Raw genomic sequence first — 125065 nt, forward strand, 5'->3', positions numbered from 1 at the left:
GATGTTGAATTTGAAGGTGAATTTTAATAGATTTTTTTTTTTTTTTAAAAAAAAAAAAGGTCAAAACTATCATATTCAAATATAGATATTTAAAATATTTTATTAATTATTTTTTTTGTAATTTTGTGATGATTTTTTCAGGATATTTAATACCTAAAGGATGGAAAGTATTACCACTCTTTAGGAATATTCATCATAGTCCAGACAATTTTCCTGAACCAGAGAAATTTGATCCTTCAAGATTTGAGGTAAAATAAAAATAAAAAATTGTAATATTTAATTTTTAAAAAATAATTATTTTAGTTTTTTTTTCTAATATTTTATGTGATATGATAGGTGTCACCAAAACCCAATACATTCATGCCATTTGGCAATGGGGTCCACTCATGTCCAGGGAATGACTTAGCCAAGCTGGAGATTTTGATCCTTGTACATCATCTGACCACAAAGTACAGGTCAGTAACAGAACTAAAAATATAAAAAATCTTTAAAAAAACACATATATATATAAAAAAAACTCCTAAAAATAGTATGTCAAATATTATTATTCTAAATTTTCTTTTTTTGTTCATTTTATGATAGGTGGTCTATGGTGGGCCCACAAAATGGAATTCAGTATGGGCCATTTGCTCTTCCCCAAAATGGTTTACCCATTAAACTCTCTCTCAAAACATCATCAACATAACCCTAACAATCAATTTGAGATGAAAAAAAATTATAATATATATTTATTATACAAATATAAGTTTGGGATCTCACATAGAGGCCGGTCTAAAAGACGAGACAAATTAAGAAGGACGTCATACAAGTTTGATCAATCTGAATGTCACAATCATCATCAGGACAACAAACATCACACGAGCTTGACTAGTCCAAAAGGCATGATCAAGGACAAACACAAGCATTATACGAGGTTGATCAGTTCAAGAACCACGACTAGGCATTACACGAGCTTGATCAGTCCAAAAGGCGCGACCAAGACCTAGACAAGCACATAAGTTTGAGGACCTAAAATTGTAAATACAAAGAGTTCCCATAGTACTTGAGATATAGTACACCACAAAGGGTATGGTTCATTTTTTTTTTCCTTAAAGAAAAGGAGAAAAATAAGAAGGTAATTTATTAGTGTATCACATATAGTAATAGGAATTTATTTTTATTTTTTTGTAATTTTATTTTAATATTTTAGTTTTTAAAATATTCTGACATGTAAAAGAAGTCCGTAAGGCAATTAATAAAAGGTTGATTTAGACAATACATTGTGCTGTCAATTTTTTAAGATTATTGTTGTTTTTTTGCTATTGCTATGAAGATTCATATTCAGTTGATAGATACATATACATCCTCATCCTTTGGATGCATCTACCTCCTCTTCTTCCTCATAAAAATAAATTAATAAAATAAGGAAAAAAAACTATATAATAAAAAAAAAATAGTATACACTCTTTGACAGTACAACTTGTACTGAATTCTTATAATTAATTATTGAATCATAAAGAATCCAACAACATTTTGTTTGTCCTCAAAATACTTTGTGGTGTTTTTTTTTCCATTTACATGTCTCCTAAAATAATACTTCAATATATTAGTAGGTGTGTTTGACTATTTTATATTTATTTATATTTTAAGATATACGTTTAATTGAATATTTTTTTTATTTATGCATTTTGATTAATTGTTTGTGGTCTTCAAAAACAAATAATAGTAAGGATAAAATGAAAAAAAAAAATTTCTTTTGAGCTTTTAAGATGAAAAATATCTTTGATAAGTAAATAATTATTTTGAAACAGTATTTAAGTGTCTTTTTTTCTCGTGTAAAGTTCATTTGCTATGAAGAGGAGGTGCACGGATGTATTAGTACGAAGGTGTGTGAAATGTTGGTTGTAGAAGGAATTAGGGGGTTTAGCCTCCTCCTCTCCTATTATTATTATTACTCCTAGTTGACTATTATTCTTCTATGAATATTATTATATGTTACTTTATTTGCTTTATATCTTGTCATTTTGTTGTCATATTTTTCTTGCAATCTTAATTTATGTACTTTTATTATTAATCGAATGTCTAACGAAAATAACTGTATCCACAAAATAGGAATAAAATCTGCATATATTTCACTCTCGCTCAAACTTTATTCGTAGGATTACATTGTATACAATGTTTTTTTTTCCGAAGAGAATTCATCTGGTGATCAGTAACCGCAATCCCGCATTGAAGATCGACTAATCTGAATCGGCCCTAGGTAGGGCCTCATTGAAGATAGTCCTCCCTATCAATTGTCTTTTCTTATTCAAGGCTTAAATTTGAAACCCATATTTACCGCATCACATCGTTTAGTTGTGTAAACGATGTTGTTAGTTCTACATTTGCTTGCAATGTTGTATGCAATATTTTTATACAACTTAATTTGATAATAATTGGATAAAATGAGTAATTTAGGAAAAAAATAAATTACGATAGAATGAATTAATTTCTAAAGAATAAAATAATAACTAACCAAATAATTGATTTCCCATTTTTTTTATAAGTGAACTCGAAATTAATTCTGACCAACAGGCAAATTGTACTATTGTATGGTTTTCAAATCTAAAATTATATATTTTACTTTTATAATTAATTGATATGTATAACAACTTAACAATTATATATATATATATATATATATATATATATATATATATATATATATATATATATATATATATATATATATTTATTTATTTATTTTTAAAACAATAAATACAAATGATGAACCAATCTAACCTTCACCCAGAAACTAACTAATAGGGGAAAGGAAAAGAAAGAGCAACCCTACCTATTAGTTTTTTTTTATACCTATCATAAATATTTATCGAATGTGAAAGTGGATTTATATACTTTTTAATAATATAAAGTTTTGGTCTAGTAAGCTCTTTTAGTTATATCATCTAATTCGAAGCTTCACAAACTCAATTAAATTTTAAATTTATATTGTGTATAGATTCATTTAAGACAGAATTGTTTCTTGTGATTTGATACGAGTATTGCTATTTATAGTAATCAAAAACTATATCTCAAATTAATAGTAAAAAAATCTCAATCATTTACTCTTAAAATAGACTATAATAAGCATTTCACACTCAATGCTTAACGAAAAATCAACCAGATTCAAAAATTTTAAAGATGTACATACGCACTATTTATAGTGTTTATAACATATATTCTATATATTTTACGTTAAAAATATCGAACTAGTTTGAACTTTCACCTTCTATTATCTTCTCATTTGAATAACAATTAATTTGACATTAATGAAGATAGGGATATATAGCAAACTATTGCATTTTAGAATTTTGACTTAAATGTATATATTTGACTTGACTTTCACAAACATGATGAATCATGTTATGTTTTATGAATATGTCATGTCCTACTTTTATAACTTTAATTTTTTTGAAAGTACTGAAAAGTGCATATGTATGTATGACAGGTGAACAACCTTAGGTCTAATTAAGAGGCAATAGTTTTCAATAGCACAAAGTTTGAATTATACTACTGATCAGTATTGACTTAGACTTTATCATATCGTACGATACAAATGTGATGAATCATGACTCAAATTCATAGCACGTGTTATTCGATATATCTATTTTCGTTCTATTAATAGTGATTTAGACTTTATCATATCGTTAGGTATAAATTTGATGAATCACAATTCAAATTCATAATAAATGTTTATTCAATTTAATTAGCTATCGTTGATCAATTCTCCATCATACGTTGTATACACCTTCCTCTTAGGGGCTCACTATCCTCGTTGAGGTTTGCCTAGTCATTGCACTAATTAAGAGAGTGTCAAGCTCTGATACAATACTTATCACATTCTAAACCCATGACACATATTATTCGCATTGATTTTATAAATCACTAATGCAAAAGTGCACGTTTATAAAGTTGTGTTATGTTTTATCAAGCGCGTATTAAATAGATAAAGACCAAAAATTGCTAAACCAACTGGCTCCAAAATAATTGATAATACCACTAAAGGACAGATACATCGTTTACTTAATGCTCTTCACTTTACTCCTCCAGAGTCCAATATGACTTAAATTTATCTAAAATATCACATGTAACCTTTCTTTAACGTCTTATCAACATAAATATCTATTGATCTTTCTCTTTGATCCGTCCTCATTGGCCTATCCTTCATCACTAACTTCACATATGAGGTTATAATTTGAACAACAATATTACAATTTTGTATCACCATGACATCTCTATTTCCTAGTTGACTTTGATATACCCTTGTTAATAAATTTATTTTTAAAAAAGCAAAATAAAATTGTACAACTACCTAGTGTCCAACTGCACATGTCATCACTTAATTATTACTAGTGGTCCAATGCTAATTAATTTATTAATTTGACTTTTTGATGGATTAAATTGCTTAATAAAGTAGATGACTTTAATTCATGAAAACTTTTTATTATATTTATGAATTTTGGAACACTTGTCTGTTGTTCCTGCATTCATGTCCTCTTTTTCTTCCCTTATTATCACGTGAAAATCTATCATATTATCATCTTTCTATGAGTTGTTTTCGATAAATATTTATATGTATAGAATTTTTATAACAAATTTATTTTAATTATCATGATTAAATAATTTATTAATCATAATTATTGTAACATTGTAGAAATGCTCATAGTAATTTTAATTTTTATAAAATTATGTCACATAAATTTATGTTGTAAGTCGAAATGAATCATTTTAATAATCTACTATCGATAGGGATAAAGGTTTTCCTATTTTCTTGGGCACGTGTACTGAATTATTACACTCTTATCATGTCCCTATCTTGGAAATTGGGGCAAGAATATTCAGATAAGATTGTTACCTAGTATTCAGAGAAAAACATTTTTTTTCTTAAAAAAAAAGAAGAGAAATTTTTAAATAAAAGTTTTTACAGGGTACAAAATCAAAATAATAATGCAGTAATTGAAAATATTTTTAAATTTGATTTGAATTATTAGTTTTATTTTTGAACTATTAACAGTCTTTAAAGCACACATCTACTTGATTTACTAAGCTTAGATACACCCCCGATCTTTCACATGACATAGTAAGTGATTTCACACTTTTGTACGAGTCTGCAGCCTTAATAAAATAGCCAAAAGAAGTATTGAAAAATACTCCTAAGCTTGACGAGAGATTAAGTGTGTATCTCATTCATGTTGTAAGATCAGAAGCATATTTAAGTTAAGTTAATCAAGTAATAGGTATTTTTAAAGTTGTCAATAATTTAGTGATAAAATTTTTAATATTTCACGCTAAATTTAAAAATATTTTTAATACTTCTCTTTTATAAGAATGACTCAATTTTGAACTATACGTTCTTAAATATATTTTACACCTAAAATCTAAAAGAACACTCTTTTATGGGTCTTAGTTGGTTAGGCCCAAAGCATAGCATAACCTTAACAACTTGGGCTGCAGCCCAAGAAGCTAACTCATGAGCCTATACATATTACTGAAATAACACATTCATACTAGGTGAAATTTTCACTAATTTTTATTTTGAGTAACTGTTTAGTAAATTATTCTTTTTAAAAAATTTATCGTAAATTGTAGACATTTAATCATGGTCTAAAGATCATTTTTAAGCGACGCTCAGTTGGCTACTAGTTACCTATTAATTATATATCCTACTTTATCACGTGTAAGACAACACTTAATTACCTACTAATTTTATATTCTAGTGCTCGATCTACACGTTGCCCTATTTAAAGACTTTTTTTTTCTTTCCGAAAATTGGGGAAGAAAAAGGGGAAATGAGAACGGGATTACAAGGTGATGAATGAAACATTCACCAATAGCGTGAAACTTCAAATAGTCAACCAATGTAACTAAGCTATTATGATTCGCGACGATGTGCTTAATTTTCTATTTTTAATTTAACTCTTTTTTTATTAGACCAAAAAAGAACAGAAGCCAGCCTGTATGGTAATCATTTTATAGTAGTAGGTGAAAATTCCCATGCTCCACATATAATTGCCTCTCTATATATATATTAAAAAAAAAAAAACTTATTAAAACACCAACTTCTACTTTGGCAACTAGAGTATGTATAATAATAAAACAGCCTTTCATAAACTTAAATAATTACTTAATTTGTCCTTTAATTAAGACCAACTTAAATTCCTCTTCATAAATATTAAAAAAATAGCAATAATATATTCAAATATAGTTTTACAAATAGAATATTGTGATGTTTATAAGTTTTTTAAAGACATTATTGATTACAGATCCTTAATTTAAATACAATATTTCCGAACAAATTTTTAAAAAGAAAACACAATAATAAAAAAGTGCATTTTGAAGGTAACGAATATAAGAACAATAATAACGATAAATAATATGATACTTGGAGTTGAAAAAAAACAAATGATTATAAAATATTACGATAACCATGCTCCATATTTATATAATTGCTTCTCTACTTATATAAAAAAAAAACACACACAAGAAAACTAATTAAAGCACCAACTCTCTACTTTGGCAACTACATTATGTACAATATAAAACAACTTTTGATAATAATTATCATCTTGTCTTTTACCTCTACCAACTTTAATTCCTTTTAATAATATATATAAATTTAGAAATTAATAATAAAGCTACATTTCACATGTATAAATACTTGTGTAATTTCCTCTTTTTCTCTTCCTTAATCTACACAAAGCTTCTTCATATATATTTTTTCTCAACATTGTTTGGAATTTATTTTTCTTAGAGAAAATGAAGACTTCATTTGCTGTTTTGTTCCTTGTTGTTATACTCTTTAGCTCCTCTTTCATTGAAAATGCAGCAATGGCTACTTCAAGTAAGACTTTTTTAAAAAAAATAATGAAATTGCAAATAATATTTTTCAATTTTCACATATATATTTTGTTTTCTTGTTATATACTACTCCTTGCTTGCAACAAGATAAAGTAATTATGGCTGACTAAAAAGTTACTCACTGTGTCTCAATTTATATGACTCATATTTTTTTAAAACGATATACTTCTTTATTCAGTAACTAACAATTTAACTACAAAATGTTCATTTTAAACGTTAATGAAATGATTTTATAATCACACAAATATTTATGACTTTATTTTAATCATTAGTTTCAAAAGTCATTTTTTTCTTAAACTTCATGTCAAATTAAACTAATCTTTATATAATTTGAAACACAGAGTTCTAAGATTATTTTATTTTTTGTAGGTTATTGTGACGAAAAGTGTAGTGCAAGATGTTGGAAGGCAGGACTAAAGAAACGTTGTTTAAAGTATTGTGGAATATGTTGTGTTGCATGCAAATGTGTTCCTTCTGGCACATATGGAAACAAGTCTGAATGTCCTTGTTATAGAGACAAGTTGAACTCTAAGGGAAAACCAAAATGTCCTTAAATATTAAAGAGCTAATAAACTTTCTTGTTTTTCTAAAAAATAATTAAAGAGTGTATGTTTTATACGACGTTAGTGTAAAACGATATATATATATATATATATATATATATATATATATATATATATATATATATATATATATATATATATATATATATATATATATATATATATATATTATCAGGTCACTCAAATAATGATATCTATGGATCGAATAACACTTGATGTGACCTGATAGTGTGAACTTGTTTTATTTTACTTTTCTAAGTTATTTGATTTGTCTTTGTATTATAATTGGTTATTTGCAATAAAATTCTAGAAAGAGTTGAGTGTATGGTTCAAACATGGTTGTAATTGTATTTGTATGAAATTTAGGTACAGTGAGATGATTGAGATTTATTCGCTCCTTAATTAGAGTTTTCAAATTCGAGCTATTGAGAACGAGAAAAATCTTGTTGGAAGCGCCGGTCATCTCCAAAAATGGACCATGCAATGAGCGTATCCAAATTTAATTAGACCTAAACACAAAAACTGAACACTGAGTGAAAATTTATAATAATGAATTTGAACCTGTGATTCTTCCTTTGAACAAATTAGTCTAGACAGACTACTACTCACAAGAAAAATTTATCCATATAGGTGATCTTGGTCTTATTCATTTATATACAAACTTAGCTATAATGAAGCCACTATCCAAACAATGTGTAACGTTAAGTGATCACACTAAATAGATCGTTACACAAAATGACATTTTTTCATAGCTATATGATAACAATTCAACAATACGATACAACAATATATAAGTACATAACAATCAGAACAACATTGTATTTTTTTAAAATATCAATACGATACAATACAATAGGTAACATTTTCCATTTAATTCAACTTCTTAGCCTTAAGTAGTTGAAGCACATTTTGTGCAGTGCAATATGAAATTGCTTGAACAGTGAGCATAGGGTTCACACCAAGAGCAGTTGGAAAAACACTTGTATCACCAATAAACAAATCTTCAACTTCCCATGTTTCTCCTTTTGGATTTACAACTGATATTTTTGGATCAATTCCCATTCTACAACTTCCCATTTGATGTGCTGAACATATAGGTGTTGACAGATTTTTCAATCCTCTTGAACTTTCTTCTTTCACAAAACTCTCAAATTCATCAATACTTGATTCTTTCACTTTAAATTTCCTTCCTTTTACATGGTGAGTTCCAATTTCTTCTGCTCCAGCAGCTGCCAATATTCTTAATAGCTTCTCTATACCGACCTATACATTCAGTGGCGAAGCCAGAAATTTCATTCATTAATTAAGAGGTATTTAAGGGTAACATTGGACCTATATAGTACACAATATAATAAGTTTCGCATGAAAAGTATTCAACTGATCACCCTTCGGCATACATATATAGTTATGCCCATGCTTACATGCTAGACCTAAAATATCAACGATATATCCAGAATAGTTCCACAATTTGTGTCTGGAGAGGGTGGGGCGGATGCAGACCTTATTATTGCTAATGGATTTCTATTTTTTGAAAAAATGAAAGAAATGAAAGACTAAGAAGTTATCATGAGAAGTGCTATAATAACATTAGTACTAATAAAATTAGAGTATAAGATATGCTAGAAGCATAAAATAATACTAGTAACTAACCATACCTTAAGATTTTGCTCATCAATTTGATCCAATTTGTATGATATTGAATATGGTGAAACTGTTTCTCCTGAGCCCTTATCTCTAGCCAAAGCAAATATATGTGCAGTTCTTGAATATTTGCACATTCTCATCTTAATATCAAGGCCTGAAATCCATGGCATTACTACTGAGAACATGCCAGGGTGCAATGATGGTGTTTGTATAACCACACCATAGCCCGGTTCCTCGGTATTCGCGACAACTTTAGACATTGCTGACATTATTCCTCCTTCATAGCTCTTTTTGTCTGACTCAGGCCATACTTCAGAATTCTTTACGTTGTCAGTACTGTTTGTATCTGGAAAGTGTCCCCACGCGAATACAACCGGATGGACATGTAGGTTTTTACCAATATTAGGGTTTTTTAAACCACTTCTCTTGAGTAATGAAGGAGTGCTAAGTGCACCACATGCTACAATTGTGACTTTGGATTTCACCATGAAGATTTCTTTTACCCCATCATCATGTTGAAATTCACAAGCAACTCCAATAGCTTTACTTTTGTTATAATTATTTTTGTGTTCATGAATTACCTCTAGAGCTTCACATTCTTGAATTATTGCACCATTGCCTGATTTCACTAAATCAACTAGCCATGTCTCATTTGTCCCCTTTTTACTACCATCTTTACATCCCATGCTACACCATCCACAATAATGATTTGAGTGTGCATTTCTTGGTATATTTTCCACATTGTACCCTAATTCTTCACACCCTTTCCTCAAAATCATGTTTTGAAACCCTTCTTCATCAATCTTATCTTGAACTCCCATTTTTTCGCGAATGGTTTCTAATGCCTCCTTGTAGAATTCACTTTGGAACAATTCCAAATTATAGATGTCACACCACTCTTTTAGAACATGTGATGGGGTGTCAATTGAGGCTGACCAATTTATCGTTGAGCCACCACCAACGGTGGAACCGGCTAGGAGAAATACATCCATGTCTTTGGTCATCATTAGTCCATTTCCAAGGAACATTTGATCCATTGAAGGTCCTTCAAGAAGGGAAAGATTTGTTCTAGCTAGGTAACTTCCTTTTTCTAAAACAAGTACTTTGTGTCCTGCGTTTGCAAGAACACCGGCTATAACTCCACCCCCAGAGCCCGAACCAACTACCACTGCATCACATTCTATGATGAAAGAAGGACAATTTGATGATGAATTTGGTTTTGAGACATGAAACCCTAGTTTTTGGAGCTTATTGAATAGGGCATTTTGTGGTTGTTTTAGGGTAAGGATTCCCTTGTAAAGTGGTCCATATAGATGTTCATCTCTTTTGTCTGAAAGCTCTTCGTGTTTACTTTGCTTACTATTCATTTTTTCTTGTTTTTGTTTCTTGAAATCCGGGTCTTGCCCACAATAGCCTAGTGCTTTCCATGATGGGTTCTGGCCTTTTTCATCCACCTGAAAAACTCAACAAGAAAGGAAAATATATAAAAATGTGTTTAACTACTACACATACTGACTGTATAAAGAATTTTTAAACTATCAAGATATATTTAAGATAATTATAGATAAGTTTTCATGGGAAATGAAATTAGTAAACTAGAAAATAAGATGGATTGTCCCCTACAACAATTAACAAATAGCATAAAAGAATATTCTTTACACTGATTTATATATATTCTAATTTATGTAATGTAACTTAATTAAGATATGAAATTAAAAAGTAAATAAGAACGTTTACCACATATTCTAATTTATGTAATGTAACTTAATTAGATACGAAATTTAAAAAGTAAATAAGAACTTTTATAACATACGGGTAAGATAAAATGAGAAGTTTGAAACTTATAACTAATTTGAAATGTAGAAATATATCGGTATTAATTTTATGAACTTGTATCATTATTAAGATTTTGTAACATATGACATTCAATACTTAGATTTCGAAATGCTATTCATTTATATCACATTAATTTATTATTTATGTCTGGTTACATCTAACATAATCATAAATTTATAATTATGTGATATATTATAATTTGTAATATGCTTCCTCATATTTAGTGATAATATAATTTTATAAAGAATGATATAACATATATTGTTAACGTTAAAGAATATATAATATACACTCCATTAATTAAAAAAATTAAATATATGTCAAGTCTTAATATCATAAAGACAAAATAATGTTTACTACTAACTTAGGGACCACAAATACTATTTCCATTTATAAGCAGAAAGTATCTAGATATGCTCCTCATTATAGCACCAAACTCTTAATATAATAAAAATATATCTAGCATAATTCTATAAATGAGATCTGAAAAGACTTGATGTATTTTATGAATATCAAAAAGCTATTTCTAATAAATTTCTGAGTCAAAAAAGTAAATATATGAAATAACTATAATTGTAGAAGTCATTAAAAATAATAGCAACAATAAATAATTTTATAAAACTATCCTTAGGACCAAAGAAAATATGATCATAAGTGTTAGGATACATAAATAACAGAAAAGGGGACCAAAGAATGTAAAATGCACCTCATGACAGAACAAAGTGAGTTGGCAACTTTAATTGAAAGAGTTTAAATTTTGTGCACTGTCGGTAGCGATATATAAAATTTTCTACACTATTAGATAATTTTTATGATAAAAATAAGGTTATTTAATAAATAATTAATAAAATATGTTTTTAGATATTACAGTAAAATTAATATATTTTATAGTAATAATAATTATATTTAAAAAGATATTTAATTAATTACTCAATTAAATTACTATGTATATCTTAAAAATTATCCAATAATATAGAATATCTTATACACTAATGATACATAAAACTTAAACTCTTAATTTAAAGATAGGAAAACAAAATATTATTTTTCAGATCTACTTACTCACAAATGTACTGCCTATATATTTAATATATATGTATAGGCAGTACATTATATTTTTAAATTTTAATATACATGCTCATTAATTTATATACCCTCAAGAAGTTGTACATCTTGTAACTAATAGGCTTGGGAAATAGCCACGTATTTTGTAGCCAATATAATCATACAAGTACAATTCTAAATAAATATAGTTATATATATTCTTGGTGTAACTGCTTATAATAAAAGCCTAAGTACAACTTCACGTGAAATTAATAGCTTTTGTTTATCAGCTTGAAACTTAGTTGGACAGTTATAATTGAAGAAATAAAAGGTAGATTTTGGTCAATATCAAATTTAAAATTTTCATTAAAGGAGTTCGAAAAAAAAGTAATGTCCAAGATTTGAACTTGAAAACCTAGGGTTAGGTTTGAACACCTCCAGTATTAAACAACGTAAAAGTCCAAAATCAATATATAAGCATTTAATTTTTTTCAAAAAACACCTTATATATACAATAAAACTTCTTATAGAGAAAATTCAGGTGAGCCCCATCGACTACCTCGAGGTCCGCCCTTCATCGGGGCAGAGTACTTACTTTCATCGTCCAATAATAATAGTCTACTATATTATTTTGAAACGTTTAATGATACTTGTTCACTTTATAAAATCAATAGATAATTTTACACTTAGTTCCTAATTTATTCTTATCATTAATTATAGTCATTTCTCTATTACATTTTTCAAGACATCATATTTATTATATTCAAAAGATAATATAATAAAATTACCCTTTTATTTATACTCCCTTTATCCACTATTATTTGTCATGTATACTAAAAATAGTTATCCAAAATTAATTGTCAATTTAAACGATCAAGATACAATTAGTCACCTTTTTCCAATCATGCCCTTAATAATTACATAGCTACTTGTTTTATTTAAAAAAATAGTCATTTTAACGTTACAGTTTTCAAAAAGTACAAACCATTTTAATAATGATTAATAATAGAGTTATATTAATTAAATTACACTTTATATAAAAATTTTCTTAAAGACTGTAAATGATCTTATTCGACAAATAATAATGAACAAAAAAAGTAATTTCTTAAAAATTATGTTAAATAAATAGTGAATAAATATTATTAGACAGAGAGATATTAATTAATGTAGAAGAAAACCAGGGACCATGCATGTGGAAAAGATGTCATAAAATGCATGATGAAAACATAAAGATCTATTTAATGTGTTGGTGTACAATGAATGAGTAGTTTGGGGAAATGGTTGGTTCTCAATGAACCACCATGTGCTTAGGCACCAAAAAATAAATTTGAAAAAAAGATTATTAAGTGACAATTGATCAAAAATCAATATTAGTTCCCCCCCTCCCCCCCTAATTATCTAAATAACTCATATCTATAACATATGATGGGGTTGATAGGTCCATGTGAATCCAATTGTCTATATCCTATACCTAACCTAATTTATGGGGGTGTCTTCTCTAGTTCCCTTATCTCAATTGCCAATCAATTTTTAAGCCTTATATATTGTGGGTGATATTCGATAAATTATGATTATTTCAGCAATGATAGATGAGGTTTAGTATGAATATTATTTTAATCTAGGTGAATTCAAAATTTAAAATTAACTCTCGTCGATCAACTCTCCATCATAGGGTATAACTATCTATAACAAAAGCCCGTTTAGATTGGTCAAACCAAACAAGCTCCATTGTGTATTTTAATTATCATGTATCATATAACTTATATCTATTAACTCATAATTATTTGAGCAACGATGGATAAAGTTTATTATTGTATAAATTTCTCTTTAACATAGACAAATTTTATTTAGCAAGATATCAAAATCAATTTGTAAATACTTCCTATCGAAAATGCTTTGAGAAAATGATTATTTGTATTTAGCTAATTGTGACTTCTATATGGTTAAACTTGTCCAAATAAAAATCTAAAGCCTTTATTTAGGAGAAACAATTTTCCTGTTTTTGCTTAAAAACTGAAAACTATTTCTACAACAATTATTACTAAAATCAATAAATTCTCATCTAAATTAGAAAATCCTAAAATAGGTCCTAGAGCGGCAAACAAGGAGATCGAAGCAAATATAGGTGAGGTGAAAATAAGTTAATTAAAAATAGAAAAAATATTTAGTTAATTTATTATTTAATATGAATAAAAAAAGTTAATCAACAAATAATACGGATATACCCTATCATCCAGGTGAGTGTACAAATTAAAAATCAAAATAAATTTAGACTAAGAAAAACTCATGAAAATAACATGTGACACATGAATATTGATAATATGGATATCATTTGAATATTGATCGTTTAGTGAATAATAATACAAAACAAAATTAAATATGTTTTTCTAATTATACCATTATACTTTATCTTCTCCATAATGAGATATCAATAGTGGCAAAATCAAAATTTTAAATAAGAAATTTCAAAATCTGCAGAAAAAAAACACACGAAACTATCTAAAGAAAGTTTCACGTCTACTATATATATACAATATATATAATATCATTTTAACCATAGTCCATATATAAATAGTATAAAATTTTCCATATATATATATATATATATATATATATGATCTTGGTGATATTACTACCATAGTTTATTCAATTAAAAAAATACTTGGAAATTAGATAAAGATCGAATAACTATTTTTTTTTTCATAACAATTTTGTCAACCTTATTAATTGAGAATGACGAATGAATGGATAAATAAGACAAAAAAGATATTCTATGAAAGGAAAGAAATGGGCAAAACTAAAAAGGAAAAAAAAATACAATTATAGCATGCATCCGTACGTCATGAATAATTAAATGCAATTTTAAGCCACCATCAAGGTGGTTGGTGCAAGTAGCACGTTAAACATTAAAGCAAAAATAGAATCATCATCATCGTAGACCCTTGTGGTTCGATTTTTTTTCTTAAACTCAATGTATTAAAATAGTTTGTTTAATACATCGAACTATCTGTTATACACTAACAAGGTAAAAAGATACTTTCACTATCAGATCACTTGAAACGGTTCAATCTGCTAATGATATTATTTGTATTGGGCTTAGGTTCGCATGATTTTAAAACATGTCACTAGTAAGACTTGCTTATTTATATACTCAACATATTTCATGAGTTTTGTTGATGTGACACTTCTGATCTTAAGTTAAGGTGTCACGTACACCTCCTCTATGGACTCAACTTCCTTGCTGAGGTTTATCCCCACTACATAGAGTTTGGCTAGATTTACCCCAACCACTTTATCGAAATTTGCCTAAACTCACTTGAACTCTGGCCATGCCCCCAACAACACATAAATTTACATATTTATATTGTCAGTGCAGATAACTTAAATCTCGTACCTGAGTGAAGAATACAAGGAGAGTTAGAACTTTCAAGGCAACAAAGAGAAGCTTGATGAGTTTGAAGTTGCTGCATGACCATGATTGAACTATTTCTTCCCTCTTGTTTGGTGAAACCTTAGAGAAGTTTTGCAAGTATGGAAATTGGCTTGACAAGCTTGCCTTACCACAAAGTATGAAAGTTCCTATCCTTGTTGATAGTAACCATAGAGCTAATTTGCATAAGTTTAGCTTAGGGTGTTGTATTCTTTCACTGACCATCCATGCTAGCTACAAATTATAACAAAATAGCAATTTAAAAAGATTTTATAGGGGAATTAGAAACATATATAGCAAATCTTTACCTAATAAACAAGGAGATTTAAAAAAGGATTGACAAATAATTTACTTTTGCTATGAATATATTTGGCTCAAAAGGAAGGTCTTTGTAAAGTATAAGTGTGTAACTGAAAATTCGATTATTACTCAGGGTGTTCTACATGCTTTTTTCCAACCAGAAAAAATGAAATAATATTAGTGTTGTAAAACAAGTCTTACATGTTGAGGAGTTTCATTCATGGAAGCAGAAGTGTGAAGAAATTTGATGAGAGAATCATCCATATTTTCTTGATGAAGAGAATTAGTATCAATGGATGGCAAGAAAGTGTCACAAATAGCAGTGAGTGAATCCATTTGACTAAAAGAAAGTGAGCCAAAATGACCCTTTTTTGCAACATCCTTCACTTTCTCCATATTTCCACCATTTTGATAAGCCATATTCTATAGTTTTATTTTTCTTATATTTTATTTGATAAGAAAATTATGTGAGTTTATGAATTTATAGAATGAAAAAGGGTACACCTAACCTCAATTATCATCACGAGAGTGGGCACCAAGTATAGGGAGAGGATGTTATTTTTTGTGTTCTAGATACTATTGATGTACCATATAGTGGTCCATGTAGAAAAAATGGTTTCTTAAAGAATTGGTACAAGCTTAAAACAACGATAACTATTAGTGGGATCTGAAGAGGATTATGTGTATGTAGTTTTTAAATCTTATTTCGTGAAAGTGTAGGTTGCTTACGCTAGACTTTTCGCACTTAAGTAAAACATATCAAAATCAGTAAAAAAAAAATATTGTAGCAAAAAAACTACGTAAAAAATAACGGAGAAAAGGAATGTACCAATAACAAATAATATGACGACTAAAGAAAAGAAAACAATGTCACGACTCAAAAATGGACGTGATGGCATTCATCTTATGCCATCAAGACAAGTCAGCGTAAAGCCCAACTAATATAGTGAATGCGGAAGTAAAACGTGAATAAAAGTCTAATACGATAAAATATTGTGGAAAACAAGGTCAACTTGATTAACCCCCCAAAATCTGGTTGTCACGTGTACAAGCCTCTTAAGTATTACAAATGAATCGAAAGAAAAATACAAGTGTCATATGACATTGTTTCTAGAGTAGAACAAGATCATAAATAGGAGTAAGAAGGTTCGTTGATATGACAAGAAACTACCTCACAAATCTCCATAAGAAGCCTTAGACAAGGAGAAGAGAAAATATCACAAAGGTCCATGATAGTAACCTACAAAAATTGTAGAAGGAAGGAGTGAGTATCAAACCACAAGGTACTCAGCAAGTAAACTTCTAAACAAGAGCGAAGGGGATAAAATACGGGTACTCCTTACATACCAATCGAACTTTCACAACTACAATCTACATAAAACAAGCCCAACCTAACAGTTCACCATTTACAAGCACATTTCTCAACAACAACATTCTAACAATCACATATTCTCAACAACAAGCTCAATATCCATCAATTACAACCTCCACAAAAAGACACTCACAATATCAACAAGATCAATTTCATCAAATTGAGGTAATCAAATATCAAGTACTTTCCAACCACCTATAAAATACATAATCATAAAGAATGAAGGATGTTATGGGATGCATGTAATATGACACAATGAAATGATATTCTCAAAACACCAAGTACTCTCTCAACAGTATATACATGATACTCCTCGAAAATACATCGAGAGTTCATGACCCAGGGGGGGGGGGGGGGGGGGGCGAAAGGTGCATATACCGACATGGACAATCTCCACATGTCTGTCCGGACGATCTCAATACACTATCATAAATCAAAAAAAATTCGTACAGACGATCTCCACGTACTCAAATTATAATCATAACTTCTTCATCGCACTGGTGATCTCCACGTGCCTAAATAATCATAACTTGATCTCAACACGGACGATCTCCATGTGTTAGACCTTTACTCATACCCAATTTCATGTCAATGCATGTTCACAATATGATATCAAATAAAAGAGACGATGCAACATCTCAATAATCTAATGTCGCTATGATATATAATCACCTCAATTATCACAATTATACGGGTTTAGTAAAGAACATAATTACACATAATAAATCAAGTCAATAATATATCAGTTAATGTTCATATGCTTTTTCATTCTCGGATTACAATCCACATTCTATAATAATAAACTTTGCCTTTATAACACCGGTACTCGTACCATTCTCAATCCATTTCACACAAAAAATTAATCACATTGCCTTTTATTATCCTTTTTCATCATTAGAATCAATCAAGGTGGAAAAGTTAAACCTTCACCAAGTTACATTACTTCCAAACACATATCATAAGAAAATACATAAATTTCATACACTTAATAAGTGTTTAGAAATCTACTTGCATCAAATAGTCGAACAATCCCTCCGGAACTTGAGTCTTTTCCTTTTATTCAGCCTCCAATTAAATGTAATCTATTCAAATAATAAGTAATTACAATAAGACTTTCGAACTAACACTCATATTATCACATGTCTATCTTAGACCAAAAACTGGCCGAATTTATAATAAAGTTTCTAATTATTATTTCCAACCGATAGGCTACATAGCATTCTCCTAAATTTTAAGCCTAAGATTAAGTCTAATTTCCTCCAAATATCATAAATTTGACAATATTCATATCAAATAATATACCAAATAATTAATTTCATATACCAATATATCAAAACTTGAATCATAACTTGTGAACTATAAGGGATTGTAAAACCAAACTTAATTCATAACCATTATCCCTACTTACGTCCACTGCATAAAATATTTAGACCAAGCTCTCAATTACTTTCATGATTTACTTTATAGTAATTTTCCATAATTACACAATGATTGGATTCAAGTTTAAAATAGTATAGCAAAGTTAAATAATTAATTAGTTTGTAATTTAGTTTTCTCTCGTTTCCCATTTTCACATTATTATAATAGTGGAGAGAGGTGAATCGTATATATATATTGATTGGATAATTGTATATTATATATATATGTTTGTATATTCTGGCAAGAGAGATTGGAAAAGGGAAGAGAGATGTGAGCGAGATTGTGAGAAGAAGGAGAGAGGCAAGCGAGAGGGGACAATAATTTGTACAATTTGCAGGTACGTTTGTATAATTCACATGTTTTATATAATTGGGTTTATAAAGTTTGAAATTATACACATATAAAAAAACTCGAAATAACGAATTGATACAAACATAAACGTATGAACTTTAAAAAATTATACAAAATATATCATACAAATTACATTATATGAATTATATCATCCAAAATCCAACTACACGTTTATACAAACTGTAAAAAGTTACACATGAAAGATTGAATGTATATGATGACAAAACTGAAAAAATCAAAGGAAATCATCGTCATATACAAATACAAACAGTCGGTTCAAATAGAAATCAAACAAAAAATTATTAGTTGCGAATTATACAAATGTGGCGAATTTATACATATACAAACGTGGTTAATTATACAAAACTCGAAGTCAGCCTACGTAATTAATGTATAACGTTAGTCGTGAGTGATAATTATAGCAAACTATAACTACAATGAGTAATTAAATTATATAAATTTACTTGACCGCGTAATTTTCTCATACGAAACCCATACTTCACATGTATACGATTGCCTCTATCTATATAAAAGACTAATCAAATTAATTAAAACACGTTTACCAAACAAAAAAAATAATTAGAACGCCAATTTCTGCTTTGGTAACGTAAACTACCGTATATACGTTAAAGAAACAAACTTTCATAAACTTAAATAATTATTATCTTTCTCTACCATTCTTTTTTAATTTTTTTTATACATAAAATTTTAAAAATTACTATACAATTTAGTAATTATAAAAAAAATAATTTATCATAATGTATATAATTTCAAATATAATATTTTATCGTACAATTATGACTTTGGATATTTTGAGACGTCACTTCTTTTATATTGGGTGGTTCAAAATATAATTGTAATAATTAGTTACGTATTGATTTATTTTACTGCAAGTGAATATAAAAACTTCAAAGCTAAATTAATTTTTAGAAACATGATATTTTTCCCCAAACAGAATAAAAAGGGATAAAAGTGTGCCTGTACCCTACACTAATATTTTACTATGATTAAATAATAAATTAGATTAAAAATACATAACTTAATTAATCATAATTAGCTTATAAAGGTCCAATGTTGTGTCGAATGTATGAGGATCCAGAATTAGGATAAAAGTGTATTTTTATTATAGTCTTCATTTATTTATTTTGGTTAGAAGGTTAATATATAGTAAAATATCGTCTAATTATTTTTTGAACCAATTTTATTATTAATAGTCTCTTACAATTTTTATTCTTCAATTATTTCTTTATTACTAGCTTGTCGCTTTTCTTACTTCGATTATTGTAATATGTGTTTGTTTCGTTTGCTGGTCCCTAAAACACTAATTTTAAAAATTTTTTTTGTTGTTGTATTATGTGTTGTTGTTAATGTCTTTTTTTTCGATTAATTTTTTATGTACTTTCGTTATTATTATATTATCTTTTATTAATTTTGATATACTTTTACTTAAGCGAACGATCTATTGAAATCAACCTTTTTACGAATAAATCGATATAATTACTTGTACAAGGAGCAAACAGCAAATAATTTTTTCATTTACTCCAGAAAACAAAAAATCCAAATAATATTGAGAGGAAAAAAATAAATAAAGAAGCTTTGTTTAGCTTAGTGAAGAAGAAAAGATAAACTACATATAAGTATTTATACATGTGAAGGTTATGTTTATTATTAATTTCTAAAATTTTATGTATAAAAAAATTTAAATATCATTTTCATATAGAATAATTTAGATTTTGAAATTTTTATATATAATTGTATTTTTCGTTCAATTCATAAAAAACATCATTCTATTTTGTTTTAGAAAAAAATATCATTTTCATATAGAATAATTTGAAATTTTATATCCAATTGTAATTTCGTTCAATTCATAAAAAACATCTTTCTATTTTGTTTTAGAAAAAATATCATTTTCATATAAAATAATTTAGATTTTGAAATTTTTATATCTATGTACATGTCAATGCAGTAAGATAAATTAACACACAACAAATTATTCCATGTATAGATATTACCATTATATTTTTGCACCACTCAAATCGAAAGATGAGATATTTCAAAATGTTTTGAATTAAAACTTCTTATCCAAGTATGGTATTATATTCGTATAATCAAATATTAACATTTTTAAATATATACATTATGATAAATAAATATATATTTGCAATTACTAAATTATATAATAATGTCAAATTCAATTATATAATAATTTTTCAGATAGATCCTTAAACTTGAAAATAAGCATGTATTTTTACTTAATTAATTACTTAATCATAGTAAAGTAAATTGGTTTGATGTATAAGTTTTTCCCCTTATTATTCCGTTTGGGGAAAAAATATTATATTTATATCATTATTTATTAACTCAACACGCAATAAATATTTCATATTTAGACATTACAATTATATTTCCATTCCATAAATACAAAAGAAGAGAGGTTTCAATATTTCAAATTTAAAAATAATTTAATTTAGTTCTCTACCCTAACTTTCATGAGAGCTTTTTTATAGTCAATTAAATGTTTTGACATTTTAATATTGGTGAATATTAAAAGTATTATAAAACTAAGCAAATATTTATCGTGTTTAAAATCATAAAAATATTTTTTAAATATTAAGTTTTGCATTTACCTATATAAATTTATTTAAATTTTAAAAATAGATCTATATAAAACTTTTTATATTAATATTTAATTTTAAATCACTAATTTTATCGAAGCTATTATGCGGAGCAGAGGCATACACGTTTATATTCTCCAAATAATTTCTTTTTAATTATTGTTGTCATCAAGTCTAATGTAGGGGCCAAGGTCTAAGATTTATAGGCTTTTAAAATATAAAAGTCTTAAACGCCTTATTTTTTTTAATTATTAGTTAAGACATCTCAATTTAAATAAACATTTTGATAATAAAATGTGAAGTTAGATGTAGCGTCGAGGGTTTAAGATTAGGCTTTTAAAACGTAAAAATCTAATGCTGTTATAAATTCATTGAATAGTGGATGAGCATTTGATTTATTCATGAACTACTAAATTCATGTATGTGTATTTTTTAATGATATGAACCCTCTTTTTTCATTAATTAAAATTTTTTAATTTAAATAATTTCTAAAATATTAAATTGTGAATTAGGCTTTCGAAATGTAAAACTGGATTCAAAAGGAATATTTTGTCATGTGAATTTTATCAACTTTTCTTTGAAGATTTCTATTCATTTAACATTTTTTAAATTTAGCTAATCACACATGTAAGTGAAAATATATTTAATTCTTTTTCTAACACTAAATAGTTGTAAAAAGATCGAAAAAATCAAAAAACCCAAAATAAAAGAAAAGGCCAAAATTAAAAAAAACGATTTATGTAATTTGATTTGATTTATAAATTTAATTAACCGACATAAATGAATTAAATTTTTGTTGTTATGAAAAACCAAATTATATGAATATGCATATACATTTAAACACTATATCAACAAATTATGTTATAAAAATAAAATTTCAACAGAGTAATACTCTATTATCTTTTGAAATGCAAAAAAAAAAAAAATTATATAAAAATTATTGAAAGAAGGTCATTACATGATTTGAAAAAAAAGAAGAAGAAAAGAATTCAACTTAAACGGTAGCATTATAATAGTTAGGTGTTCGATTTTGAACCCATAATATTGAACAGGCAATATAAATGTATATATAAAAATTATCAAAATAATAAATATAAATTTGCAACTTTAAAAATATAATTGTTTTAATTTTAATAATTTAAGACTAAACCTATAAATTTTAAATCTTTAAAAATCTCTTGCAACTAATATAGGACGGAGCCACCAAGAACATAACAACAAATAAATATTGTTCGAAATTAGTAGCACTCTCTAAAATATAATAAATGCACATTTAGAATTTTGGCTTCGAGAAAATATTAATTAAGATAAATAAATAAATTTGATGAGCTAAATTTAAATAATCAAAGACTCAAGTTTTTAATAATAAGGCCATATTTGTCATGACATTTGGATTAATATTGGATGAAAAAACACTCTAAATCATTTCGAATGATTTATATACATATAAGGGAGTCAGTTGATTTCGATCTTTTAATCTCGCTTGATTTATAAACACGATTCAAAGTAAAAAGTTTATCTTTAATTTGACTTTAAAGGTTTGCTTATGGGATAAACGGAAGTTAAAATTCAAACTCACCAATTTTCAAAATCATTCAACGTAATTTCATATCTCGTTTTTTCTTATGGGCCAAAGTATAAGATGTTGGGTATGTTGGGCTAGTTTTGAACACACGAAATAGTTTGGGCCTCATATTGCTAAAAAATCTTAACACATAATAATTGAAGTACATGATATAATTATTTCTTTTTTTTAGATAAATAACTCAACATTATTTTGAGCATAAGATCTAATTGATAATATTAAATTTTTTATTCATAATTGTATCCAATGCTCTTTTCAGTAAATTTAATTTAAAAAGTGGTTCAATTTTATTTGTCCTCTACCTTTTTATTTTTAGCTGGCAATAATTAGCACAACAATCTATTAAAGATTTTTATGTGAATCGGAATTATTGTCCAGAAAAATCATTGACTCATCAATTATTATTCTTTTATTTTCACCTGATTTAATCACGCATTATAAAATTTATTTAAAATTAATATTTTTAATGTGATTTTTCTCAAATACATAATTCAAATTGAAAATTCTAATACGAGTGGAACACATTATAATTCATATTAGGGAAAATTGTATAAAATAGCAAACTAATAACCTAAATTAAATAGAATAGCTAGGGTTTTGATTTAATTATGCTCCATAGCAAACATTATCTTAAATTTGCCAGCGTCTCTCTCGCAGAAATCTCGCTCGCCACTCTCCATTCTCGCTCGCCTCTCTCGCTTTATACACAGAAGTGTATAATTCTGTTTCTATTTTGTATAAAGAGAGAGAAAATTGTATATACACATGCAAAAATGTATATCTTCGTGTTATACACTTAATTATACAATTTACAAACATTTTATTTCAAAAATTGCAGAGAAAAAAGCCAACAAATTATACAATTGCGAATTATACAATTGCAGTGAAATACAATTTTCTCTAGCTTTATACAACAGAAGTGTATATATTGTGTTTCTGTTTTTGTATAAAGCGAGAAAAACATAAATCTTCTTGCTATACACTTATAATTATGTAATATACATACATATTAATTCGATTCAACTATATGCAAAGCAAATTATACAATTTCAGCGAAATAGGCCAGCGAATTATACAATTTAGGCCAGCGAATTATACAATTGTATATGTATAGCGAATTATACAGTTTTATGTTTGCTATGGAGCGCAATTATGCAAACTTTGCTATAACATACAAATATAAATTTTTTATTTGCTATATGTGAAAGTTGTCCTATTAATTATACATACCTCTTTGTCAAAAATAAGAAAGAAAACAAAACAAAATAAAGAGTTTATTTTATTATTAAGAATTATTAGATCATTTTATTTAACGTTCGATATTTATTTGAAATAATTTTTTAATTTGTATTAAAAAATTATGTTATAAAAGGTGGAACATTTTCTTACAAAAAAGTATAGTGTCCACGTGAATCAAAGAGTAATTATTTCACTTTTGGATTGTTGTTCTAAGATTTATTCAATAATGCTTATATACTTTTTCTGTTTTGAAATAAGATATGCTGCAATGATTGACAAATAAAAATTAAAGACTATGGAGCTAAACTCGTGAGGTATTATAATATAAAGAGAAAAATATTTTAAAAATAGTTTTAAATTTGAAGTAAATTATTAATTTTATTTTAAAAATTGATAACAATAAAAATAATCTCTTACTCAAGTAATTAAATTATATATATCCCTGATCTTTTTTACCTTGGTGAAATACACTTTTAAATTCTCGTCAACTTTGTATTTTCAATACATTTTTCAATTTTTTTAAGAATCTCACACTCTTATAAGAGTTTGAGACCACTTGATATGTCATGCGACAGACAAAAAGTATATTTTAAGTTCAGTTGGTTAAGTAAAGACTTTTTTCTTAAAGCTATCAACTAATTATTTGCACTAAATTTAGGAATATTGTATTTATAACGAGGAACAAAAATTAAAGATAAACACAAAATAGAACCAAAATGCAAATGACCCTCACCTCAATAAATGTGGTAGCTAACTAAGAGAAATTTCTTATTTTTGATACCCAAAAACAACACACAATATTCAAAGGATGATAATTGGCTGTAGAAGCAAAATCATAATCATTTCTCATCATAAATTAGGAAATGGGAAAACAATTTCATCCAGTAAGAGACATAATTTTGATCATTGCAACAATATTTTACATTAGTCAATGAATTATCTTTTATGTCACCACCATGCCCTAATTAACATTTTCTTTGTGTCATTGTTGAAAGAAGATGCAATTTTCCAAAGATCATGTAGAGCAAGATGCAGCCATAGTACCACTTCATCAATGGTAAGTTGAGTCGCGCTCGTCTTTCGTGATTTTAACTTTATGGATTCTGATTGGAAATTCAATCACATTTTATTTGAAATTTATCATTTATATATACTTATTTATTGATTCTTTTTAACAAATATAAAATCTAAGATAAAATTATCTGATTCGATTGATCAAACTCATAATAAAGTTAGTTATTAAAATATTAATTAGTGATGCGATTCTTGTTATTTTATAGTATTTCTTACACTTTCATTATCATATTATTTTTTAGTACCCTTTGTTATGCCCTTAACATCATTTTGTCTTGACTTCTTTTCTTCTGTTGTTTTCTTGTATTCGAACTACTTTAATTTGATCTGACAGTCTATCAGAATCAGCCTCCCTATTTCTCAAACTAGAGGTGATCAAGTCAATCATACACACTAAATCTTTTTCAAATCTTACTCGTAAAATTACACTGAATATATTTCTCATTGCAGAATGGTTTCGAAGATGCAAGGGATAGAATAAGGGAAAGTTTTGGGAAATTAGAGTTATCTCCTTCTTCCTATGACACAGCATGGGTAGCTATGGTCCCTTCAAGACATTCACTAAATGAGCCATGTTTTCCACAATGTTTGGATTGGATTATTGAAAATCAAAGAGAAGATGGATCTTGGGGACTAAACCCTACCCATCCATTGCTTCTAAAGGACTCACTTTCTTCCACTCTTGCATGTTTGCTTGCACTAACCAAATGGAGAGTTGGAGATGAGCAAATCAAAAGAGGTTAATGGACTTTATTTGTTCAATTCAACACTATTATGTTATTTCTTCGATTCATTTTTATTTGTCACGTTTATTTTACCATGTCTTTGAAGAAGATATAAATTAAACAAAATTATCATTATTTAATATGGATCTCAATTTAATAGAGAAAGAGTAAAAGTGACAACCAGTACTCCCTCGTGAAAGTATATACACATAATTATCCGTAAAATAACAAAATAATTATAATTATCCATAAAATTATTTATTTGTTGATATATAATTAACTAAAAATATAATTATGCGAATACAATATATAATAAGTTTTGTTGGAGTGTATATTTTTTTTACTTGAAGAGTTCCTTCATTTTCTTTCAGGTCTTGGCTTCATTGAAACGTATGGTTGGGCAGTAGATAACAAGGATCAAATTTCACCTTTAGGATTTGAAGTTATATTTTCTAGTATGATCAAATCTGCAGAGAAATTAGATTTAAATTTGCCTTTGAATCTTCATCTTGTAAATTTGGTGAAATGCAAAAGAGATTCAACAATTAAAAGGTACATATTTCTTTTCAAGTTCGATTGGAAAGTATATTTTCTAGAAAAACATATTTTTTTATAAATGAAGAAAATGACTTTCTTATTTAATGAAAGTAGAGAAAATAAGTTCTACAAGTAATATATAATTCACATTGATTATATCAGTAATTAATATTTTTTTCATTGAAATTTCTCATTAGTATTTTTTTAGATAATATACAAATAAATTTTTCATTTATGTACCTGATAAAAAAGATCATTTTATTTTTACAAAAAAAATAATATATTTCTTCTTACCAAACACAGCTTTATACACTTACATTCTGACTATATATATTTAAATAATTTCACAAGGAATGTTGAATATATGGGTGAAGGAGTTGGTGAATTATGTGATTGGAAGGAAATAATAAAGTTACATCAAAGACAAAATGGTTCATTATTTGATTCACCAGCCACTACTGCAGCTGCCTTGATTTATCATCAACATGATCAAAAATGCTATCAATATCTTAATTCAATCTTCCAACAACACAAAAATTGGGGTACGTATCATATGAAAAATAATTACTCTATTTGTTTTAATTTATTTGTTTTACTTTTTTTTTTTAAATGTATTTTTCCGACTCCTAAGCTAGAACATGGACCGATCTACTAGGTTCAGGACTTTAACTGGCCCAACTATCTTACGGATGGGCGGAGCCAGCCTACTGTCAGAGTTTCATCCGAACCGCCTTTAGCGGAAAATATTACTATGATTAAAATGATATTATTTGCCGTTATAATCCAAAGACAAAAAACGAAATTAATAGTTTGTGAGGTTAAAATATAAATGTCTTGTTTATTTTAATGATTTAATAATTAATATATAATTAATAATCTTCTTTTTTTGCTTTCTAACATTTTCCTTTTGGCCTTTTATGTTCTCATAGTTCCCACTATGTATCCAACAAAGATACATTCATTGCTTTGCTTGGTTGATACACTTCAAAATCTTGGAGTACATCGGCATTTTAAATCAGAAATAAAGAAAGCTCTAGAAGAAATATACAGGTAAATTAAATCTAATTAATTAAAGTCATATTTTATAATTAGTTAAATATTTAAATAGCCCCTTAAGCTTGACAGTATATTTTATCATCTTGTGAATGTCTTTGATACACATTATTTGTCACGTCATAAAAAAAATATATTTTTGTTAAAATTAAAATGTCTAGATTATAAAATAAGTTTAAGGGGCTATCTAGGTATTTCACTTTTACGATTTTTGTTAACCTTATAGTATATAATAATGTCAATTATTTATAGGCTATGGCAACAAAAGAATGAAGAAATTTTCTCAAATATCACCCATTGTGCTATGGCTTTTCGACTTCTCAGGATGAGCAACTATGATGTCTCCTCAGGTTCGTTACTAAAAACTCGAGTCGATTTCTCAGATGATCATAATTATTTTTTAAGAAAGTCATTTTTGTTATTGAAGAAAAAAATAAATCAAGAAAACATATGATAATCTTATATAATAACTACAATATTAGCTGAGTTACCATCTGAGAAATTAAATCCTAAAAACTCCGACAACAAAGTAGTTTGTCTTAATGAATTCAATTAATTTGCAGATGAACTAGCAGAATTTATGGATGAAGAACATTTCTTTACAACAAGTGGGAAATATACAAGTCATGTTGAAATTCTTGAACTCCACAAAGCATCACAATTGGCTATTGATCAAGAGAAAGATGACATTTTGGATAAGATTAACAATTGGACAAGAACATTTATGGAGCAAAAACTCTTAAACAATGGCTTCATAGATAGGATGTCAAAGAAGGAGGTATTTTATTTTGTGTATGTTAATTTATATCGTGTATAAAGTTTGGGAACGTAAAGATATAACTTTTGAATCCTATAGTTTATATAAGCTAAAGGCTTACATATACGACAAATAATATTATCTAAAAACTTATGATTTTAAACATATCATGTTAATAGAATGGAATGTTGAAATTATAACTTACGAACTATACAAAGATAATATTTGGTACCACCACGTGATTAAAAGTTAATTTTTCGTTACAAAGAATAATTTTATAATATTCTATATCTCATTTCTTAAGCTGCGGTTCTTCCTTGAATTATATGTAAATACTAAATATTTTATGTATCGAACTATATATTTTTCTTCTATTATTAATCATGGAAATATCAGGTGGAACTTGCTTTGAGGAAGTTTTATACCACATATGATCGAGCAGAAAATAGAAGATATATAAAGTCATACGAAGAGAACAATTTTAAAATCTTAAAAGCAGCTTATAGGTATGATTATCTATCATTATCACTTGTACATTCATTTTTTTAATTTGTATTTACTTTTAATAATGTCAAATCATTGTAGTAAAGTGATAAATTAAGGGAAGAATCAAGAATATATGGAGTATTAATCAACAATTTCATGATAATAATGTATATAACTAACATATATCATGTATTTATTAAGTTGGTGCCATATATTCAATATAACTTTCTGTTGTAAAAAAATCAATAAGTACTCTAACTCTACAGATATCGAAATAAAATATGAGACTAGATGTGTCAACTGGACGGATTAGATCATGTAGAACACATTTACTTACTTATTTAACTTTATATAAGTTTTAGTTCATGTATGCATACAAAATTAAATGACATAAATATCAATTTCAGTCAAATTAAAAAATACGTATTGCAAATTCTAATTTAAGTCTCTCTCTATTATAGGTCACCCAACATTAACAATAAGGACTTGTTAATATTTTCAATACACGACTTTGACTTATGTCAAACTCAACACCGTGAAGAACTTCAACAACTCAAGAGGTATATTATTAATACTTTTTTTTAGTCCGTTGAAAAATGATATTTTTTCTTATATTTATCGATAATTTAACTTAATGCTGAGAGGACGATGAAAATCTTTTTTATTCTTAAACTTCATGTAAAGTCAAACACGTTTACATATACGAATGTAGGTGGTTTGAAGATTGTAGATTGGACCAACTTGGACTCTCAGAACAATTTATATCTACTACTTACTTAATTGGCATAGCTGTTGTGTCTGAACCTGAGTTCTCTAATGCACGTCTCATGTATGCAAAATATGTCATGCTCCTAACCATAGTCGATGATCTTTTTGATGGTTTTGCATCTAAAGATGAATTACTCAACATCATTCAATTAGTTGAAAGGTATTTCGTCTCAACTTATAAGCTCGTCAAACTGACTTATAAGCATTTTTAATTTATAAGTTAAAGGGTATATAATCTACTATATAGTCCTCAATATGTTTTTAAAATCTCAAGATATTTAAAAAATTAGCTCATCAGGATTTTTTTAATTAATCATATCAAATGGAGTACTTATTAACAATTTCAACACTTTAATTCAATCACAGTATCACATAATTGTGTATTCATAAAATTAATTTCAACACTATTATTTACAGGTGGGATGACTATGCAAGTGTAGGTTATAGTTCTGAGAGGGTTAAAGTTTTTTTTCTGTTTTCTATAAATCAATAGAGGAGCTTGCTACAATTGCTGAAATTAAACAAGGACGATCTGTCAAAAATCATCTTATTAATTTGGTAAGGGAATTAATTTTACTTTTTAGTTTTTTTTTTTAAGAATGTCTAATTTAATTCCAACATGTCATATGGCATCTTTACGATCACATCAGATTAAATGACATTTTTATACAGTAAGCATATCTTTACTTTCTTAAACTGTATACTTAGTCAATTAAGACAAATTACAAATTGAAATAGAAAAAATTATTTCGATTGTTTTTAATTTACTTTCTTAAACTCCGTATCTCCGTTATCTATAGTGGCTTGAAGTGATGAAGTGCATGTTGATTGAACGAATAGAGTGGTGGACAAGCAAGACAATACCAAGCATAGAAGAGTATTTGTATGTTACATCTATAACATTTGGTTCAAGATTGATTCCTCTCACAACACAATATTTTCTTGGAATAAAAATATCCAAAGATCTATTAGAAAGTGATGAAATATATGGTTTATGCAATTGTACTGGTATAGTCATGAGGCTCCTCAATGATTTACAAACCTACAAGGTAACAACTCTTGTATTTTTTTACTTTTAATTTTTAATTTTAGTTTGGGTCATCAAGATATATAACATGAAAAATGTTTTTCCCAAAGAAGTTAATATTCTTTTTTTATTTATTTCTTGTTTTCATGGTACTAATTAATAAATAATATTATATAAAAGTATTCCTATATTATCTAGACAAATTATATGAAGAGGTGGAGTTGGCAGATGGGAGGTAAGGGTGTGGGGTTGGGGGGGTTAGGAGACAGGGTAAAGATGAGATGTGTTAGAAGTTGGAAAAGAGACCATCAATCAATGTAAATTGTCATTTATATAACTTATTTTTTGAATTTCAGTGAAAAAATCATTTTCGTATGTATCGAACACACTCATAATATTAGAGTTTTTCTTCATGCCAAAACTATCAACTTGTCCATTATACATGTGATATACAACGCAAAATCTTGATGAGTAAATCTAGAATTTCAAGTTTATAGATTCTGAAATGAAAAATCATGTTTTTTTATTGAATTCCGAATAAATCACTAATTTTGGTCAATTGTCTCTTACATGTTTTCCTACAGAGAGAACAAGGGGAGAGCTCAATGAATTTAGTCACAATACTAATGACACAAAGTCCAAGAAGAACAAAAATTTGTGAGGAAGAAGCTATAATGAAGATAAAGGAAATCTTGGAAATGAATAGAAGAGAGTTATTGAAAATGGTTTTAGTTCAAAAAAAGGGAAGCCAATTGCCTCAATTATGCAAAGAAATATTTTGGAGGACAAGCAAAATGGTTTATTTCACTTATTCACATGGTGATGAATATAGATTTCCAGAGGAAATGAAGAATCACATTGATGAAGTCATTTACAAACCACTCAATCATTAATAATCCCTCATTTTGAATTTATGAGTTTTGTTCTTCTTATTCTGTTTCAATTTATTTATCTTATTTTAACTTGACACTGTGAAGTTAAAGAAAGTGAAGAAAAGTTTTGATGACAAACATGTCTTCCCTCTCTACGTGATGAACTGTATTATATATTAATTATAACAACAACATCACAACCGTTTTAATTTTGAATGGTGATTCACGATCCATAGTGGAAATCTTAAATTTAGAATCAAGAGTTAAGAATAATAAATTTACTTTTGCTCATAGATTGTTGTATCTTATTGCCAAAAATAGAGGCTTTTTCCATTGCAAATGGAGTCATATGAACTTTTTATTTTCATATTAACAAAGGTTGGGTAAATCACTCTCTTCACTACTAGAATACAAAAAAAATTAGTGAAGAATAAAATTTTATAATTAAACAATAAAAAATTTATAATAATAAAGATTATAAGAAAATTCAATTAGCCAGGAGTTTTTTTAACAATGAATAGCTAAGACTTATCGATGAACTAAATAGTTAATTTCATATTTTCTTGTAAAAATTGTAACACCATATTTTTGCTAAAATATGCAATTATAGGGATGTATGGTGGTAATTCTTTTGGCCAAAATAAAATGATTTGGAAGTTTGATTCTCATAGTGCCACATTATTTTTTCCTTTTTGAAAAAATAATAATAAGGATAACAAATGCAAGTTACATAAAACTACTGCAAGTTTTTACACATTATTATCAATTAAAACAATACAAGATGGAATACAAGAAAACAAAGGGGAAGAAAAGGAAAAAAACAATTCTTTTACGACATGATACATAATTCAAAAGTCAAACTTTTTAATTTTGACCATCAATTTGGACATATAACAGAATAGTTTAACTTTCAAAATTCAAAAGATGTCTCATAAACTGAGACAGACTAAATCTTGTTAGTCATATGGTGTAGCCACCAAATACAAGTTGTTTTTCATTGTAGCAGCAGCACCAAAACCTTCAGTCATATCTAAATCTTGTGGATTCATACCATTAGGAAGTGTCCAATCGAAATGATAAAGTAATCTAGCCAATGTGAGTTCACTACTTGCCGTAGCAAATAACATTCCTGGACAAACCCTTTTTCCAAATCCAAATGCCAAAAACTCCATAGGAACATTTGATGATCCTTTGATCATTTTAACATCATTATCGACATAATTGTTGAATCGATCAGGCATGAATTTCTCTGGATCGTACCAATATTCAGGATCTCTTCCCATTGCATACAAATTCATCAAGGCTATTGTTTTATTAGGTATAACATACCCATTAATCGCGATTTCCTCTATTGATTCTCTTGGTATAGCTAAGGGACCTGGAGGATGAAGTCTTAGAGTTTCTTTCACAATCAATTTCAAGTATTTCAAATTTTGTACATCGATATGATCAACTTTCTTTTTCCCTTTTAAAACCTCTCTAACTTCAACTTGGGCTTTTTTCATCATATTTGGATTTTTCAATAATTCAGCCATGGCCCATTCCACTAAAATTGATGTCGTGTCCGTTCCACCGATGAACATATCCTGTATTTCAGATAAATTTCATAAATGATCATATAATTATTTATCGATAATTTTATTTAAAATCAAAACAATTTTTACAAAAGAGGATGGACTCGGCTTAATTAATCCAACTTTTAACCCTTCGATAACTGAATATGCCCTTTTAACTTGACTTTAACCGTGTGCGCATAACTAAAAACTTCAACTTATATAAAATTGAACAAATATCCAAACAAAATGTAATGCTTTCAATAAGTTATGTACTTACCAAGATAATAGCTTTGACGTTATCTCTTGTTATAGGGACTTGAAAATTGTGGCTCTCCTTCTCTCTAAGCCTTAGAAGAAGGTGCAAAAGATCTTCCTCATCAACATTATTTTTTCTAATACTTTCTTCGTGTTCATGAATAATTTCTTCTAGAAGGCGATCACATAATTCATGATGCACTTTCAGTAACTTTTGATTAGATCCTGTAATATATCTATCGAGAAACTTGAGGGAAGGGAACAAATCCGATATATTAAAAAGTCCCACTAGAGGTGTTATTTTTCTTATCGTAGATATCAACGAATCCGAATCGTTACAAGTCGTTCCAACGGTAGCCCTACAAATAATAGCACAAGAGAGTGAGTTGAGACACTCGTACACATTAATTAGGGTACCTTTAGATGATGACTCTTTAATATTTTTCACTAAGCGCGAAATTTCCTCTTCCATAAGAGGATAATTCGAGTGAATTCTTCTTGTACTGAGGATCTCTGATGTGCAAATTTTGCGCATCTGTTTCCAGTAATCACCATAGGGAGCAAAAGCAATGTCTCTACCATTGTAAGCCACGGTTTCCGAGACAAGGAGCTCGGGCCTATGAGAGAGGATAGTGTCACTTGTTTTCATCAATTCTTTAAGTATTTTATATGAAGAAATGACAATAGTTGAACGTTCACCGAGTTTTAGGTGCATCAACGGTCCATATTTCTTCGATAACTCCTTGAGTGTGATGTAAGGTCGTGAAATTTCGAGTTGGTGTAAGTTTCCGATGATTGGAAGTTTCCATGGACCCGGAGGCAATTTTTTTGATTTTTTGTGATTTTTAACGATCGCAAGAAGTAAAGGTAGGAAAATGAGAAAAAATGTGAAAATGAAGGAGGAGACTTCCATAATGTGTTAAATTGACTTGATAAATAAAAGAAGGGATAATTTAATTTAACCAATGTGTCTTCTAATTTATACATACAACAATATATTGGCAAGAATAATGTACAAAATAATTCATGAAATGGGATGGAAGGGACATGGTGGGGTGGGTGGGGGACACAATTTTAAAGTGGCATGGAAAGTTTATTAATATCACCATATCTATAACTCAATAGTTTAAAGGGTTAATTATCAGTCTTTTCTTGAGTTTTCGATATTACAATATTTATGTCATAGTTCAGTCTCTAGATATATATAGATATATGTATGTGATTATGCTGAGTATCTGTGTTTAAGTGAAGGGGGTGGGTCAGACCCACCTTATAATACTTTTTCCGTTCACCTTTATCAGTTTATTTTTTTAAAGTAGGTTTTTCATTTTTAACATATTAAGAAAATAAAATTAATCTTTTCTCATATTTTATTCTTTGCATTAATCACTTATTCTCCAAATCAATTTTCAAAATATAATTCTAAACATCAATCAATTTTCTTTGACTTATCTAATGAAGCCCCCGAGGGAACTTTTGGGGAAAAAAATCAATATGAGCATTATGTTAAATTTTTATGTTAATCATTTTTAAGAGACATGAAACGTTCAAATAAACAAATAAAAGTGAATTGACAAACAAGGTTTGCAGGATCATAACGATTGGTTGATGAGTTGTTTGATTATCTTTGTTTGTTAATTTATTTCAATAATTGAATCAAATCGAACTTAGAAAGATTTTTCACCTAAAAAGTTTATTCAAATAAGCTTTGAATTTTGTAATTTTAAACTAAATATATATAAATGTATCAAAATATCTTTTGATCTTATAATCTTAAATATATCATATAAAATTTGAGATTACAAAATTATCAATTTTTTTTTTTTAAAAAGCGTTCTTTTTAAAAGAATTAATTTAGAAGGAAAATAGAAACCAATGAATTGAAACAAAGAAATAACCTAATATCGATGGAAGTAAAAATACAATTGGTGGTGCGACGGATAAAGTTATTTCTTCTTTAATTAAAGATTTCAAATTTGAGCTCTAAATATTGAGATATTCTTGATAGGAAACACTTCGATCTAAATGAGATTCGATGTGATAGCACTACTAAAATCGTACTCCAATAATATATATATATATATATAAATAATTGAATCGAATAATAAAAAAACAAATTAAGATGCAATTATTGCAGCATTTTTTTTAAATAAGAAAAAATATATGAGCATTATTGTGTAAATCTTAGAACAACCGTCCAAAAGAGGTAAATTATTTTCATTACTCACATGGAGGCCAGAACCTAATCAAGAAACTATTATCTCCCCCTCTGTTTGTTTTTATTCTATGAAATCACTTTTTATTAAAAATAATTTATTGAAAATTCTGTTATTTTAATTAATTTTATATATGACATATTTAAATTTATACGATTAAAGTGTAGTTTAATAAATTCTACATATTTTTAAGGGAAAAGGGTCAGAAATGTTCTTAAATTTTGTGGAAAAAAAAAGTCCTTCGTCTATAGTTTAGTTCAAAAATGTCCTTACTGTCAATACTTTGGCTAAAAAATATTGTTGCACAGTCAATACTTTGATCCAAAAATGTCCTTATATATAGTTATAAAATGAGTCAAAATGCCTTTTTACGAATATATATATATATATATTAAACACGTCTTCTTTCTAATTAAAATATTATTAAAGAATACTATTCTTGTTTTATTTCTTCTAAAGTCACTTTAACAAATAAAAATGTAGAAGATATTTTTTTCTTCTTGTTTATCTCATTTTATCAATTAAAACAGAATAATTTCATGTACTCTTTCGACATATAATATATTTTATATATATAAAATTATAGTATATCTACCATTAATTTCTATTTATATAACGATAAAAAATAATGATAATAAAATAAGAAAATACTTTATTTTTCTATTTTTTCTGAACTGAAGTAGGATTAATATTTGCTAATTTAAAAAAATATAGAATTAGGAAAAAATGTGTTAAAAAGAAAAATAATAATACACTTTTTTAAAAAATGAGCATTTTTGACTCATTAAATAACAATAACAATAATTTTGGATCTAAGTATTGACGACAATGACATTTTAAAATCAAACAACAAACGAGGACATTTTTATTTCTTTCGTATAATTTAAAGATATTTTTTAGTCAAAATATTAATGACAAAGACACTTTTTTAATCAAACTATAAACAAAGAATATTTTTAATCCTTTCACATAATTTAAATATATCTTAAACGTTTTTTTCCTATTTTTAATGGAATACTGTACAAGATTTAGAAATCTTTTATTGTCTCTAAAGTTGGTGACAAGTCAAATCATGTTATATGAGAACGTGTAATAATTTTTTTTCCCGTTAAATATATATACCTTATTATATATGTATATTACTCTCTCAGTCTAAAAGAATTTAATTTTTTAGTTTTAATTTTTCAATTATAAGACTGAATAAAATTTTAATATATTTTATTTATCTTTGTTTCAAAAATTGCAAGATTTAAATTATTATTTTTATTTTTTAAAATTTAAATTTAATTAAAATAAAGGAGTATAAAAAAAACAGGTATTAAATATTATTGTGCTTATCATTCGAGCATATCTTATTTTAATTAAAATAAGAAAAAGTATATGAGTATTATTGCGCAAATCTTAGAACAAAAATCCAAAAGAAGAAACTATTGTAATTACTTTTTGATTGACGTGGACAACACATACCTAATAAAGAAACTAGTTATCATTTATATATTCTTTTCGTTTTATATTATTGTCCACATTATTAAAAATCTTTGTTTTAAATTATTTATTTCTTTATAAAATAAAAATAAAATTAGTTCTAAGTCCTTATATTAATTCATTTTAAAAGTATAATACTGTAAAATTTTAAAAAGTTCATTTCATTTTTCTTGGAATTAATGGATATAGCATATAAATATCATGATCTAATAGTTGCATGCTAAACAAAGAACATAATATCTTTTTTTAATAATAAAGAAAAGTATTAAAACTAATTGATAAGTAAATGATTTCACTGCACAAGAATATTGCTGTTCTAATTATTGCCAGCAGAAAAACATAAAAAGGTAGAGGACAATCACTCAAAGAACAAAGGTAAATCACTTTTTTTTTTTAAGAAAATAAAATTAGAGAAGTGTTAAAAACAATTTTAAATTCATGTGGATCGTTAGTCTTATTTTTGAACTATCGACAACCTTAAAAATATTTTTGTACTTGATTAATTGAACTTAAATGTATCCTCGATTATATATCATGAGTTAAATACACCACTAAATTCTCGTCAAGTTTAGAGTTGTTTTCAGTACTTCTCTCGGCATTTTACTTTGAGTCACATGCTCTTACAAGAATTCAAGACCACTTGCTATATCGTGTGGCAAATCGAGGTGTATCTTAAGTTTAATTAGTCAAGCGAAGGGTGTATTTAAGGCTGTCAATAGTTTAAAGACAAAATTAACAATAATTTGCGCCAAGTTCAGAAATATTCTGAATACTTCTCTTAAAAAAACATTGTATACGATAGAAATCAACTCTCTTCGTCAAATTAGATATTTTTTAATATATATATATATATATATATATATATATATATATATATATATATATATATATAATATTAGTTGAATTTCATGCGAAAATATTAAATGGTGTATTTAATTGAATATTGATTGAGTACTAATTTCCACTTAATATTTTTTTTTAATTATGATTCATTAATGTTTAAACATTCTAAATTCACTCTGCTGGAAGACTTCAGGTATTAATTACTCTATTTTAAAAGATGTAGTATGCTCTTATTTGGTACCTCATTTCACTATTAGAAAAAGAAAGTTAAATTATTTGTTTTGCTTAGTTAATTCTCTATAATATTGAAAAATTTCTTTTATAGTAATCCAGATTCGAACGTGAAACCTTTAATCAAAGAATCGTACCATAAATTCTATTTAAACACTACTTCCCTTGTTCACTTCACCATAAATCATGAACTCTTCAATAGTGTCTCAACACTTCTTCATCTCATTAAAGAGCTCTTTGGATCTTCAATGTTGGAAATCATCATCACCATCATCAATATCTATGGGTGAATTCAAAGGTTAATCATTTACGGAAATTAATTCAATAATTTTTGTTCATACCTTATATACGTATATGTATATACATAAAAAATTATATTTAAATTTGAACTCAGTTAATATTATAGATCAATTTATTATTATTACTATAGAAATTCATGATAAACTTCAAATTCTAAAGCTGCCTCTAACAATGTCTGATCGTGGACTCAGCAAGATTTCATGCTCATTAAGCTTACAAACTGAAAAGCTTCGTTATGATAATGATGATAATGATGATCTCGAGCTTCATGAAGAGCTTATACCTAAACACATTGCTTTGATAATGGATGGTAATAGGAGATGGGCAAAGGCTAAGGGTTTAGAAGTATATGAAGGTCACAAACTTATTATTCCAAAATTAAAAGAGATTTGTGATATTTCTTCTAAATTGGGAATACAAGTTATCACTGCTTTTGCTTTTTCTACTGAAAATTGGAAACGATCCAAGGTATGTGTTATTTCCTTCATATTTAAATGCAAAAGTATCCTTAACCTATTTCCGAAATATCAGAAATATAATTATATTATACTAAGGTCCTATTACCATCTGATCTTATTTTATAAATAATTTTCTAGTCCTTTTCAGTCTACGTGGCACTATCTTGAGGGCCCAATGCGTGTTGACATTTTTTTCCAAGATAGTGTCACGTTAGCCGAAAAAGGGTAAAAAATTATTTATGAAATAAGTATAGGAACTAATAGAACCTTAGTATAATATAAGTGTGTCTCTTTCAAGCATATATTGAGAGAGCATTTCCCTTACTTATTGTACTTTTATGTAAATATTTTTATTTCAAAATATTTAAACATTTTACATTTGAATTTGGAGAAAAGTCCAAAATGGTCTTTTAACTTTGAATTTAGATTAAAATCATCCTTATTATTTTATATAGAATATAAATAGTCATTATTTTATCGAGTTAATATATTGGTGCACATTTAGTCCCTTCCGATTATTTTTCTAGCCAACTTCATAGCTCTCCATCGTCATTTTGTTCTTCACAATAAATCAAGGTATTAAAATCACTAAAGTTTTTCGAAAATAGGATCTCAATATTGTATGGTCATTTAAACTTTCACATTATTTCACCAAACATATAAAAAGTGTTTTTGTGTGTAATATTTTTGGAAAAGAACTAGTACTTTTTTCAGCTACTCAAAAACAGTTTATGCTACTAAAACACTTATTATTTCTAAAATTTGATCAAACATTTTTTTAATTTTTAAATAACTATGTTTGACCTTCTAAAAATATATCAAATGAATCAAAACATCTTTTAATTTTATAGTCTTAACTCTTAAATATGAAAGATGGAAATTAAAGCAGGAATTAACGATTCACCAAAAGAAAAAAGAAAAAAACATTCCTTCTAAAATAAACTAAAACAGAAAGTAAGGTAAATAAATTGAAAAGAATAAAATCTAATTTATAGAATTTGTATTTTTTTTTCTTTTGGTTGAAGCATATATAACCATTTGTTTTGGAGCAGGAGGAGGTTGATTTCTTGATGCAATTATTTGAAGAATTCTTTAACGAATTTTTGAGGTACTGCATTTTTCGATTAAAATATACAAATGTCATAAAGGGATAATGTTATTTGTTTGTCTGTATTTTATTATTTGGCAAATGACACATAAAAAATGTCTAAATAGCAATAAGGATACTTAAAACATTTTCTTTAGTTAATAGTTTGGTCTAATATTATATAAATTAAATGAAAAAAGTTTCAAAAATCTCCTTAAATAATGTGAAATTGAATAAAAATATCTTCAGTTAATAGTTTGATCTAAAAAATGTCTTTATCGACTCTCATCAATATATTGATCCAAAACATCAATGGTCTAGTGTAAAAATGTTCATATCATAGTAAAGATGGGAGTCACTTCATATAGATTATATATGCAATGTATCGATATTATATAAATAGGGTACAATGTGTATATGTATGATGTATGATTTGTGTATCATACATATACATATACACTATTTATAAATTGTCATTGTATAATTATCGCAAAATTCTTTATTTATTATAGCGAATGATTGTTTTAATTTCTCATTGCCCTTACAAATCAATAGGTTTGGAGTAAGAGTGTCTGTTATTGGTTGTAAATCCAACCTCCCAATGACATTACAAAAATGCATAGCATTAACAGAAGAGACTACAAAGGGCAACAAAGGACTTCACCTTGTGATTGCACTAAACTATGGTGGATATTATGACATATTGCAAGCAACAAAAAGCATTGTTAATAAAGCAATGAATGGTTTATTAGATGTAGAAAATATCAACAAGAATTTATTTGATCAAGAACTTGAAAGCAAGTGTCCAAATCCTGATTTGCTTATAAGGACAGGAGGTGAACAAAGAGTTAGTAACTTTTTGTTGTGGCAATTGGCTTATACTGAATTTTACTTCACCAACACATTGTTTCCTGATTTTGGAGAGAAAGATCTTAAGAAGGCAATACTTAACTTTCAACAAAGGCATAGACGTTTTGGTGGACACACATATTGAAAGCCATTGTTAGTTTTTAGACCTAGCCCCTTGTATGTCTTGTTTTATGTGTTGTAGACTACAACAAATAAAAGACTTTTCAATAACTATTTAGTGGTAGTACTATATATATTTGTAACATCTCGCAACTCTATTCTTATGATTCGAATCTTTCATTGTAAGTAACTAAGTATATAGGCTTGAATCGCAAGAAAAGCAAAGCGAGGGGTTTCGTTTTCAAAATTAAAGATAGACTCGTATACGTTTGTATTATCTTTTTGAACAAAAAATAAAGAGAAAAATATATATTTTTTTATAATATTAAGGTATTAGATAAAAGAGTAAACCACAGGTTTATAGAGATTTTTTATTATCTGAATTCGCGCGAACAATTTTATTTAGTTGGAATAGAAGGAAATAACAAAAGTCATAAATTCAAAATGAGGGATTAATGATTGAGTGGTTTGTAAAAGACTTCATCAATATGATTCTTCATTTCCTCTGGAATTTGATATGCATCAGTATGTGAATAAGTGAAATGAGCCCATTTGATTGTCCTCCAAAATATATCTTTGCATAATTGAGGCAATTGGCTTCCCTTTTTTTGAACTAAAACCATTTTTAATAACTCTCTTCTATTCATTTCCAAGATTTCCTTTATCTTCATTATAGCTTCTTCCTCAGAGATACTTTTCATTAGTAATGTGACTAAATTTATTGAGACCTCCTTTTGTACTCTCTGTAGCAAAACATGTGGGAATTAATAAGAAACATGATTTCAGAATCTATAAATTTAAAATTCTAAATTAGCATCTGATCACTCAGTAGTCTAAGATTTTGTACCATAGGTATGATTGACACAAGTTGATTGTTTTTACAAGTGACTTTCGAAAAATATATTTTTACATTGATTAATTATCTTTTTTCTATCCTCCAACAATCTCGTTGTCTTTACAACACTCCTAACCATCATCCCCACCACCCTACAAGCCCCAACAAATTTCTCTAAATGATATACAAATAAATTTTTTTTAGATAATATTATATATTTAGTATAATAAATAAGAGATTAAATTTTTCATACCCAAACACACCCTATATGTACAATTGATAAGTTCTATTTTATTATATAATATAATTATATGATGATGCTTATCCAATATCACATGATGAAAATTAATATTAAAAGAATACAAGAGTTGTTACCTTGGAATCTTGTAAATCATTAAGGATTCGCATGACTCTACCGCTACAATTCCATAGGCCACATATTTCATCACTTTCTAATAGATCTTTGGATATTTTTATTCCAAGAAAATATTGTGTTGTGAGAGGAATCAATTTTGCACAAAATGTTATAGATGTAACATACAAGTACTCTTCTATGCTTGGTATTGTCTTGCCAGAACACCACTCTACTTGTTCCATCAACATCAACTTCATCAATTCAAGCCACTATAAAAATTGTATGATGGTAAGACACGACGCTAAAAAAAAAATCTTTTTTAATACACTAATAAGTATAAAAAGTAAAATTAAAGAAGGAAGTCATAGAATAATTCCCCTACCAAATTAATAAGGTGATTTTTGACAGATCGTCCTTGTTTAATTTCAGCAATTGTTGCAAGCTCCTCTATTGATTTGTAAAAAGTTGAAAAGAAAACTTTAACCTTCTCAGATTTATAACCTACACTTGCATAGTCATCCCACCTGTAAATAACAATCATTTAACACTTAATTTGTAAGTATTTTTGTGCTTAATTAATTACCAAAAACATAAATAAGCTCAAAAAATGCTTATAAGTCAAACTAAAACTAAGTAAGTTTGACGAGCTTATAAGTACATAAGAAATACCTTTCTACTAATTCAATGATGTTGAGACATTCATCTTTAGATGCAAAACTCTCGAAATGATCATCGACAATAGTCAGGAGCATGACGTATTTCGCGTACATGAGACGAGCATCGGATAATTCAGGCTCGGGGATAACAATAACACCAAATAAGTAACTAGCATGTATATATCGTTCTGCAAGTCCGAGTTGGTCTAATCTATAATCTTCAAACCACCTACATTCGTATACACAAAGATGTTTGATTTCATATGAAGTTTAAGAACAAAAAAAGAATTCATCGCTCATGGTGGTAAAATGAGTTTTGAAATTTATGGTATCAAATAAATTATAAATATCTGTGTAATTATAAATTATTTTATTAAAAGTAAAATAGAAAATTTAAGTTAAATTGTCACTAAATATACATATATTAAAAAAAGTCATTTTTTAAACAGACTAAAAAGAAAAAAATATCACTATATATATACCTCCTGAGTTGTTGAAGTTCTTCTCGGTGTTGAGCTTGGCATAATTCAAAGTCGTGTATTGAAAATGCTAACAAGTCCTTATTGTTAATGTTGGGTGACCTAATAGAGAGAAAAACTTTAAATTAGAATTCGCACAACATAATATATAAATGCGTTTTTTAATTCTGCTTTACCTGATATTTATGCCATTCAGTTTTTGTGCACACATAAACTTAAACTTGTATAAAGTTGAACAAACAAAAAAACATGTCCTACATGACAGTGAGTATGAGAGACACTCGAGTTGATTTATATTATATCATGTAGGAATCAGCTTGGATGTGCTTGTTGTCTAGCCAGCCTATTTTTGTAGCTCTTGGATTTGTATTAATTGATTGCAAAAACTTCAAACCTCACATCTAACGGGTTTGTCTACTTAATTTTGATCTAACCCGTCTAGTTGACACATCTAATCTCATATCTTGTCCCGATATCTATAGAGTACTTATCCTTTTTTTTATATATATATATAATATAAAGTTACATTGAGTATATGATATGACACCAACTCAAAGAATATATGGTCTATGTTAGTGATATATACACATTATTATCATGAAATTATTGATTACTACTCCATATATTCTTCCCTTAATTTATCACTTCACAACAGTAATTTAACATTATGAAACGTAAATACAAATTAAAAAAATGAATGTACAAGTGATAATGATAGATAATCATACCTATAAGCTGCTTTTAAGATTTTAAAATAGTTCTCTTCGTATGACTTTATATATCTTCTATTTTCTGCTAGATCAGATGTGGTATAAAACTTCCTCAAAGCAAGTTCCACCTAATATTTCCAAGATTAGTAATACAAGAAAAATATAGTTTCGATGTATAAAATATCTTGTATATACATATAATATAAGAAAATATCGGAAATGAGATTTAGAATATTATAGTATTATTCTATAGAATTCAAGAATGTATCGTACATGTAAGCCTTTAGTTTATATAAACTATAGGATTCAAAAGTTATATCTTTACGTTCCCAAACTTTATGTACGATAAAAATTAAGATACACAAAATAAAATACCTCTTTCTTTGACATCCTATCTATGAAGCCATTGTTTAAGAGTTTTTGCTCCATAAAAGTTCTTGTCCAATTGTTAATTTTATCCAAAATGTCATCTTTCTCATGATCAATAGCCAATTGTGATGCTTTGTGGAGTTCAAGAATTTCAACATGACTTGTATATTTCCCACTTGTTGCAAAGAAATGTTCTTCATCCACAAATTTTGCTAGTTCATCTGCAAATTAATTGAATTCATTAAGGCAAACTTCGGAGTTTTTACTGATGATAACTCAGCTGATTATTATTTTAATTATTATCTCAAACTGTCATATGTTTTCTTGATTTCAATTTTCTTCTAACAATAAAATTAACTTTCTAAGAAAATAATTATTAGTAAGCGATCATCTCAGATATCGACTCGAGTTTTTAGTAACAAACCTGAGGAGACATCATAGTAGCTCATCCTTAGAAGTCGAAAAGCCATAGCACAATGGGTGACATTTGAGAAAATTTCTTCATTCTTTTGTTGCCATAGCCTATAAATAATTGACATTATTATAATATACTAAATAGTAAAGGTGAAACACCTAGAGATAGCCAATTATAAAATATGATTTTGATTAATTAGATTTAATTTACCTGTATAGTTCATCTAGGGCTTTCTTTATTTCTGATTTAAAATGCCGATGTACTCCAAGATTTTGAAGTGTATCAACCAAACAAAGCAATGAATGTATCTTTGTTGGATACATAGTGGGAACTATGAGAACATAAAGGGCCAAAAAAATGTTAGAAAGCAAAAAACAAGATTTTTAATTCTTAAGCCATTAAAATAAATACCGTTTATACTAACGGACAAACGTGTCATAATCTTATCCATTAATCCGACATTTATTCAATATCGGATAGATGGATAAAATTGTGTCACGCGTCCCTATATTTGGTCTTCCGTTAGAATAAAGAGCATATATACACTAATTTTTGGACGATAGGGACACTAATGTCCCAAAAGTATAAAGAAGGGTATATGGATACCATTTATAATAGTATGGAGATATATTTAATTTATCCTTTTTTTCAAAAAAAGAAAAAAGAAGCTATACGTACCCCAATTTTTGTGTTGTTTCAAGATTGAATTAAGATATTGATAGCATTTTTGATCATGTTGATGATAAATCAAGGCAGCTGCAGTAGTGGCTGGTGAATCAAATAATGAACCATTTTGTCTTTGATGTAACTTTATTATTTCCTTCCAATCACATAATTCACCAACTCCTTCACCCATATATTCAACATTCTTTGTGAAATTATTTAAATATATATAGTCAGAATGTAAGTGTATAAAGGTGTGTTTGGTAAGAAGAAATATATTTTTTTAAAAAAATATAATGATCTTTTTTATCAGGTACGTACATAAGTGAAAAAATTATTTGTATATAATTTAAAAAATTATTATTTTCTCTAGTCAGACTTAACATTGATTGAAGCAGCTGTTGGAAAGAAGGCACCAGTCAGACCTTTCATTAAATAAAGAAGTCATTTTCTTCATTTATAAAAAAATATGTTTTTCTAGAAAATATACTTTCCAATCGAACTTGAAAAGAAATATGTACCTTTTAATTGTTGAATCTCTTTTGCATTTCACCAAATTTACAAGATGAAGATTCAAAGGCAAATTTAAATCTAATTTCTCTGCAGATTTGATCATACTAGAAAGTATAACTTCAAATCCTAAAGGTGAAATTTGATCCTTGTTATCTACTGCCCAACCATACGTTTCAATGAAGCCAAGACCTGAAAATGAAGGAACTCGTCATATATATAGTCCAACAAAACTTATTATTTATTGTATTGGCATAATTATACTTTTAGTTAATTATATATGCAGAGATATCAACAAATAAATATTAAATAATGATAATTTAATTTAATTAATATCTTCTTAAAAGACATGGTGAAATAAACGTGACAAATAAAAATGAACCGAAGAAATAACATAATAGTGTTGAATTGAACAAATAAAGTCTATTTACCTCTTTTGATTTGCTCATCTCCAACTCTCCATTTGGTTAGTGCAAGCAAACATGCAAGAGTGGAAGAAAGTGAGTCCTTTAGAAGCAATGGATGGCTAGGGTTTAATCCCCAAGATCCATCTTCTCTTTGATTTTCAATAATCCATTCTAAACATTGTGGAAAACATGGCTCATTTAGTGAATGTCTTGAAGGGACCATAGCTACCCATGCTGTGTCATAGGAAGAAGGAGATAACTCTAATTTCCCAAAACTTTCCCTTATTCTATTCCTTGCATCTTCGAAACCATTCTGCAATGAGAAATATATTCAGTGTAATTTTACGAGTAAGATTTGAAAAAAAGTTAGTGTGTATGATTAACTTGATCACCTCTAGTTTGTGAAATAGGGGGGCTGATTCTGATAGACTGTCAGATCAAATTAAAATAGTTCGATTAAAATAAAACAATGGAAGAAAAGAAGTCTAAGACAAAATGATGTTAAAAGAATGACAAAGTATAAATAAATAAATAGTTTTGTCTTAGATTTCATATTTGTTAAAAAGAATAAATAAAGAAGTATAAATAATAAATTTCAAACAAAATATATTATACACAATGTGGTAGAGAATTTTCAACCAGAATTCATAAAGTTAAAATCATGGATCAGTTTCTGAAAGGCGCGCATAGCAACTTAATTACCATTGATGAAGTGGTACTGTGGCTGCATCTTACTCTGCATGATCTCTGGAAAATCGCATCTGTTTTCAACAATGATACAAAGAAAAAGAAAAAAGGTAAACTAAAGTCAATTAGGGCATTGTGTCACAAAAATATAATTAAATTTGACTTATGTAAATGCTACTTCTTGCAATGATAAAAAAATATGTGTCTTACTGGATGAAATTGTTTTCCCATTGCCTAGCTTAGGATGAGAAAGGGTTATGATTGTGCTTCTATAGCCAACTATCATCCTTGAATATTGTCTGTTGTTTTTGGGAGTGGAGGGGTCAAAAAATGAAGAAATTTCTCCAATTTTGTGTTTGTCTTTGAATTTGTTTCCTCGTTATAAATAAATTTTTAGCGGAGAGAAATGTTGAAAACATTTCTAATTGAATTTAATGCAAATTATTAATTTCGTCACTCAATTATTGATAGTCTTAAAAATAAGAAAAAATGTATAAAATAGCAAATCATTGATTCAAATTAAACAGTTGTCTTTCGTCACTCTCCATTTCTCGCTACCAGTCTCTCCCTCGCCTCTCTCACTTTATACGAATACAAATGTACAAATTACGTTTGTGTTTGTATAAAGCGAAAGAAAACTGTATATAAATATACATATTACATATCTTTTAATTTTGTTCGCCTATCCCTCTCCCAGATTATCTCGCTCACCGCCCTCCCAGATTTTACCCGCCACTCTCGCTCGCCTCTCTAACTTTATACAAATACAAATGTATAAATTGGGTTTATGTTTGTATATCAAAATATACATATATAGCCATAGCAAACATAAAGTTTGATATCAAGTGCAATTTACCAACTATAATTATTAACATACAAATATGATTTTTATGTTTGTTAAACCTAAATTTACTCTAAAAAATCGTTCAATTGACTAACTGAACTAAAAATACACTCCAATCTGCCACATGGCATATCAAGTGTATATATGTTTAAGTTCAATTTGTCAAGTAGAGAGTAGTTTTAATGTTGTCAATAATTCGGAGACAAACCTATTAATTCACACCAAATTTAGTGGTATTTTAAATACTTTTCTCTTTATATTATAATATGGAAAGAGCTAAATGGCTAGAAAATTTGATAATGTTTTTTTATTTTATAATAAACTGATGCTTTTCCATTTTATAGTTAAAAGATATTAAAATTAAAATAACATAAATAAAATATCGTTCTATCCAAAAAAAAATTGCCAAAAAGATTTTCCCTTATAATATCCCACTTTGGTATAAACTTGATGTGTAATTAAATGTAAAAATGCACGTTTTGGTATAAATTTGATGTGTAATTAAATGTAAAAATGCACGTTTTGGCCTATAAATGACTAGTCTTTAATTTTTATTAGTCAATCATTATCGCATATCTTATGAATTTGAGCATTATTACTCTTCGATTCATGTGGACATCATACCTTTTTGTTAGAAAATGTTTCAACCTTTTATAATGAATTTTCTTAATATAAATTTAAAATCTATTTTAATTTTAATATAAATATCAAACATTAATAAAATAAATATCGAGAAAACAAAGCATATATAGTATCATATAGAATCTCGTGATAAGTTTTGCTGGGTATTGGCCATTACGTGGACTAATTTTTAACAATAAATGATCTCTTTATTTTTAACAAGTATGATTAATAATTAATTGAAATTAGTGAGTTTGAAATTTTGACTTTCGTTTAGCCTATGAGCAAACCTTTAAAGTTAATTCAAAATTAAAAGTTGTTGATTTTTAATCATGTTTAATCAAACGTGATCAAAAGGTCAAAATCAACTGACTCCTAAATAATTTTTATAAACTCGAGATGATTTGAATTTTTTTCAGCCAATAATTATTTTTTCAAATGTCATGTTATTAAAACTTGAGGCTAATTCCATCATGTAATTTATGACTATAGTTATAATTATCTTAGACCCTTAGCTGCGCTATAGTCAAACTTGATAACTATTAAAAATTGTGTGACTCTGATTTTCACATATGACGATTTGAGAAAATTGATAATCTACAAAGCTATATCATGAAAAAATTGTAAGAAGGGAAAAGGGTCTGATATACCCCTCAACTTTGTCATTTAGAGCTGATATACCCCTCGTTATAAAAGTAGCTCATATATGCCCTTACCGTTATACAAAAGGCTCACATATACCCCTGCCGTTACAAAATGGCTCACATATACCCTTCATTTAATGGAAGTTAAAAAATTAGTTTTAAATTTATATTTGTTACTTCTATTTTTTTAAAAAAAATTATTTAGGGATATATATGATTCTTCAATCAAAGTTCAAGGTATATTTTAATTTTTTTCATACAAAAATTATTTTTTGACTTCTTTTATTATGATTATTTGAGTTTCTTATTCTTATTTTGTTTTTTTCTTTCATTCCTTAGTTTAAAGAAAAAAAATTAAACTATTTTTGTGTATTGTAATTTAATTTCATATTCGAATAAAAAATTTGGTCATCTACAATAAGTTTTACAAGAATATTAGTGAAACATAAATAAATTTGATTATCAAAATAATAATTATAAATTAGTCATTGAAACAAAAAAAAAGTCAAAAAAATATGTTTGACGAGGATTAAATTTACTCATATAGGATTATATTTTTTAGAAAAAAATAATAAAAATTTAGATTAAAATTAATATTTTTTTCATTTCCGTTAGAGGAAAAAGGTATATGTGAGCCATTTGTTTACAAGCAGGGTTATATATGAGCCACTTTTATAACGAGGGGTATATCAGCTCTAAATGACAAAGTTGAGGGGTATATCAGGCCCTTTTCCCTTGTAGGCCCTTTTCCCTTGAAAGATAATAAGTATATTTTGAAATATCTCAACCCTACCACAAAGTTTTACCAACCTATTTTCTTTTATATAGATATGAGCTATATGACACATGGAAAATACAATTATAGCAAGTATTTAGGGGTGAATCAATATTGAATTTTAAAGGGAATAATCAATGGACGATATCACTCTTTTAATTAAATAATGGGATAATTGTATAAAATGACAAATTAATAATATAAAACAAATATAGTAGCTACCGTTAGAGGTATTTTAAATACTTTTCTCTTTATATTATGACATGGAAAGAGCTAAATGGCTAGAAAATTTGACTAGAAAAATAAAAAAACTAAAATATTTTTTTATTTTATAATAAACTGATGCTTTCTCCATTTTGTAGTAAAAAGGTATTAAAATTAAAATAACATAAATAAAATATCGTTGTGTCCAAATTTTTTGGCCAAAAAGATTTTTCCTTATAATATCTCACTTTGGTATAAAGTTGATGTGTAATTAAATGTAAAAATGCACGTTTTGGCCTATTAAAAAACCTTTAAAGTCAATTCAAAATTAAAACTTGTTGATTTTTAATCACGTTTATGAATCAAACGTGATCAAAAGGTTAAAATCAACTGTCTCCAAAATAATTTTTATAAACTCGAGATTATTTGAATTTTTTTCATCCAATAGTTATATTTTTCAATGTCATGTTATTATAAGAATAATTGAAAGTAATAAGAATATTTTGAAATATCTCAAACCCTATCACAAAGTTTTACCAACCTATTTTTTTTATATAGATATGAGCTATATGACACATGGAAAATACAATTATAGTAAGTAGTTAGGGGTGAATTAATATTGAATTTTAAAGGGAATAATCAATGGATGATATCTTTTTTACTTTTTTTCTTTTATCACTAAAAATGCATTCATTGTAGACTAAAAAGCAACAAATCGATAATAGTCCATCCGGTAAATATAGGAACATATTTTAATACTAAGTTCTAAAATAGGTTGAAATTGGAGATTGAATTGGGCTCAATTGAGAAATCTCTTCAAATAGGTTAAGCTTGAATAGGTCGAGATTGAACCCAATTCAAATTATCTTGAGTCAAACCCTTAAAATTATGGGCGGATTGGGCAGATTACCATGTTTGAGTTCATTTTGTTGGGTTTTAGCAAGTGTGAATGGGAAAAGAAAAGAGAGAATATGAAAAGTGAGAGAACTACTTTGGAGGGAAAATGAAAAGTCATTTGCAAAATGCAAATGAAAAGTCATTTCTTATAAATTTGCAGGTAACGGTAACATTCCGAAAAGTTGTTACTCTTTCCGAAAAGTCATTACTTTTTGAAAAGTCGTTACTTTCCAAAAAGTAATTATTTTCCTAACAGACACAATTTTTCGAAAAGTTGTTATTTTCTCCAAAAGACACAACTTTCTGAATAAAATGGGTCTTGTTTACATCCCTACTCTTTCGAAATAGGGCGAAACGTCGCGGCAACTCAAAAATAAATTAATTGATTCAATTTTAACAAAGTTTTAAAAATAAACGAGTTTTAAAAAGAGTCGCCACCTAATTTTAGGAAAACTAGGAAACCAATTATTTATCTACGAAACCAAATCTGATTCTAAATAAGGGGTTCAAGTTATTCCGAAGGAAAGGGGTTAGGCACCATTCGGAATCCACAAATGTGGTTCCCGACTGAATTCATTTTTTTTTTCAAATTGAGGAAAATAAAATAAAATAATGTACAAATATGATAAATACACAATATACACAATAAAATAAAATAATAATCATCGGCCTAAGGTTTGCCTAACATCAATATTTACATAATAATGAAATAAAATACAATTCGAGTTTTTTTTCGAATGGCTTCAAGGAAGCAAGTTTGGGTACCTGTAAACACTTAATAAAAGAGTTAGTACCAAATAAATAAAAATGAATAACTCAAATAATAACTAAAAATAGAAATCCGTCTTATTAACATGGGAAGGCCTCTAAACCCGACGGATAAATTTTTCATCGGCCCATTTTAACATATAAAATATATAAACTTGAATTAAAATTCCGTCCTTTTAAAATGGGAAGGTCTCTAAACCCGACGGATAGATTTTTCATACTTGTAAAAAAGTCAGTAAACTAATGCAAATCAATTTAAAGAAAAATGCAATAACCAAATGATAAAGGCATAACAAATTGTAATTATAATAATACTAACACACACCACTGCTGGACATTAAATATTGCTTTTAGACTAACCAAAATAAATTAAGAATAAGGACTAAATTAATAAAATAATCACACAAAGTCATAAAAGAAATAGAAAAAGTAACACACTAAATATAGCAAAGAAGAAAGATACAAGAATAACATAATGGTGACAATATTAACAAAATGTTTGATGAAAAATAAGCCAAATAAGTTAGTGGTAATCAATTAAAAGAGAAAAATAACGTTGATGATAATTGAAAGTAGAAAGCAACAAGACAAATTGTCAAACTCATAATACAGATAACTAACCATAATAATGATAATAATAATAATAATAAGAAACTTTAAAAAAAATAAAGTCATAAAATCATAACAACACCCATTAGCAATATAAAAATTAACGGAATAAAGTATATGAACAAAGACGGAAGACACATAATTTAGACATAAAAAAATTAATCACAACTGAGTATGACACATAACAAATCACACCAAACAAAAATAAAAAAAATGGATGAAACATTTGAAACAACATACGGTAAAAATGGAACAAAAGCAAGGTAGTCATGGTTAACAGAGACAAAATAAATTTACCTTTTCTCCAGCAAAAATCGGAGATGGAGCTCGCTGCTCATTTGTTGCTGGGAGAGGCAGCGAATTTCAGGTGGATTTGGTTGAATTCCGGCGTAGTTGTCGTTGAGGAAGACGGAGAGGGTGAAGGAGATGTCGCCCACCATAGTTTTGATGAAATACCTGCAAAATGGAGGAGAATCGTGAAAGGGGAGAGGGGAAGGGACTGGCCATTTGAGGTTGTTTCCGGTGATTTTTTCACCGGAAAAAGGGGAAAAACGAAAGAGTGTTGTGATTGTTCTACCAGAGCCTTCGAAGCTCGTCGGCTTTGTTGTTGTTTGGTGGAGGAAACTCGTGGGTTTGTTGGCTGTTTGCTGGAAATCGAAGGGGGTTTTGGTTGGGATTTTTGATCAAAATGGGAGGTGGTTTGGAGTAAGGAAGAAGATAGCTTGGTGGTGCGATTTTGGCATGAAAAAAATGGGTCAGTTTCGTGGCTGCCGGAGAAGAGAACACAGGCAGTGTTTGGATCGGTTTTTGTTCGGAGAGAAGAGTGGGAAAGGATGCGATAGTGGTTTGGAGTTGCTGCTTTCAGGTAGGTTTGGATATGGGGCTGTTTGGTCGGAGAAAAGGGGTTGCGATGGGTGTTTCTGGCAAGTTTTTGGACTGCTGTTTCTCGCCGGAAAAATGGAGAGGAGAAACAAAGTGGGGGGTGCTGGCGGCTCTTGGAGAGGGAGAGGAAGAGAAGAGGGAGGGGAGGTGGCTGGTCGGAGGGAAGAGAGGGGCGGTGGTGATGACTCCTCTGGTTTCGCCGGAGGAGAAGAGAGATAGGGGAGAGGAAGAGGAAGGTTGTTGGGAGGAGAAAGAGAGGGAGCGCTGGGAGGAGAGGGGTATGCGGCTGGGAGGAGAAAGAGAGGAGAGGGGGCTGCGGCTCCTTCTTTTTTTTTTTTATGAAAATTTCTCCTCCCCTCTTTTGACCTAGTTAGCAATTTAAATAAAAACTCAAAATGGGCTCAAATGACGGGCTTAGCGTTGTGGACCACAATTATGAATTTTTTTTAAAATATTAGGCCAAAATTGGGTGTCAACAGGTCTGAACAGATTTCACTGAACAGACATGTTCCTTGATGAAAATGGCTATAAAAGGAAGTCAATTTTTGATTTTTTAATTACTGAAAATTTTTCTTTCTCTGCATTTATTTTTCTCTCAAATAAAATCAAAGTGTCGATCGACTGAGTCTCTGTGACTTGTTGTTGTTCTTAAGTTCGTTGAAGTTAAAGAAGTTTGAGGTACCGCTATTTCTTTAACAGGTTTAATCCGTTTTATCTTGGGAGAAATTAATCCATAACCTTGGGTACAGTGAGGGGATTAAATTTCTTAAGGACACACAGTAGTTTCTGTCGACTCGGATTAATTCTTGTATTCTATATTCTGCTTCATCTTATTTCTGTTTCTGTTTTTGTTTATTAACGTTATAAATACAAGTTATTTGTCAATTCTGTATGTTGGGCCCAAGCCTTTAAGGGCGTAACTTAGCACTATATATAGACGCTATGGCAAACCCTATTCTGTAATTCTGTTCTTGCCTCTCCATAATAAAACTGCTCCCCCTCTTCCCGTGGACGTAGCCACTTTATTGGTGAACCACGTAAATCTGTTGTCTTGTTCTTTCGCGTTTATATTTTCTCGTATTATCTCAAATTCCGCACAACAAACTGGTATACATACGTATTTGTATATCTGGCGAGTAAGGAGAGGGAGGAGAGAAGCCAGCGAGATTGTCGAGCGAGAGAGGACAATAATTTATGTAATTTGCATCTCATTTGTATAATCAATTTTGATTCGAAATGCGATTCAATATGATTTTACAACCATAAGCATGAACAACCCTATATTGAACTATTGATCAATATAGAACTATTGATCAATATAGAACTATTGATAAAAAGAGTCATACCATAATTCTATTTAGGGAAAAGGGTCTGATATACCCCTCAACTTTGTCATTTAGAGTTGATATACCTTTTGTTATGAAAGTGGCTCATATATACCCCTACTTGTAAACAAATGGCTCACATATATCCTTTTCCTCTAACGGAAATGAAAAAAATTAATCTAAATTTTTATTATTTTTTTCTAAAAAATATAATCGCATATGAGTAAATTTAATCCTGGTCAAACATATTTTTTTTTACTTTTTTTTTTGTTTCAATGACTAATTTATAATTATTATTTTGATAATCAAATTTATTTATGTTTCACTAATATTCTTGTAAAACTTATTGTAGATGACCAAATTTTTTCTTCGAATACGAAATTAAATTACAATACACACAAAAAGATAGTTTTTAATTTTTTTTCTTTAAACTAAGGAATGAAAGAAAAAAAACAAAATAAGAATAAGAAACTCAAATAATTATAATAAAAGAAGTCAAAAAATAATTTATGTATGAAAAAAATTAAAATATACCTTGAACTTTGATAGAAGAATCATATATACTCCTAAATAGTTTTTTTAAAAAAATTAGAAGTAATAAATATAAATTTTAGACTAATTTTTTAACTTCCGTAAAATGAAGGGTATATTTGAGCCATTTTGTAACGGCTGGGGTATATGTGAGCCGTTTGAATAACGGTAAGGGCATATATGAGCCACTTTTATAACGAGGGATATATCAGCTCTAAATGACAAAGTTGAGGGGTATATCAGACCCTTTTCCCTTCTATTTAAACACACCTCCCTTGTTTCACTTCACACTAAAATAAATTTTTGTAATAAAGCATGATTTCCTTGGTTCTTCAATGTTGGAAATTATCATCTCCATCTCTGATTTTACAACAAAATACATCAATATCCATGGGTGCATTCAAAGGTTAATTACTTATGGGAGTTAATTACTCCAGTAGTTTTTATTCATACTTTATATACGTACACATGAAAAAATTGACTATTAATATTGTAGGTATTCATAAATTTCAAATTCGTTTCTGACTTTGTCTGCTCATGGACTCAACAAGATTTCATGCTCACTCAACTTACAAACCGAAAAGCTTTGTTATGAGGATAATGATAATGATCTTGATGAAGAACTTATGCCTAAACACATTGCTTTGATAATGGATGGTAATAGGAGAAGGGCAAAGGATAAGGGTTTAGAAGTATATGAAGGTCACAAACATATTATTCCAAAATTAAAAGAGATTTGTGACATTTCTTCTAAATTGGGAATACAAATTATCACTGCTTTTGCATTCTCTACTGAAAATTTGGAAACGACCCAAGGTATTTGCTTTCATACATTTTACTTTCTCTGTCCTAATTTTTGTGGTGTTCACAATCGTACTTTAATTTTCAGAGTTAGATATTTTCCTGCATGTTCTTCATGTTTTTTTAAAAATTATGACTTGTACTTTTATGTCGTTTAATTTCATTTATGTAAATATTTCTATTTTAAAATAGTTAAACTATTTTTATTTTGATTAATTACACTGGTGCAGTTATGATCAATGTACGTAAAAGACAAGAGCCAATGTACAAAAAGATATGTATAGTTTAAATAAAGTGGATTTAGCTAGGAACTTTATCAATAATTTACTCGTACTCACATAAATTCATAGCTAATTCATCGTAAAATAAGATTAACAATAAATTTCATTATTTAGCTATATAATTAATTTTTCGATATATCTTGTTTTGCATAGTAATTTTGACATAATCTTTTTTACCTGGCTACTAAAATTATTAAAGTTTGCGAAAAATATGACCACAATTTTGATTATTGGGAAAAGAGTCTGATATACCCCTCAACTTTGTCATTTGGAGCTGATACAACACTCGTTATAAAAGTGGCTCATATATACCCTAACTGTTATACAAACGGCTCACATATATCCATGCCGTTAAAAAATGGCTCACATATACCCTTCATTTAACGGAATTTTAAATAATTAGTTTTAAATTTATATTTATTACTTATAATTTTTTTTAAAAAATTATTTAGTGGTATATATGATTCTTCTATAAAAGTTCAAGGTATATTTTATTTTTTTTCATACATAAATTATTTTCTGACTTCTTTTATTATAATTATTTGTGTTCTTATTCTTATTTTATTTTTTTCTTTCATTCCTTAGTTTAAAGAAAAAAAATTAAACTATATTTTTGTGTGTATTGTAATTTAATTTCGTATTTGAAAATTTTTTTGGTCATCTACAATAAGTTTTACAAGAATATTAGTGAAACATAAATAAATATGATTATCAAAATAATAATTAGAAATTAGTCATTGAAACAAAAAAATCAAAAAAAAAATATGTTTGACGAGGATTAAATTTACTCATATGGGATTATATTTTTTAGAAAAAAAATAAAAATTTAGATTGAAAGTTATTATTTTTTCATTTCCGTTAGAAGAAAAGGGTATATGTGTGTCATTTGTTTACAAGTAGGGGGTATATATGAGTCATTTTCATAACAAGGGGTATATCAGCTCTAAATGACAAAGTTGAGGGGTATATCAGGTCCTTTTCCCTTGATTATTTAAACTTTCACCCTGTTCCACTAAACTTATAAAAAGTGCTTCCAAATATATCTTCTCAAAAATATTTTTGGAGAAACACTACTTTTTTTTAGCTACTCAATAGTTTATGCAACTCGATCCCTAGCTTAAAAGTTTTGACCAAACACTTTTTTTTAAACGAACATTTTTTACCTCCTAAAATCCCATTTACAGGACTCTTAAAATTTGAATGATACCATAAAAAATGAGACGGAGAGAGTATTATATTTCTACGAGTAAAATTATTTCATATATATAGAGAGAGTCAGATTTTTATACTAAACGTTTCTTAAGTATTTTGATGTATGAGGTGAAAAATGTGAATCTTTTTTAGGTCCGAGAGAAATGTAATTTGTTTGTTTTGTTTTAATTTATATTAAGAAGTTTAACAAGTAATGAAGACTTTAAATTCTATTTGTTTTTCTTTTGCTCAAGTACATATAACCATTTATTTTGGTGCAGGAGGAGGTTGATTTCTTGATGCAACTGTTCGAAGAACTCTATGATGAGTTTTCGAGGTACTGAATTTTCTAAATTAAAATATAGGAAAAGGGTAAAAAAAATTTCCTACTATAATGTAACATTAAATAAAAATATTTTGATCTAAAAATATCCTTGTCAATAGTTAATCTAAAACACTCCTATTATTACTTAATAAGTCAAAAAAGTCATTTTCCCATATAAGTATATTGTATTTGTTTAGTTTTGAACACATTCATTTGGTAATAATAATTCTTTTATTAGCAAATACGTATCCTTCTACTTTGTTAGTGTTTTAAATTGTTATAGAAAATTAGCTGATATAGTGTAGCAGTGAGAGTAAGAATATTTTCTTTGATTGCAAGGGCTAAAGAGGTATATTCACATGGGTTGAGAATTGGATTTAGAGACACATGATTTCATCCGTTTTACATTGGTCATGGTAATAGTGTCACAGATTTATCAAGATTGGTCAAAAAAAATCGAATAAGATTTGAGAAATGAGTGTATAGACGTTCAACTTGAGTGTGATGATAAGTTTATTCGTGGCTTTGAGTTTCGTAATGAGTATGATTGAATTTTTAGCGAAAGATATGATAAGATCATTGGAGAGGCGATCAATGATAAACTAAGATACGTGAATTCATAAAAATCTTAAAGGTGTGAGCTAATAGTGATGGATATTGAGTTATACAACTGGATTAAAATTGAAGTTTTTCGTGGTGAGTTTAGGTTTGTGGTAGTGTGTTTTGTCAATGTATGAATTGGTAAGGTGAGAAATAATCAACCGCATTGAGTATGAAGCATTTGGAAGGACTTAAAAATTTCAAGTAGTAAAATTTGGTTACATTTGATTGTTAATACCCAAGGGGAGTTTCACATAATGTTATGGTTTAAAGGACAAGGTAAAAATTGTCATGGTTTGTTGGACAAAGAATAAGACTTGTTAGTGAATAAGTAAAAAAAAAAAAAAGTTTTATTAGTGTATTGAAGAGTTCAAGATATTTAAAATTTTTGTCATGAGAAGAATGTAAGAAAAGTGAAGGGATAAAGACCTCTTGTATAAGCCCTTGATTTGTAGTTGAAGAATTTATTAATTTTTAATTATGAGTTTACATATGATTGTGAGATATGAAGTAGTACAGACTTACTAGAAATTATCATCAACTTACTAGATATAGGCTTGAACCGCAAGAAAAGCAAAGCTAGGGGTTTCGTTTTCAAAATTAAAGATAGACTCGTATACGTTTGTATTATCTTTTTGAACAAAAAAAAAGAGAAAAATATATTTTTTTATAATATTAAGGTATTAGATAAAAGATTAAACCACAAGTTCATAGAGATTTTTTATTATCCGGATTCGCACGAACAAATTATTATTAGTTGGAATAGAAGGAAAGAACAAAAGTCATAGAGGGATCAATGATTGAGTGGTTTGTAAAAGACTTCATCAATGTGATTCTTCATTTCCTCTTCAATTCTAAATCCATCAGTTTGTAAATAAATGAAATAAGCCCATTTGATTGACCTCCAAAATATATCTTTGCATAATTGAGGCAATTGGCTTCCCTTTTTTTGAACTAAAACCATTTTCAATAACTCTCTTTTATTCATTTCCAAGATTTCCTTTGTCTTCATTACAGCTTCTTCCTCAGACATACTTTTCATTAGTAATGTGACTGAATTTATTGAGCCCTCCTTTTGTTCTTTCTGTAGCAAAACATGTGGGAATTAAACAATCCACCAATATTAATATATATGTGGAGTACTAAAAAAGACATGTACTATAATGGTAAAGTTTAATAGTTTGGGTTTAATTTATGTCTTTATAATAATAGTATAAATAATTTATGCAGAATTTAATAAGAAACATGACTTCAGAATCTATAAATATAAAAATTCTAAATTAGCATTTGATCACTCAGTAGTCAAAGATTTTGTACCATAGGTATGATTGACACAAGTTGATTGTTTTTACAAGTGACTTTCGAAAAATATGTTTTTACAAGTGATACTTTACATTGAATAATGGGAGAAAGGGTCTCATATACCCTTCAATTTTGTCATTTAGAGTTGATATACCCCTTGTTATGAAAGTGGCTCATATATACCCCTACTTGTAAACAAATGGCTCACATATACCCTTTTCCACTAACGGAAATGAAAAAAAATATAATTTTAATCTAACTTTTTTTTTTTACAAAAATATAATCCCAGTAAATTCAATCTTCGTCAAATATATTCTTTTGACTTTTTTGTTTTTCAATGACTAAATCAAATTACAATATAGACAAAAAAAATTGTTAAATTTTTTTTCTTTAAACTAAGGAATAATAGAAAAAAATAAAATAAGAATAAGAAACTCAAATAATTATAATAAAAGAGGTCAAAAAATAATTTATGTGTGAAAAAAATTAAAATATACATTGAACTTTGATAGAAGAATCATATATACCCCTAAATAAGTTTTTTAAAAATTAAAAGTAATAAATATAAATTTAAAATCAATTTTTTTAACTTCGTTAAATGAATGGTATATATGAGCCATTTTGTAACGACAGGGGTATATGTGAGCCGTTTGTATAACGGTAAAGGCATATATGAGCCACTTTCATAACGAGGAATATATCAACTCCAAATGACAAAGTTAAAAGATATATCAAACCCTAACCATCGTCCCCACCACCCTACAGGCCCCAACAAATTTATCTAAATGATATACAAATATATTTTTTTAGATAATATTATATATTTAATATAAAAATAAGAAATTGCATTTTTCATACCCAACACACCCTATATATACAATTGATAAGTTCTATTTTGTTATATAGTATAATCATATGATGATGCTTATCCAATATCACATGATGAAAATTAATATTAAAAGAATACAAGAGTTGTTACCTTGGAATCTTGTAAATCATTAAGGATTCGCATGACTCTACCGCTACACTTCCGTAAGCCACATATTTCATCACTTTCTAAAAGATCTTTGGATATTTTTATTCCAAGAAAATATTGTATTGAGAGAAGAAACAATTTTGAACCAAATGTTATAGATGTAACAGACAAATACTCTTCTATGCTTGGTATTGTCTTGCTTGTCCACCACTCTACTTGTTCCATCAACATCATCTTCATCAATTCAAGCCACTAAAAAAATTGTACGATGGTAAGACATGACGCTTGAGAAAATAAATTTGAAAATAGTTTTTCTGATTCAATTTGTTTGTCTCAGTTAACTTGGTAGATAATTTTGTTGTTTATCATGTATTTCTAAGTTATTTAGAACAAATTTTTTTAAGAACTTAACAAGAAACAACATAGTTTAAAGAGTATTTTCAAAACTAGAAGAGAAAATAAAATCAGAAACATATAAAATATTTTTCTTAAAGAAGAAAATCAAGAACACTGAATGCACAATGTCCCCTTAAGAAATTATTCCCTTCAAATACCCGAGGTTAATGGAATATATTCTCCCAGGATTGAATAACCTTACTCACAGGTGTATCGGTACCTACAATCACAGTGTCAGCGAGCTACTCAACTACAGAAAAGTACACTTAAAATACTATATTTAGTAGTAGTATTAGAACTCTAAAAATTGTGTCTCTTAATCTCTGTATTTATAGATAACAAACGGTATTGTGAAAAGATTCTTATTGTGCCTTACCAAAAAGGTCACAATCCTTCGAAAAAGTCAAAATCTTTAATAAAAGTCACAATCTTTCGAAAATGTCACAATCTTTAATAAAAGTCACAATCAATCCTCCATAAAAATAATTTTTTCATAAAAGTTGCAACTCTTATTTTCCATTCACACATTTTAAAACTCAACAAATTTAAGACAATAAAAAAGTTTTTTGACTTTTTTGTTGTTAAATTAAAGATATGCTTATTATATGAAAAAAAAAAAAGATATTATTTTTTAAACAGACTAAAAAGAAAATAAAAAAATAATTTGAATCTTTTTACCATAATTTAAAAATATGCTTAATGTAACAAAATATCATTTAATATTATAATCTTTGAATGTGAAAATTAAATTAGGAGAAAAAAATATTCTTTTTTAAATACAATAATAAGTATAAAAAATAAAATTAAAGAAGGAAGTCATAGAATAATTCCCCTACCAAATTAACAAGGTGATTTTTGACAGATCGTCCTTGTTTAATTTCAGCAATAGTTGCAAGCTCCTCTATTGATTTGTAAAACATTGAAAAGAAAACTTTAACCTTCTCAGATTTATAACCTACACTTGCATAGTCATCCCACCTGTAAATAATAATCATTTAACACTTAATTTGTAAGTATTTTTGTGCGTAATTAATTATCAAAAACATAAATAAGCTCTAAAAATGCTAATAAGTCAAACTAAGTCAGTTTGACGAGCTTATAAATTCGAAATACCTTTCTACTAATTCAATGATGTTGAGACATTCATCTTTAGAAAAACTCTCGAAATTATCATCGACAATAGTTAGGAGCGCGATGTATTTCGTGTACATGAGACGAGCATCGGATAATTCAGGCTCGGGGATAACAATAACACCAAATATGTAACTAGCATGTATATATCGTTCTTCAAGTCCGAGTTGGTCCAATCTATAATCTTCAAACCACCTACATTCGTATACACAAAGATGTTTGATTTCACATAAAGTTTAAGAACGAAAAAAGAATTCATCGCTCATGGTGGTTGTTTTCTTACCTAAGAAGGTTAGGGCCACAATGAAGACGGATAAATAGGCATCAGGATTTGATTAGGCAAAAATGAGTTTTGAAATTTATGGTATCAAATAAATTATAAATATCTGTGTAATTATAAATTATTTTATTAAAAGTAATTTAAAATTTTTTAGTTAAATTGTCACTAAATATATATATAAAAAAAAAGTTATTTTTTAAACAGACTAAAAAGAAAAAAATATCACTATATATATACCTCTTGAGTTGTTGAAGTTCTTCTCGGTGTTGAGCTTGGCATAATTCAAAGTCGTGTATTGAAAATGCTAACAAGTCCTTATTGTTAATGTTGGGTGACCTAATAGAGAGAAAAAATTTAAATTAGAATTCGCACGACATAATATATAATTTAATTCTGCTTTACCTGATATTTATGCCATTCAGTTTTATGTGTACACATAAATTTAAACTTGTATAAAGTTGAACAAATAAAAAAACATGTCTTACATGACAGTGAGTATAAGAGACACTCAAGTTGATTTGTATTATGTCATGTAGAGGAATCATATTCAACCTTTGATCGCAACTTAATTGGATTTGTATTGTTGTAGGTTTTGGATTTGTATTAATTGATTGCAAAACTTCAAACCTCACATCTAATGGGTTTGTCCACTTAATTTTGATCTAACCCAAATCCAGTTAACACATCTAATCTCATATACTTATCCCGATATTTATAGACTACTTATCCTTTTTTTTATATATATATATTATAAAGTAAAAAATGAGTATATGATATGACACCAACTCAATAAATATATGACATATGTTAGTTATATATACACATTATTATCATGAAATTATTGATTAATACTCCATACATTCTTCCCGTAATTTATCACTTCACTACAATAATTTAACATAATTAAACGTAAAATTAAAAAAATGAATGTACGAGTGATAATGATAGATAATCATACCTATAAGCTGCTTTTAAGATTTTAAAATTGTTCTCTTCGTATGACTTTATATATCTTCTTTTTTCTGCTAGATGAAATGTGGTATAAAACTTCCTCAAAGCAAGTTCCACCTAATATTTCCAAGATTAGTAATAGAAGAAAAATATAGTTTCAATGTATAAAATATCTTGTATATACATATAATTCAAGAAAATATCGGAAATGATATTTAGAATGTTATAGTATTATTCTATAGAATTCAAGAATGTATCGTACATGTAAGCCTTTAGCTTATATAAACTATAGGATTCAAAAGTTATATCTCTACGTTTCCAAACTTTATGTACGATATAAATTAAGATACACAAAATAAAATACCTCTTTCTTTGACATCCTATCTATGCAGCCATTGTTTAAGAGTTTTTGCTCCATAAAAGCTCTTGTCCAATTGTTTATTTTATCCAAAATGTCATCTTTCTCATGATCAATAGCCAATTGTGATGCTTTGTGGAGTTCAAGAATTTCAACATGACTTTTATATTTCCCATTTGTTGCAAAGAAATGTTCTTCATCCACAAATTCTGCTAGTTCATCTGCAAATTAATTGAATTCATTAAGACAAACGTCGGAGTTTTTACTGATAATAACTCAGCTGATTAATATTTTAGTTATTATCTCAAACTGTCATATGTTTTCTTGATTTCAATTTTCTTCTAACAACAAAATTGACTTTCTAAGAAAATAATTATTGACTCGAGTTTTTAGTAACAAACCTGAGGAGACATCATAGTAGCTCATCCTTAGAAGTCGAAAAGCCATAGCACAATGGGTGACATTTGAGAAAATTTCTTCATTCTTTTGTTGCCATAGCCTATAAATAATTGACATTATTATAATATACTATAGGATTAACAAAATCGTAAAGGTGAAACACCTAGAGATAGCCAATTATAAAATATGATTTTGATTAACTAGATTTAATTTACCTGTATATTTCATCTAGAGCTTTCTTTATTTCTGATTTAAAATGCCGATGTACTCCAAAATTTTGAAGTGTATCAACCAAGCAAAGCAAAGAATGTATCTTTGTTGGATACATAGTGGGAACTATGAGAACATAATAGGCCAAAAAGAATGTTAGAAAGCAAAAAACAAAGATTTTTAATTATTAAGCCATTAAAATAAATACCGTTTATACTTACTGACATACGCGTGTCATAATCTTATCCATTGATCCGACATTTATTCAATGGATAAAATTGTGTCACGTGTCCCTATATTTAGTCCTCCGTTAGAATAAAGGGCATATATATGCTCTAGTTTCTGGACGATAGGGGCACCAATATCCCAAAAATATAAAGAAGGGTATATTCATACCATTTATAATAATACGGGGATATATTTTTCCTTTTTTCCAAAAAAAAAAAGAAAAGAAAAAAGAAGCTATACGTACCCCAATTTTTGTGTTGTTTCAAGATTGAATTAAGATATTGATAGCATTTTTGATCATGTTGATGATAAATCAAGGCAGCTGCAGTAGTGGCTGGTGAATCAAATAATGAACCATTTTGTCTTTGATGTAACTTTATCATTTCCTTCCAATCACATAATTCACCAACTCCTTCACCCATATATTCAACATTCCTTGTGAAATTATTTAAATATATATAGTCAGAATGTAAGTGTATAAAGGTGTGTTTGGTAAGAAGAAATATATTTTTTTAAAAAAATATAATGATCTTTTTTATCAGGTACGTACATAAGTGAAAAAATTATTTGTATATAATTTAAAAAATTATTATTTTCTCTAGTCAGACTTAACATTGATTGAAGCAGCTGTTGGAGAGAAGGCACCAGTCAGACCTTTCATTAAATAAAGAAGTCATTTTCTTCATTTATAAAAAAATATGTTTTTCTAGAAAATATACTTTCCAATCGAACTTGAAAAGAAATATGTACCTTTTAATTGTTGAATCTCTTTTGCATTTCACCAAATTTACAAGATGAAGATTCAAAGGCAAATTTAAATCTAATTTCTCTGCAGATTTGATCATACTAGAAAATATAACTTCAAATCCTAGAGGTGAAATTTGATCCTTGTTGTCTACTGCCCAACCATACGTTTCAATGAAGCCAAGACCTGAAAGAAAATGAACTCACTCTACAAGTAAAATAATAATAATAATAATAAAAATACATTCCAACAAATTATATATTGTATTGGCATAATTATATTTTTTGTTAATTATATATGCAGAGATATCAACAAATAAAGAATTTTATGGATAATTATATTTATTTTGTTATTTTACGGATAATTATGTGTATATACTTTCACGAGGGAGTACTAGTTGTCACTTTTTCTCTTTAGTTTCTCTAATAAATCGAGATTATTATTAAATAATGATAATTTAATTTAATTAATATCTTCTTAAAAGACATGGTGAAATAAACGTGACAAATAAAAATGAACTGAAGAAACCATAATAGTGTTGAATTGAACAAATAAAGTCTGTTAACCTCTTTTGATTTGCTCATCTCCAACTCTCCATTTGGTTAGGGCAAGCAAACATGCAAGAGTGGAAGAAAGTGAGTCCTTTAGAAGCAATGGATGGGTAGGGTTTAGTCCCCAAGATCCATCTTCTCTTTGATTTTCAATAATCCATTCTAAACATTGTGGAAAACATGGCTCATTTAGTGAATGTCTTGAAGGGACCATAGCTACCCATGCTGTGTCATAGGAAGAAGGAGATAACTCTAATTTCCCAAAACTTTCCCTTATTCTATCCCTTGCATCTTCGAAACCATTCTGCAATGAGAAATATATTCAGTGTAATTTTACGATTAAGATTCGAAAAAGATTTAGTGTGTATGATTGACTTGATCACCTCTAGTTTGTGAAATAGGGAGGCTGATTCTGATAGACAGTCACATCAAATTAAAGTAGTTCGAATAAAATAAAACAATGGAAGAAAAGAAGTCTAAAACAAAATGATGTTAAAAGAATGACAAAGTGTAATTAAGAATAAATAGCTACTATGACAAAATAATATGATAATGAAAGCGCAAGAAATACTATGAAATAACAAGAATCTCCTCATTAATTAATGCTTTAATACTAATTTTTTTATGAGTGTCATCATTCATATCAAATAGTTTTATCTTAGATTTTATATTTGTTAATAAGAATCAATAAATAAGTATAAATAATAAATTTCAAACAAAATAGATTATACACAATGTGGTAGAGAATATCCCACTAGAATTATAAAGTTAAAATCATGGATCAGGCGCACAAAGCATCTTAATTACCATTGATGAAGTGGTACTGTGGCTGCATCTTACTCTACATGATCTCTGGAAAATTGCATCTGTTTTCAAAGAAAAAGAAAAAAGGTAAACTAAAGTCAATTAGGGCATTGTGTCACAAAATATAATTAAATTTGACTTATGTAAATGCTACTTCTTGCAATGATAAAAAAATATGTGTCTTACTGGATGAAATTGTTTTCCCATTGCCTAGCTTAGGATGAGAAAGGGTTATGATTGTGCTTCTATAGCCAACTATCATCCTTGAATATTATGTGTTGTTTTGGGGAGTGGAGGGGTCAAAAAAAGAAGAAATTTCTCCTATTTTGTGTTTGTATTTGATTTTGTTTCCTCGTTATAAATAAATTTTTAGCGGAGAGAAATGTTGGAAATATTTCTAATTAAATTTAATGCAAATTATTAATTTCATCACTCAATTATTGATAGTCTTAAAAATAAGGAGAAAATGTATAAAATAGCAAATCATTGATTCAAATTAAACAGTTGTCTTTCGTCACTCTCCATTTCTCGCTACCAGTCTCTCCCTTGCCTCTCTCACTTTATACAAACACAAATATACAAATTACGTTTGTGTTTGTATAAAGCGAAAAAAGACTGTATATATCTTTTAATTTTGTACGCCTATCCCTCCCCCAAAGAATCTCGCTCGCCGCCCTCCCAGATCTTACCCGCCACTCTCGCTCGCCTCTCTAACTTTATACAAATAAAATGTATAAATTGTGTTTGTGTTTGTATAAAGCAAGAAAAAATTGCATATACAAATATAAATAAACATATTTTCATCTTATACACTTATAAATTATACAAATACAAATCTTCCTCTGCCCAGTTTTCATTTGTCTTCTCTTGTTCTCGCTTTATACAAACAGAGATAATACAATTGCTCGTTTTATACAAACAGAGATTATACAATTCATTCTTTTGTATATGTATATCAAAATATACATATTAATAGCCATAGCAAACATAAAGTTTGCTATCAAGTGCAATTATACCAACTATAATTATTAACAAACAAATATGATTTTTATGTTTGTTAAACCTAAAATTTACTCTAAAAAATCGTTTAATTGACTAATTGAACTTAAAATACACTCCAGTCTGCCACATGGCATATCAAGAGGTCTCAAACTTTTGTAGGAACGTGAGACTCTTAATAAAATGTCAAAAGAAGTGTTCAAATTTAGAGGTATTTTAAATACTTTTCTCTTTATATTATAATATGGAAAGAGCTAAATGGCCAAAAAATTTGACTAGCAAATTAAAAAAAATTATAATATTTTTTTATTTTATAATAAATTGATGTTTTTTTCCATTTTATAGTTAAAAGATATTAAAATTAAAATAACAAATTTTTTTGGCCAAAAAAATTTTTCCTTATAATATCTCACTTTGGTATAGACTTAATGCGTAATTAAATGTAAAAATGCACGTTATGGTATAAACTTGATGTGTAATTAAATGTAAAAATGCACGTTTTGGCCTATAAATGACTAGTCTTTAATTTTTATTAGTCAATCATTATCGCATATCTTATGAATTTGAGCATTATTACTCTTCGATTCATGTGGACATCATACCTTTTTGTTAGAAAATGTTTCAACCTTTTATAATGAATTTTCTTAATACAAATTTAAAATTTATTTTAATTTTAATATAAATATCAAACATTAAATAAAATAAATATCGAGAAAACAAAGCATATATAGTATCATATAGAATCTCGTGATAAGTTTTGCTGGGTATTGGCCATTACGTGGACTAATTTTTAACAATAAATGATCTCTTTATTTTTAACAAGTATGATTAATAATTAATTGAAATTAGTGAGTTTGAAATTTTGACTTTCGTTTAGCCTATTAGCAAACCTTTAAAGTCAATTCAAAATTAAAAGTTATTGATTTTTAATCATGTTTATGAATCAAACGTGATCAAAAGGTTAAAATCAACTGTCTCCCAAATAATTTTAATAAACTCGAGATGATTTGAAATCTTTTTCAGCCAATAGTTATATTTTCCAATGTCATGTTATTAAAAACTTGAGGCTAATTCCATCCTGTAATTTATGACTATAGTTATAGTTATCTTAGACTCTTAGCTGCGCTATAGTCAGACTTGATATTATTAAAAAGTGTGCGACTCTGATTTTTCAGATATGACGATTTGAGAAAATTGATAATCTAGAAGGCTATATCATGAAAAAATTGTAAGAATGATTGAAAGATAATAAGAATATTTTGAAATATCTCAACCCTACCACAAAGTTTTACCAACCTATTTTCTTTTATATAGATATGAGCATATGACACGTGGAAAATACAATTATAGCAAGTAGTTAGGGGTGAATAAATATTGAATTTTAAAGGGAATAATCAATGGACGATATCACTCTTTCAATTAAATAAAGGGATAATTGTATAGAATGATAAATTAATAAAATAAGATAAATATAGTAGCTATCGTTTGATTTATTGTGTTCTATAGCAAATTGTGTGTTAGTTCCTCTCTCCCTCATATTCTCGCTCGCCACTCTCCCTCTCTCACTCGATTCCTTCACTCGTCTCTCTCGCTTTATACAATAGAATTGTGTAAATTATGTTTCTAATTGTATAAAGCGAGAGAAAAATTGTATATACAAATGCAAATTCATAAATCTCCGTCTTATACACTTATAATTATACAATAAAAGTACTTCACTGCCCAAGTCTCTTTTTTCTTTCTCTCTTTCTCATTTTATACAAATTCAAAATTGTATATAATTTTTCTCTTTCTCGTTTTATACAACTAGATTCAATTGTATATTCTCTGTCCAAGTCTCTTTTGCCTTTCTCCCTTTTTCGTTTTATACAAATTCAAATTGTATATAATCGTCCTACACACTTATAATTATGCAAATACAAATCTTCCTTTGCCCAATTTTCGTTTGTCTTCTCTTGTTCTCGCTTTGTACAAATAAAGATTATACAATTGCTCGCTTTATACTAACAGAGATTTTACAATTCATTCTTTTGTATATGTATATCAAAATATACATATTAATAGCCATAGCAAACATAAAGTTTCCTATTCAAGCACAATTATACCAACTATAATTATTACATACAAAAATGATTTTTATGTTTGTTAAACCTAAAATTTACTCTAAAAAATCGATTAGTTGACTAACTGAACTTAAAATACACTCCAGTCTGCCACATGGCATATCAAGTGGTCTCAAACTCTTGTAAAACGTGAGACTCATAATAAAATGTCAAAAGAAGTGTTAAAAACACCCCTTAAGTTGACGAGAATTTGGGATTGTATATCACTGATGTGGCAAGATCAAGGGTATATATGTTTAAGTTCAATTTGTCAAGTAGAGAGTAGTTTTAATGTTGTCAATAATTCGGAGTCAAACCTATTATTCACACCAAATTTAGAGGTATTTTAAATATTTTTCTCTTTATATTATAATATGGAAAGAGCTAAATGGACAAAAAATTTGACTAGAAAGTTAAAAAAACTATAATATTTTTTTATTTTATAATAAACTGATTTTTTTCCATTTTATAATTAAAAGATATTAAAATTAAAATAACATAAAAAAATATCGTTGTGTCCAAATTTTTTGGCCAAAAAGATTTTTTCTATATCTCACTTTGGTGTAAAGTTGATGTGTAATTAAATGTAAAAATGCACGTTTTGTCCTATTAGCAAACCTTTAAAGTCAATTCAAAATTAAAAGTTATTGATTTTTAATCATGTTTATGAATCAAACGTGATCAAAAGGTCAAAATCAACTGTCTCCCAAATAATTTTTATAAAATCGAGATGATTTGAAATTTTTTTCGTCCAATAGTTATATTTTCCAATGTCATGTTATTAAAAACTTGAGGCTAATTCCATTCTGTAATTTATGACTATAGTTATAGTTATCTTAGACCCTTAGTTGCGCTATAGTCAAACTTGATAACTATAAAAAAGTATGTTACTCTGATTTTCACATATGACGATTTGAAAAAAATTGATGATCTAGAAAGCTATATCATGAATAAATTGTAAGAATAATTGAAAGATAATAAGAATATTTTGAAATATCTCAACCCTACCACAAGTTTTACCAACCTATTTTTCTTTATATAGATATGAGCTATATGACACATGGAAAATACAATTATAGTAAGTAGTTAGGGGTGAATTTATATTGAATTTTAAAGGGAATAATCAATGGATGATATCTTTTTTACTTTTTTTTCTTTTATCACTAAAAGTGCATTCATTGTAGACTAAAACACATTAAATAGAGTATTATATCCTTTCCTCATACATGGTCCCTCATTTTCTTCTTCTAAAAATAATTGGATTATAATATATGTTATTTTATAATATTTATGCATAAGATACCATATTTTTCTCATTATATCCTTATTGATTAATTAATTAATCTTAAAAATATGTTTACTTTGACTAATCTTGAAAATCTATAACTTATTAAATAAGGCCATAGAAATAAAATTATCTTATTTCCTGTTGCAAGTACAAATGGAAAAAATGACTTATAATATGGGACGGAGGGAGTAATTAATAATTTCTGTCTAATACACCTTGACAAGAGAGATGTCAAGGTGCGTGATACAGAATTATATAGGCCGATGAAGACGGATCAAAAGAAAAAAAACTGATAGATATTTATGTTGATAAGATTTTAAAGAAAGGTTGCATCTGACATTTTAGATAAATAAGTAAAGTGAAAGAGCAATATTAAGTGAAAGGTGTATTCGTTCTTTATTGGTATTATCAGTTATTTAGGAGATAATTGATTTAGCAATTTTTAGTCTTTATCTATTGGATACATACTATATAAAACATAACACAAATTCATAACTTACACTTTTGAACTTGGTGATGGCGTAGTTCAGGGGTGTTAAATAGTGGGTTGGGTTGAAATTGAAAATATTACAATGGGTTTGAATAGAAATTGGGTTGGGTTAGACCCGCCCAAATTTACTTTGAACTCAAATGAGCTAAAAATAGGTTGGGTCTTGACCCGCTCAATTTGACCCGATTAATCTTAGTTATTTAACATATTGATATTTAACTTTTATAATCACAATTTGAAGCTCCGTTCAAGAATTTTTTGTTAAAAAAAGTAACAAATAGATAGATAAATCATAAAAAAAGCAACAAATCGATAATAATTCATACTGTAATTATAGGAACATATCTTAATACTAAGTTCTAAAACGGGTTGAAATTGGAGATTGAATTAGGCTCAATTGAGAATTCTCTTCAAATAGGTTAAGCTTGAATGGGTCGAGATTGAACCCAATTCAAATTATCTTGAGCCCAACCCTTAAAATTCTGGGCGGATTGGGCATGTTACCATGTTTGGGTTCATTTTTAACGCCCCTAGCGTAGTCGAAAGAAGTCAATCCATGAGGTTTGTAAAACCAATGCGAATAATTTACTCTACCATTGAGCTTGTTAGTCATATGGTGTAGCAAAATGGTAGATTATCGAAAAAAATCTTAATTATGCTTCATAGTTATAATTTGTTAATTACAATTAGTAGCTACATGTTATATAGAGGAGAGTGGCGAGAGAGATTGGGAGAGGAAAGAGAGAAGTGAGTAAGACAAGGTAGAGAGTGGGAGAGAGGAGAACTGCGTATGCATATTTGTCAAAATAATTGTATATATGTAACTGGTATACATACGTATTTGTATATCTGGCGAGTGAGGAGAGGGAAGAGAGAAGCGAGCGAGATTGGAAGAGGAAAGAGAGAGCCGAGCGAGAGAGGAAATAAACATAAACATTAACAACCCTATATAGAACTATTGATCAAGATAGAACTATTGATTAAAAGAGTCATACCATAATTCTATTTAAACACCACCTCCCTTGTTTCACTTCACAATAAAATAAATTTGAGTAATAAAGCATGAGTTCTTTGGTTCTTCAATGTTGGAAATTATCATCTCCATCTCTGATTTTACAACAAAATACATCAATATCCATGGGTGCATTCAAAGGTTAATTACTTATGGGAATTAATTACTCCAGTAGTTTTTGTTCATACCTTATATACGTACACATGAAAAAATTAACTATTAATATTGTAGGTATTCATAAACTTCAAATCCCAAATTCGCCTATGACAGTGTCTGCTCGTGGACTCAACAAGATTTCATGCTCACTCAACTTACAAACCGAAAAGCTTTGTTATGAGGATAATGATAATGATCTTGATGAAGAACTTATGCCTAAACACATTGCTTTGATAATGGATGGTAATAGGAGAAGGGCAAAGGATAAGGGTTTAGAAGTATATGAAGGTCACAAACATATTATTCCAAAATTAAAAGAGATTTGTGACATTTCTTCTAAATTGGGAATACAAATTATCACTGCTTTTGCATTCTCTACTGAAAATTGGAAACGATCCAAGGTATTTGCTTTCGTACATTTTACATTCTCTGTCCCAATTTATGTGGTGTTCATAATCGTATTTTAATTTTCAGACTCAGATATTTTCCTGCATGTTCTTCATGTTTTTAAAAAAATTATGACTTGTTCTTTTAAGATATGTATAGTTTAAATAAAGTGGATTTAGCTAGGAACTTTATCAATAACTTGCTCGTACTTAACATAAAATTCATAGCTAATTCATCGTAAATAGGATTAACAATAAATTTCATTATTTAGCTATATAATTTATTTTTCGATAAATCTTGTTTTGCATAGTAATTTTGACATATTCTCTTTTACCTGGCTACTAAAATTATTAAAGTTTGTGAAAAATATGATCATAATATTAACTATTTAAACTACCATCCTGTTTCAGTGAACTTATAAAAAGCGCTTTCAAGTATATCTTCTCAAAAATATTTTTGGAGAAACACTACTTTTTTTAGCTACTCAATAGCTTATGCAACTCGATCCCTAGCTTAAAAGTTTTGATCAAGCACTTTTTTTTTAAACGAACATTTTTTACCTCTTAAAATCCCAATTACAGAACTCTTAAAATTTGAATGATACCATAAAAAATTAGATGGAGGGAGTATTATATTTCTACGAGTACAATGATTTCATATATATAGAGAGAGTCAGATTTTTATACTAAACGTTGCTTAAGTATTTTGATGTATGGGGTGAAAAATGTAAATCTTTTTTAGCTCTGAGAGAAATTTAATTTGTTCGTTTTGTTTTAATTTGAATTAAGAAGTTTAACAAGTAATGAAGACTTTAAATTTTATTAAAACTTAAATTAAAGATATGTCAAATACATCTAAGTATCTTTTAATTTTATGATTCTTAAGATGCGAAGTTTGAATTAACGATTCACTAAAAGAGGAAAAAATTCATTCCTTTTGAAATGAACTAAAACAAAAAAAATATTTCCTTATATAATGTAAATTAATTAAATAAAAATATTTTTGATTAATATTTTGATCTAAAAATATTTTCGTCAATAGTTAATCTAAAACACTCCTATTATTACGTAATGAGTCAAAAATGTCATTTTCCCAAATAAGTATATTGTATTTGTTTAGTTTTAAACACATTTTTTTGGTAATAATAATTCTTCTATTAGCAAATACTTATCCTTCTTCTATTCGAAAAAGATTAAAAAATACAAATACATTCTATTTTGTTAGTGTTTTAAATTGTTATAGAAACAAAATTAATGATGAGATTATTATGATATTTTAATATAAAATCCATTTTATCAATCAAACAAAGGTACATTTAGTATTCTATTTTGATTGATAAAATGAGAATAAGAAGTAAAATGCCTCCTTATTTCTTAGTTGGAGTAAATCTAAAGGAAAAAACAAACAAGAATAAAAATTCTTACTGAGTAAATTTTTATTAGGAATAAAATGTATTTAACAAGAAAAGAAATAATATATTTATTATGAAAAAGATATTTTCGACCATTAAGTAATAATAGGTTATAACGACCCCCTTAGTCGTTTTATGAATTTTACTCATTTATCTAAACTTAATTATTTTAGTAGTTTTTATAAATAATTTATGACTTATAGAAATGAGTGCTATAAATTTTAAAATAAATTAATAGTTAATTAAGTTTTACGAAATAATAGAAGAAAAATAAATGTACTTAATTTTAAGAAAAATATAATAATAATAATAATAATAATAATAAAATAATAATAACTAATTAAAAAAACAAAGGGCTAAGCCCAATTGAAAAGGGAAAAAAAGGGTTAAAGCTGCTGTTGTTGTTGGCAACAGCAGTCACGCATAAATTTTTTTTTTTATAAAAAGAACATATCACGCAGTGTAACAAGAGAAAAAAACGGAAGAAGAAGAGAGGCAACATTGCATCGTTAAAGAGGAACCATGTGTTTAAATCAGGTAAGAAAATCGATCTTCTATAACTGGATTGAATTGTTTTGTACAATTATTTATGAAATCATTAACACCAAAGGGTTAAATTGTAAAGTGCTTTATCAATTGATTTTAAATTTGGTTAAGATTGTATTTTTTTTTAATTTGTGGATTAATGTATAACTAAGGCGTTTAGTGGGTGAGGAATAAGGAAGTTATAATTTTGGATTGAAATACAGGAATAATTCAAGCTTTTACTTTATTATATGTATGTTCCTAAGGAGTTATTGTTGTGATTGCACATAGTGAATAATGTGATATCCTTACCAAAATTAAAGCTTTATATGCCATAAGTATGCATAATGGTTATGGGTTTGGTTTAGTTTCACAATTTTCTTATAGTTATCAAGTAATAATTCAAGTTTTGTTATAATGAGATAGGTAATTAAATATTAAGGGCATTGTATTATATGAATGTCATTAGATTTATGATATAGGAGAAGGGAAACGTAACCTTAGACTTGAAATTTGGAAAATATGAGGATTGACATCCTAATTGACATCAATATTACGAGCTTGATTACATATCTGAGTGAGTTTTTCTGTTTAGACTAGACCTATAGTAATTTGAGTTTTGTTGGGTTCGAAATCTTATTATGACTAATAATATGAATAGATTGCTTTGAGTTGGAAGTCCAACGAAAAAAGGAAGACTCAAGTCACGGAGTGATTGTTCGACTATTTGAGGCAAGTGGATTTCTAAACTCTTGTTAAGTGTATGAAATGCGTGTATTTCCTTGTGGTATATGTTTGAGAGTAATGGAATTGGTGATGGGTTGACTTGTCCACATTGATTAATTATAATGATGAAAAAAAAGGGGATAACAAACGACAATATGATTAATTGTTTATGTGAGATTTTGTTGAGAAAGGGTTGAAGGCTTGTTGAATCATTGTCGATGTGACTTCATGTTTGTGTGGTTGTGAACTATGCGATGTCATGAAAATGGTCATCTCCTCATTATTTGTGTGAATTTGTCATCCGCATTATTCTGAGGCATTGGTTGTGACAAGTGTTATGTGCATTGAGAAAGAATGAGTACTTAAGAGGATGTACCATTTCGAGGGACGTATCGCGCGCCGCGATGGATACTGTATTTTGAGGGACGTATCGCGCGCCGCGATGGTTACTGTTATCAAGGGTCGTGTCATGCGCCGCGACAGATGCATACACAGATATGTCCCCATGGGTCCCAGACTGAGAGACAGCGGGTGTGTATCACTAAGTCAGACATGCATCATTATACTTGACACTGCATTCCATTGCATTGCACATACTTATCATTAGTGAACTTGATATCGTGTTTTGCTGATCTTCTGATTGCCTTTCTGCGGAACTTATGATTGATCGATATTGAGCTTGTTATTGCGGATATGCAATTTGTTAAAGTGTTGTTGTTGAGGATATGTAATTTGTCTAAGTGTTGTTGTTGAACTACGTGCTATGTAAACTGTGAGCTGTTAGGTTGGGTTGATTTTACTGCAGGATGTAGTTGTGGAGGTTCGTTTGGGGGGTGGTAGGAGTACCTGTATTTCATCCCCTTAGCTTGTGTTTAGAGGTTTACTTGCTGAGTACCGTGTGATTTGGTACTCACCCCTTACTTCTATAAATTTTTGTAGGTTATGAGCCTGGATTTTTTGTTGTACTTGTCATTCTCTTCTTTTTCGAGGCTTCTTGGAGATTTGTGAGGTAGTTGTTTCCATGTCACCAGACTTTCTTCTCCATAATTATGATTTTGTTCTATTCTAGAAACAAGTTCATTTGAGACTTGAGCTTTCTTTTGAATCAATTATAATACTTTAGAGGCTTGTACACGTGACTACCAGGTTTTGGGGGTTTTATTAAGTTACTTATATTTTATTTCCGCACTTTATTGTAATGGTTGAGTTTTAGGCTAACTTGTCTTGGTGGGATAAGACGAGTGTCATCACGTCCATTTTTGGGTCGTGACAAAATGGTATCAGAGCCTCAGGTTCATAGGTCTTACGTGTGTACAAGACGAGTCTAACTAGAGTCTTGAGGATCTGTACGGAGACGTTTGCACTTATCTTTGAGAGGCTATAGTGACTTATAAGAAAAATCTTCACTTCTTGAATCTCAATCGTGCTTACTTGGTTTAGTTTTGACTATCATCGCTTCACTCCATTCACTCTCATTTATGTGATGATTTGTGCATAGTTTCTCATGTGAGTAGTTAGTGTGTTGTGTATAACTTGAATGTTAGACCTAATACTAAGGTGAACGTGATATACTTATGAAAAGAATGTAGTTCGATAATTGAAAGTGGATGAATTAAAATGATTGCAAGATAATGAACAATGTAAATTGAGAAAACACAGTTAGCAAAGTTGTCATAATATGTATGAGGTATTTTGATACGATCTTCTAGATAGGTATGATGTGTTTTAGTGGTGGATTTAACAGACTTCACAACATGGCACTAGTGGTATATGAAAATGGATAAGTTGATTTTTAAGTGTGAATAATAAATACCTAAAGAGTTATTAGTTGTATCATATGTTTAGATAATTAGATTTGGTGTTGAATTCAAGGTTTGAGAAACCAACTAGTTTGTTACTACGGATGCTTGAGCTAAGCGTAATTTATAAGGAAGCATTTAGTGGTGAATCTTCAGTACGATATTAATGTGTTGAGTTGAGAAGTGTATCTAGAGGGTTCTAAATGAGGATCAATAATTTCATCTTAAGGTCCAAGGAAATGGATAGATACCATAATGGCAAGCTTATGGGTAAATGAAGTCCCAGAGAGTATACTTGTGCGAAGGAAATTGAAAATCTTACTAAAAAGTGCATATGATATTGGGTTAGTCTTGTGAATTTTATTGGTAAAGTTGGTTTTGAGATGTCATGGCAATGACAAAGATTACTTTATGGTGATGGCAAGGGCTAAACGAGCATAATGATAGTAAGAGTTTGTGATGGATTGAGATTGGGATGAGCTATATGACAAAGATAATTTGTTAAATGGATTTTTGTATAGTAATGACAACTTGCGAGTATATAATGTTATGGTTTGCTATAGTTCGATGAGTAGCCTGGTTGCAAGTAAAGTTATAGGAGGTGTTGAAACACTGCTCGAATAGAATTTAAAAGAGCTAGAGTCATAATGAAAAGAATAAAAAAATTAGCTAATATAGTGTAGCCTTCGAAAAGAGGTGAGTGTAAGAATATTTTCTTTGATTGCAAGGGCTAAAGAGGTATATTCACATGGGTTGAGAATTGGATTTAGAGACACATGATTTCCTCCGTTTTACATTGGTCATGGTAATAGTGTCACAGATTTATCAAGATTGGTCGAAAAAAATCGAATAAGATTTGAGAAATGAGTGTATAGACGTTCAACTTGAGTGTGATGATAAGTTTATTCGTGGCTTTGAGTTTCGTAATGAGTATGATTGAATTTTTAGCGAAAGATATGATAAGATCAATGGAGAGGCGATCAATGATAAACTAAGATACGTGAATTCATAAAAATCTTAAAGGTATGAGCTAATAGTGATGGATATTGAGTTACACAACTGGATTCAAATTGAAGTTTTTCGTGGTGAGTTTAGGTTTTTGGTAGTGTGTTTTGTCAATGTATGAATTGGTAAGGTGAGAAATAATCAATCGCATTGAGTATGAAGCATTTGGAAGGACTTAAAAATTTCAAGTAGTAAAATTTGGTTACATTTGATTGTTAATACCCAAGGGGAGTTTCACATAATGTTATGGTTTAAAGGACAAGGTAAAAATTTTCATGGGTTGTTGGACAAAGAATAAGACTTGTAAGTGAATAAGCAAACAAAAAATAAAAAATTGGTGTATTGAAAAGTTCAAGGCATTTAAAATTTTTGTCATGAGAAGAATGTAAGAAGAGTGAAGGAATAAAGACCTCTTGTATAAGCCATTGATTTGTAGTTGAAGAATTTATTAATTTTTAATTATGAATTTACATATGATCGTGAGATATGAAGTAGTACAGACTTACTAGAAATTATCATCAACTTACTACATATAGGCTTGAACCGCAAGAAAAGCAAAGCTAGGGGTTTCGTTTTCAAAATTAAAGATAGACTCGTATACGTTTGTATTATATTTTTGAACAAAAAATAAAGAGAAATATATATATTTTTATAATATTAAGGTATTAGATAAAATATTAAACCACTGGTTTATAGAGATTTTTTATTATCTGGATTCGCGCGAACAAGTTTATTAGTTGGAATATAGAAGGAAAGAACAAAAGTCATAAATTCAAAATAAGGGATTAATGATTGAGTGGTTTGTAAAAGACTTCATCAATGTGATTCTTCATTTCCTCTGCAATTCTATATCCATCAGTTTGTGAATAAGTGAAATGAGCCCATTTGCTTGTCCTCCAAAATATATCTTTGCATAATTGAGGCAATTGGCTTCCCTTTTTTTGAACTAAAACCATTTTCAATAACTCTCTTCTATTCATTTCCAAGATTTCCTTTGTCTTCATTATAGCTTCTTCCTCAGACATACTTTTCATTAGTAATGTGACTAAAGTTATTGAGCCCTCCTTTTGTTCTTTCTGTAGCAAAACATGTGGGAATTAAACAATCCACCAATATTAATATATATGTGGAGTACTAAAAAAGACATGTACAATAATGGTAAAGTTTAATAGTTTGGGTTCAATTTATGTCTTTATAATAATAGTATAAATAATTTATTCAGAATTTAATAAAAACAGGACTTCAGAATCTATAAATTTAAAAATTCTAAATTAGCATCTGATCACTCAGTATTTTGTACCATAGGTATGATTGACACAAGTTGATTGTTTTTACAAGTGACTTTCGAAAAATATGTTTTTACAAGTGATATTTTACATTGATTAATGGGAGAAGGGTTTGATATACCCTTCAACTTTGTCATTTAGAGTTGATATACCCTTGTTATGGAAGTGGCTCATATATACCCCTACTTGTAAACAAATGGCTCACATATACCCTTTTCCTCTAACGGAAATGAAAAAAAATATAATTTTAATCTAACTTTTTTTTTTTTACAAAAATATAATCCCAGTAAATTCAATCTTCGTCAAACATATTCTTTTGACTTTTTTTGTTTCAATGACTAATTTAGAATTATTATTTTGATAATAAAATTTATTTATGTTACACTAATATTCTTGTAAAACTTGTTGTAGATGACCAAATTTTTTTCTTCGAATACAAAAATCAAATTACAATATGGACAAAAAATAGTTTAAATTTTTTTCTTTAAACTAAGGAAAAGAAAAAAAAATAGAATAAGAATAAGAAACTCAAATAATTATAATAAAAGAGGTCAAAAAATAATTTATGTATGAAAAAAATTAAAATATACCTTGAACTTTGATAGAAGGATCATATATACCCCTAAATAAATTTTTTTTAAAAAATAAAAGTAATAAATATAAATTTACAACTAATTTTCTTAACTTCGTTAAATGAATGGTATATATGAGCCATTTTGTAACGACAGGGGTATATGTGAGCCGTTTGTATAACGGTAAGGGCATATATAAGCCACTTTCATAACGAGGGATATATCAGCTCCAAATGGCAAAGTTGAAAGGTATATCAGACCCTTTTCCCTTCATTAATTGTCTCTTTTCTATCCTCCAACAATCTCGTTGTCTTTACTCCACTTCTAACCATCATCCCCACCATCCTACAGGCCCCAACAAATTTATCTAAATTATATACAAATATTTTTTAGATAATATTATATATTTAATATAAAAAATAAGAAATTGCATTTTTCATACCCAACACACCCTATATATACAATTGATAAGTTCTATTTTATTATGTAAATATAATTATATGATGATGCTTATCCAATATCACATGATGAAAATTAATATTAAAAGAATACAAGAGTTGTTACCTTGGAATCTTGTAAATCATTAAGGATTCGCATCACTCTACCGCTACAATTCCATAGGCCACATATTTCATCACTTTCTAATAGATCTTTGGATATTTTTATTCCAAGAAAATATTGTGTTGTGAGAGGAATCAATTTTGCACAAAATGTTATAGAAGTAACATACAAATACTCTTCTATGCTTGGTATTGTCTTGCCAGAACACCACTCTACTTGTTCCATCAACATCAACTTCATCATTTCAAGCCACTACAAAAATTGTACGATGATAAGACACGACGCTTAGAGAAAATAAATTTGAAAATAGTTTTTCTGATTCAATTTGTTTGTCTCAATTAGCTAGGTAGATAATTTTGTTGTTTATCATGAATTTCTAAGATATTTAGAACAATTTTTTTGAAAAACTTGATAAGAAACAACATAATTTAAAGAGTATTTTCAAAATTAGAAGAGAAAATAAAATCAGAAACATACAAAATATTTTTCTTAAGAAGAAAATCAAGCACACTGAATGCACAGTGTCACCGGTGTAGCGTTACCTACAATCACAGTGTCAACGAGCTACTCAACTACAGAAAAGTACACTTCAAATACTATATTTAGTAGTAGTAGTGGTAGAAGTCTAAAAATTGTGTCTCTTAATCTCTGTATTTATAGACAACAAATGGTATTGTGAAAAGATTCTTATTATGCGTTACCAGAAAGGTCACAAACCTTCGAAAAAATCAAAATCTTTCGAAAATGTCACAATCTTTAATAAAAGTCACAATCAACCCTCCATAAAAATAATTTTTCATAAAAGTCACAAGTATTTATAAAAGTTGCAACTCTATATTTTTCATTCACACATTTTAAAACTTAACAAATTTAAGACAATAAAAAAGTTTTTTTAACTTTTGTGCTGTTAAATTAAAGATATGCTTATTATATGTCACATGGAATGTTGAAGTTAAATAGTACCAAATTAAAAAAAAAAGATATTATTTTTTAAACAGACTTAAAAGAAAATAAAAAAATAATTTGATTCTTGTTACCATAATTTAAAAATATGATTAATGTAACAAAATATTGTTTAATATTATAATCTTTGAATGTGAAAATTAAAGACATGCCAAATTAGAAAAAAAAGATATTCTTTTTTAAATACACTAATAAGTATAAAAAATAAAATTAAAGAAGGAAGTCAGAGAATAATTCCCCTACCAAATTAATAAGGTGATTTTTGACAGATCGTCCTTGTTTAATTTCAGCAATTGTTGCAAGCTCCTCTATTGATTTGTAAAAAGTTGAAAAGAAAATTTTAACCTTCTCAGATTTATAACCTACACTTGCATAGTCATCCCACCTGTAAATAATAATCATTTAACACTTAATTTGTAAGATTAATTACCAAAAACATAAATAAGCTCTAAAAATGCTAATAAGTCAAACTAAGTCAGTTTGACGAGCTTATAAGTTTATAAGAAATACCTTTCTACTAATTCAATGATGTTGAGACATTCATCTTTAGATGCAAAACTCTCGAAATGATCATCGACAATAGTCAGGAGCATGGCGTATTTCGCGTTCATGAGACGAGCATCAGATAATTCAGGCTCGGGGATAATAGTAACACCAAATAAGTAACTAGCATGTATATATCGTTCTCCAAGTCCGAGTTGGTCCAATCTATAATCTTCAAACCACCTACATTCGTATACACAAAGATGTTTGATTTCACATGAAGTTTAAGAACGAAAAAAGAATTCATCGCTGATGGTGGTAGTTTTCTTACCTAAGAAGGTTAGGGCCACAATGAAGACGGATAAATAGGCATTAGGATTTGATTAGGTAAAAATGAGTTTTGAAATTTATGATATCAAACAAATTATAGTATCTGTGTAATTATAAATTATTTTATTAAAAGTAAAATAGAAATTTAAGTTAAATTGTCACTAAATATATATATATAAAAAATCATTTTTTAAACAGACAAAAAAAAAATATCATTATATATATACCGCTTGAGTTGTTGAAGTTCTTCTCGGTGTTGAGCTTGGCATAATTCATAGTCGTGTATTGAAAATGCTAACAAGTCCTTATTGTTAATATCGGGTGACCTAATAGAGAGAAAAACTTTAAAATAGAATTTGCACAACATAATATATAAATGCGTTTTTCAATTCTGCTTTAGCTGATATTAATGTCACTCAATTTTATGTGCACACATAAATTTAAATTTGTATAAAATTGAACAAATGAAATAATGTATCCTACAAGTTGATTTATATTATGTCATGTAGGACGCATAGTCAACCTTGATCGCAACTTGATTGGAATCTTGGATTGTGCTTGTTGTCTAGCCAGCCTATTTTTGCAGCTCTTGGATTTGTATTAATTGATTGCAAAAAACTTCAAACCTCACATCTAATGGGTTTGTCCACTTAATTTTGATCTAACCCGTCCAGTTAACACATCTAATCTCATATCTTATCCCGATATCTATAGACTACTTACTTATCCTTTTTTTTATATATATATAATATAAAGTTACAATAAATATATGATATGACACCAACTCAATAAATATATGACATATGTTAGTTATATATACACATTCTTATCATGAAATTATTGCTTAATACTCCATATATTCTTCCCTTAATTTATCACTTCACTACAATAATTTAACATTATTAAACGTATATACAAATTAAAAAAATGAATGTACAAGTGATAATGATAGACAATCATACCTATAAGCTGCTTTTAAGATTTTAAAATTGTTCTCTTCGTATGATTTTATATATCTTCTATTTTCTGCTAGATCAGATGTGGTATAAAACTTCCTCAAAGCAAGTTCCACCTAATATTTCCATGATTAGTAATAGAAGAAAATTATAGTTTCGATGTATAAAATATCTTGTATATACATATAATTAAAGAAAATATCGTACCTTAAGAAATGAGATTTACAATATTATAGTATTATTCTATAGAATTCAAGAAAGTATCGTACATGTAAGCCTTTAGTTTATATATATAAACTAGGGAAAAGGGTCTGATATACCCCTCAACTTTGTCATTTAAAGCTGATATACCCCTTGTTATGAAAGTGGCTCATTTATACCTCTACTTGTAAACAAATGACTCACATATACCCTTTTCCTCTAACGGAAATGAAAAAATAATAATTTTCAATCTAAATTTTTATTATTTTTTTCAAAAAAATATAATCCCATATGAGTAAATTTAATCCTCGTCAAACATATTTTTTTTGACTTTTTTTTGTTTCAATGACTAATTTAGAATTATTATTTTGATAATGAAATTTATTTATGTTTCACTAATATTCTTGTAAAACTTATTGTAGATGATCAAAAAAAATTTCGAATACGAAATTAAATTACAATACACACAAAAAATAGTTTAATTTTTTTTTCTTTAAACTAAGGAATGAAAGAAAAAAAATAAAATAAGAATAAGAAACTCAAATAATTATAATAAAAGAAGTCAAAAAATAATTTATGTATGAAAAAATTAAAATATAACTTAAACTTTTATAGAAGAATCATATATACCACTAAATAATTTATTTTAAAAAATTATAAGTAATAAATATAAATTTAAAACTAATTATTTAAAATTCCGTTAAATGAAGGGTATATGTGAGCCATTTTGTAACGGCAGGGGCATATGTGAGCCGTTTGTATAACGATAAAGGTATATATGAGCCACTTTTATAATGAGGGGTGTATCAGCTCCAAATGACAAATTTGAGGGATATATCAGACCCTTTTCCCTATAAACTATAGGATTCAAAAGTTATATCTTTACGTTCCCAAAACTTTATGTACGATATAAATTAAGATACACAAAATAAAATACCTCCTCTTTTGACATCCTATGTATGAAGCCATTGTTTAAGAGTTTTTGCTCCATAAAAGTTCTTGTCCAATTGTTAATTTTATCCAAAATGTCATCTTTCTCATGATCAATAGCCAATTGTGATGCTTTGTGGAGTTCAAGAATTTCAACATGACTTGTATATTTCCCACTTGTTGCAAAGAAATGTTCTTCATCCACAAATTCTTCTAGTTCATCTGCAAATTAATTGAATTCATTAAGGTAAACGTCAGAGTTTTTACTGATGATAACTCAGCTGATTAAATATTTTAGTTATTATCTCAAACTGTCATATGTTTTCTTGATTTCAATTTTTTTCTAACAACAAAATTGACTTTTTAAGAAAATAATTATTGACTCGAGTTTTTAGTAACAAACCTGAGGAGACATCATAGTAGCTCATCCTTAGAAGTCGAAAAGCCATAGCACAATGGGTGACATTTGAGAAAATTTCTTCATTCTTTTGTTGCCATAGCCTATAAATAATTGACATTATTATAATATACTATAGGATTAACAAAATCGTAAAGGTGAAACACCTAGAGATAGCCAATTATAAAATAAGATTTTGATTAACTAGATTTAATTTACCTGTATATTTCATCTAGAGCTTTCTTTATTTCTGATTTAAAATGCCGATGTACTCCAAAATTTTGAAGTGTATCAACCAAGCAAAGCAAAGAATGTATCTTTGTTGGATACATAGTGGGAACTATGAGAACATAATAGGCCAAAAAGAATGTTAGAAAGCAAAAAACAAAGATTTTTAATTATTAAGCCATTAAAATAAATACCGTTTATACTTACTGACATACGCGTGTCATAATCTTATCCATTGATCCGACATTTATTCAATGGATAAAATTGTGTCACGTGTCCCTATATTTAGTCCTCCGTTAGAATAAAGGGCATATATATGCTCTAGTTTCTGGACGATAGGGGCACCAATATCCCAAAAATATAAAGAAGGGTATATTCATACCATTTATAATAATACGGGGATATATTTTTCCTTTTTTCCAAAAAAAAAAAGAAAAGAAAAAAGAAGCTATACGTACCCCAATTTTTGTGTTGTTTCAAGATTGAATTAAGATATTGATAGCATTTTTGATCATGTTGATGATAAATCAAGGCAGCTGCAGTAGTGGCTGGTGAATCAAATAATGAACCATTTTGTCTTTGATGTAACTTTATCATTTCCTTCCAATCACATAATTCACCAACTCCTTCACCCATATATTCAACATTCCTTGTGAAATTATTTAAATATATATAGTCAGAATGTAAGTGTATAAAGGTGTGTTTGGTAAGAAGAAATATATTTTTTTAAAAAAATATAATGATCTTTTTTATCAGGTACGTACATAAGTGAAAAAATTATTTGTATATAATTTAAAAAATTATTATTTTCTCTAGTCAGACTTAACATTGATTGAAGCAGCTGTTGGAGAGAAGGCACCAGTCAGACCTTTCATTAAATAAAGAAGTCATTTTCTTCATTTATAAAAAAATATGTTTTTCTAGAAAATATACTTTCCAATCGAACTTGAAAAGAAATATGTACCTTTTAATTGTTGAATCTCTTTTGCATTTCACCAAATTTACAAGATGAAGATTCAAAGGCAAATTTAAATCTAATTTCTCTGCAGATTTGATCATACTAGAAAGTATAACTTCAAATCCTAAAGGTGAAATTTGATCCTTGTTATCCACTGCCCAACCATACGTTTCAATGAAGCCAAGACCTGAAAGAAAATGAAGGAACTCTTCAAGTAAAATATATATAGTCCAACAAAACTTATTATATATTGTATTGGCATAATTATATTTTTAGTTAATTATATATGCAGAGATATCAACAAATAAAGAATTTTATGGATAATTATAATTATTTTGTTATTTTACGGATAATTATGTATATATACTTTCACGAGGGAGTACTAGTTGTCACTTTTACTCTTTCTCTATTAAATTGAGATCAATATTAAATAATGATAATTTAATTTAATAAATATCTTCTTAAAAGACATGGTGAAATAAACGGAACAAATAAAAATGAACTGAAGAAATAACATAATAGTGTGTTTTAACCTCTTTTGATTTGCTCATCTCCAACTCTCCATTTGGTTAGTGCAAGCAAACATGCAAGAGTGGAAGAAAGTGAGTCCTTTAGAAGCAATGGATGGGTAGGGTTTAGTCCCCAAGATCCATCTTCTCTTTGATTTTCAATAATCCAATCCAAACATTGTGGAAAACATGGCTCATTTAGTGAATGTCTTGAAGGGACCATAGCTACCCATGCTGTGTCATAGGAAGAAGGAGATAACTCTAATTTCCCAAAACTTTCCCTTATTCTATCCCTTGCATCTTCGAAAACATTCTGCAATGAGAAATATATTCAGTGTAATTTTACGAGTAAGATTTGAAAAAAATTTAGTGTGTATGATCGACTTGATCACCTCTAGTTTGTGAAATAGGGGGGCTGATTCTGATAGACTGTCAGATCAAATTAAAGTAGTTCGAATAAAATAAAACAATAGAAGAAAAGAAGTCTAAGACAAAATGATGTTAAAAGAATGACAAAGTGTAATTAAAAAGAAATAGATACTATGACAAAATAATATGTTGAATGCCTTGAATTGGGCCCTTAATTTTCTGTTGATTCTGTATGTTGGGCCCAAGCCTGTTAGGGCGTAGCTTAGCACTATATATAGACGCTATGGCAAACCCTATTCTGTAATTCTGTTTTTGCCTCTCCATAATAAAACTGCTCCCTCTCTTCCCGTGGACGTAGCCAATTTATTGGTGAACCACGTAAATCTGTTGTCTTATTTTTCGCGTTTATATTTTCTCGTATTATCTCAAATTCCGCACAACAAATTGGTATCAGAGCCTCTCGGTTAATCGGTGTTCTTGGAGAATTCGAGATGTCTGCTTTGAACGTGAAAATCGACAAATTCACAGGGAGGAACAGTTTCAGTTTATGGCAGATCAAGATGCGGGCTTTGTTGAAACAGCAAGGCTTCTGGGCGCCGTTGTCGAAAGACAAGAACGCCGTCGTTACTCCTGAGATGGCGATTCTGGAGGAAAAGGCGCACTCGACGATCATGCTGTGTCTCGCGGATGACGTCATCACGGAGGTCTCGGATGAAGAGACTGCTGCTGGTCTGTGGTTGAAGCTGGAGAGTTTGTACATGACAAAATCTCTAACCAACAAGCTGCTTCTGAAACAACGTCTATTCGGTTTACGAATGGCTGAAGGTACACAACTCAGGGAACACTTAGAGCAATTGAATACTTTGCTATTAGAATTGCGTAATATCGATGTGAAGATCGAGGATGAAGATGCTGCCCTGATTCTGTTAGTATCTCTCCCAATGTCGTTTGAGAATTTTGTTCAATCGTTCATTGTTGGGAAAGATACTGTGTCACTGGAAGAAGTCAGATCGGCCCTTCATAGCAGGGAATTACGGCATAAGGCTAACGGCACAAGTACGGACATACAGCCTTCCGGTCTGTTCACCAGTAGCGGAAAGGGAAGGAAAAACGGCGGAAAGAAAAATAAGCCGATGTCGAAGGGTGCAAAGCCGGATGATGTTTGTAATTACTGCAAGGAGAAGGGACATTGGAAATTTGATTGTCCGAAGAAGAAGAAGCAATCGGAAAAACAATCAGTGTCTGCTGCTGTTGCTGAAGAAGACACCAATTCTGAAGAAGATATTGCCCTAGTTGCGGATGAGCACACTCATCATTCAGATGTGTGGGTTCTCGATTCTGGGGCATCCTATCACATCTGTCCTAGGAGAGAGTGGTTCACGACTTATGAGCAGGTAGACGGAGGCAGCATCTCGATGGCCAACAGTTCTGTCTGCAAGGTGGTTGGGACAGGCTCGATCAAGATAAGGACACATGACGGTAGCTTCTGCACATTGAACGAGGTCAGGCACGTTCCATTGATGACGAAAAATCTGATATCTCTCAGTCTTTTGGACAGCAAGGGATTCAGCTGGTCGGGAAAAGATGGAGTCTTGCGGGTCTGGAAGGGTTCAAATTTGATTCTGAAAGGTGTCATGCGTGGTACTTTGTATTTTCTACAAGGTTCCACGGTTACAGGTTCAGCCCATGTTGCATCGTCAGAATTTCACCAGAAGGATATGACTAAGTTATGGCACATGAGACTTGGTCATATGGGTGAAAGAGGGATGCAAATTCTGTCAAAGGAGGATTTACTTGCTGGTCATAAGGTTAAGAGCCTAGAGTTTTGTGAACATTGTGTTTTTGGAAAACTACATCGCAACAAGTTTCCAAAGGCCATTCATAGAACAAAAGGCACACTTGATTATATCCATTCTGATTGCTGGGGTCCATGCCGTGTTGAGTCTTTGGGAGGCTGCAGATTTTTTGTGTCCATTATTGATGACTACTCAAGGATGACTTGGGTGTACATGATGAAGCATAAAAGTGAAGCCTTCCAGAAGTTCAAGGAGTGGAAAATTTTGATGGAAAATCAAACAGGGAAGAAGATCAAGAGGTTGCGAACTGATAATGGGCTGGAATTCTGTTGGTCTGAATTTGATCAATTCTGTAAGGATGAAGGGATTGCTCGACATCGTACAGTCAGAAATACACCACAGCAGAACGGTGTAGCTGAGCGGATGAATCAAACACTTCTGGAGAGAGCAAGGTGCATGCTCTCTAATGCTGGGCTAGATAGAAGATTCTGGGCAGAAGCGGTTAGTACAGCTTGCTACTTGATTAACCGCGGACCACATACAGGCATACAGTGCAAGACACTTATGGAGATGTGGTCAGGAAAAGCTGCTGATTATTCAAATCTGAAAGCTTTTGGTTGTACGGCTTACTATCACGTCAGTGAAGGTAAGTTAGAACCAAGAGCTAAAAAGGGAGTATTTGTGGGCTACGGAGATGGAGTGAAAGGTTTCAGAATCTGGTCTCCAGCAGAAAAGAGGGTTATTATGAGCAGGAACGTTGTCTTTGATGAAAGTTCTCTGCTTAGAACCATTGTGAAGCCTACAACTACGTCAGAAACTGGGAGTCTTGACAAACAGGTGGAGTTTCAAGTCATTCAGAACGAGAGCGATTTAAAGGAACCTGAAGAGGAGGATCAAGAGCCACAGACAGAAACTGATATTCCAGAATCTATGCCATCAGATATCCATCAGAGTATAGCTCAAGATCGGCCAAGGAGGGTTGGAGTTCGGCCACCTACGAGGTATGGTTTTGAGGACATGGTGGGTTATGCACTGCAGGTTGCTGAAGAGGTAGATATATCTGAGCCGTCTACTTACAAAGAAGCCATTTTAAGTTCTGATTCTGAAAAATGGTTTGCCGCTATGGGAGATGAGATGGAGTCCCTACACAAGAATCAGACATGGGATCTGGTCATACAGCCTTCGGAGAGAAAGATTATTACTTGCAAATGGGTTTTCAAGAAGAAGGAAGGGATATCACCAGCAGAAGGAGTCAAGTATAAAGCCAGGGTTGTTGCCAGAGGTTTCAACCAAAGAGAGGGAGTGGACTACAATGAGATCTTCTCACCAGTGGTCAGACATACTTCCATCCGAGTGTTACTAGCGATAGTTGCACATCAGAATCTGGAGCTTGAACAACTTGATGTGAAGACAGCGTTTCTACATGGAGAGTTGGAGGAAGAGATATACATGACTCAGCCGGATGGTTTCCAAGTTCCAGGGAAGGAAAATCACGTCTGCAAGTTGAAGAAGTCTTTATATGGACTTAAGCAGTCTCCAAGGCAGTGGTATAAAAGGTTTGACAGCTATATGGTGAAGTTGGGCTATACTCGGAGCTCATATGATTGTTGTGTCTACTACAATAGGCTCAATGATGATTCATTCATCTATCTGGTGCTTTATGTAGATGATATGTTGATAGCTGCAAAGAAGAAGTATGACATTCAGAAGCTGAAGGGTTTACTTAGTGCTGAGTTTGAGATGAAGGATCTGGGAGCCGCTCGGAAGATTTTAGGGATGGAGATCATTAGAGACAGAGAGAGAAGGAAACTTTTCTTGTCACAGAGAAGCTACATTCAGAAGGTCTTGGCGAGGTTTGGCATGTCTTCATCTAAGCCCATTGATACCCCCAGTGCTGCCAATATCCATCTCACTGCCATGTTCGCTCCACAGTCAGAAGAAGAGAAGAAGTATATGTCACGAGTCCCTTATGCCAGTGCCGTAGGAAGTTTGATGTATGCTATGGTCTGTACAAGGCCAGATTTAGCACATGCAGTCAGTGTAGTGAGCAGATTCATGGGACAACCAGGGAGAGAACATTGGCAGGCTGTGAAGAGAATTTTCCGGTACCTTAGAGGTACATCTGACGTTGGTCTCATTTATGGAGGTGATACTCAGTGCTTGGTTACTGGCTATTCTGATTCAGACTATGCTGGAGATGTTGACACAAGAAGATCGATGACTGGCTATGTGTTTACCCTTGGAGGATCTGTCGTCAGTTGGAAGGCAACTTTGCAACCTACAGTGACTTTGTCTACTACGGAAGCGGAGTACATGGCCTTGACAGAGGCTGCAAAAGAAGGGATTTGGTTGAAAGGGCTGGTTAGTGATCTTGGTCTGCATCATGATCAGGCTACGGTGTATTGTGACAGTTTGAGCGCAATTTGTCTAGCCAAGGATCAAGTCCATCATGAGAGAACCAAGCATATCGACGTAAGGTATCATTTTCTGAGAAGTGAGAAGAGAATCAAGGTGAAGAAAGTAGGAACTGCTGATAATCCTGCTGATATGTTCACAAAGCCGGTTCCACAGAGCAAGTTTCAACACTGTTTGGACTTGCTCAACATCAGAAGCTGTTAATTGCCCTGCGGGGCAACTCTGAGGAAGAGGGGGAGGCCTGGCACTATCATAGTGCGTCTGAAGAATCTGTTTGGAGAATTCAAGTCAAGGTGGAGATTTGTTGAATGCCTTGAATTGGGCCCTTAATTTTCTGTTGATTCTGTATGTTGGGCCCAAGCCTGTTAGGGCGTAGCTTAGCACTATATATAGACGCTATGGCAAACCCTATTCTGTAATTCTGTTTTTGCCTCTCCATAATAAAACTGCTCCCTCTCTTCCCGTGGACGTAGCCAATTTATTGGTGAACCACGTAAATCTGTTGTCTTATTTTTCGCGTTTATATTTTCTCGTATTATCTCAAATTCCGCACAACATAATATGATAATGAAAGCGCAAGAAATACTATGAAATAACAATAATCTCCTCAATAATTAATGCTTTAATACTAAACTTTTTCATGAGTGTCTTTATTCATATCAAATAGTTTTTGTCTTAGATTTCATATTTGTTAAAAAGAATAAATAATAAATTTCAAACAAATACATAAAGTTAAAATCATGGATCAGTTTCTGAAAGACGCCCGAAGCAACTTAATTACCATTGATGAAGTGGTACTGTGGCTGCATCTTACTCTACATGATCTCTGGAAAATTGCATCTGTTTTCAACAATGATACAAAGAAAAAGAAAAAAGGTAAATTAAAGTCAATTAGGGCATTGTGTCACAAAATATAATTAAATTTGACATATGTAAATGCTACTTCTTGCAATGATAAAAAATATGTGTCTTACTGGATGAAATTGTTTTCCCATTGCCTAGCTTAGGATGAGAAAGGGTTATGATTGTGCTTCTATAGCCAACTATCATCCTTGAATATTATGTGTTGTTTTGGGGAGTGGAGGGGTCAAAAAATGAAGAAATTTCTCCTCTTTTGTGTTTGTCTTTGATTTTGTTTCCTTTTTATAAATAAATCTTTAGCGGAGAGAAATGTTGAAAACATTTCTAATTGAATTTAATGCAAATTATTAATTTCGTCACTCAATTATTGATAGTCTTAAAAATAAGGAAAAAAAAGTATAAAATAGCAAATTATTGATTCAAATTAAACATTTGTCTTTCGTCACTCTCCATTTCTCGCTAGCATTCTCTCCATCGCCTCTTTCACTTTATACAAACACAAATGTACAAATTACGTTTGTGTTTGTATAAAGTGAAAGAAAACTGTATATATACATATTACATATCTTCTAATTTTGTTCGCCTATCCAGAATCTCGCTCGCAGACTTCCCTGATCTTACCCGCCACTCTCGCTCACCTCTCTAACTTTATACAAATACAAATCTATAAATTGTGTTTGTATAAAGCAAGAGAAAATTGCATATACAAATATAAATAAACATATTTTCGTCCTATACACTTATAATTATATAAATACATATCTTCCTCTGCCCAGTTTTCATTTGTCATCTCTTGTTCTCGCTTTATACAAACAGAGATTATATAATTGCTCGCTTTATACAAACAGAGATTATACGATTCATTCTTTTGTATACGTATATCAAAATATACATATTAATAGCCATAGCAAACATAAAGTTTGCTATCAAGTGCAATTATACAAACTATAATTATTAACATACAAATATGATTTTTATGTTTGTTAAACCTAAAATTTACTCTAAAAAATCGTTTAATTGACTAATTGAACTTAAAATACACTCCAGTCTGCCACATGACATATCAAGAGGTCTCAAACTCTTGTAGGAACGTGAGACTCTTAATAAAATGTCAAAAGAAGTGTTCAAAACACCCCTAAAGTTGGCGAGAATTTGGGATTTGTATATCACTGATGTGGCAAGATCAAGGGTGTATATGTTTAAGTTCAATTCGTTAAGTAGAGAGTAGTTTTAATGTTGTCAATAATTCAGAGACAAACCTATTAATTCACACCAAATATAGTGAGTTTGAAATTTGACTTTCGTTTAGCCTATGAGCAAACCTTTAAAGTTAATTCAAAATTAAAAGTTGTTGATTTTTAATCATGTTTATGAATCAAACGTGATCAAAAGGTCAAAATCAACTGTCTCCCAAATAATTTTTATAAACTCGAGATGATTTGAAATTCTTTTCAGCCAATAGTTATATTTTCCAATGTCATGTTATTAAAAACTTGAGGCTAATTCCATCCTGTAATTTATGACTATAGTTATAGTTATCTTAGACCCTTAGCTGCGCTATAGTCAGACTTGATACTATTAAAAAGTGTGCGATTCTGATTTTTCAGATATGACGATTTGAGAAAATTGATAATCTAGAAGGCTATATCATGAAAAAATTGTAAGAATGATTGAAAGATAATAAGAATATTTTGAAATATCTCAACCCTACCACAAAGTTTTACCAACCTATTTTCTTTTATATAGATATGAGCTATATGACACATGGAAAATACAATTATAGCAAGTAGTTAGCGGTGAATTAATATTGAATTTTAAAGGGAATAATCAATGGACGATATCACTCTTTCAATTAAATAAAGGGATAATTGTATAAAATGACAAACTAATAAAATAAAATAAATATAGTAGCTATCGTTTGATTTATTTGTGTTCTATAGCAAATTGTGTGTTAGTTCCTCTCTCCCTCATATTCTCGCTCGCCACTCTCCCTCTCTCACTCGATTCCTTCACCCGTCTCTCTCGCTTTATACAATAGAATTGTGTAAATTCTGTTTCTAATTGTATAAAGCGAGAGAAAAATTGTATATACAAATGCAAATTCATAAATCTCCGTCTTATACACTTATAATTATACAATAAAAGTACTTCACTGCCCAAGTCTCTTTTTTCTTTCTCTCTTTCTCATTTTATACAAATTCAAATTGTATATAATTTTTCTCTTTCTCGTTTTATACAACTAGATTCAATTGTATATTCCCTGTTCAAGTCTTTTTTGCCTTTCTCCCTTTCTCGTTTTATATAAATTCAAATTGTATATAATCGTCCTACACACTTATAATTATGCAAATACAAATCTTCCTTTGCCCAATTTTCATTTGTCTTCTCTCGTTCTCGCTTTATACAAACAAAGATTATACAATTGCTCGCTTTATACTAACAGAGATTTTACAATTCATTCTTTTGTATATGTATATCAAAATATACATATTAATAGCCATAGCAAACATAAAGTTTGCTATCAAGCGCAATTATACCAACTATAATTATTACATACAAATATGATTTTTATGTTTGTTAAACCTAAAATTTACTCTAAAAAAATCGTTTAGTTGACTAACTGAACTTAAAATACATTCCAGTCTGCCACATGCATATCAAGTGGTCTCAAACTCTTGTAAAACGTGAGACTCATAATAAAATGTCAAAAGAAGTGTTAAAAACACCCCTAAAGTTGACGAGAATTTGGGATTGTATATCACTGATGTGGCAAGATCAAGGGTATATATGTTTAAGTTCAATTTGTCAAGTAGAGAGTAGTTTTAATGTTGTCAATAATTCGGAGTCAAACCTATTATTCACACCAAATATAAAGGTATTTTAAATATTTTTCTCTTTATATTATAATATGGAAAGAGCTAAATGAACAAAAAAATTGACTAGAAAATTAAAAAAAAAATTATAATATTTTTTTATTTTATAATAAACTGATTTTTTTTTTCCATTTTATAATTAAAAGAAATTAAAATTAAAATAACATAAAAAATATCGTTGTGTCCATATTTTTTGGCCAAAAAGATTTTTCCTTATAATATCTCACTTTGGTGTAACGTTGATGTGTAATTAAATGTAAAAATGCACGTTTTGGCCTATTAGCAAACCTTTAAAGTCAATTCAAAATTAAAAGTTGTTGATTTTTAATCATGTTTATGAATCAAACGTGATCAAAAGGTCAAAATCAACTGTCTCTCAAATAATTTTTATAAAATCGAGATGATTTGAAATTTTTTTCATTCAATAGTTGTATTTTCCAATGTCATGTTATTAAAAACTTGAGGCTAATTCCATTCTGTAATTTATGACTATAGTTATAGTTATCTTAGACCCTTAGTTGCGCTATAGTCAAACTTGATAAATATTAAAAAGTATGTCACTCTGATTTTCACATATGACGATTTGAGAAAATTGATGATCTCGAAAGCTATGTCACGAATAAATTGTAAGAATAATTGAAAGATAATAAGAATATTTTGAAATATCTCAATCCTACCACAAGTTTTACCAACCTATTTTTCTTTATATAGATATGAGCTATATGACACATGGAAAATACAATTGTTGTAAGTAGTTAGGGGTGAACTAATATCGATATCTTTTTTACTTTTTTTTCTTTTATCACTAAAAGTGCATTCATTGTAGACTAAAACACATTAAATAGAGTTTTATATCCTTTCCTCATACATGGTCCCTCATTTTCTTCTTATAAAAACAATTGGATTATAATATATGTTATTTTATAATATTTATGCATAAGATATCATATTTTGCTCATTATATCCTTATTGATTAATTAATTAATCTTAAAAATATATTTACTTTAACTAATCTTGAAAATCTATAACTAATTAAATAAGGCTATAGAAATAAAATTATCTAATTTCCTGTTGCAAGTACAAATGGAAAAAGTGACTTATAATATGGGACGGGGGGAGTAATTGATAATTTCTGTCTAATACACCTTGACCAGAGAGATGTCAAGGTGCGTGATACAGAATTATATAGGCCGATGAAGACGGATCAAAAGAAAAAAAACTGATAGATATTTATGTTGATAAGATTTTAAATAAAGGTTGCATCTGACATTTTAGATAAATAAGTAAAGTGAAAGAGCATTATTAAGTGAAAGGTGTATTCGTTCTTTATTGGTATTATCAGTTATTTAGGAGATAATTGATTTAGCAATTTTTAGTCTTTATCTATTTGATACATACTTTATAAAACATAACACAAATTCATAACTTACACTTTTGAACTTGGTGATGGCGTAGTTCGGGGGTGTTAAATGGTGGGTTGGGTTGAAATTGGAAATATTATAATGGGTTTGAATAGAAATTGGGTTGGGTTAGACCCGCCCAAATTTACTTTGAACTCAAATGAGCTAAAAATAGGTTGGGCCTTGACCCGCCCAATTTGATCCGATTAATCTTAGTTATTTAACATATTGATATTTAACTTTTATAATCACATTTTGAAGCTCCGTTCAAGAATTTTTTGTTAAAAAAAGTAACAAATGGATAGATAAATCATAAAAAAGGCAACAAATCGATAATAATTTATATTGTAAATATAGGAACATATCTTAATACTAAGTTCTAAAACAGGTTGAAATTGGAGATTGAATTAGGCTTAATTGAGAATTCTCTTCAAATAGGTTAAGCTTGAATAGGTCGAGATTGAACCCAATTCAAATTATCTTGAGCCCAACCCTTAAAATTCTGAGCGAATTGGGCATGTTACCATGTTTGGGTTCATTTTTAACGCCCCTAGCGTAGTCGAAAGAAGTCAATCCATGAGGTTTGTAAAACAAATGCGAATAATTTACTCTACCATTGAGCTTGTTAGTCATATGGTGTAGCAATGGTAGATTATCGAAAAAATATTTTAATTATGCTTCATAGTTATAATTTGTTAATTACAATTAGTAGCTACATGTTATATGGAGGAGAGTGGCGAGCGAGATTGGGAGAGGAAAGAGAGAAGTGAGAGAGACAAAGCAGAGAGTGGGAGAGAGGCGAACTGCATATGCATATTTGTCAAAATAATTGTATATATGTAACTGGTATACATACGTATTCGTATATCTGGTGAGTGAGGAGAGGAAAGAGAGAAGCGAGCGAGATTGGAAAAGGAAAGAGAGAGCCGAGCGAGAGAGGACAATAATTTATGTAATTCGCATCTCATTTGTATAATTAATTTTGTTCGAAATGCGGTTCAATATAATTTTTTAACCATAAGCATAAACAACCCTAATAGAACTATTGATCAATATAGAACTATTGATCTATTGATCAAAAGAGTCATACCATAATTCTATTTAAACACCACCTCCCTTGTTTCACTTCACAATAAAATAAATTTGAGTAATAAAGCATGAGTTCTTTGGTTCTTCAATGTTGGAAATTATCATCTCCATCTCTGATTTTACAACAAAATACATCAATATCCATGGGTGCATTCAAAGGTTAATTACTTATGGGAATTATTTAATTTTGTTCATACCTTATATACGTACACATGAAAAAATTGACTATTAATATTGTAGGTATTCATAAACTTCAAATCCCAAATTCGCCTATGACAGTGTCTGCTCGTGGACTCAACAAGATTTCATGCTCACTCAGCTTACAAACCGAAAAGCTTTGTTATGAGGATAATGATAATGATCTTGATGAAGAACTTATGCCTAAACACATTGCTTTGATAATGGATGGTAATAGGAGATGGGCAAAGGATAAGGGTTTAGAAGTATACGAAGGTCACAAACATATTATTCCAAAATTAAAAGAGATTTGTGACATTTCTTCTAAATTGGGAATACAAATTATCACTGCTTTTGCATTCTCTACTGAAAATTGGAAACGATCCAAGGTATTTGCTTTCGTACATTTTACATTCTCTGTCCCAATTTATGTGGTGTTCATAATCGTATTTTAATTTTCAGACTCAGATATTTTCCTGCATGTTCTTCATGTTTTTAAAAAAATTATGACTTGTTCTTTTAAGATATGTATAGTTTAAATAAAGTGGATTTAGCTAGGAACTTTATCAATAACTTGCTCGTACTTAACATAAAATTCATAGCTAATTCATCGTAAATAGGATTAACAATAAATTTCATTATTTAGCTATATAATTTATTTTTCGATAAATCTTGTTTTGCATAGTAATTTTGACATATTCTCTTTTACCTGGCTACTAAAATTATTAAAGTTTGTGAAAAATATGATCACAATATTAACTATTTAAACTACCATCCTGTTTCAGTGAACTTATAAAAAGCGCTTTCAAGTATATCTTCTCAAAAATATTTTTGGAGAAACACTACTTTTTTTAGCTACTCAATAGCTTATGCAACTCGATCCATAGCTTAAAAGTTTTGATCAAGCACTTTTTTTTTAAACGAACATTTTTTACCTCTTAAAATCCCAATTACAGAACTCTTAAAATTTGAATGATACCATAAAAAATGAGATGGAGGGAGTATTATATTTCTACGAGTACAATGATTTCATATATATAGAGAGAGTCAGATTTTTATACTAAACGTTGCTTAAGTATTTTGATGTATGGGGTGAAAAATGTAAATCTTTTTTAGCTCTGAGAGAAATTTAATTTGTTCGTTTTGTTTTAATTTGAATTAAGAAGTTTAACAAGTAATGAAGACTTTAAATTTTATTAAAATTTAAATTAAAGATATGTCAAATACATCTAAGTATCTTTTAATCTTATGATTCTTAAGGTGCGAAGTTTGAATTAACGATTCATTAAAAGAGGAAAAAAGTCATTCCTTTTTAATTGAACTAAAACAAAAAATAGGACAAATAAGTTGAGACGAATGAATATAATTTATTGAATTTCTATTTGTGTTTCTTTTGCTCAAGTATATATAACCATTTATTTTGGTGCAGGAGGAGGTTGATTTCTTGTTGCAAATGTTCGAAGAACTCTATGATGAGTTTTCGAGGTACTGAATTGTCTAAATTAAAATATAGGAAAAGGCTAAAAAATTTCCTTATATAATGTAAAATTAATTAAATAAAAATATTTTTAATTAATATTTTGATCTAAAAATATTTTCGTCAATAGTTAATCTAAAACACTCCTATTATTACTTAATGAGTCAAAAATATCATTTTCCCAAATAAGTATATTGTATTTGTTTAGTTTTAAACACATTCTTTTGGTAATAATAATTCTTTCATTAGCAAATACTTATCCTTCTTCTATTCGAAAAAGATTAAAAAATACAAATACATTCTATTTTGTTAGTGTTTTAGATTGTTATAGAAACAAAATTAATGATAAGGTTATTATGATCTTTTATATATAAAATTCATATTATTAATCCAAAAAGGTACATGTAGTATTCTATTTTGATTGATAAAATGAGAATAAGAAGTAAAATGCCTCCTTATTTCTTAGTTGAAATCTAAAGGAAAAAATAATTATTATATGTATTATTAACATAATGCTATAAGTGATAAATTGATAAAGGAAAAAACTTATTCGCAACGAGTGTTTACACAAAGCCAATACAAAATGTATTATTACGTGATATAATGAAGTAAATATGAACTATAAATTTAAACACATGTCATGCATATATTGACTTGGTATAAATACCCGATGCATATAATTTTGCTTGAAATAATGCTTGAAACTCAAAAAGCTGATGAGACTTGGTATACCTCATTTTAATATGCTTGAAACTATTAAAAAAAAATTGTAATTCACTTTGTTCAGCTCTTTTCACTATTAATTTTTATTTTTAATAAAGTACAAAAAAAAAAAGCTAAAGTAGGCAAAATAATTATACTTTTTTTTATTGTTAGACAAAAATTTGAGGCCCCCAAGGCAAAGGCGTCATTTTTCCATGCATAGAGCCGTCTCAGTATTGCCCTCTCGATATTTTAAGTCTTTTGATATATTTGACTCGAAATGATTCATTTTTACAATAGATCAAATTTTAAAAATTATATAATTTTTCAATATAATAAAAATATATAACATTGTTTTATTATTTTTTTTCCCCATTATGAATAGGTCTGGAGTAAGAGTGTCTATTATTGGTTGTAAATCCGACCTCCCAATGACATTACAAAAATGCATAGCATTAACAGAAGAGACTACAAAGGGCAACAAAGGACTTCACCTTGTGATTGCACTAAACTATGGTGGATATTATGACATATTGCAAGCAACAAAAAGCATTGTTAATAAAGCAATGAATGGTTTACTAGATGTAGGAGATATCAACAAGAATTTATTTGATCAAGAACTTGAAAGCAAGTGTCCAAATCCTGATTTACTTATAAGGACAGGAGGTGAACAAAGAGTTAGTAACTTTTTGTTGTGGCAATTGGCTTACACTGAATTTTACTTCACCAACACATTGTTTCCTGATTTTGGAGAGGAAGATCTTAAAGAGGCAATAATGAACTTTCAACAAAGGCATAGACGTTTTGGTGGACACACATATTGAGGAACAAAAAGAAGTTTCTAGTATCTCTTGTTTAATGTGTTTTTTTTTCTTTCTAAAAAAATAATGTTATGTCGATTTGTTAAATCATACAAGCATCATTATGCACGATGCCAGTTCAATAAAATAACAAATTTCTAACCTCCTAACCTCATAGATAGATTTTAACGCATCTATTATGTTAAAGAAAGTTATTCATCTCACAAATGTTCGCTCAAGAAAAATTAGTTCATGTAAATAATAATTGATAATTAAGATATTAGTTTGATGATATGGTGAAGATCAGTGCTTGCCACATAAAAATAACATTATTGGACAAATTCTTTTTCCAAATCCAAATGCCAAAAACTCGTTAGATAGATTTTATAATCCTTTTATTTTCACATCATCACCGTTATCGATATAATTATTGAATCGATTAGGAAAAAATTTCTCAGAATCGTCTCAATATTAAGGGTCCCTTCCCATTTGACTAAGGCTATTGTTTTGTTTTGTATAATGTAACCATTAACCTCACATTGTTTTGTTGATTCTCTTGATAAAGACACTTAATTATTTCGATCCTAATAAGAAAAAAGCTTTAGAGTTTCTTTAACAACCAACTTCAAAATACTTCAAATTATTAACAATATGTTCAATTATTGTTTTTTTCCACCTTTCAAAGTCTATTTGGGCTTTTTCTCATCAAGGCCCATTCAATTATAGTTGATGTTTGAGTCACTTCTCGCAATGAAAATATCTTGTATAGGATGTAAAAATTATACAGTATATATGAGCTAGTTTTAAATATACACTAATAAAGTAATTAGTTTACAATACATATCTTTATGTTAAAAAAAAGAGTCAAAATCATAGAAATTATATATTATCTATATACTATAATATATTGAAAACAATGAAATATACCCTTTCAAGTATAAAGTAGTTAAGAAACTCATTAAAAATAAATATTAATATAAAATAAAGCCACAATATTCTCTTTGGCCATGAAAAAGAATCATTTCTTTTAAACTATGCAAAAAGTCTTAATATTTTTACTTCATATAAACTAAAATAAATAATATTTAGTTAAGTCTTGAAAAGTGATTTAAGAAATAAATTATTAATGATAAAAAACAAAATATATATATATATATATAAATTATCTTTTCTTATTGTTAAAAATAAACAAATATAGTATGTGTTATCGTAAATTCCAACATTTTTATGTCACAAATTTTAAACCTTTTTTCTCCCTCTCGATTTTTACCAAATTTTGCCAAAAAAAATCTATCTTCCTTCCACGTGTCTTCATATAATTCGTTGGCTTTATCTATAAATAAAATCTTTTCTTCCTTTAGCCATAACTCTGCCCTTTGTTCAGTTCAACTTTTTTGCGGCCGCCTCTTATTCGCTTGGTGCAGGTCGGGACCTCATTCGCCGGCGCCGGGAATAATGCCGGACGAACGACGGCGGTGTTAATTCTACTAAAGCTGTCACCGACGGATAGATGTTTGATTAGCGGCGAAATTTGGGTCCTGCCTTGCATCAACTGAATTGGAGACCGCTGTGAAATGAAGATTTTGGATTGATTTAATCTAACTCAGATTCGGTTTAGATCGATCTAGTATTGGCGATTTGCTTTGCCTCAGGTTTAATTTGTTCGATTTGATTTCGATTATTAATTATGTTTATGTGTATATGTATATGAGTTTTGTAATTTGTATTTCAGATTAGATTTGCCTGGATCTGACTTTATAGATTGGTGAGCATGTGATTCAATTTTTAGATCTTGTTTTTATATAGACTCTCACACGGGATTTTGACTAATATTTTACGATGAATGTAATGAAAAAGTATTGTAATTTATAGTATAGTTGTTAAACTTTGGAATTTAAAACTTAGAATATTGAATTAATCTAATTCTATTCAACTTTGAAAATTAGTTAAATTGACTTTTGTAAAGCGAAACATTTATAAGTAGAAGTGAGCGAAGGGAGTAGTTCACGGGACGTAGGAGGTTTTCATTAGATTGCAGTTAGAGATACAATTTATTTTATCCTTGTTATATGATTCAAGTTTATAATTATAGTTGGGATCTCTTTAATCATAAGATTTTGTAAAGTATTTGTTTTTTCAACTCCAAGTTGTTACTGATGTGTTCTGCGATTTTCTGATTTAAGTAGGGAAGTGTTAAAGGTTTTGTATTTGATTTTTGTGATCACTTTTATATATATGGAAACTCTTTTACGGTAACACGTTCCAAGTCTTTCTTTTATGAAATGAAGAGGAAAAAATCATATTTGGTGGTTTGACATGAAGAAGCATGTAAGATAACTCTTTCTCATTAAATTATCAATGTCCACCCTCCGAGATTTTACTGAAAAATTTCGTGATTTAATGCCACACTGTTGCATATATTTGACAGACTGCGAGGCAAAACTATAAAGATTTGATCTTTGGTTTCTTATGAACACTTTTATATATCTAGAAACGTTTGCTCATAACACCCTCCAAGATTTTACCGATGCCTTCTGTGATTTGATGCCTTACCGCTACACATATCTGATAGATTGATTGGCAAATTTATAAAGATTTGATCTTTGAGTTCTGGTGATACTGTTAGCATGAAGTTTAGAAGATTTACGTATATGTTAGTGAATGTGGATTTTAAGAGAAAATTAATTTAAAACTTCTGCTTTCCTAACACTCATTTCTCTTGGGATTGCAGCAATCTTCATGAAACTAATGGCTAAACGATGTTTTGGATACTCTAATTGGTCATAGAGTTTTCTTGGACTCTCCAAAATGCCGATGGGTGCGTGTCTTCCAAAGGCCTTGTATAGACATTTTTATACTCTAATTGGTCATAGAGTTCACTGACTAGAAAAGCTACGATGCTGTGAAACTGTGATGGAACTTTGGATAAAGATTATTGTTACCCTCTGCTATGTATGTGGATGTCAATCTCCTCACATACTCTGTCTTCTATGAATTTACCAGTCTGGGATCTAATCTGATTGCATTCCTTCCTAGGTAATGACAACTTTTTACATTGCAAATAAGCAGCTTATTACAGCATCTCTACTAGACTTTTTTCTTCGCCCACGAGTTTATCCACTGTGTCTCCACCTGCCAATTATCAGCAGTTCTTTCTATATTCAGCCAATTCAGAATCCTCTGCCATACGGCTATAGTCATTCTGCAGATTCCACCAAATGAAAATGGATGTTATGTTGTGGGATTTGAGCTACACTTACTAGTTTTATTTTATAGTGTCGCCCATATATGACTGTGTCCACAGAAAAAAGGTTTGGTTTTTCATACAGCCAGTTGTTGTATTATATTTTTCTATACATAATATGTTATAGGTTATAATTCTCATGCACAAGGGTTGCACATAGAGTTGTTTCCATCAGATTTTCTTGCTATTTGGCTCTTCAGTTTTCCCTTTTGCCCCAACTATTCTCTAAAAAAATTTTAGTGGGTATTTTCGACATAAAACATGTTCGTTTCTTGTAGACTTTGTATTGTTTAGTTTCTATGATTACTACACTATTTTCTACTTCTTTGACTTCAAAAACAGTTTCTCTATCTCCACAAGGTAGTGGTAAGGTCTCGGTACACTCTACCCTCTCTAATGAAATCTCACTGAATATGTCGTCGTGATTGTACTTTCTCTTTAGTCCATAAAAATGCTGTGGACATACAATTCGGGAAAAAAAGTGAAAATTATCCATGGTCAAAGAGGCAATGTTTTCTGTTTGGTGTTTGTTGAATGTAAAACAGGGAATCTTTTGTATTTGTTCTGTGAAAATAGATATATCCTCTTGGACTGATATAGGCAGGAATAGGAATATGCTGCTTATGGCAAGATTTCAAGGATATAAAACCACTGCCATGTATGGACAATAGGTAAACTTTTGAAAATAACCTCTCCATATTATTATTATATATACATTCATTTCTCAACAAACATTTGTTGACCAAAGTTTAATAAAGAAGTAAAATAAGAGAAGTAAGCCTAATATCTGAAGATACAAAGGAAATTAGTGTTACAAGGCTAAATTTGATGGGAGGTTTGAAATCACCCTCTCTTTTTTTTAATTAGTTTAGAAGTTCATCTTTCTTCTTAATTGTATTTTTTTCTTCAAACAAAAAAGTAATTTTCAAAGATAATAACTATATTTGAGAAATCAACTCCAAAAATAAAGATGAAGTAGTTTTAGAAGTAATGTTATCTTGTAATATAGTACATCATTAAAGAGGCAGTCCCACCATCATGATACAATGCACAAGACACTCGTTTCAGAACTTTGTAAAATATTGATATGAGAAAACATTTTCCTCTTTCCTACCAAATACTAATAAGATAAAAAAGACAGTTCGATGCATAAAATATCTCAAAATTTTAAATAATATATTTGGAGAGGGTCACACTCAAAAGGTGTGATGTAGAGAGCTTACTCTAATATGATATTATTGGCCAAATAAAAATGTTTGAGAGTTTTATTCAGGATTCGAAATATGCCATTAAATTTTGATAAAAAGAAAATATTTGGCTCATCTACATCATTATTTATTAACTGAAATAGCATAAATGAGTCAAACGTTTAACGGATGACATAGATGAACTTTTTCTCAAAGTGCAATGACATATTTGAACCTTTTCCCTTTTAAAAAATGATTTCATTAATGATGTGACCGAATCATAATTGAAAACGAAAACAATTTTTAGTTGATAAATAATGACATGGTTTGACCTTTTTCTCAAATGGAAATGATATACACGAGCCAAACTTTTAACGAATGGTAGAGATGAACCTTTTCCCTAAGTTTTATGACGTATTTGAGTTCTTTTCCTTGTTAAAAAAGGACAAGGGATTACAAATAACGGTTATACAATTATGTGTAAGTTTTGGCTATATGTTATCTCTTCTCTCATGATCTACCTTTTATGTTCTGGTATTTCATCTCCTTTCTTATGTTATTCTCTCCTTAAAAGTAGTGTTACTATTACCTTGTTATTCGAACTCTTTAAGTTATAATTTGAGTTCAATAGAGATAAAATTTATGTGTTTGTGTTTGAAAATTGGTTTTTTACAGGCTTATAGATCCAAACCCTTCATGATGCCTAAGAAGCTATTGAATCGTGGCGTAGAAGGTGAATCCTAAGTCGATAAGGGGACTACTAATTTAAGGGATCGTTTGGTTGGAAATAAGATATTTCGGAATTAATTATATTTCAGTTATTATGAAATAAGTTATTCCACCATGTATATTGGATACTTTATCCACCGGCCACCATTAAAATATAAATGATGAAATTAATAATTTTACAACGCCTTCAACTAAATGTAAAATTATAATAATCCTACATTTTATTCCCAACTATTCCTAAAAATTTGGAAATAAGGCAGTAATTCTAAGCACATGTTGGAATCTAGCTTGCTGTGTAAATGTGTGTAGTGATTAATGGAAAACTACAATTACCAAAAGTATTAAAAGAAAATATTACGCCTTTTATCTCATAGGATATATATATATATATATATATCATATTTATCTCGGATACATTAAAAATTAGCTCGAAAACATTATAAAATAAATCGAATATATGATATAATTCGGATACAATAAATACTGGTTCAAATACATTAATATATAACTCAGATACATTAAAGAAGTAAGAAATTTTAAAGATTTTTAGAAATAGAAGGGAATATTAAAAATAAAAAAAACATTATGTATTTCAATAATTTTTCCTATTTTTATAGCTTGGAAGATTTACAAGGCTAGTGGCCCATCACTACTCATAGCAGAGACGAATATATGATCATAGGTTTGTTAGGAAGGAGGAATACGAGATAATTAATTTCGAAATTAATGTTAGGATGAGTTTATTATATTTATAGAAATATAATTATAAGAAAACTTATTTCGATATTAATAAATAGACGCAAACACAAATATCTATCAAAGCTGTTAGACTCTATACATATAAGCATACACCATTTCACAATTCTCCAAAATCACACAAAATGCTGGTAATTACATCCAATTACAGACTTTCTTGTCATATTCATCGACTAAAGAGTCCTAACTTTTTGTTAACTCAGCAAGCTGAATTTAAAAGACATGGATCTAGTAAGTTTCATATACAATTTATTTATTTTCTTCATTTTAATTTATTTATCTTTTATTTTTACTTATCGTCACTGTATTTTGTATATTTATAGGAAATTGGCTATTCCAAACTGAAGGCTTACCCCCACTTAGTCTCAATTGTGCACCTAATGATGCAAGTTATTTTGGTATGCATATTTTAAACAATTGCCTAAAGAGTAGTAATAAAAATAAATATAATGAGATAAATGAAATTTCTATTTTATTAATTAGAGCCATTTGATGTCCAGCGGCAAATCTAAAGTATGAAATTTATGATTTTTAATAATAACTAAATTGACAATTAAAATCTTTACCGTTATCAATTGCGGAAAAAGAATTCATTGCTCTACGGAGGATATTTTTAAAATTTCAAATCTATATACCTATTTATGTGGAGGGTATTTTTGAAATTTTAATATCTTTGTTTGATATAAGATTTTTTTCCCCTCAAGTAAGTGTAGATAACATATTGATAACATTATCAAACATTTTTCAATAAAGAAATTTGTCGTATCTTGATACTGATTAAAAAAAAAAATGTGACGTATAATTTGATACTTTGAAAATTGTATAAGATCACTTTTTAATATAGTTTATTTGATCTGTATTGACATGGTGCTTAGCATCTTGTATATCTATAAATAAAATTTATTAAAATAATTTTTAACAGTAATTAATTAACAATAATTATAATTTAATTGCGATTAAATATATATTTCAATGACATTATCACTCTTTGTAGATGTACTTAAAATCTATAGTAATATTATAACGACAATTAACTGATGTCAATAAATATCTCAACACTCTTTTATATTTGATATTTATAGTTTATAACAACAAAGCAATTTCTTTTTTCTGTATGAGCTACGCTTTTTTTTTTTTTTGATTAATTTGCAGGTAACGTTAGTGATTTAAAATCTGATCACTCCAACAAGTATGAAGAAAAGGATATTCAGGTGGTAATAAGAAATTAATTACACTCAAATTTAATTTATTTAAAGCTTATTTGGTGTGAGGAACGTTATTTTCTATTAAAATAATAGTTTTTTTTTCAAGAAAATACTTTTTTGGTATTTGATAATGAGTGATAGATATTATTCTAAAAGATATTAACGATAATTAAAAATTATATTAGCAAATTAAGTAGTATTTTGATGAAAATTTTGGGTGTGAAGAAATGATAAAAATGTTTAATATTAGTGGGGGTAAGTAAAATGAAATTAAAAGCTAAAATACTCGTAAAAAGAATAATTTCCATCCTTAAGCTACGGAAATAATTTATCCCTTTTTGATGGATTTTCATTTTAATTTTCTTTATCCAAACACCAAAATAATAATTTTTTTTGTTATAAAAAACACACTTTTCTGAAAATTGATTCGTCGTACACAAACCTAAATTATCTCAAATATAATTGTCACATTCAAATTCTCGAAAGTCAATAATTTAACAAATTTTTATAGCTAATTGTACTCTATAAATTATAGAATTTGGATATTAAAAAAAAAACTACAAAAGAGTGATAAAATATATATGATATTAGTAAGTGCTAAAAATAATGCTAGTATCGTTAATAAATTATCGCTAAATGTCTTTTTTGACCTATCTAATATTATACTTTCTCTGTCCCTTTTCACTTATCCTCTTTTGAATTGGCACATGTATTAAGAAAATAATCAATGATGTAGTGAATTTACCATTTAACCCTATTAATTATGAAGTGGATGAAAAGTACTAAATTTTTTAAAGTAATAGTCATTTAATTGTGGATATAATAGGTAAAAAAAATTGTCTTTTTCTTAATTTGTTAAAATGGACAAGTAATTTATAAAAGGAAAAGTAAATCAGTAATTAGGGACGAATATAGTATTTGTTAGACCAAATTATAAATAAACTATATATTAATTGTCTCAAACAATACAAATATGTGGGTTCACGTGAGTCTATAGGAGCATTTGTCTAGGTCATGTAAATAAATATGTATTAGAAAATTTGAAATTGTTTTAAAAACTCACAATTTTAAATTTTGAATTCGTCTTTGAATACAGATGAGGAATTTGAGAGAAGAGATAAAAAATATGTTGAGTTCCATGGGAGATGGAAGGTCAAGTGTCTCACCCTATGACACAGCTTGGGTTTCCTTTATTGAAGATACCAATACTAATATTAATGGAACAAGCAAGAGGCCCCTATTTCCATCTTGTCTTCAATGGATTATAGACAATCAACTTGATGATGGTTCATGGGGAGAAGAGCTTGTATTTTGCATATATGATAGGCTCTTGAATACACTAGCATGTGTGGTTGCATTAACCTTATGGAACACTTGCCTTCATAAAAGAAACAAAGGTGAACTTAAAGACATGCACTTATATATTACTCGATCTTTCCATTTCAAAATAATTGAATTGTACTGACCCTTTTTTTCGTAGTTCAAAACAGAGACAAGTGTAAAAGACACACCTAAACTTAAATTAACAACATGTGTCATTCTTGTTGTTTAGGAGTGATGTTTATCAAAGAGAACTTAAGGAAGCTAGAGGGAGGGGAAGTTGTAAACATGACTAGTGGATTTGAGTTTGTGTTTCCTTCACTCCTTGATAAAGCTCAACAATTACACATTGACAATATTCCATATGATGCTCCTGTCTTTAAGGATATTTATGCAAGGAGAGAAGTAAAGTTTACTAGGTAGGTAAACTTACTCATCACATTATGCATGCTTTTGAAAACATTATTTTGAACTATGAAATTAGTTTCTAACAATTCACTTACGATTGTTAGATAGAGTGTATTAGCAATAATTATGCATGTATTAAGTTTGCGCATTGGTAGTACCAACTTGTTTGATACACTGTTAGTTATACACTCTATCGTATATTGAGGGGTTTATTTTGCAGATTTCCTAAAGATCTCATCCATACCATTCCAACAATAGTATTGTTTTCATTAGAAGGATTAAGGGACTTGGACTGGCAAAGGCTTTTGAAGTTACAAATGGAGGATGGTTCATTCTTAACATCCCCATCATCTACTGCCATTGTATTTATGAACACAAATGATGACAAGTGCTTCACATTTCTTCAAAATGCTGTTCAAAAGTTCAATGGAGGAGGTACAATGCTTTTTTTGGTCATTCATTATCTCTTGATTTCAAAATGTTGTTCAAAAAAGTATTGAAAACATTCTTTAATTCGGCGTGAATTATTAATGTTAATCCTGAACTATAAACAACCTTAAAATGACTAATTGAATATAAATACACCCTTGATCTTGCAATATGAGTGAAATGCACTTAGGAGTATCTTCAACCCTTCTCTCGGCTATATATTAAAAGTCTCATGTGTGCTCCTACAAGAGTTTGAGACCACTTGTTATATTATGTTACATAACGGGGTTATGTCGAAGTTTAGTTAGTCAAGTATGATGGATGTTTTTAAGGCTTGTAAATAATTCAGTAATAATTTGTGCCAAGTTAGAGACATATTTTTTCAATACTTGTTTCTTTATTAATAGACAAGAAGAAAAATAATGAACCTTTTTCATTGTATATATGTTTAGTTCCATGTAGTTACCCAGCTGACATACAAGCAAGACTTTGGGCAATTGATCGATTACAACGCCTAGGAATCTCTTATTATTTTGAGGAAGAAATTAAGGACCTTTTAGAATATGTTTTCAGGTAAAAAATACAAAAAATTATTATTATTATTATTTATTTTTGTGCACCAAAGTTGTTCTTCATTTTCTTTTGACAATTGTCTAATTTTGTTCTTGAACCATAGATATTGGGACAAGGAGAATGGATTTTTTTCAGCAAGGAATTCAAATATTTGTGAAGTTGATACTACATGCATGGCTATTAGGTTACTAAGGCTACATGGGTTTGATGTTAGTCCAGGCAAGTCAATGCAAAATAACTAATACATATACATTCCTTGTGTCCTAATTTATGTTGTGGTGTTTGTGTGCAGAAATTAAAAAGAAAACTTGAAATTTGTGATTTAAAACAAGATAGAGATGAAATGAGTGCAGTAGTGAGACTACTTTACCTTTAACCAGAAGTCTCAGATTCGAACTTTGAGTACAGAGAAAATCTTGTTGGGAGCACCAAATTACCCGAATGATCCTTGTAGTGCACGATCAGAATTTTGACTGGGTGAGAAACCAAAAAAACATAGCATTTGTTGATGGCTTAATCCAATTTCTTATTTGTAATAGATGTGCTACACAAGTTCAAAGATGGTGATGAATTCTTTTGCCTAAGAGGTGAATCCAACAAGTCAGCAACAGTTATGTTTAATCTCTATAGATGTTCTCAAGCTTTATTCCCAGGAGAAATAATATGTGAAGAAGCAAAGAATTTTACATACAATTTCTTGCACCAATATCTTGCAAACAATCAATCCAAAGACAAATGGGTTATAGCTAAGGACATCCCTGGGGAGGTAAGCTCAAAATTCTTAGAAAATGTCTAACAAATTCGTATCAGATCCTTCAAAAGTATACTCCCTCTGTCCTATTTTATGTAGGTAGCTTGACTTGACACGAAATTTAAAAAATCAAGAAAGACTTTTAAAACTTATGGTCTAAAATGAATGATAGAATTTTGTGTGGCTATAAATCATTTCATTAAGGTAAAATAGACATTTTATTGTTAAACTTTTACTTAATATAGAAATGTGTCATTTTTTTTTGAGATCGACCAAAAAGAAAAGTAAGTCACATAAATTGGAACAGAGTGAGTAATATATTTTTAAAGTATTCTATATGACAATAACATTTAAACTCCCTTTATATGTTTTACATTGAATAATTCACTAAATTTTATGTTGTTAAAACATTTGTTTATAGATAAGATATGCATTAGAATTTCAATGGTATGCTAGTTTACCTCGAGTGGAATCTAGGCTATACATTGATCAATATGGTGGAGCAGATGAAATTTGGATAGGCAAAACATTATACAGGTATATGTATACCTCTTTAAATATGTTTATGCATATAATATATGTTTTCTTGTCAATTTAAATCGTCTCAATCAGTGGTGGAGCTAGAAATAATTTAGTTTAAAAAGCAAATTTTCTTCTCAATTATGTTAAAGGTGTACCAAGTTAAATATAACCTCTATATATATATCATATAATTTTTCGATAAAGGGTGCGAACTGAACTACCCTTTGCCTAAGGTGACTCCGCTCATATATTCTCATGTCAATTTTCATTTGGTTAATTATACTGTATTATATAATTATAAAATAAGATGTGCCAATTGTTTATTATTTATGTAGAATGCCAGATGTGAGCAACAATGTTTATTTAGAAGCAGCAAAACTAGATTACAATAGATGTCAAAGTCAACATCGCTTTGAATGGCTAATTATGCAAGAGTAAGCATCCACTTTGAAACTTTTCTTTGATATATAAGCAATGATGGTCTCGGCGTTTTAATTTATTTGTCTGATTTTAATTTGATATAAAGTTTAAGAAAGTTAATAAAACTGTTGAATCTTATGGTCTTAAATACTAAATATGTAGAATGTATGTAGAGAAAATTAGAAGTATATAAGTAGTTGTCAAAAAAATAAAAGAGCCATTATTTTTTAAAACAGACTAAAAAAGAAAGTAAGACAAACAAATTGAAAAGCACGAAGTACAAAGCGGATTGTTTTATCATTGGATTTTTCACCAATTATACGTGTTAGAGTGGGTAAAGAAAGATCTTGCATTGATTAGGAAATGAATTAACGATCTGCTTATATAGAATTGTACAATCCTTACCGCATGAACTAGCTAGCTTCTGGACATTGAGTCACAATATCTATTGAAAAATAAAGAAACATGTTTTTTTTTTTTACATAATTTCTATTAGTTGAGTAACGTTATAACTCGACGATTAGGTGGTTTGAGAAGGGCAACTTTCAAAAATTTGGAATTAGCAAAAAGGAAGTGCTAGTTTCTTTTTTCTTAGCTGCTTCAAGTATATTTGAGGTGGAGAAGTCAAGACAACGACTTGCATGGGCTAAATCTTGTATACTATGTAAGATGATTACATCCTACATAAATCAAGAGGCTACAACTTGGAATTCATTTTTGATGGAGTTCAAGAACTATAGAGACATGAGTATAAAAAAAAGGTATTTATAATATATCTCTCCATCTTAGTCCTTTAAATTTCAATTTTATGGTTCTTTGATTTTAGAACTAAAAAAATTTATCACCTAATAATTAGGTTTTAAATTTCAATACGAAAAAGGGTCAAGAATGTCCTAGAACTATGCAGAATTGAATAAAAATATCTTTTGTTAATAGTTTCGTAAATAAAATACCCTTGCGATATAATATAATTTAAGGACATTTTAACCTTTTTTTCCAAATTCAACATGTGTATATATTTAATGATTTTTTAAATACTAATATATAATTAGTTTTGACTTCTATTTTGTCCTCTAAGTTGCACAATTATGCATTACTTGAGTCCTTGGATTATATATATATATCAAAACTTAGCTTTGACAAGTTAAATATTTTGTTGCAGTAATGAAACAAAAGAAATCATAGTTCTCAATAATCTTTGTCAATTTTTGCACCAACTTACAAAAGAAACTTATCAAGACCTAGGCAAAGACATCCATCACCAACTACACAATGTTGTGAGTATACAAGGATTCTTATATTATAATTACATTCATCGTTAACTTTGATCCATTTGTATTTGATTTGACCAAAAAAAATAAAATCTTTGATTAAATATTTCTTCTTGTTTTTTTTTTCCTTCTTTTGAATGTAGTGGGAAGAGTGGTTGGAGGAAAATAATACTACATGTCAAGAAGCAGCGGTATTGCTAGTGCAAACAATTAATCTTTCTTCTGGCCATATGACACATGATGAGATATTATCCAAGTACACCAATAAAGTCTGTCACATGCTTAATGAGTTCCAAAATGATCAGGTTATAAATCATTAGACTTATTTAACATTTACTCACTTAGAAAATTGAATGACAAACATTACTTTTTCTATTTGTAGACTTGTAATTCCTCAAAAGCAAGAGACATTGAATTGCACATGCAAGCTCTTGTAAAGTTAGTGTTCAGTAACACCTCCTCAAACAACATCAATCAAGGCATTGAAGACACATATTTTAAAGTTGTTAAGATTTTTATTACACTGCACATGTTAGTGAGGAAACAATCAACAATCACATATCCAAAGTGCTTTTTCAGAAAGCCTAGTAACATCCAAGCACAAAGAGGAGCAAAGTCACCCTATGGATGAAAGATTGTGTAATGTTTTATGAAGGAGCATATAGTTTTGACAAGTATGTGTCATACATATAACCTCACAAAATTCTATGTTAAAAGATTCGAATAATTTGTTGATTGGATTGGGTGATATCCTATATTTGTACATGTGTTAAGGTTCATTCCTAAGTGTATCAAATATGGTTTAGAGTCGTAAGGTGCCTCAACTTCAAAACATATCTATCGGATATAATTTGATATGAGTTCATATAAGGTAAACATTAAATGACCATAATATAGAATTAGGTGACCCACTGTCACACACCGAGTACACCCCAGGCATGACCCGCATTCAAGAACCATTGTTGCTTACGAAGCAAACCCTTGGCCTAGTGATAAACTAAAGACTAGAGTCCTCTGAAAGTCAATAGCCTCACCAAAAGTTAACGACCGACTGGGTGATCTCTGTGAAATGTCTGCTGATAATCCTAAATACATGTATCTACAATTACGAGTATATAATATTATTGGAATATAAATCAACTGAAGTAAAAACAAACGTGAGGTAAAATTATTTAAGCTTCACAAATCTTTCTCAAATGCCCCAACTATATATTATTATTATTAATAATAATGTTAATATTATTATTATTAAATACCTTTTCAGTTTAATACATTAGAAGGGGTAGTATTTTATATAAAAGCACATGTTTCTCATCTTTAATTTGATTTAACAACCCACATAGCTGTTTTGTTTTCTTTGTGTGATTAAACATAGAAATATTAATCGAACTAATATGAATCATTGTACACTTTGATGTTGAAGGGTCATTGATAAATTTTTATCTTTTTCTTGGACTTATTAATGTAACGTTCATGAAGAAAGAAACAAAAACGTTTTCTTTTAAAAATGGTTGGACATACATATACGTTTCTTACATATTTTCTAATCATCAACAAAGTAGTAATCGATGGATCGCCTTTTTACTTGTCTATTATTTTAGAAATATTTTTCATTTTTTTATTCTTCAAATTATTTTCCAAAATTCTAACAGTAATATAATATTAATTAATATGACCCAAATGGATACTAATTTGCTAGAATTATTTATTAACCTGTCAATTATTAATTTTGAATACTAAATAATTAATTTTTTATATTTCAGATTAGATTTGCCTGGATCTGACTTTATAGATTGGTGAGCATGCGATTCAAAGTAGTATAGTTGTTAAACTTCGGAATTTAAAACTTAGAATATTGAATTAATCTAATTCGATTCAGCTTTGAAAATTAGTTAAACTGAATCTTGTGAAGCAAAACATTTAAAGTAGAAGTGAGCGGAGGGAGTAGTTCACGGGACGTAGGAGGTTTTCATTAGCATCAAATTTCAAAATTTCACAGATTTCTTGATCTATTAATCAAACATGTAATAGTCATTCTGGTGATTTTGCACATCAAATGAAAATTGATGTTATGTTGTGGGATTGGAGCTACACTTCTCATTTTGTGGGTATTTGAACATAAAACATGTGAAAATTTGAATCTCTTTCAATTTGTTTGTCTTACTTCTCTTTAGGTCTGTTCCTTTCTCGTAAGCTTTGCAGTGTTTAGTTTTTATGATTTTACACTGTTTTCTTCTTTTTGTACTTAAGCCCAGCGTCTTTCGTAAATAATATCTCTACCTCCACAAGATATACATACACTTTACTCTCCCCATGTTATTGTACTTTCTCTTTAGTCCGTTTTTTTTTTAAAAAAAAAAGTTTGGACATGAATACAACTTGGAAAAATGTTGAATTACTACGAGTGATTTGAAGTGAAAACAGATATTTGTGAGTTTTTTAAATTCTGAAAATTCTATGTCCAAATGAATACAATCCAGGAAAAAAGTAAAAATTATCCATGATCAAAGAGACAATGTTTTCTGTTTGGACTGATATAGGCAGGAATAGGAATATGCTGCTTCTGGCAAGATTTCAAGGGATATAAAACCACTGCCATGTATGGACAATAGGTAAACATTAAAATTTATGAAAATTATTTAAATGTTAGCCTGTCCATGTTATTATTATTATTATTATTATTATTATTAATAAAGAAAATGTACAAGTAGCCCCTCAACTTATGCCCGAAATCCCAGAGACACACTTATATTTTACTAAGGTCCTATTACCCCTTGAACTTACTTTATAAGTAATTTTCTATTCCTTTTCGACCTACGTGGCACTAGCTTGAAAGAAAAAGTCAATCAGCATTGGGCCCACAAGATAGTGCCACGTAGGCCGAAAAGGGGTAAAAAATTATTAATAAAATAAGTTTAGGAAGGTAATAGGACCTTAGTTTAGTATAAGTGTGTCTCTGAGATCTCGAACATGGGGATACTTGTGCATTTATCCCTTATTAATAATATATCCATTCATTTCTCAACAAATATTTGTTGATCAAAAGTTGAGTAAAGGACAACTTTTATTCTAACAAGGGAAGTTTGGTTACATAAATGTGAAAATAAGAGTAAGTGTAATATTTGAAAGACTGAATCTACAAGGGAAGTTTAGTTTAATTATTCCTTTTTCTTTTTTCTAATAAAAGGAACAAAACTATCTTTAAACTATTCAAAATGGATAAAAATATAACCTTAACTATATTTTGACTCAAAAGTGTCCTTCTCATCTAACCCTTCTGTTTAACGAAGAGTTACGTGGCATCCATATGTTCATCAAAATGCCACACGGACCTCCACATGTGCATGCCAACACATTCAACCTCCACATTTCATCCTTTCACCAGCCCCAGTTTCTCTCATTTCATCCCTTTCTCCATTAAAAGACCTAAGAATATTGGGGCCATTTCGGAGAAATATTAGTAATATCTGAAAGTTGATGTGGTTGTTAAATCTAAAATAGTCTACTAAAGCTCAACATTAAATAGACAAGTATTTGAATTTTCTATAAGGTGTGAGCTTCTAAGACATGCCCCTAACTAACTCCAACCTTGTCTTAGCCATAAATGATGAGAATTTATGTATTTTTGGAACCAACAACGATTACATAGTTGATGGTGAATCACTTGATTTTCACAAGAAAAATCCAATCGAACATGGTTATGCACACAAACATAGTTTATTCAAAAGGAACAAGAATGGAAAAAATTTAACGTTGGATACATTTTAACAAGAAATGTCCCAAGCAAACTAAAAGACCGCGTCTCTAAATGGATTTTAAAGAAATGTTACTAGCTTTAGATATAAAATGTGCTTCAGAGTAATGAATTATAAAACATATTTGACAGTAACGTATTATGCTTAAACGTTAACGTTTTCTTTATTTTTATTTAACGCCGTTAGCCATATATTTTGCACGTCAGAATTTTTTTAAATTAAATAGATATAACCTAAAAAACGTTACTCAAGAATACGTTTATACTAGTTTTGTAAATTTTCAAAAAGAAACATATTACTTTAGTGAATTGATTTAAACGATGACTTACTTTAATAAAAAAATTCGTCAAACAGTATTTGTATGTTACTTCTATAACAATTGGTTCAAGATTGGTTCCTCTTACAACACAATACTATCTTGGAATAAACAGATCTTTTAGAAAGTGATGAAATATATAATTTATGCAATTGTACCGGTATATTCATGAGGCTCCTCGATGGTTTACAAACCTAGAAGGTAACAACTCTTGTATTTTTTGTTTTAATTTTAGTTTGGCTTATCAAGATAACTTTCACGTAATATATATATATATATATATATATATATATATATATATATATATATTACGTGAAAAATTATATTAAGGCCCCTCTTAAAAATTTGGCTTTAGATTCCCAATCTTGTTAAGTCGGCCTGTTAATAAATAATATTATCTAAAAGTATTCACATATTATCTAGATAAATAATATAAAGAGGTGGAGTTGGCTGATGGGAGGGAGGGGTGTGAGGGGTTAGGAGATGGACAAAGATGAGATGTGTTAGAAGTTTGGAAAAAAGACCATAAATCAATATAAATCGTCGCTCTAGATTTATCATTCTTTCATTTCATTCTATTGATTGCCTCTAGCTCCAATGAACATGGAGTTATGTCGACTTACATACGTCTTAAAAAATATTGTATTTATGTTTGAGATCGCCTCTATATGATTCATCCTAAGTAGCTTCACTTGGAACTCCACACACGCGTTTGTGACCCGTAATTGGGTCTGAGAAAGTCATACTAGACAAAACAGTTTCTGAAGTTTTTTTCACAAGTCCAAGCTATGGGCCGTACTTCAAGTTACGATCTGTAAATAGAGTTCGTAGTTGTCAAACTCTATTGGAGTAGTCTGGTAAAACAGTCATAACTTTTACTCGGAACACTTATTGACACAACCTTGGGGACATTCAAAAAAAAAACTCATAGGCCTTTAATTTGGTAGGTCATGGCCACCTAATTCATTATATATTGAGAGCTATGATCGTTTGAAATTGACCCTTGAATGAACTAATGCAAAACATAGCCGGTAAGATGGTTTTGAACTCAACTTAGTATTAAAGGTCTCTTATGACCCTAAACCACTTCTCACACATAGGAATGAATCTCAACACATAAGATTCAAGCTTATAAACTTATAACAAAAGATTAGAATCATAAGAATAGAGTTGCGAGATGTTACAAAATATATATAGTACTACCACTAAATAGTTATTGAAAAGTATTTTATTTGTTGTAGTCTAAAACACATAAAACAAGACATACAAGGGGCTAGGTCTAAAAACTAACAATGGCTTTCAATATGTGTGTCCACCAAAACGTCTATGCCTTTGTTGAAAGTTAAGTATTGCCTTCTTAAGATCTTTCTCTCCAAAATCAGGAAACAATGTGTTGGTGAAGTAAAATTCAGTGTAAGCCAATTGCCACAACAAAAAGTTACTAACTCTTTGTTCACCTCCTGTCCTTATAAGCAAATCAGGATTTGGACACTTGCTTTCAAGTTCTTGATCAAATAAATTCTTGTTGATATCTTCTACATCTAATAAACCATTCATTGCTTTATTAACAATACTTTTTGTTGCTTGCAATATGTCATAATATCCACCATAGTTTAGTGCAATCACAAGGTGAAGTCCTTTGTTTCCCTTTGTAGTCTCTTCTGTTAATGCTATGCATTTTTGTAATGTCATTGGGAGGTTGGATTTACAACCAATAACAGACACTCTTACTCCAAACCTATTGATAAAAGGCAAGGGAAAAATTAAAACAGTGGTATATATTTATATTTGAAAATAGTTTAATTCTTTTGATAATATAGATCATATTCAAGTTAATAGTTTGCTATATAAATGTCTTTGTCATCCATAGTATGATCCAGAAATGTCTATTATTTTTTAATGGGTCAAAAATATCATTTTCCTAGTAAATATAGTACTATTTTTTTTCTTATAAAACACATTTTGTCCCTAATAAAAACTTTACATTTAAAGAACTTTATCCTTGTTATTTTCTTTTAGATTTAATTCAACTAAGAAATAAGTATATGTACCTTTTGATAATATAGATCATAGTAACCTCATCAATAATGTCATTTCAATAATAATAATAATAATAATAATAATAATAATAATAATAATAATAATAATAATGATAAATCTAACAAAATTAAAAGTTTTTTTATTTTCTATTCTTTTTTCGAATTGTAAGGATAAATATTTGCTAATAAAAAAATTATTAGGAAAAGAATGTGATTAAAAGAAATAAGATAATACATTTATTTGAGAAAATTACATTTTTGACACATTAAGCAATAGAATGGGCGATTTGGATCAATTATTGACAATAAGGACATTTTTAGATCAAACTATTACTAAAAACATTTTTATTTAATTTACATTGTTCAAGGACATTTTTAATCTTTTTCCATTTGATTTATACTTAAAATAATTCTCTTTTTTTTTAAAAGAATAAAATAAAATCTCTAGAAGTCTATCGATTCCAACCAAAAAAAATAATAATAAAAGAAACAACCTCAAGGGGTTCACATAATTTTAACAAAATATATATATATATTTTTTTAATAAAATACTGATACACAATATCATTGTCCTTTTATAACATTCCTATATTTTATTCAAAAAATTCAGTACCTCGAAAATGCGTCGAAGAATTCTTCAAATAGTTGCATCAACAAATCTACCTCCTCCTGCTCCAAAAACAAATAGTTATATATATATATATATGGAGTTCGGAGCCTAAATGGTGGAAAATATTAATAAAAATTTTAAAACGGTATATAAAATTTTAAAAGTCAAATTTAACAAATCGTTGCTTATAGCAACGATTTTGCTTTTTCTAGCGGACAAAATCGCTACTTCATAAGCGATTTTACCGTTTTGGTTAAAAAAAATTCAATATATCGTTTTAAAATTTTTGTTAACATTATTCATCCTTTAGGCTCCGGACTCATTATATATGCTTGAACAAAAGAAAAATATATAAATTCTACAAATTATATTCATTCGTTTCAATTTATTCGTCCCACTTTCTGTTTTAGATCCGTTGGAGATGTGCTTGGTTGTTGATCAAGAAATAAAGACATGAGAGTCTTTGGGCATTGCATTTCAAAAGGAATGAATTTTTTCTTTTTTAACAAATCATTAATTTCAATTTTTTACCGTACATGTTTAAAATCATAAAATTAATCGATTTTTTTTATATATTTAACATATCTTTAATTTAAAATTCTGCAAAATAATATTTAAAAATCTTCATTACATCTTTGAACTTCGTGTCAAATTAAAACAAAACAAACTAATTAAAATAGTGAATATACTCTAATGACAAAACACGTACCTTGGATCTTTTCCAATTTTCAGTAGAAAAAGCAAAAGCAGTGATAACTTGTATTCCCAATTTGGAAGAAATATCACAAATCTCTTTTAATTTTGGAATAATAAGTTTGTGACCTTCATATACTTCTAAACCCTTAGCCTTTGCCCATCTCCTATTACCATCCATTATCAAAGCAATGTGTTTAGGTATAAGCTCTTCATGAAGCTCGAGATCATCATTATCATCGTTATCATTATCATAGCAAAGCTTTTCAGTTTGTAAGCTGAATGAGCTTGAAATCTTGGTGAGTCTACAAGCAGACACTGTCAAAGGCAGATTCAGAATTTGAAGTTGTTTATCATGAGTTCCTACAATAATATTACATTAATTTATAATATTTACCATTTTTAATAGTAAATAGTAAATTTTTTTTATAGGTATACGTATACAAGGTATGAACAAAAACTACTAGATAGAACTTGTAAGTGATTAACCTTTGAATTCACCCATGGATATTGATGTATTTCGCCGTAAAATAAGAGATGGTGATGATGATTTCTGTGATTTTAGACCTAAAGATCTCTTTGATGGGATGAGGTGCTGGAATACTAATGAAGAGTTCATGATTTATTACTTTGCTTTAGTTTCTAGTGAAGTGAAACAAGGGAGAGGTAGAGTTTAAATAGTGTAAAGCATGTTTCACCAATTCAATTTTATAATATTATAACCCTACTTACCTTTAAAGGGTGTGATGGTAGTTGATATTCATGTACTATTTGATTAAAAGTTTTAAGTTCAAGTGTTCATGATATGAAGAATTTTCCCAGTATTGTTGAAGACTTAATGAACCAAACAAAAGTTTATTTGAGAGTAGATTTATTAACACACTATTTGTTCAACAAAGCGATCATCCATGTTATTATTTTTTTTTTAAAAAAAAAAACTATCTGATTTTAATATATCATTTGCTTGATTATGATATGACTATGTCATTAATAAAAGGATAATTGTACAGAATAGCAAACTAATAATCTAAAATAAATGGAGTAGCTACTGTTTGATTTAATTGTGCCACATATCAAACATTTGTCAGTCGTCTCTATCCTTAAACTCTCGCTCGTCACTCTCCCTCTGCTCGCCTCTCTCGTTTATACAACAGAAGTGTACAAATTGTGTTTTTGTTTTGTACAAAGCGAGAAAAAATTGTATATACACATGCAAAAACATATATCTTCGTGCTATACACTTAATTATACAATATACAAACATTTTACTTCGATTTCAATTGTATACAAATGCAAATTTAATACAAATATTGCAGCGAAATACAATGTTCTCTCGCTTTATACAATAAAAGTGTATAAATTGTGTTTCTGTTTAGTATAAAGCGAGAGAAAATTGTATATACACATGCAAAAACATATATCTTCTTCTTATACACTTATAATTATACAATATACAAACATTTTACTTCGATTCAATTGTATAGAAATGCAAATTTTATATAGATATTGCAGCGAAATAGGTCAGCGAATTATACAATTGCATCGAAATAGGCCAGCGAATCATACAATTGTATATGTATAGCAAACTATACATTTATATGTTTGCTATGGAGCGCAATTATGCAAACTTTATCATAACATACAAATATAATTTTGTTTGCTATATGTGAAAGTTGCCCGTAATTAAATAAATCAAAATATTAAATCTATCTAATTTTTTTTTAAAAAAAAAACAGTATATTGCAAGTCACAACTGTGTTCCTTAATAGTATTAAAAGAAATAGTTCAATTAAAAATCCTGACATACTAGGATTATTTTACATTAAATTAATATATAGTCTTTCTATCCCTAATTACTTGCTCACTTTTGAATTGATACACGTATTAAAAAAATAATTAATCACATAGTGAGTTTATCAATTTGTTCCTATTAATTTTGAAGCGGATAAAAAGTTCTACATTTTCAAAGTAGTTAGTCATTTAATTGAAAATATAATAGATAAAAAAAATTATTCTTTCTTGATTTGTCAAAATAGATTAGTAATTAAAAATAACTATAAAAAAAATAAATTAAAGACGGAACGAGTGTTATTTTGTCTTTGTATTTATCGTATTTAGAGAGTAAACAAGATGTGTGCTTTAATTTTTCTTCTCGAGAAGAACTAATAATAAATACAGCTAATTATCTTAGTACATTTTAGGAAATTGTTTAGTGCATATCTTTCAATTTTCCACCTTAATAATTTCTTCACATTTTAGGAAATTGTTTAGGTCACAGGTAATTATGGATAACTAAAAAACAAAAATGAACAAGTAATTAGCGATAGAGAGTATTTTATTTTGATTAAAATGACTGAACTTACTTTTATAAGAATATACTATTAGACACAGGCGTTTGTGCTAGTACGTGTTTAATATTTATTATTTTTTATTTTAATTTATGTAATATAGATAAAATTTAGAGAGTTCATTAAATTTTAATATAATTTTTAGATATTTTAAGTTCTTAATTACATTTTGTTTGCGCAAATGTAATATGAATAAGTCTATCTAGATGTTCATGACAAGAGTATTTTTCGTCATCGATCTTTGATTTTTTTACTCAAAGTAATTACAAGATATATAGAAAAATACTACCGACATTCAAAATAATAAACCTAAACTTAAGAACGTGAATTTAAAACTAGAATTCATAGCTAAATTAGGTCCCATCTTTAAAAATATTATACACTAAATAAATGAAAATAGAATATACAAAAATAATTTTAATTTTTTTAAAACACGCCGAAGCAAGCATGACGACGAAGACCTACTAACTCATATATAATAAGAGAACATATTTCCTAGAGGGGAATATTTTTTCTTTTTACTATTGATTCCCGTGGGAGACAACATAGATGAACGAAAAATCATTTTTATCGTAATAATGTGAAAGATTAAGAAGATTTGAGTCTCTAAATAATAATTCAATACTAATTTTGGTAAGTGACGCATATAAATAAATTTATCTTGATTTATCGAAAGATGAATAAAATATATGAAATAAGATCCATTAAAGTGCAAAAATACCCTTATATCAATACTGACAGAGGCGGAGTTAGAATTTTCAATAAGAAATTCAAAATTTGAAGAAATAGACGTACAAAATAGCCGAAAGAAAATCGATATCTAATATATACATAAAAAATTATTTTAACCATATAAAAGTAATATAATTTTTCTTGGAAAACAAACATAAATAAGCGAAAAATTATTTGTATAGTACTAATTTCAAAGATTAAGAAGATTTAAATATTTAATACTAATTCTTGACGTTGACACAATTAATAATTTATAAATAAAATAATAAAATAAATTATTAAATGACAAAAATACCCTTTACATCAATGCTTATTGTGGGGAAGCGACTAAAAATATTTATTTCACAATGAAAAAATAAAGAATTTCTTCAATCTCACTTGTTTAATTTCTACTCTTCATAAATTTATTTTTCTCTCTTTTTTTTTCAGCTCTTTCTAATTATAAAATGATACTCTTAATATGTTTTAATATTTTAAGAATATTTTGATTTTTTTATATAATTTATTTCGATTAATTAGATTTTTTTTATAGAAAATTGAATACTCCGACAAAAAGTTGAGAAAATTTAATTAAAAAGAAATATTCTCAACATAATACAAGAATTGTTATTTCAAAATATTGCCTCTTATTCCATTTATTTCACCATCATAAGCATTATTTTAAAATTACCTAAATGAATTTGAGTTCGATCAGTTCAGTCTTAAAATCTTTTAAATATTATTCCTTTTATAGATTCTTTAATGGGTTTTAGTTATGTAAATATGTGTCGTTTAACTAATGTTATACTTATATTTATGCCAATTATCTTATTTTATTTTAACTAAAATGACTAAAC

At 28.7% G+C, this 125065-nt stretch overlaps 11 protein-coding genes, 3 long non-coding RNA genes, 1 other non-coding gene and 1 pseudogene across 17 annotated transcripts in view; 9 read left to right on the top strand and 7 right to left on the bottom strand.

The window, feature by feature from the left end:
- CYP707A2 (abscisic acid 8'-hydroxylase CYP707A2) overlaps window positions 1-1257 on the top strand; it is a 2868-nt gene extending 1611 nt beyond the window's left edge. Inside the window, 4 exon segments of the mRNA NM_001375915.1 lie at window positions 1-16; window positions 142-248; window positions 337-455; window positions 583-1257. The exon segment at window positions 1-16 is cut by the window's left edge and continues 159 nt beyond it. Coding sequence (NP_001362844.1) covers window positions 1-16; window positions 142-248; window positions 337-455; window positions 583-685 — 345 coding nt within the window. The 3' untranslated portion in view covers window positions 686-1257.
- A 6802-nt stretch (window positions 1258-8059) lies between these two features.
- LOC101250714 (alcohol oxidase) lies at window positions 8060-16296 on the bottom strand. Its single transcript, NM_001330992.1, is given in 4 exon segments — window positions 8060-8702; window positions 9095-10537; window positions 15358-15627; window positions 15895-16296. Coding segments are annotated over 4 exon segments (2325 nt in total). The 5' UTR covers window positions 16114-16296; the 3' UTR covers window positions 8060-8309.
- Window positions 16297-24991: 8695 nt separating this feature from the next.
- Window positions 24992-31711, top strand: LOC101247446 (terpene synthase 21). Its single transcript, XM_069287903.1, is given in 16 exon segments — window positions 24992-25158; window positions 25270-25331; window positions 25683-25719; window positions 25799-26087; window positions 26445-26625; window positions 26962-27152; window positions 27540-27660; window positions 27916-28013; window positions 28227-28441; window positions 28817-28926; window positions 29368-29466; window positions 29619-29834; window positions 30092-30135; window positions 30138-30232; window positions 30475-30723; window positions 31286-31711. Coding segments are annotated over 16 exon segments (2337 nt in total). The 5' UTR covers window positions 24992-25137; the 3' UTR covers window positions 31595-31711.
- A 569-nt stretch (window positions 31712-32280) lies between these two features.
- On the bottom strand, window positions 32281-34415 carry LOC101251011 (premnaspirodiene oxygenase). The gene is made up of 2 exons (XM_004244393.5): window positions 33407-34415; window positions 32281-33159 (listed from the first exon to the last, which is right to left on the bottom strand). Exons 1-2 carry the CDS (start codon window positions 34295-34297, stop codon window positions 32530-32532), a joined length of 1521 nt encoding a protein of 506 aa, XP_004244441.2. The 5' UTR covers window positions 34298-34415; the 3' UTR covers window positions 32281-32529.
- A 3826-nt stretch (window positions 34416-38241) lies between these two features.
- LOC101247737 (cis-prenyltransferase 2) lies at window positions 38242-54345 on the top strand. Of its 2 annotated transcripts, XR_011211075.1 has the most exons (5): window positions 38242-38457; window positions 38590-38927; window positions 39970-40025; window positions 40560-41112; window positions 54209-54345. XR_011211075.1 is itself a non-coding variant. In XM_069287904.1 (4 exons), exons 1-4 carry the CDS (start codon window positions 38346-38348, stop codon window positions 40996-40998), a joined length of 945 nt encoding a protein of 314 aa, XP_069144005.1. In that variant the 5' UTR covers window positions 38242-38345; the 3' UTR covers window positions 40999-41167. The 2 variants fall into 2 exon arrangements, 1 of the variants encoding a protein (XP_069144005.1); XM_069287904.1 differs by lacking the exon at window positions 54209-54345 and having other exon boundaries at window positions 40560-41167.
- LOC138336997 (beta-phellandrene synthase (neryl-diphosphate-cyclizing), chloroplastic-like) lies at window positions 41341-47407 on the bottom strand. The gene is made up of 14 exons (XM_069287905.1): window positions 47270-47407; window positions 47075-47133; window positions 46397-46685; window positions 45971-46157; window positions 45471-45679; window positions 45003-45123; window positions 44802-44899; window positions 44384-44598; window positions 44027-44136; window positions 43302-43400; window positions 42833-43048; window positions 42546-42687; window positions 42184-42432; window positions 41341-41716 (listed from the first exon to the last, which is right to left on the bottom strand). The coding sequence occupies exons 1-14, from the start codon at window positions 47343-47345 to the stop codon at window positions 41426-41428; spliced, it is 2361 nt and encodes a 786-aa protein (XP_069144006.1). The 5' UTR covers window positions 47346-47407; the 3' UTR covers window positions 41341-41425.
- On the bottom strand, window positions 51684-53653 carry LOC138337668 (uncharacterized). The gene is made up of 2 exons (XR_011211064.1): window positions 52719-53653; window positions 51684-51809 (listed from the first exon to the last, which is right to left on the bottom strand). It is a non-coding gene; the product is annotated as an uncharacterized lncRNA (long non-coding RNA).
- Window positions 54346-55474: 1129 nt separating the features above from the next.
- LOC138337696 (dimethylallylcistransferase CPT1, chloroplastic-like) lies at window positions 55475-57776 on the top strand (annotated as a pseudogene).
- A 1231-nt stretch (window positions 57777-59007) lies between these two features.
- On the bottom strand, window positions 59008-67013 carry LOC138337675 (beta-phellandrene synthase (neryl-diphosphate-cyclizing), chloroplastic-like). Its single transcript, XM_069287906.1, has 14 exons — window positions 66875-67013; window positions 66692-66750; window positions 65900-66188; window positions 65339-65519; window positions 64833-65023; window positions 64366-64486; window positions 64153-64250; window positions 63758-63972; window positions 63401-63510; window positions 62680-62778; window positions 62145-62357; window positions 61868-62009; window positions 60639-60887; window positions 59008-59441 (listed from the first exon to the last, which is right to left on the bottom strand). Exons 1-14 carry the CDS (start codon window positions 66948-66950, stop codon window positions 59151-59153), a joined length of 2334 nt encoding a protein of 777 aa, XP_069144007.1. The 5' UTR covers window positions 66951-67013; the 3' UTR covers window positions 59008-59150.
- A 5616-nt stretch (window positions 67014-72629) lies between these two features.
- CPT1 (neryl diphosphate synthase 1) lies at window positions 72630-100945 on the top strand. The gene is given in 4 exon segments (NM_001247704.1): window positions 72630-72720; window positions 72811-73136; window positions 99372-99427; window positions 100507-100945. Coding segments are annotated over 4 exon segments (912 nt in total).
- LOC138337676 (uncharacterized) lies at window positions 74993-75996 on the top strand. Its single transcript, XR_011211076.1, has 2 exons — window positions 74993-75070; window positions 75720-75996. It is a non-coding gene; the product is annotated as an uncharacterized lncRNA (long non-coding RNA).
- Window positions 79374-92592, bottom strand: PHS1 (terpene synthase). The gene is given in 14 exon segments (NM_001247700.1): window positions 79374-79664; window positions 81011-81259; window positions 82214-82355; window positions 82481-82696; window positions 83011-83109; window positions 83746-83855; window positions 84878-85092; window positions 85274-85371; window positions 85487-85607; window positions 85954-86144; window positions 86460-86640; window positions 86987-87275; window positions 92324-92382; window positions 92517-92592. Coding segments are annotated over 14 exon segments (2337 nt in total).
- A 1341-nt stretch (window positions 100946-102286) lies between the features above and the next one.
- LOC138337656 (uncharacterized) lies at window positions 102287-104002 on the top strand. The gene is made up of 2 exons (XR_011211038.1): window positions 102287-102573; window positions 103653-104002. It is a non-coding gene; the product is annotated as an uncharacterized lncRNA (long non-coding RNA).
- MIR168a (microRNA MIR168a) lies at window positions 102326-102484 on the top strand. Its single transcript, NR_108018.1, has one exon. It is a non-coding gene; the product is annotated as a microRNA MIR168a (primary transcript).
- A 2872-nt stretch (window positions 104003-106874) lies between the features above and the next one.
- On the top strand, window positions 106875-114515 carry LOC101250428 (terpene synthase). The gene is given in 16 exon segments (XM_010326198.4): window positions 106875-107068; window positions 107161-107235; window positions 107990-108048; window positions 109139-109439; window positions 109595-109781; window positions 109991-110205; window positions 110652-110772; window positions 110876-110991; window positions 111312-111538; window positions 111945-112060; window positions 112381-112479; window positions 112990-113226; window positions 113628-113742; window positions 113880-114041; window positions 114119-114245; window positions 114248-114515. Coding segments are annotated over 16 exon segments (2340 nt in total). The 5' UTR covers window positions 106875-106962; the 3' UTR covers window positions 114325-114515.
- Window positions 114516-118901: 4386 nt separating this feature from the next.
- Window positions 118902-121794, bottom strand: LOC138337770 (nerylneryl diphosphate synthase CPT2, chloroplastic-like). 2 transcript variants are annotated; one of them, XM_069288081.1, is made up of 4 exons: window positions 121639-121794; window positions 121166-121512; window positions 120460-120515; window positions 118902-119545 (listed from the first exon to the last, which is right to left on the bottom strand). In XM_069288081.1, the coding sequence occupies exons 1-4, from the start codon at window positions 121766-121768 to the stop codon at window positions 119107-119109; spliced, it is 972 nt and encodes a 323-aa protein (XP_069144182.1). In that variant the 5' UTR covers window positions 121769-121794; the 3' UTR covers window positions 118902-119106. The 2 variants fall into 2 exon arrangements, with proteins under 2 accessions (XP_069144182.1, XP_069144181.1); XM_069288080.1 differs by having other exon boundaries at window positions 118905-119545; window positions 121166-121467.
- Window positions 121795-125065: the final 3271 nt, after the last annotated feature.

The sequence above is a fragment of the Solanum lycopersicum genome, chromosome 8 (assembly GCF_036512215.1).
Source record: "Solanum lycopersicum chromosome 8, SLM_r2.1".
Classification (NCBI taxonomy): domain Eukaryota; kingdom Viridiplantae; phylum Streptophyta; class Magnoliopsida; order Solanales; family Solanaceae; genus Solanum; species Solanum lycopersicum.

What these genes read in the sequence shown, in the direction of transcription:
- LOC138337675 (XM_069287906.1), bottom strand. Translation starts at nt 66,950, where the DNA reads ATGATAGTTGGCTATAGAAGCACAATCATAACCCTTTCTCATCCTAAG. An exon ending in TGGGAAAACAATTTCATCCA is followed by an intron (nt 66,751 to 66,874) that starts GTAAGACACATA and finishes CTTTGAAAACAG; the next exon opens with ATGCAATTTTCCAGAGATCA. An exon ending in ATAGGATGTCAAAGAAAGAG is followed by an intron (nt 63,511 to 63,757) that starts GTATTTTATTTT and finishes TGGAAATATTAG; the next exon opens with GTGGAACTTGCTTTGAGGAA.
- LOC101251011 (XM_004244393.5), bottom strand. Translation starts at nt 34,297, where the DNA reads ATGGAAGTCTCCTCCTTCATTTTCACATTTTTTCTCATTTTCCTACCT. An exon ending in ACGTCAAAGCTATTATCTTG is followed by an intron (nt 33,160 to 33,406) that starts GTAAGTACATAA and finishes TCTGAAATACAG; the next exon opens with GATATGTTCATCGGTGGAAC.
- LOC138336997 (XM_069287905.1), bottom strand. Translation starts at nt 47,345, where the DNA reads ATGATAGTTGGCTATAGAAGCACAATCATAACCCTTTCTCATCCTAAG. An exon ending in AGATGAGCAAATCAAAAGAG is followed by an intron (nt 46,158 to 46,396) that starts GTAAATAGACTT and finishes CTTCATTTTCAG; the next exon opens with GTCTTGGCTTCATTGAAACG. An exon ending in GAACTTCAACAACTCAGGAG is followed by an intron (nt 43,049 to 43,301) that starts GTATATATATAG and finishes ATACGAATGTAG; the next exon opens with GTGGTTTGAAGATTATAGAT.
- LOC138337770 (XM_069288081.1), bottom strand. Translation starts at nt 121,768, where the DNA reads ATGAACTCTTCATTAGTATTCCAGCACCTCATCCCATCAAAGAGATCT. An exon ending in ATCCATGGGTGAATTCAAAG is followed by an intron (nt 121,513 to 121,638) that starts GTTAATCACTTA and finishes ATATTATTGTAG; the next exon opens with GAACTCATGATAAACAACTT. An exon ending in TTCTTCGACGCATTTTCGAG is followed by an intron (nt 119,546 to 120,459) that starts GTACTGAATTTT and finishes TTTTATCAATAG; the next exon opens with GTTTGGAGTAAGAGTGTCTG.
- LOC101247737 (XM_069287904.1), top strand. Translation starts at nt 38,346, where the DNA reads ATGAACTCTTCAATAGTGTCTCAACACTTCTTCATCTCATTAAAGAGC. An exon ending in ATCTATGGGTGAATTCAAAG is followed by an intron (nt 38,458 to 38,589) that starts GTTAATCATTTA and finishes TTATTACTATAG; the next exon opens with AAATTCATGATAAACTTCAA. An exon ending in TTCTTTAACGAATTTTTGAG is followed by an intron (nt 40,026 to 40,559) that starts GTACTGCATTTT and finishes ACAAATCAATAG; the next exon opens with GTTTGGAGTAAGAGTGTCTG.